Here is a 144,179-nt window from a genome sequence, read left to right as displayed (position 1 = left end):
AAGTGCAATCATTTTGTTTTTTTTTCTGCTGGGTATCCAGCAGTTCTTGTTTCAGTCTGCAGAGGACTACTAGGTGCTCAGCATTTAAGAAAATCGGGGCACTTATGTAAATACCTACATGCAGATGTAAGTCTGACAGACACCCAGTTTTGAAAGTCTCACCTACTGGGTGCAGTTTGGGTGGTCAATAAATTTTAGGTAGGTTCCTTGCGGCTGCGAGATGGAACCATGGATAGAAAACACTTGTTTTCTAGCTGGCAATAATTTTATGAAAAGTGGTTGCTAATCTTTTCTACTCTAGTCTCTTTCGTTTTCCTTCCCTTGTTTCATAAGACATTCTCCATTTGACTGTGGGGAAATCAAGCCTAAAGTATTGTTGTTTCATGTGTTACAGCTGCTCCCATATCATTTTCTGTTCTATTTGCATAAGTCAGAACAGAATTGGAGTACTCTTCTTTCCACTGAAGACTTCTGTTTTGGTAAGGAGGAAAAGAAAACCAACAACTTGTCTCATAGGTTTAGAAACCTGTATTTTCATCTTTACAAAAATGCTTTGCAAAACAAAGGGAAACAATGGCTTTTGCAGAGATTGTATAACAGAGAACCCATGGGGAACCCAGGGTATTTTATTATTTCTGAAATGCAAATTGCAGTGAAGAAAGGACATTTTTATATACATGAAAGTTCTGTCTTTTTTTTTTTCCTTCACCCAGCTCTGAAGGTAGTCATACAATATTTGTTGTCTGTTTAGGATAAGCACATGACTGGCATTAAGTGTTCAAGTGTGTTTGTTTCTTTTATCTCCCACAAGTACTGTTTTCCTTCTTTCTGTTCAGTTAAGTCATGTTCTGTATTTTATGCAACCTAGAAAAGGCTCTGTATTCTTAATCTTGTTATCTGCTTTCTCAGCATTTATTCATTTTTCAGTTGCCTATGGAAGTGGAAAGGTTAAGCTACAGTAACTGGGCTCTGTGATGTCAGAATCTTTCTTTGTAAAACTGCTGCTTGCGTTTTCTTCTCAATTTGCCTTTTGTTTCTATACACTTCAGCTTTAGGATAATCACATGTTATGTTAGATACAGGTCTTTTGTTCTTCCATAGATGCACATAGCGTGTTCATGGAACTGAATATAATTGATGTATGTAGGCAAGATACAACACATGTGCTAACATGATGTTATTAGTTGGAAAATAAGAACTAACGTAAGTTATTCAATGCAGAAGATGTCATAAAATTATCCATATCCTCTTTACTAAGTTTGTTATAACAGTGTGTGTACACAACAGCATGTTACTGATGCACCAAGGTCTTTGTTTTGATACCCAGAAGTGTTGTTTGGGCTTTGATTTGTTTCCCTGTGTTCTGTCACACCCCATTATAAAGCTTTGGGTAGAGAATGTTCCCAGTAAAACAAATCAGGTCTGCAGACTGTGTGCTTTCACTAATTATTTTCCATACTCTCTGTTAGATGGATACTTTTCAGGTTGGTCTTACTCTTACGGAAAACTGTCTTGATAGATGAGTAGCTCAGAGCAACATCTGTAATTTATGGATATAGAAAACGCGTGCAGTCTCTCACTGTCTTTACAGATGTGCTTTAGGGCAAGTGAGATGTTCAGATAATGGAAAGGGGGAATGTTAATAAATCTCAGTCAGGAAGACAATACTTACATCTTTTCTTTAAAATAAATTCAAAGCTGAATTCTAAATTACTTTTTTAAACATTATTGGTGCTTTTTCTTCATACTGTTGCTATTGTTAAATTGAATGCTAGGTAATATGCTTGATGTGTAATTTAAAAATAGAAGTAATTAGACAGTGAGATTTGTTTTCCAAAACAGAACTAGTAAATCACTCGCAGATCCCATAAAAACGTAGACTAGCGATTTTGATTAGTTGTTGGAATAATTTAAGTTGCTATCAGTGTTTGTTTCAGAATTAGAGAAACTATTACTGTATATTGGGAAAATGACTGCTGCAGTATTAATAACATTATTGTAATTTGTAAAGACTGTGAAGAAAATGAACAACATAGAAATTGCTGCTCTGGAACAGACCAGTGATCTGTACAGTCTTGTATCCTGTCTCTGACAGTAACCAATATGTGATGATTCAGAGGAAGAAATATACACAGCCAATTGTTTTGTAGTGCACCGCAGAGGAAAATTTCTTTCTGGCCCCAGATGGTGTTCAGTTTATGCCTTAAAGCGTGAGGATTGATAGGCATTGTAAATTTTACCTTAGCTAGTGTAACCAAATTGGATTGCTCCTTGTTGTCCATAACCTGCCCTTCACCTGGCCTTCGTAGAATTACAGTCCTGTCCCTTATGGCTGGATTCATAGCTTTTACATTTGCTGTTTTAAGCAGATGCAGTAGTGCAATCCGAGGACTTGTGCCACTATTTTACATGATGTCACACACCATTGTATTTTTCATCGGTAACAGCCTGTTTCAATGCTTTTGGTTAAACTGAAAGTGATACTTTTCTGTGGGGCAGAGCAGGCACTGCGCTCACCCTGTGTTAATTCTCTGCCCACTTGATAGCAACTGTCTCCTATTCTGAACACAGGAGCCTTGGTCATGGGAAGGGTTGGAGAGTATGCCTAGAACTGGCACTCTTAAGACTTTTGTGTCATTGCAGTGGCCTGAAAGGATCAAAATTGAGTTTTGAGCATTACCACACCCTGCCAATCTTGTCCTCAGCAGCCTCTGAAGGGAAAGTCAGCATCAGTGGAGGTCATTCTGTTCTTTCACTTTCTACATCCTGCAAAACTGACATTATATGGCCCCAGCTGAAGACACTGGAGTGCAAGGTGCTGTTAGAGAAGCAATTATTGTTTGTGTATATGTGACGTTTGGACAAAAACTTGTGAAACTTTCCTGGACTCAGCTGTCACAGAAGCAGAGACAAAGGTCTTTGTATTAAGCTTTGGTACCTTTCATTTGTTACGCACCCATCTAATAAAACCCTGTAGTCTGAGATGAGCTTTCTGACATCTGATAGTCTAGTAAAATAGTTGCTTATTGCAGACAAAAACTGACCAGATTTTAGGCTAGCATTTATAATGCAAGGCAGTGCAGGCTTTTGAAACTGCTTGCACTGACGCTGCTGCCCTTCCAGGTCTTGTTGAGTACAGGCTAGTTTGATGGATAACAGCACTGCATGTCTTACTGGTTTGTGCATTGGCTTTTAGCAAGTCTTTCGCTCTGTCCAGGGTAAGGAGAATCTGCAACAGACCTTATGCAGTTACTGTCCTCCTTGTCTTTGCCTCTGTGGGTGCCGATCAGTCTGTGCCTTCACAGTTGATGTTCAAAAGCAGCAAGTGGTTATCACAGGAAGCAGATTTTGCTCAGCAGCTTACAGACTTGTCATTAGGTGCTGCCTTTCAGCCTTCCAAATGCATGCTCCGTTGTCATTTTGCTGCTCCTTGGGAGATAATTAAACAAGTCATGTCTCCTTGCCAAACGACCAGTCAAAGCCAGGGAATCTGGGTTTCCTGAATGACAGTGGAACATCATAGCAATCTTGGGAGAAAAAAAATCCCTTTCTCATTGAAGGAGGGAGGCCCAGCTTTCCTTTACACTCCTTCAGTATTACTGCTGATGAACCTTCCAGAGGGATCATCTAGGCTTTAAATCAGCAGGAAGAAATAACCCTTTTGTTGGTTGGTAAGTGGCACCATGTCACGTGGCCCATCTGTGAACTTCAGCTGATCAAATCCAGCAGAAATTGTCCTTGAGTTGTCAGGCTGTGTGAGCTGGCACATTGCCTCGTCCTTTGTAGCAGAGTCCAGTTTTACCAGCGCTGCAGTAGTTGGATGCTCACTTGAAGTTGTGATATGTTAGTGAGGAAGTCTTTCTTTGTCCTATGAAAGAAGGGAGTTGTGGTGGTGATATGCTGCTGCCTAAGCTTTGGAAAAGGTTTCTGTAGTCCTGGACCTCCATAGGCAGGGTTGGTCCTCATGGGCCTCTGTCTTCCTTTTCTCAGCTGAGAAACAGGACTGTAGCCAGAAAGGCTACCTCAGGTGAAATTCATTCTGAAGCAACCTTTAGGTTTTCTCCTCTAATACTCCTCCTTTCTCCCAGCCCATATTTGTTCAGCAACGGGGCAGCTCACTCAGAGCCATTTGGCTGTGTAACTGGAAATCTGGATGCAGCAGTCTCTGCGATCAACAACTGCTGAGGGACAGTGTCTGTTTGCAGCCATGCTATCTGCCAATGGGAAAGTAGTGGGTTTATGCAGAAGATAAATGAAGTTTTATATACCAGCAGATGAACTGGAAAATTCTGCTGGCTTAATCTCAAATCCCAGATTTCATTACACTTCTTGGGTCTCCCATATAGGTCCACAAAACATTTTCTAATAGTGTATCGGTATGATTCCAAGGTAGTTGCAGTCAGTAGACTGCATACCTTGGGGGAAAAAATCAGTTCAGTGTGGTTTGAAGAAATAACAGGAAATCAGCTCTATGGTTATTCATACATTAGACCTACATTACATACACACAAGAAAAACACCTTTAAGTCTTCAGTGTACAAATTGTTCACTAAGTAAATCCAACATTTCCATAAAACTCTTGCTCTTTTCGCTTGCTCTGTAATACACTTTACCTTGGTCTTAACTGCATCACATTCCTCTTCATTTTAATTACCTTTTCTTAAGTTCATTTACAAATTTAAAAATTCAGAGATCTCCAGGCCATAGTTTTAAGAAGAAAGCATGGTTTTATGTTGAATAATGTGGATAAGCATGAGGAGGTTAATGCAAATCTGGGACCTTCTGCAAAGTCTCACACTTCAGCTTTGTCCCCTGTGCTTGGCTGGGCTTTTGTAACACTGATGAATGACTGCTCGGGCAAATATGGTGGGGGGGTTGTTGAAATCCCAGGACACATCATGGGTTGAGGGCATGTCCTACAGTAGCAGTTATACAGCTGGAATAAGACATGCATGCCCCTGCCTGGCAGTGCCATGTTTCTTTCACGTTGAAGGAGCTGGGGTTAAGCTGCTGTGGCCTGGAGCACCCTGGACCATGGGAGCTGCCAGCAGTGTGTTCAAGGGACAAGGGAAAAACTTTAAAACTCTGAGCTCCCCTTGGTAAATCCTTGCCTACATCAGGCAAATGAAGACAAACAAAATCTTCCTCCCCAGTCCCATGCAGCCTCTTAGCCCCTGTTGACCTCTGCATCTGATGAGGGTTGCTTTGACCTAACAGCCCCTCCTGATCACAGAGGTGAATTCTTGCCCCTGGGGTTAGGAAGTCTTCCAGTTCCAGCTGACCTCAAGGTTCAGCTCTGCCCCGGGAGTGGGATGCTGCAAGTCAGCTGTTTGATGGCATCTTTCAGCTGTCCAAAGCAGTGGCTTCTTGGCCCGCCAGTTCAGCAGTGCTGCATGAATCCCAGGGCAACAGCAGCTCCCACTAGATTTCAGAAAGCTGTCTGAGCAATACCCCACACGTCTTAGCTTGTACCCCACATGGCTCTGGTAGCTTCAGAATAAAATGGCAGGGTGGCATAATTGCCCAATTCAAGCAGGGCTTAGAAAGGGGTACAGTGATGCTAAATGAGTTAACGTAAGTTCACAGATTTTTCAAAGAGACATGGGGAACTTCCCTGCTAGGTAAGGTAAGAGAACTGCTGTTCTGCATCGTGTCCCAGCCAGAGCTGTGAGACAGAAAAGAATATTCTTTCTCTCGCTGATGCATATTAACCTCCCTTTGCAGGGATGGGACTCACGCGGTGGCAATGTCTGGATGCTGCAGGTTACCCAGGGGAGCATGTATTGTGCAGGCATCAAGTTTCAGCAGTGCTGGATTTTGTTTGGGATTTTTTTTTTCTGCAGTGTAACAGCCATGTTAAATTGATTTGCATGAGCCATGGAAGCTGTTCAATGGGAAGAAGGCTAATTGTCCCTTCAGTCTGCTTTTCTCCTGTCGCTGCATGCATTCAGAGAATCTTAGACCTCCTGGTAATCACAGAAACACATTCACACTGCAAGGTGTGGTTTGTGTTTGATGAGCGAAATGGTGGTTCACGGTAATCTTCCCTATATGTGTACTCAAGAGGCCAAATCTAATTTTTCTTTGGCTTGTCCCTGAGTGCTATTGAATGGATTTATTGTGTGAAATAACCACGAGTGTCAATCTCTGGTATTTCACCTCAGAAATTAATAGTACTTCCTGAGACAGTCTCCCTCAACTGTCAAAACTGTAATAGTGCTGAGCGGTCAGGCCTGGAGGGGGTTTGGGGAACGAGCTGCTCTGCATAGGGCAGGCCCAGACAAACTGAACTAAACAGACATTGGAATTTGCTGTCAATGTTAAACGTCCTTTCAGGAAAATGACTGACTTCTTTTCTTTTCCTTCAATTTTCCTTCACATTTTTTTATCCTATGTGGCAAATCTACATCCATGTGAGTAGTTATCAGCTACCAGAAACTCCCCTTCAGGAGAAACAAAGCAAATCTACCCATCCCCAGCATAGTCGCTTGCATGCTATTAAGAGCCAACCTAGATTTGATGCCAGTTCATGGCACAAGGTGCTGTATGACTCCTAAGTACTTCTTGTTAACACTGAGTAGAGTGAATACAGATGTGTTAATGATCTATTTAGTATCAAAGTATGGACAGCATGAAGCTTTTTTCCTTTACAAAGTTTAAATCATAAAAATATTTAATGCTAATGTCCAGATATATGTTATTAAGACTGTGGTAGTTTATTAATTTGTTTGCTGTAATATTTTTAAACCAGGCATCCTAGATAGATAGCATTGCATGTGCTGTGCTTAGTCAACTGTTCTGATAGGTGAAGGTCTGTTACATCTGTTCTCATCGGTGCCCTGGATTTTATAGGAATAAGCACACTTTGGAAAAAAATAACTTCAGACATTATACACAGAAGTCATTCATTTTGTCATCCTGGAATGCTTCTAGAGAAGGTCTGCATGTCTTTTGATTCACTACACTGTCTTTATTTATCCGTGTCATCCCCTAAGACACTGTATCAGTGTTCCTGTGAGAATGTCCTCTAATGCAGAAAGCATTAGCACCCACTAATCTCTTCTAAATTGCTTTTTACTACTTTTGATTCCTGAAATGTGGTAAAGTAAATGAAATTGCTGGCTTTGCTTGCTTCTCTGGTATTCCAGGGATATTGTTATTATTTATTTATAAACAAACGCAGGCCAGCACTTCACACACATACAATTGAAAGCATCAACTTGAGTCAGCCTGAGTCCCTTCCTGTTGCAAGCTATATTATATCAAGCACCACCATTAATGTAGTGTCTTCATTTTCTGATGGATAAGACACCTTGAACACTTTCTCCTTTTGCTCCCTGTCACTGCAGCAGTGACAGACATCACTAGTGCATAAAATACATTTTAATCTTAGGCCTCCTTGGTGGTATGGAGTGGTAGGGGGTACTGTGTCTTGTACCCAGCAGTGTAGGTTGGGTTTCTTAGCATCAGATCCCTGATTGGCGCTTCTGCAACCAGTCCTAATAACTGAGAAACTGATGCTAATTTTCAGCCTAATGGCCAGTTTATATCTCTTTTATTCTTGTGTCAGTTTTTTTTTCCTGCCTATTTACCCCATTGTAATTACACATAACATCCCAGTTGTCTATCAAGCTAACAGCTCAGCTTCTCTGTCCTCTTGTAAGATAGGCGTTTCTGTATCGTGGTGGCAGCACTTCTCTGCCCCGTTCTGGTTTGTGAATCTCTGTCTTGAATATTGAAGACATTATCACGTATAGTTTTTGAAAGAAAGCCCTTGTACAGTGGCATTAATATATTTCTATCTACTGAAAATGCCTTGATTGATGCTTTCTTACATTACATTTGTCTCTTTCATAGCTGAATCTTACAGACCGTACATCCTTCACCTTTGTAATTTCTTATAGATGAGCTCTCAGTTTATTGCAGGAGATTTTGCGGTTAGCTCCCAAGTGCAGAATCACAGTATTTTTTTGTTCATGTGGGACTCATTTCACATTTCTGTTGTTCTTGTCACCAAATAAATCCATTTCCTTTGGGGCAGTTATTGCAATCCTCCTCTCTGTTGGCAATGACACCCCACATGCTGACTGTCATTAGCCCCCTTGTTTATGCCAAGGTTATTAAAGAAAATGCTAAACTAGATTTATCCTTGAAAAACTCCAAGCTCCCTGCTGTCTGACATTGTTCCCCTTAATACTTTTTGTTGCTATCTTTCCTTCACCCACCTGCCTACCCACCAGCTACTTTCTAAATTGACAAATGGTTTCCACTGGAAATGCTTTAGTGAAGTCCACCTATATGAGACTGACTGAATTTCTCTTGTCTTTGTCCAGACCATGGATTATTGTACCATGTCATCATGGACAACTCTTTGAATTTTAGCCCATTTTGCCTTTATGTCCATGTCACTCATTAAATTTCTTTTCAAAATTTGTTCTAAATTCTCCCATATTCCTGAGGTCAGACTTAGAGGACTGTATTCAGTCACATTACTTTCCTATTCTTAATGCAGTCATTACATATACTGTTCTCCAGTCAAATGATATCACTTCTGACTGGATAGACTATTATAAAAATACTTGCTACAAGATCATAGCAGACTATTATTTCTATGAGGTATCATTATTATGGAGCTATTAAAATAAAAGGTGTAGTTCTGTTTAGCTTTATTTTCTGAAAGGAACTTCTAACCATGGTGAGATGAGAGCGCTCAGTTGTGTCCTATATGGGTGAGAAATCCTAGGCTGTTTTTTTATTTAGCCTTTAGTCTTTTTAATGTATGCATTGGTTTTCATTTCAGTGGCTGTTTACAAAAACAGATCTTCTTGGAATAAGAATGGAAATAAAATGAATAATACAGTGGTTTCCATTAAAAAAAAGAAAAAAGAAAAAAAAATCGACCATTGTCGTTATATATGAGAGAGGGAAATGACTTCGGTATCTCACTTCTCACCAGCTGAGTTGGTAATAGAAATTGAGTAGCACTGAAATAATGTTCTTAAAGGGCTGTTTTCATTTTGATAGGCCTGTCTTTTTCTTGCATTTTAACGGTTCTTGAGCAGACATCAACTATCTTGAATGTGACCTGACATGGCAGTACATGTTATAATCTTTTATTAACATAGGGGGTAGGATGATAAATTATGCCAGCTGTGTATTTGTTCACAAATTGTGGTCAGCAGAATGTAGTCCCCATATCAGTCTAATTTAGTGGCTTTGATGGGAAATAACTTTCTTTTTCTTTTTCTTTTTCTTTTTTTTTTCCCCATCTTTAACTTGTTTGCTTGATGGTGAACTTAATCTTAGAAAGGCAGAATGAGGTCTTCCAAATTGAGATTTGGACAGTATTTGAACAAGACCTGTTCTCTTTTTAAGAAAAAAGCTATGAACTATCTAATAGACCCAAGTGATGGGGGGGACCACTGCTTTACGTTAATTTCTGTCATAGCTCTAGTATCTCAGTGTCCCCTAGTATTAGGTGGGGAACTGCTATTCACACACTGATGCAGAAAGGAAAACGTGTAGTGTTGAGTCACTGGTAGTCCAGGAAGGTGTCTGGTAATAAGCTGACATTGGGGAAGGTGCCACCCAGATCATAGAGTCATAGACTCATTAGGTTGGAAAAGACTTCTAAGATCATCAAGTCCAGCTGTCAACTCAACACCACCATGCCCACTAAACCGTGTCCCATCTACATGTTTTTTGAACACCTCCAGGGATGGTGACTCCACCACTTCCCTGGGCAGCCTGTTCCAATGTTTGACCACTCTTCCAGTAAAGAATTTTTTCCTGATGTCCAATCTAAACCTCCAACTGTGGACCAAAGGATGTTCTTTGGTTTCACTCCATCTTCCATTTTAGTTTTCAGTTTGCTGCATGTAGATTTCGTGGACGATGGGGTCTGTTTAAGAGGCAGTCTGACTCATTTCAGCTGAACTATGCACATGAATATAGTAAGCAAAATTTGGCCCATTTTGGCTCATCTTCTTGTGCCTTGTATAAACGTCCTTGAGCCAGAGAATGTCGACATCTAAAAAAATGTCCAGATGAGCATTTGGTTGTTTTTCCTTTTTCAGAGCTTTGAAAACAGGGGGTGGGGGGGAACCAATGAAATCCTAATTCACTGTGTGATCAACTCTGGAATAATAAACATTTCTAAGAGAAATGTGTAGGCTTTCGTAGAAACTCAGTGAAAAAATATGATTTATAATAACTTCTCAGCCCCTGATTTTGCATTGATGTCAGATAACAAATAGTAGAAGAATGTTTCTTGGCTTTGTTGCTACCATGTAGTGCAGAGCTTATGCACATTTTTAATACATTTTTAAATAAAAGAGGCAGTTTGATAAATGGGTGGCCCAGTATTGCAATCACACACAGAATGGACAGCTGTACTATCATTTTCCTGTCAGGAACGCAGGGTTTACATTCGCATCAGACGCTAATGTAAATGTCTTCACATTTTCCGTTTGCTTAGGTGTAAAATTATTTGGGTAATGGATTCTTTATTGCACTATGCCTTGTGGCTGTGCAACTGATTTAATCTGGTACCTTACCTACCATTTTCTATGGTAGGTAAGAAGATTGTATAGTGTAGAAAGCTGTAATTTAATAAAATTTTTGAGACCTTGAAAAGCTGTTTTGCCTTCCAGGGATTTCCAACTCAGTTTAAATATTTGCATGGCTTTACAGCTAAGTGTTGACAGGGATGTGTAGCTTCTCAACCATTGGGGTATTGGAGCTGAGGAGGAAAAGATTAAAAAACTATGTAAAACATTTTTAAAAACTATTTTTGAAAGATTTCTGTTTCTCTTAAGGCAGCACCCAAACATTCGTGCTTTTATTCCCCCTCAGAGGTGACCAGCCATTACATGTTTCCCAGCTGGATCCCATACTTCATTTATGGATATTCACAAGTTATCCAGTAATAAGCAAAACGGAAATGAATTGCCTCTACACCTTGTAGCCTTTGTGTAGAACTTGAAAAGGCTGTAAAGTGCAAGGAAGGGTTAGCACTAAGCCTCCCAAAAATGTACTGTACTGTTGCACTCTGGCAAGTACCTAATGGTCCAGATAAGCTTCATATTGTGATGTTAGACTTATCTTGCTTCTCTTAGGACTAAAGAGCTGTCAATGGGTTGCAATTCCTTTTGGTACTATAATATATTGTTACAAAAAGAAATCTGGTAAGTACAACTGAACGATGTTGCATGTAGAGGTGAACTTACCCTTTTATATTGATCTCTCTGCAGGTGTTTTTTCTAACTAGTTATAGGAGTGAAAGATTTTCTAAATGACCTAAGTGACATAAGATCACAGATTTCATTCAGAATCAATTTGTAACTCTGAATTTTTATTAAAAAAAAAAAAAAAAAAATCCAGGTGCACTTTCATAAAACTCATGTGAGTCGGTTCTGTATCTGCTTAGGCTTTTAAGGGCAGTGTGTTGACTTGTCATTTTCCCCAAATCACAGGTTCTTTGGTTGTGCACTGGTGATTGGCAGCTGAAACTTCTGCATTTCTGACTTGTGACACCTCACGAGCCTGAATTCCCAGAGCTGCTAAGCTTGCAGCTCCTCTGTGCTTTAGTTCCCACACTCAGCTATAGAGTAGTCTAGCAGCATTGACTTACTTGAAGGGAAATCCTGAAATTCCTGTTTGGTAGGAAACTGAGATCATTTAAATTTTTATTCCTTTAGGGAACAAATGTTCCCTAGCTGTGTTCCAAAGGTTGGTATTGTTTGTGGAGTAGAAACATGAGAATTCCTGCCTAGCTGTGCTCTGAAGTCCCTTAGATGACTTTTGGAAATCCCACACTGAGTCTTTGGCTGCATTGAGAAAGGATCACAAGCAGGGAGCAGTTATTGCCAAGTTTTCTGTGGCAAAGAGGAGAATAATGTATTGATGAGTTAAATTTGAACTTTTGCTTCATTTTACCATTTGTGATCGTTATTCTTGCCTACACTAGAATAATTCTCAGAGTTTGGCCTACGGCTACAACTATTCTGTTCCATCTGTTGCAGAGATGCAAGTTTAAACAGGCAGAGAAATATCATCCCAACTCAATCCATGTATTACTACATCAAGGCAAAATTTGCCACTTTTCGGTGTAAGGAATTTTACTTTCGAAAAAAGGTTTTCTATATCAGCTCATCTCCAGTGATTTCATGGCTCCTTCTCATAATACATTCAGTGCTTCAGAAGAAACAACAGAGTGGCAGGTGGTGTAGTGCAGAGGAGGCAGCTCTTGTGCCTGCTGATGCATTAGCTGTATCAAATAAACCTCCACTGATTTTACTAATACAGTGGTACAAATGATAGAAACTGCCTAAGGACCTTTCTGTTTCTTGGAGTAATGGTAGCATTGGTGGGACCTTGCAGCACCAGAGCAATAGGGGGAAAATGGTAGGCAGATAAGGTAGCAGCTGCTGCTTACTCACTAAAATGGTGAAGTACAGCAAGTGCCTTGTGTTCTGTTTCTAGTTTGGTAACTGCAGTACTTCAAGTTTGTGGCTGTGTGAGTAGCATTTTAGCACCAATTTGAAGGATGTTTTAGATCGTACCCCTTCAATGTTCAGCCTAAAAGCTGAAGGGACAAGATCCACATCCTTTCGCTTCTATGTGCCCTTTCTTCTTTCACTGTCCTTGCTAATAATTTCTATAACTCCCCGCCCTCCCTTTTTAAGCAACCTGTCACACCTCCATTGTTTCTTCTGTGCCTTTCTGCTAAGGATATTGTATTCTCTTCCTATGGCTGTTAAAGTGATGTGCCTTAAATCTTCTTTACAATGTTGCTCTGCCTGTTGGAAAGCAAAGCATTGACTGTGGATATAATGCAGTTTTGTTTGAAGTGGTATTTAAGTAAGAGGCAGTATATTGGGAGGCAGAGTTGCCAAGTGCCTAAGGAAGGAATGGAAACTTTATTGTTTTCATGGTCCTCTGCCACCATTCACTTAGGAAAGTAGAAGGCATGGGATACCTACTATTGGGAAAGAAGTTCTAAATAAAGTGTTGGTTTCCATCTAAGCTCCTGTTTGCAGCCCATTACAAAAAGTACAAACTCAAAAGCCACTCTGGCTTCAGTTCCCAATGAAACATACATTCGATTATTTCTGTTTTCCAGTTTCTTTGACAGCTCAGCATCAGTCCCGCTTCCACCTCACACAATTTTAAGATCCTATTCAATAAGCAGAACAAGTATAAACATGGTTCTGTACTCCAGTTATCCTGGGGGGGGAGGCGGGAGGAGAGGAGAAAAAAAAAAAACCTGGAAAGGCACAACAGCATGCTTGGTGGGGTGTTTTAACAAGACAGATCACTTTTCTTCAAATTTGGAGTGTTGCCCTAATTTCGCAATTCTTTACTCTCTGGTCTGTTCTGTCTAGCCCTGGGTCCTTTCCTTTCTTTTTTCTCTTCCCAGCCTACATTCCCCTCCCTCCACAAGCACTGCTGACTCTGCTCACTCCTGTTTCTCCCTTGCCTACGCTCTCAGTGTATCATTGGCTCCATGCCTTACTCAGCCAGGATAGTGTCATGAATACTGCATACTGTTCAAATGTGCATGTCTGATGTGCAAAGTTCTAAAGTAAATGCTTCTGTAGATAGAAACTGTGGGGGGAATATCACAAACCAGAGCCAAGAAAATTGCTGTGTTTTCTAAAGAGAGAAAACATATTGAAAATAGTCATTTGTGAATGACACATAGGCTTAGTGAGTCAATCATATGCAGTGTTCTAAAAAATAGGGTTTATCATAAAACTAACGTAAAATAGGGTTGTCTGTTAACCCCCAATCTCCTGGGCAGTTTGTCTGTACCATTGCTACATGTTAAAGTTTTACCTAAAATTTTCAAAGAAGTTTCCATTATGGAAATTAAGCAATATCCCTAAGCAGCATATTTAATTCACTGGTGGTTTCTTACGCTGCTGAACATGGAGGACATTTTACTTCTTCCTTTTTGCAGGAACACTTCATATACATGTTATACACGTTAGCTGACTTCTCTGCTTCAGACTCTCTGTTCCTCAGACGGAGTACCTCTCATTTTTCACAGTGTTGCCTCAAAGTGCCTTCTATCCAGACATTGCTCATCCTTGTTTTCTCACCTCTAAATTCTAAGTGGTGTACAGTCAGTGGATTTTTTGAAATGTAGAGTCCTAAACTGAAGAAAATACTTCGGAGAAGGCTTTGTCAGCTCTTAGCGCTGTAATGTTTGGGGGGGTTATTTTCTCCTCCCAGCAACGTGACAGCGTTGATTTATGTTTGATTTCTGAGTCATTTTAACCCCTCAGGTCCTCTTCTGTCTCTCAGCTGGTCATTTTGCATCCAGTATTTGTGCAGTTGATTGTTGTGACCTTCAGCTCGCTGACAAGACCTGAAGTATTAATATTTAGTGTTTTTCTTTACTGAGGCACATCCTATTTATTTCAGACCACTTTTCTGTTTTCTTAGGATTGTTTGGGATTCTAATCCTGTTCTCCAGCAGTTTTTGCCCTTTCCAACTTTACGTGGTCTGTAAACGCAAGTGTTTTACATCATCCAAGGCATTGATGAAATGACTGCACGCTATAAGTCTCAGTAAGACGACAAGCTGGTGATAGCTATCCTTCAAATACAGTTTTTCAACTAGGAATGTGTCTGCTTTATGTTACTCATATTCCTTTTGGTTCACTTTGGAAGTATGCATGAGGTGGGTTAGGGCACCATTGGTAGGTTTTCTAGTAATGTCGTAGGAGTTTGGATCGATGTCATTTGTGTTGACTGCTACTGACCACCTTGCTATCTTCTCCATGTCTGTAGAATAAATCTTTGTTGTCCTCTAACCTTGCCAGCAATTACAGGTAGGTGCACTGAAGTCTGATTCTTCCTTTTTGTACGTTGTGTATCTGCCTTTTTCCAGTCTTCAAGAACTTTGGAAGACAAAGAGATACTTAAAGACTTTTCTTGAAAACTTTCTTGCTCACAAGGTGGTTGTCATTGCTTATATCAGGCTGACACTTTTTACTTATGCTTCCCTGTAATTATTTGCTTGTAGATGTCATATAGTGTGCAAGAAAATGTCAACCTTTCAATTAATATACTCTTTTTAATTACTATTACTGCCCCTCTCTTATTTAGCAAAGCTGTTCCTTGATAGCTTTTTGAGATGAAGGCTGTTGTTCTTTCCAGCTGTCTGTGATGTGCCTTTTCTATTTCATTCTGTAGTCTTGGGGCCAGGTTCTGACTTAACCTCAGTATCTTTGGCTGTCAGGAGACGTGATCTTCAGTCAGAATAAGCCAAGAGCATTTAAACTGTCTTAAGGTAAATCATCCTAACTGTGTCCCAGGCCACATTTAGGAGGTGAAGCCATCTTTGGTTTTTGCCCTTTAAGACAAGCTCAGCAGATATCTGGCTCATCTGGGAAATGAGCTCACTGAGTTTACATTAAATACTTCATTGACTTAACTTTTCCCTCCTTTGAATGTAGTACTTCTTTAAAGTGCCTTTACAAACTTATCTTTCTTCCCTTTAACCACACATTACAGGGTGAAAACCTTGCCCCACTGAAATCAGTATGAGCTTCAGTTAGGTCAGAAATTTCACCCTAGAATTTAAAGTATGGTTATATTGTGCAAGCCTTAAGTACTGTGCTTCATTTTGCTAAGCTTCCTTTCTCTCTCTAACCACTCTTCAGTCAAAATTAGAGACTAAGGAGACCAGTGCATATAACTGTACAGACAAACCAATGTTACAAGAATTTTTATGTTTTCAGAACAAGGCCAAGTTCTCTGCAATCTGTTTCATTACGTGTTAAATAAATTTGGATAAAGAGTGGATTTGTGCCTCAGTGAACAATCCTGGAAAATCTGAGTTGAATTGATGACCCTGACATTGGCATTACCTTATCACGTTTTTGCTTTTCCATCTGTAAAATGAGGATAGTGACACCGGTATTTCTTTAAAGTCCTTGTAGATCTTTGGCTGAGAACTTTTGACTATATTCTGTAAGTGACACTTTTTTACTTTCCAGAAACCTTTTCAGGCTTCCGTCAAAAAAACAAATGTGTTCAGTTTTTTGTACTGGCACTTAGACTTCAGTGTTTCTAGACCTGTGAGATGTCTTCCAAAAATGAGTCATGAGAGATGGGCTCTTCCTTTTGTAGCTCTTGGTCTCCCTGCCGAGCTAGAGAAGATCGGTACTTTTGTCTCCCAGCAGAAACTTCCACTAGTATTGATGCTTCCAGGGAATAAGTGTGGCAGTTGTCTTGCACTTAGAAAGTGAAGCTTGTATAGGACTCTCCTAATAAAGCAGTTGTTTTGGAGTCCCAGTAGAGAGCTAAGTGCCTTTTAGAATATATTTAAATTAATGAAGGGATTAAAGGATGTTGGTGCTTACAAGAGCAGAGAGCTGTTCTTAATGACATAGAACAGTGGTTCAGAAGGGAACGGGTCTGACTACACCATTACATTAAAAAAAAGGAGAAAAGAAATGAAGTTTGCTTGAAGATCAAAAATTCTGCATTTGTAGGAGAGGAAGGTAAAGAAACTGAGAAATCTTATTATGTTGTGGCAGTTTCTGGGATATCAGAGTGAAGATTTTTCTAATTATCAGGAGGGTTTTATTTGGGTGGGTTTTTTGTTTGAGTGGGTTTTTTTTTGTTTTTTTTTTTTTTTAACAACTGAGGATTTTAAATGAGAAAAGTAGCTGTTACATAATATTTAGCACTGAAACATCCCGAGGTTTTTGTGCAACTCCCTTGGCATGGAGTCAAGTAGGGATAAAGTACTTATGTTTCCATGTTTCTTAAAATGATTTTTTCAACACGGTGAATAGTTCTGGGGTCTCAGGGGAAGAGTCTAGGAAAGACTGACAGTGGAGTTGCATCATCGGCTGCCATCTCAATGGAAATGGGAACAAGCAGACAACTTCCATTAGAGGCCACCATTGAGATTACAGCAGCGTGTCAGAAGTACCGTTTGCATTCCAAAGAGTAATTGCACATCACTAGAACATGTCCCACTTTGCTGCATGGTAGAAATAGTTGATACTGGCTTGGCAGGGGAAGGAAAGAGAATTGTGTACTGCAAGTAGGCAAAGCTTTAGACCTGTATTTCTATCTCATCGCATATACTCTCGGAGATACTTCCTTGTGGAGGACTTTAAAAGCATGCATGCTTCTATTCTCAATGATTCACAGCCTTATATGTTTTCTAAGTTTCAAATCTAAAAAGCTATTCTGATTTTTTTTTTTTTGATGCATTTTTAAAGGCAAGGTTTTTCAAACTTCAGCTGCTTGCTTTGGGAAACCATTCCACTGCCTATGAAATTTTACTGTGAAGTGTCTTTATCCCAATGATCTGATTTTTCTTAATTTCTTCTTGTTATGCTTAGATCTTTCTCTTTATTTTAACCCACAAAATTCCTAGCTTCATATCTTCAAATATTTGTAGATTTTATGTAAGTTGGTTTTATGTCTTCTTCATTTTAGGTCTCTTGGGGACTTTGGATGTCTGCCCTGTGAATCCTTGTATTGTTTTCCCACATTAAGATAATTGGCACCGAATGCATTGTCCTAAAAATGATCCTTTCCTTGTTCGTATAGGTACACCTTCTGCCTTTGCAGCCTAATCTCTCATTGGATAATTTGTTACCAAACAGCTGGCAAATTTGTGTTTCACAAACATCTTTCCAGGTCATTTCTGAAGGTTTTTTACCCTGCTTTGGTGCCAAAGTGCAAGTTAGCAAATTTAAACTCTTAAGCCACATTAGCACAGAAAAATGATGAAGACGTTTATTGGATAGCGGAAAGCTTTTAGGTTAAGCGTTGTGCATTGAAAGGTGAGATTGCAAGGAAGGGAAGGCAGGAAGAGAAGAGTATCTGGGTAATCTCTACACCTGAGGAAAACCTATGGTAGCCTGAGTGCTGTAGTGAGCCCTGGCACCACTGACAGTTGGCATCTTTCATCTCCCCTGCCTTGTGCTGAAAGGCTGGACCTCTGTGAAGCACCTCCAAGGTGGGCAGCAGAGGGCAAAGGCTGAAGTGCAATTGCAATTTGCTCCCTCCCTATCTCTGACAAGTATTCTGTGGCAAGAACTAGCGATTGGCATTGCTGCCTCCCCAAGTGCTCCTTCTCTGGAGGGCATAGGCCGCAGCTCAAGGGCCTGCACCTCATGCAGCCCTTTGCAATTGTACAAGGGCTGCTAGCCTTATTACAACCTATGTTCACCTTGCTCTTTTTGTACAAGGGTGAATGATCCTGCAGAATACAAGATGACAGACAAATATGTCTGTTTTCTTAATTTCTATCTAATAAATGATGGCACAATATATGATATATTAATGACACAAAATTGGGAGGAGTGGCTGACACACCAGAAGGCTGTGCTGCCATTCAGAGAGACCTGGACAGGCTGGAGAGCTGGACAGGGAGACATTTAATTAAATACAACAAGGGCAAGTATAGAGTCTTGGATCTGGGAAAGAACAACCCCATGTACCAGTAGAGGTTGGGGACCAAGCTGTTAGAGAGTAGCGTAGGGGAAAGGGACCTGGAGGTCCTGGTGGGCAGCAGGTTGACCATGAGCCAGCAATGTGACCTCATGGCCAAGAAGGCCAATGGCATCCTGGGGTGTATTAGAAGGGGTGTGGTCAGTAGGTCGAGAGAGGATCTCCTCCCCCTCTACTCTGCCCTGGTAAGACCACATCTGGAATAGTGTGTCCAGTTCTGGGCCCCTCAGTTCAAGAAGGACAGGGAACTGCTTGAAAGAGTCCAGCGCAGAGCCACAAAGATGATTGAGGGGGGGAACATCTCCCTTATGATGAAAGGCTGAGGGAGCTGGGTCTCTTTAGCTTGGAGAAGAGGAGACTGAGGGGTGACCTCATTCATGTTTGTAAATACGTAAAGGGCGGGTGTCAGGAGGACAGAGCCAGGCTCTTCTCAGTGATGGCCAATGATAGGACAAGGGGCAACGGGTGCAAGCTGGAGCATAGGAGGTTCCACATTAACATAAGGAAAAACTTTTTCACTGTGAGGGTGGCAGAGCACTGGAACAGGCTGCCCAGAGAAGTTGTGGAGTCTCCTCCTCTAGAGACATTCAAAACCCGCCTGGATGCGTTCCTGTGTGATCTACTGCAGGTGGTCCTGCTCTGGCAGGGGGGTTGGACTAGATGACTTTTCAAGGTCCCTTCCAACCCCTAACATTCTGTGATTCTGTGATATTTGCTTACGTTTTTAAAGATGTACCTTCTTTTTATCTCTAGTTGAGATGCCTGCCTTCCTTGATAGGTGTGGTGCTTGTCTTTTCTCTTAGGCATTCAGGGTATTTTCCCAGTCTGCGCTTCCTTAGCCTATTCCTCATAGCATTTTCCAGTGAGATCATTAGTGAGATATATAAAGGGAGCTTGTAAGAAAGGTGGAGAGAGACTTTTTACCAAAGCCTGTAGTGACAGATCAAGGGGCAAAGGTTTTAAACTGAAAGAGAGTAGATTTTTACAATGAGAGCGACGAGATGCTAGAACACATTACCTAGCAAAGTTGTGGATGCCCCTTCATTGGAAATGTTCAAGGTCAAGTTGGATGGGGCTTTGAGCAACCTGGTCTAGTGGAAGGTGTCCTGCCTATCACAGGGGGGCTTGGACTAGATGATATTTAAAGATCCCCTCCAACCCAAACCTTTCTGTGATTCGGTCCTGAATATAATTTTACCTTTTTGACAGGTATTTGGATGTTGGAATGAATGTCTGTTCTTTGTTCACCGGTGTATTGTTTAATGTCCTGCTCAAGTTATCCGAATTCAGTTCTTCCTTCTTTTTCTCAGCCCAGCAACACTTGAGCTGAAACTGTTTTCTTTCTGGGTACTAAGGCTTGATTCAGCTGTACAGGTTCTCACTGCCTCTTTTGTCAGCCTAGGGGGATACTTGTGGAAAGTAGTTATTGCACCTTGGGTTTCAGTCATACGCTTCTGGTTCACAGGAATGCTTTGTGCTGTGTTTGCTTAGCTACAAGAAGAAAGCATTTAGATTTCAAACCATTGGAGAGAGTGTGTTCTGAAAACCAAACTTCTTTTTATGTTGCCGCATTACTCTCCTTAATGGCATATTGATTTATTTACTCAGCCAAGCCAGGCCCAACTTTCTGCCCAATTATGTGTCTCAGCATCTTGCAATTTCACATCTTAAGCAGGACTCAGACTTGTTCCTCCATGCTGGGATCAAGCTCTGTAACTGCAGGTTCTTCCTATGCATTTCTTTTGGGCTCATAATGAGCAACATGGTGCAGGTATACCTGGAGGCAAAAGCAGTGGGTTCTACCCCAGATGTTGAACACCTTCTCAGCAAAGCGTGGGATTTCTGCTCCTACAGCAGCCTCCTGATTTCCCATGTGACATCATGCAAATGAACAGATCTGGGCACAGAGATGAGTTTGAAAGTTTACTGTATAGGTGCTTGAGTCCTCTTCTCTGCAGAGGTTGTGTTGATGACATGCAGGCCAAGGTATCTTGAGCATAGAAGGTCTCTCCAGCCATTGCATTTTCTTCAGAAGGTTTCTTTCTTTAGGTAACAGCAGCATGTAGCTTGGCATTAAGAGTTTGTGCTAATTGTCTAGCCATGGACATCTAAGGTAGGGCAAAATTTCAGACCGCTTCTTTAAGAAAAGCAGTTCAGTCTGGTGCAGTGTTATGGTGGTGTTTGCTGAGACGGTTAAGCTGGTCAGAGGATTTGTTTTGAGCTCCTAAGTTGACTGAACTGATCACTGTTGCCAGAGGGGTTTAACTATCTGAATGGGGTCTGGGTGGGCACGAGAATAAGTGAGGCAGGAGATGTGGGAAAGGAAGGAGTTGAGTGCAGCACCCCCACTTTCCCTTACAGCTTTCGAGATGCTGGCCTGACTCAGTGTCTCCTGTCGTTTCAGCATCTCTCTGACACAGGGAGAGGCAGACCTGCCTTGGTCCTGGCCACTTGCTTCCCTTGTGCTGGCAGCTAACTGACCCCCTTGGGCCAACTCAGCTCACTAAACCTTCAGAAAATTAACTGTTTATAAAAATGTGAGTTCTCCAGCTGTCTCAGCAGATCAGCTCTGCACTAAAGCCAGTTCCAGGGGTCAGCAGGGTGTCTCTCTTAGGAACAAGCCTCAGACTGACTGCTATCCTGTGAAAACAACAATGTGTCCTAGCTCCTTCACCTAGACTGAGGTTTGGTGCTTGACCAATGCCTTTAGACTGCCTCTAAACCTAAAAAAAAAAAAAAAAAAAAAATTTCATGGATTTAGCTGCACCTAGATCTCTTCTAGTGTAGATGAAGCTCCAGTGGAGTATCACAAAAGCTGCTTTGACATTCACGCTTCATTTTTGACAGAGCTACTGTATTTTTAAGTAACATCTAGTGCACATGGCTGTATAATTTACAAATTGCATATTGCTAGCCCAGAACACTAAATTTTGTATTCAGATACTGTGATACTTTTTGTACTGCTTTGTTAGAGTATGACTTTTCAGTCTGAGAAATAGTGACATTTTCCCAATTTCTGTTGCTGGAGATTGGTCATACAGGACTGTCCTCAGCAGAAGACAACACCATAGTTCATACCAGCAATTCAGCTTTTATGTAGTAATAATTAAAAGAAAAAAGTTTGTATTTATTTACTGGCCAATTATCCAATTTTTTAAGATTGGTCTTCACTGGAAGATAAAATGAAGATAAATGCAAAAGGAAAATTAAGTCATTAATGTACTCTTTGCTTCTAGCTTTCACTTCATTTGATTGTAAATTGTTTGCAGTAAAACTGCAAATTAGTAGCTTGGATAAAGCTCTATAAATTCCTTCAATATCAGATTTAAATGAGAAGGAATTGGGCCTCTAACCTTCATGGAGTATAACTGTAGCTGGATGCATTCCTAGGGGCTAATTATCCATTCCTCCATATCATTTCCTTGAACTCTCAATTGCTCACTGTTTAATGCACATTGGGTGGATACTGGAAAATGCCTAAGAAGATGCGAGATGGAAACTTAGACAGGGAGAGGCTCTCACTAACAAACACGGAGGTCAGAAAACGTGCTGCATCCCACAGCAGGCTTCTGAATGGGAACGGCTCCCAAAAACCCATGTTGCTTTCCAAGAGCAGTGCAAAATGTATATCCTGAGCTGGCAGAAAGAGAGACAAGGGTTATAGTGAAAGTAGGTTTTCTACATTTTGTAAGAAGTGCAGGTTGAAATAGCCATCCCTCCTGGAAAGGAAAAATACTACATGAACTTCAGTCAGTTGTGTCCATACCTCTTACCTAGGTACAGGGGAAGTGACCTAAAATGTAGACAAGGTAAATTTTGGTTTAGTGTGAGGTATTACTACTGTTACTTCATTTATTTTATAACTGAGACAACTTCTTCCTGTTTATCACACAGCTAAGAGAATAATTCTTCCATTCTCAGGCCTGTGAAGCAGTGTCTTTTGTCTCACCTGAATTGGTTTTACCAAAAGCCAAAGTGATAGGAAGAATAATCTTTACAGGCAATACTCCAAGTTTTTGGAGAACAGCCACAGAGAAAGAGATCCTCTTATAGAGGGTCTGTTGGGTGTGAGGTGGCAGTGGCCAGTGGAGGTACGTCTGCGTGTGCTTGTTCTAGCTGGGCGTATGGGAAGAAGGCGCTTCTGTGATGCAGAAAATCTAAGTTCCAGTTTGTGTGCATAAATAACTGGATTCAGGTATTAATTAGAGAGCATAATTTGTTTGGAGTGTTGAAGATTAAGGGAACTCTTGTCTTCCTGTCAGAACAATTTTGCCTGCATTGCGCAGTCTGATAAATCAGATTGCATAATGGGGGTATTGTGTGGATTTTCCAAGAGCAAATCGGATTATGCTGATATTAGATCCATGCTTTTTTTTTTTTTCTTCTCTGGCACACTCCTTACGTCAACGGAAGAGCTTCTGCTCCCTTTACTGTCAGGTTTATCTGCCTTTGTACGCTACGTGGTGGCTCCTGTTAGCTGTATGGGGTATTAGTGCAGTTGTCAGCGGGGAAGGCTTCTTTACCTCAGGCATTCGAGAGACAGTGCTAGTCACGTGTCCTGCTTTTTGGACTTTGCACCTCTATCTAATTCTAACTTACTTTCCCTGATCCAACAATCCTTCAGCCTGGAAAGGACAAGCAGCAACACTCCTCTATTGTCAGCTTTGTTCAAGCTGTGGGGAAGTACAGTAGTTTCTGTTCTGTTTATAAAACAACAAGCAAGAGCAAAATGCTTGAATAGAATGAGCAAAAATAAAACCAAAACTGTGAGGCAAATCCTATTTACCTTTTTCACTGGGTAAATGCAGCCATACAGTCCGTGAATACGGTATACAGAGAGCTTGGGCTGTGTATGGGTGGGAATGCATTTGCAAGGAGAGGAGGTCACCTGCAATTGTTAACAGTATCATTAAGCTGAAATGAAACAGGGAGATAAAAGTTATGGGGATTTGGGTCTGAGTTTTGTTGGTTTGGGTGGCTGCTGTTGTTGTGGGGGTTTTGTTTGTTTGTTCTTACTGCTTTTTGTTCTGCGAAGATGAGGATGTCTTACCTGTGGATTTGTTGCTTTGGACACAATTTATATCCTTCTTAGTAGTTGCTTATCCTTTTGAATGAAGTTATGTTGGTTTAACGCTATGCAGAAGCCCAGTCTTAGAGAAGTGCTGGATGTCCCTGGCTTTTTTCAGTTGGATATATTGTGTCACTAGAACAGTTAAATTTCGCCAGCGCCAGGGTAGTATACCCCGTATGCAGTCACATCATATGCTGGCTCTGGAGCTTTTATTGCTTACGCTGTCACTGCATATTAAGAATTAGTGAGCAATGTTCACTAGATTGTTTTAGACGTGGTTTGTATATTATTCCTAACATACTCTGACAGACTGTGCTACCCCAGCTGCGCTGTGTAGGTAGTACCAGAAGGAATATCAGCCAATGTTGTTAAGTTTGGAATATACGTTCATTTACAGCCTTACATTCTTATTTATACAGAGCTTTATGAAATAAGCATCTGTTGGGCTTACAGTTTCTGTCTAGAGGTGAATCTGTCTAGGGCCTTGTCACCAAAAGTAACTTCTAAGTTCTGCACAGATTTAGAAAACCACGAATCACCCATGATTTATAATGAGGAATATTTTCAAACTTTCCTTTACACACTGGATTTTCTAAAGAACAAGAAAATGTATGATTTTTAAAGAAAATGCTCTCTTTTGGCAGAAAGCAGAAGAGAGAATGCTTGATGGGTATTGAATTATGCAATGCTTGTTGCTCAGTTGCTTGTGAAATTTGTGGTAGACCATTCTGTGCTTAGAGGCCTGATCTTATTGCTGTTGGATCACTTGAGTCATTTGTGGACTGTGGACAGATAAACATTAGATCTTCCATGTTGAAGCAGACAAATAAATGAATTTTTCTGAGTGCTCTATATTTGCTTCTCATCTGTCATGTATCTCCTGTAATCTTATATCTGTTAAGTGGTGTGAAAAAGACTCCGGCTCACCAACTCAGATCTTGGGGTGAAGGAAGAGAGAGAAGCTGGCTATGACAGTTGTAAGTGGAGGAGAAGTCTGAGAATGGGGGAAGATGAGGAAGATAAAAAAATATGAAAAATAGGGATATGAATGGTAAAACATGAAAAGAAAAACATAGGGAACAGGACAAAGGAGGAAGTGAAACATAAGGAAACTGTAGTGTGAGTGTCAAAGAAAAGAGAAAATGAGGGAAACAAATAGAGGAAAACAGAAAGATTATGTATTCATCAAGTCTTTTTTAAAATATGTAAAACCAGAAGTGTTTCAAGATGTGAATGTGTATGTATAGAAATGAATATGTAGTTTGAGACTTTTAAAATAGAGGCTGTAGTCTTGAATTTTTCAACTTGAATTGGAGACCTGCAGGCTTTGTGGAGCCATATTCCATTTAGTTATACTAACAGATGGCCACATCAGAGATACCTCACAGAGAGCATTTCTCCATCTTATTGCTCCTCTGCCCTGGGTTGTCCTTATTCTGCCATATGGCCAACAGGGATAAATGGTGAGGTCTCAAGAGTTGGTTCTGTTGGTAAATGACTGCCTATGAACAGGTGAATCCAGACAGATCAGTTATCTGATTTTGAAATGTAAAAATGTGTGTGAGACTGAAGGGTGGGCACAAGAAACATTGTGTTTCTGTGTTGTTTTGGATGAAATTGGGGTATTTGACGCGTGGCAGTAGTCAGCAGAATGGTAAAGACAGCATTCAGTGCATGCCTAAAGCATGTGCTAAATGGGCAATAGAAACACCAACAGAAAAAAGTCAAGAAACTTTTCCCCTGGGGACAACAACATAACATGTTTCTATAAAACTTGTTTGTTTGGGAAAACGTGTATGCTAGTTAATTGAAACATTCACTCCTGTCAGCTGAGAATTGACAGGAGGAACACCAAAGCAGGCAAGTAGCAAACTGTCTGAAGGCACATTTTTGGAGCCCTGTCTAGTCTGCAGCTTTTGAGTTCTTCGTTTTCCAAACTATAATATGAAAATTTTAAATCTGCAATGAAATATATCAGGAAACTTAAAAGCAAGTGGCAGTTTGAAAAGAGAGTGGTATGTAGTACTGAGATCTTCTGGATATCAGGGTAAAGGAAACGTGTTTTATATTGTTTGTCTATCTGCAAAGCTGTGGTATTATTAGAAATCCATTTCAAACTGAGAAGCTCAAAATACAACTCCCATTTAGGAACAGTTGTACTGCAGAATTTACCACACTGATATTTACAGCCAACTAATCTGAATCCCTCTATCCCTTAGAAATCGTCAGTCCTCTCAAAGGTGTGATCATCTTCCCACACTACCAGATTTGAATATTTAATCTAGAGAATGAACTTGAGTTGAAACATAACTCCTTTGGCAATGGAAACTGCCTTTGAAGTTTGGGGATCTTCTACATTCCATGTTTCCTGTTTTAAATTAAAAGAACAAAGCACTCTTGAATAGCGCACTGTAAGCACCCTGCAAAACCTGCATCTCAGACATCTGGCTGGCTGACGTGAGGAGACAGACAGGAGGTCCGAGGGCATTTCATTCATCTTCTCATCAAACAACCTGCCTTAGGTAAGAGCAGTTCATGCGACTCAGAGCTAACATGGTTAGTTGTATCCTCAGTTACCAAGCAGCCAGACTAAAGGCTTCAGCTTACTCCTATGCTTTGTTGATGAGGATGACGAAATACCCCAGACTAGCTGTTGTAGGACTTACAATTACGATCTCTTGGACAGAAAAAGCCCCAAATTCATTGTACCTGCCTTTCTCTGAATTTCGTAGGTCACTTCTTATCCAGGTCACATAGACCTTCCATAGTTTCTTGCTATCCATAGACCATGACCTCTCCCATACTCCAGGCAACAAGATTCATGATCCTGCTTAAACTGTGAAGCTTCTTAGGATGTGCCTGTTTTGCAGGCATGAAGAAACCCGGGCCAGATGAGGTTTATGGCAATAAAAGCTTCATGTCTGAAAAAATAAGGAATTGAAATCAACTTCGAATTTATCTAATTGTACCAGGTCTAGAATAGTATTTTCAGTCTAGACTCGGGGTTGAAATCATTTTAACAACATTGATGATAAATCTCTCACTCTGGGCTGAATGATGTCTTCTCATCTTCATATACTACCTTGGAGCATTCAGTGTTAGACTTGGGGTTGTGCTGTCCCTAGGCAGAAGGTGGCAAAAAGCGCAGCACAGATTGCAGCAGCACAGAGATGCAGAAGAGAAACAGCTCAGCTTATCTTTCACTTCACCAAAACTAGTGCTACCACGTAGGGTTGGACAAAATCAGCTTGTGAGTAGGGATCAGGTAGTTAAAGTTGGATCTAAGCAAGGCAGAGGTGAGGACAAAGGAGAGCTGGAGGATACCTTTGGCCAAGTCTCAGTTGTCCTGTACAGTGTGTAGTTTAGAAACACTGCTGGATTCTTCTGTGCCGCCAAGCTCTTGAGTGGCAATCTCTGCGATTAATGATTTCTGCCATCTCTAGTTGGTGGGGAGATTCTGTCCTAGCTTAGTTGTGATTTTACAGGACTCTCATGTCCCATCCGGGCTAGAGCAATGCAGTACGTGTGGGCATAAAGCCATTGGTTCTTAGGCAACTGCAGTCACACAAGAGTGCTGCATTTCCCCTCGGCAGAGTGTGCTTGTGGTAGCACAATGCACCATTTCTTTTCTCTGAAGTACCGCTACAGCTGCTGGGCCATTTGGCGATCTGAACAGGGAGCAAGAGCCTGTACTGGCTGCTGACTTTTTGGTGACACCTAGTTTGTCAGACTATCTATCTCAGAAGGGATCTGGAACAGCTTTTATGTTAAAATATCTGTTGTATTTATAAACCTGCACTGATGCTTGAAGAGGTGTTTGAAAAATTGTATATGCCATTTTTAGTTGAAGTTTGAAAAACCTGGTGTGTATCATATAGATCATATACTTCATGTATGATCATAAACATCATATATCATCATAAAATACTAAACATCATCACACAGCATGTGTATCTTTGCACAATGTCAAGGATCAAGGTTACAGATAAAATGGCAGGAGATGGAAAGAGAATAATATTCCCACTTTTATTAAAGATTCAGTGGTCAGTATGTTTGGATATTACCCTTTAAGGAATTAACAGTTGTTTGGTCAGAGTGATTCAAGTAATTGCTGCCAGGTTTTTCTTTTTTATTGTTATAATCTGGTTCTTTTGCCTGTCTAATTACAGAATTTCATTATTTCTGTTTCTGAATGATTCAGGTGTTGACTTGCTGGTAGAAAGTTTTAGCCAGACTGATAGTGAGAGATTTGTATTTCTTTTAAACTGGAGTCCATGAGCCAGTCAGAACCTCTCCATAAGCATGCTGAGAGAGAGATGAAGGCATCTGAACTTTTTTTTCTCTGGCAAAAACTCTGTAGTGGTATCAGGTGAATTCTGGTTTTCTGCTGCTTATGTTTGGATGGGAGCTGGTTGCTGATCATGAATCAGGAGCCAGGGGTGCTGTGGGAGAAGGTTATGCCCACACTAGCAATCAGTGCTGTGCCACAGGAGCAGAGCCATAGTGCCAATTTGCTGGTCCTGAGGACTTAATGTCCACATGAATGTATTTTTGAGGTGGTCTTACCTCTTGAATAAGTAAATTGAGACCATAGGAACAGACTCTTGGAGGAAGTTGCAGTACTAGTTCTGACCTACTGTTAGCTAAAATCAAAAAGTCCACTAAGAATACCTATTAAAAAACAAATAAACAAAGCCAAAAAAAAAAATCAACAAAAAAAAACAAACCCCAAAACTTTTAATGTTGTTGGCTTAAGATACAGGAGAATATGAGGAAGCTGTTTCTGGGGCTAAAACAAAAAGAAAAAAGGGAACCAGCATTAAAACAAGAGGGTAAGAAAGATGGCGGAAATACTATTGCAATTATCTCTCTAGGATTGCTGCTGATATTTTGACAAAGCCTATGATGACTAAGCCACTAGATTTAAGAAGTACCTGCGTATTGCGAGCATAAAGCAGTTAGAGTCTTACACTAGTATTCTATTTATTTAAAGTGTTTTTATTTAAAGAAACTGCTACACTGCACCCACCTTAAAAATCAAAATCTAATTACATGAAATGAAGATGTTTCCTAAACAGTCTCAGTTGGAGAACATGCTGCCAAACTGAAGACTTGGTACCAAGTGAACTATGAAAGACATGGACCGGCTTGAGCAGGCCCAGAGGAGGCCACAAATTTGATCAAGGGGCTGGAGCACCTTCCCTGTGATGAGGACAGGCTGAGAGTTGGGGTTGTTCAGCCTGGAGGAGACGGCCCGGGGCAGATCTTCTAGTGGCCTTCCAGTACTTTACTTAAAAGGGGGCCTGCAGGAAAGGTGGGGAGGGATTCTTGATCAGGGAGTGTAGTGAAAGGATGAGGGGTAACGGGTTCAAACTGAAAGAGGGGAGGTTTAAACTAGGTATTAGGAAGAAATTCTTTACTGTGAGGGTGGTGAGGCACTGGCACAGGTTGCTCAGAGAAGCTGTGGCTGCCCCCTCCCTGGCAGTGTTCAAGGCCAGGTTGGATGGGGCTCTGAGCAACCTGGTCTAGCGGAAGGTGTCCCTGGCCATGGCAGGGGGTTGAAACTAGGTGATCTTTAAGGTCCCTTCCAACCCAAACCATTCCATGATTATATTTTATGGTAAGTAACATGCATCAACATAAAGCAGGTAATAAGGAGACTGTAATGAAAGAAAAAAAACCAAAAACCTGCTTGGACAGTTTCTTATACACAACATGTTTAGTACAGGCCCATTTTGGAAATGCTGTCACTTAACTAAATTAATAGATCTCTGCTATTGAACTATGTTGATCAGCTGTTTCATAAGCAACATCAACTCCTACAAACCTAAACAGAATTTTCACGAAATAGAAGGCTTTAGAGCACTAACACAATTAACTTTGTGAAGTTGTTTTATTGAAGGGGAAAAGCTGTTTAAAAAAAAAAAAAGGCAATTTTTAAGTACTGTGTTGTTTTTTTGTATTTAATGTGACAGTCTATCATATCTTGATTTTTGCAGCCAATACTTTTTTTTTTTTTGAACTTGTATCTGGGACGAAGGAAGCTAGAAATGTGGTTTGCTTAACAGGTTCAAGTTACTCTGCATTAATTTGAACGTAAATAGTGTTGGAACTACACTCTCAACCAGAAAACTTTTCAATTCTCGTTAAGCACATTTTGCTCCTGGTCATATTGGCTGCTTAAAGTGTACTTAAACACAGCTTGAACTGATTTCAATTTGTTAGTTTTCCTCTTCTGTCATTTCACTCTTCTGCCCCGATTTGCATTCCTGCCCTCCAGTGCAATGTTACTCACAAATCTCTCGTTCTCCTGCACCTCGGGCCAGCGCCTTTGCTTTTTTTGAAAACATGTTGTTGCAATTTCTACAAATCATGGAAGAAAATTATATAATCTTAAAAGCTATTGCTCTGTTCCCTGTATTAAATATTCATATTTTTACCCTTCTATTTCCATCCCCTCTCACAAGTAGTTCAGACCAGACTGACATAGCTTCTGTCGTTGAGGGGCCAAGAGTCCTGGCCTGCATTCTCAGCAGAACAACGTGAAGCCCTGGCAATCTTTGTCATTTTAGGCGAGAATGAGCTCTTTAATTGTTTTTACATAAGTACTGAGATGATCATAGCTTTTATATGTCAGTGCTTGCTGCAATTTTTTTTCCCTTAAATGCCAACTCAATGACCAGATTTTTACAATTTATAGCTACTCAGTCATTTTGTCTGGCTTTTTAATCTCCAGAGGCCAGATGGAAGCGTGATCCTTCAGCGTTGCTTGTTTTGCATAATGTAGGCATTGGACCTACATTTGAATAGCACATAGTCATAGCTGTGTAAGTATGTAGGCACTTTTCTTTTCCATCCTTGTATTTTCTCTTCTCATGTTTTGGTTTGTTTTTCTTTAATGACAGTTTTCTACAGGGAAAACTGTCACGACCAAGTACACGCTATGCCCTGACAGAAGAGTCTTTCACAGAAGAAAATTACTTTGGTCAAGGAGATTTGAGAGAGAAACTGACACTCAAGTGGTAAGTTTCTGAGACAGCTGATGACTTACCTTGGTTTCAGGGCACTGATAAAACTGCTGTTGGCCTGATCTGGAATGATGTGGGGGTGTTTTTCCTTCTTCAGAAGGTCTCCTACAATCCTAACTTTGATTTTAGTTGTATTTATGGATTTATTCTCCAATGTCAGACTGCAATCAATTGATTGAAATCCATAAATAATAAACATCAAGTTTCAATTTAAGATGCAATAACAAGATGCTATCAGAAGAAGTTTTACGTACTCGAGCAGCTTTTTATAGCTAAACTCCCTCCAGCGTCAAATCCTGACACGTTCTTAGTGATAGGAAGCTAATGGCTTTCCTGCATGTTTGTTGAAGCCCACGTGACAAATCCTATACGGCAACTGAAGGAGAGGACATCACGCACCTGTTTGTGGAAGGGTTATATAAAAAGTCCTGTGACATATTTTAGCATCTACCAGTAAGCTGAGCAACTTGACCTGCTTTACCCCTCGTAGGATACATGATATTAAATTAACAGCAAGAAACAGAGGAGGAGGGGGAAAAAAAAGACATACTAACATGAAAAAACACATTTTATTGCACTTAAGTTATAAGAAAATAAAATTTCTAAGTGAATCAAACCATAGACACAATCCCTTTAAAGGTTGTTTTCCTCCATCATGTCAGGTTGTTACATAACTAAAATTAACCAACTGGAATCTGATTGTTTTAAATCAGACTATAAATAAAACAAAAAAACAAAAAAAGGAGGAAAAAAAGATCGCCTAGGATACAGTGTTAAACCACTTTCACAGTTCAGCTTGAGTTGTGGCTCTTGGAGAATGAGGCAAACCATTTGACTCTTTCGTTTCTTTTTGTTTGCATGTGACATCTTTACAAAAACGTAAGTTTTTGCTCTGTCAGTTCCTCCCAGCAATAACTGTAACAGTTGTTTTTTTTCTCAAATACTGTAAAACACTAAGACTGACCAGCAAATTTATTTTCATTTTTGTATTTTATAATATTTTTTAAAAATTTTGTCAGGTTTTTTTTAATGTATGTTCATTCCATTCACCACAGCCCTCACAAAGAAAAATTTCCCCACAGAACAGGCTGCAATAGCTTTGTTCTAAGGAATGTGTTTTAATTTTTGCCCAGAAAAAAGAAAATAAGCTTTACACACACACTCAATTCTTTATTTGCAGGCAAACTTCACTCTTAATTGTCTGAAACTCTTCCACTCTCAGCCTCTTAGAGGCACAGTTGGCTCAAGTTTCAGTGGCAAAAAGTCTTCTTCTGTAACCAAACTAGAGCAAATTTGGAATTCAGTCTGGGACTAAAACGTCACAGCAGAAAAAAAAAATAAAAAAAAATAATTTGCTTTTCTTTCTTTCATTTAGCAGCATAAATAAGTTTGGCCACTGGGAATACAGTACAGGGGTGGGACAACAATCCCGTAATTGAAGACCTACTTCTAGCACCAGCATTGCGAATTAAATCCATCAGAGGACTCTCAAATCCCAGGACAACTTGCCACCTCAGAGCAACTTATGCATTGAAGAGTGTAGAAGGAAGCAACAGTAAATAGATTAAACAGAGGCTAATACTGTGATTGACATTGGCAATGGTTGGCAAAAAAAAAAGAGGAATAAAGGAAAAAAAAAAAGAAAAAGCTCTGATAAAACTGTACAAAACAATTCACAGTAATATTTTAGCTTTTCCACACCAGGAATGGACTCTTTGTTTTTGTTTGTTTGTTTGTTTTTTTTTTTTCATTGCAGATGCTCTCTAGTTTTGAAAGTCAACCAGTGACTGCTCATAGAGGTTGGAAGGGACCTCTGGATGGTGTCCAGTCCAACCCCCTGCTCGGAGCGGGGCTAAGGGACAGCGCGCGTTGCTCGGAGGGGCTGCCGGGACCCGGGGTGGCCTAGGGGCATACGAGCAGGCTCGTATGTGCAGCTTCTTTCAAGATCTTTGTGGTAAAATCACCTGTTAACGAGAACTGCAACAATTTATTTTTCACCTCCAAATTGCTCAAGGAACAGTTGGAAGAAAGTAAAGAAATAATTGCACCTGGTTTCATTTCAAAAGTTGTATTTTTGCAAAGCTGCCCCGGTCAAAAGTGTAGCCTTTTTATGTGACAAGACAGCAAATGCCTCTCTTGTCAGTTATAGTTTGTCATCTTTGTCTTCTCCTTCGTAGTCTGTAGGTCTTTAGGATCTGTTGCCCCAAGCCAGCATCCTGCACCACCAAGGACAAGGGATTTTTTTTTCCTTTTTCCTTTTTCTTTTTTTTCTTTTTTCTTTTTTTTTTTTTCAGGGGGAGGGAAAGGAGAACATCGTCTACACGTTTGGACAAATTCATCTTTCTACCCTTCACTTCATATCCACGTCAAAGTCCAACACCAGCAGCTTTGTCTCCTCAGTCCCGTTGCGGCTCCCAACCGCACACACTAGCTTTGTGTTAGAAGCTCTGATTCGCCACACGACGCCTCCACTTCCCCCGCTCTCCAATGTGACTAGATTTCGGATAAATTCACCCGTTTTCAAGTCCCAAAGTTTTACAGTCCCATCATCTGAGCTGGTAATTACAAAGTTCTTGTTGAACTGTAAACAGGTCACAGCACTCTGATGCTTGTTGGGACCTGTAACAGTAAACCAAAACAGTTTTATTTGTAATTAGAAAGCAATGTCAGGCGGCGCTGCATACAGAATAAACACCTAGTGATCTGCGTAATGCTGTTTCTATCTATTAGGTGTGTCAGCTCGGTCTTTGTACGTTAAAAGGTACAGAAGCCTTGCCGTGCTTTCCAGAAGTGAATGGAGGTATAGAAAAATTCCCCAGTATTTCCTGCTTTGTTACAGCGATCTCATTTTGTTGTATCAAAGAGTAGGGCAAGTGTGTGCGTGGACATTCATGAAACTGAACTTAAGCATCCAGCGTGAGGTGACCCCTGTAAGCGTTCGTCTCCAGGTCCCTTCGAAGTGTTATTATGAGATTACTCTATCAGTAAATATTGAGAGTTATATATTGATGTATAAATATACACTGTTGAAACAGCAGAGTCTGCTTTACAGGGTTCTGCTCCAGCCAGCAATGCTGCATATGATACATGGGAATAACGTAAGACCTTTTTTCTGGGGAGAAACAAAACAATGTGCTCGTGATGCCTGAGTGGCAACAAAAAAGGAAAGAATCTTTCTTCTTACTGAAATAAAGAAAACATCTTCCACGCATTTCTCTTGATTTATTGCAGCAGACAGTGTACTTTGCCTCCCAATCCAATTGATCAGTAGGCTTTGAAACATCCAAGTGACCCCTAAATAAATACGTTGACTGACTGTTTTGAGATGTCACTTCCTACATATTTCTGTGGCTTATTAGGCTAATATACCCGTAACAAATTGCTATCAGTCCAGACCATCTGCCTTTCATAATAGGCAAGTGATTTGAATAGATTAGATTAAATACGTTTTGTTCTTCCAATTCAGAGAAAGATCATAGAGCTGTCATCAGAAAAATATTTAAGTTGTAAGTGGTCCATGATTGTTTCTTTGTATGTAATTACTTTAAGTGTTTTTTATACAGACTCTGCAGCACAGATGACTGCAGGCAGCTTGATTTACATGAAGTGTAAGCTTACCTTGCAATGTCTGTAAACATTGTCCTGTTTTAATGTCCCAGATTTTCACTGTAGAATCGGCGTTCCCAGACACGAGTATATTGTCCTTGAGTTCCATTCCACTTGTGAGAGACTGGTGGCCTGTTAGCGTGTGAATGCAGTTGCCTGTCTCCACATCCCAAACTCGGATGGAAGTGTCAAGAGATCCACTGACCACATGGATACCATCAAACTACGAGAAAGGTAAATCTATTACAAACAATTACATTAGGATCTTACAAAGAAGACTATTAAGCATTTAATTCACTAAATGCAACATTAGATACTACATATATATTCGGAAACTGCATTACAGAGTAAGAATTCAGTCCGAGACGGCCATGTCTGATACCAGAGCAGGTGATTCATGGTCAGTGTAATCTCCTCTTATAGACATGGGCTATGAGGTACATGGTTTGAGGAGAAAGGCTCTGAGACACTGGTCTTTTAAACGTAATACAACTCCTTCAAACACAACAGAATCCTCATTACACTGCAGCGTGCAGTAAGTGAACGTTGTTTTCCTAATAAAGACGTTAACAAGCCAAACCTGCTTTTCACAAGTCAGAGGGACTTTAAGCTGGAGAAGGGCAAAAACATTAATCCAGAATCATCTGCACAAAAGCCAAAACACAGGAAAATGAAAGGAATGTAATTGAAAAATGCTGGGTTAGCCATTTTTATAATCGTAATTGTGGGCAGTAAGGAACTTCAACTTCCTAGTCATTGCATGGAAAGGCATATGGGCTAACATGGATGTCCAAATTCTTGGATTTTTCTGGGCATTTATTACATATAAAATAAAAATATGTAGAATGTGAACATGTAGAAAAATCAGCTAAGAGATGAGACGCATTTGACCAAGAGGACTGAACATGCAGAGAATGTAAAGGTGGAAAGGAGCTTGAGTGATAGTGACAATGTCACAAGAGTCCAGAGTTCTCAAAAAAGGAAGGGAGAAGAGCAGTAGAATAAAACCAGTGGGCTTCAATGAGGAATACTTCAATAAACTGAGACTTCCTTCCCATGAGGTTTTTATATGTCTGTTCTCTGAGGGGAAGAAGAGTTCAGGAGAGCTGGCACTTTCTTAGAGACATAAACTATCCTTGTCTGAAGGAAAGATGGGAAGCGTAGTAAATTAACGAGACCCACTTCGCTAAAGCACAAAGAACTGTGCAAAAAGTAGATACTAGATCAACAGATGTGTTTAGAAGGGGACACTGGGACAAAATCAGAAAGGCAGGGGACAAAACAAGATAAAACTAGCAAGAGCCATTAAGGGTGATAAAACATGCTGTAAAAAGAAAACAAACAAACCAAACCCCAAAACCACGAGAAAGGGCAAAATAAAAAAGCTCATTTTTGCTCAGTGGGAAGGAACCACCAAGTGGGGCCAGCTATTTAACTTTTTTTTTGCTTCAGTCCTCAGCCATCTGAGTGTAGGCTCACAGTACTAACACCACTGACAACCGAGTACCAGCTTTTGCTAGAATGGGGAAAAAAAAACAACCCACATAAGGCAAGTTGTTTTAAGACAATCTTGGAGACATCTGCTGCTAACTTTGAGAACCCATGGAAGACAGACAAGTTTCAGATGGCAAATACAATTCCTTTCTTTATTGACGGAGATGACGATGGGAGATGGGGAATTACGGATTGGTCAGCCTAACTTCTGTTTTCAGAACAAACTAACAAATAATCCATCTGGTTGTAAGCCCTTAGCAATGTGGTAAGTAGCAGCAACATAGATTTGTGGGAAAATGATCTTAACCAATATGATTTTATTTTTTTTTGTGACAGAGTAAAAAGCCACATGAAACAGCAGATGTCTTGGTTGTATTTTCACAAAGAGGGAGGCAAATCTGAGGCAGGGATACCAGCCTGTTCAGAACTTTGCTCACAGAGTTATTAGAGAGATGAGAAAGAGTTCCAGGGGGGGTCTGGCATTTGGTATTTTCATTAGGATTTGGGTGACATTTGAAATGGTAGGACTGACCCAAAGCAAAGAGCGTAAAAGTCAAGAGAAAATTGTGAAGATCTGAGCTTGGCAAGGAATGAGTGACGGTACAGCTGCGGCCTGGGAGAATGAAGCCTGGGCAGGAGTCTTTGTTACAGTGAGGGCAATCCCACACTACTTGTCCTTGTGGACTGACTGGTATCTAATAATGGCAAAGAAAGACCCCAGTTAAGGGAACTCAACTCTCTGAGACTGCTTCTTTTTATAAAACCTGCTGAAAACTGACATCTTGGATCTCTACAGTCAAACAAGGTTGAGTGTCGCACCTAGGCTCAAAAGAACGCAGACAGGAACTGGCACGTACAGACTGCTTATCTATGTATGCATAGTGTTTCTGGTGAAAACATACTACAAAAGACTCTCTGAAATAGGGGTATGCTATATAAGGTATATAAAATAACTTTTCATTTCTAGTAAGCATTGATAAGACCTTGACTGGAATTTTGCATCCTGTTTTGGGCACTCAAAACTAATTTGAGTTCAGATAAAAGGATGGGGAGTGCTAAGTAGCCCAGCAGATTTGTTGGGTGAAAACACTACAGCGTGTTTTTCTTTCCTAAACAGAACTAAACCAGATTGATGTAACAAATTTTGGATTCTTTCCCCCTTTCCCGCAAATGCATTGTATTCCATGTACATAAGGTATCTGGAAAGAGAGCTTTAAGGCTGTGCATCAAGACAAACTTTACTCTGACACTGCCATAGTCAAACAGACAAGGGTTTGGATCAGCGGCTGAGCTGTTATCCGTGAACCTGAGAATCTGTGGATAACTTCAAAGGCAGCTAAGAAAGTGCAGGAAAATGCAACATGGTCAGTATTCTTCAACCGCTGCATATGGATCTCTGGAAAATGTTACGGGGTCTACAAATGGGGAAATACTGAGGTATAACAGACTCTGCCATGGCGCGGGGATGGGGAGGACAGGCTGGGTATTCAGCCCAATTATTCTGTTTATGGGAGTTCTGCCGTTTGGGGCTATTTCAGGCCAAAGGGCAGGAGCTCACCATGCAATTTAATCTTTCTGTCCTAAAACTGTAGGCACCTGCAGCCTCCTGCTGCCCAGAAATTTGTTTCAGAATGCCAAGTTTCATTTAAAGGGTGTAAGTAGTATTGGGGTGTAACAAACCCCAATTATTTGAGCCATTATTACTACGGTATCAGCACAAGACATGAATATTCATAAGCCAAAATGGGAGCCACAGGTGAAGATAAGGCAAAATAACAAACTGCCCCAGATGAAACCCAACGTTCGGAATATTTTTAAGAGATAGGTAGGTAGTACAGCAGTTTTAACTCGCTTGCTGCTTGTCTAGCAAATACTCCTCAGCATATGAATGTATGAGAAGGGCTGGAGATCTTGATAAATTTTACTACCTATTTTGAGAAATGAAGCCAATTATTTTGATCATGTTTAATTTATTATGGTGAGATACACCTTACGAAAGATGCACTTTATGAAAAATGTCTCTAGCACCGAGCTTCACTTTCTGAGCCACAAACCAGAGTAGTTACGTGCCGAACACCATTTCCCGATTTTGAGCTGTCTTTGTTAATTTCTTTTTCAAGTCCTGCCAGATTGTGATGAGAACAGGCACAAGCATGAAATTAATTTCTTTCGCCTTTCAACGCCTGGCAGTGATGCTTTGACTCTCTGAATGAACAAGATGATCTTTTGGGTTAGTAAAGGTAAGAAGAGTCTACACAAGGTCTGTGTGTGTCTTTGCCAGCTTAGTTCCAAGGAGCAGTCTGGGTGACTGGTGTGCAATAAAGCCACGCCACAGAGCAGCACCATAATAACCCGCATTTACAGAAACACGTCTCTCTTGACAAAGCCTCACAGTTGTAGATCTGGCCTCTACTCAGAGAAGAGGAAGTAGAAGGCTGGAGATTTACATTGGAACATTAAAATTTTAGGTTCAGCCTTACTGTGAATTACAGTTTGGAACTGGAAGATGGGACTACAAAACACGGATAAACAGATCTGCATAATTCAGAACATTAATCCAATGGGTTTTGAGGCACATTTTCAATTACTATATCATCCAATTTATTTAAAACAGTAAGTTTAGAATTTCTTTGGGGAATGCAAAAACATAGCTCCAAAATACATGCAAGATTTCAAAAAAACCCCCAACCAAACAACCCAGCAAGTCACAAAACTACTTAACTTGCTGGTATAAAGATCTGGGCTTTATTATACCGGGTGCTTTAAATAAAAAAAAAAAAGCTCCTCTCAAAAAATCTGTTTCTAAATTAAGACAACCTGTAACTCGTGTAACAAAATGACAGGGGACTATCACAGATGACTCTGTATTCTTGTGGCCTGTATAATTCTGGAGCAGGTACCCACAATTTAATAAACATGGTGAAATAAACTGACTTTAAATATTACTTAAGGAAACTAAAGCAGCAGATGAAAATCACATACCTGTAACGAGTAGACTCTGTTAGTATGCCCTTGCAGCGTGTGCAGACAGGTCTCTGTCTCCGGATCCCACACTTTGACCATAAAATCATATGCACCACTTACAACCCTTCTGCCATCATACTGAACACATCGAACCGCAGCTACGTGGCCCATCAGAACGTGTAAACACTGGCCCGTCTCTATGTCCCAAACTCTCAGTGTAGCATCTCGAGACCCACTGACCACTCTGGAGGAACAAGAAAACCCCTCCTGTACTTAGCCTTGGACATAAAAGTATTAAAACAATTATATAAATCAGTATATATCAGGGTATAAATCAGTTATGAGTTTTACTTTGGGACATTAGATAGCATTAGTCCACTACCCACCAACGATCCGGTTTGGCATGACATCTTATTAGGGTTGCAAATGACTTGGGTGTTTTTCTTCCTTGCTCTACTCACCTCCTCAGGATCTGTCTAGCTGATGTAATTAGCAATCAGTATTTAAAAAGGCACTTTATTTCTGAACAGCAAAACGATGCCATGAGAAATGACATGGACTGTTGTATCTGTCTATGAAAGTTTATGAATACGCTGAGCTTCAGCCACTGCTATAAACATTCTGTTTTAATTAGCGAGTGAACTAATTATAACAATTAAACAAAGATCTTTAGAAGTTTTACTTTTAGTAAAGTAACAGTTATTCTGCTTAATTTTTTTCAGTTTATATTTTTAAAAGCTTTTTTAGGCAAGCACAGACATGAGAAGGAATTAATATTTATGGCATCGATAAAGAAAAACGTCATCATTCTTCAAAAAAGAAGAAATGCAACCAACAGGCACTCTGTCAACAGCTCCACAGTGCAGCCAAGTAAAAGAGCTTTGCCAATGTTTGTTGAATCAAGACATGGTTTACTATTGTAGAAATTATGATATAATCAGTTAAAATTTAAATGAAATGCTGCAGTGACAATACTTAAAAAGTCATTCTATGAAACGGGTAGAAGTTTGTAGCATTGACAAAGAGGAGAAATTATTCAGAGCGTGGGAGACTGGATCAGAGAGTAACAAAGAATTAGTTTTGAAATAACACAGAATGTGATTTTATAAAGTACATGACTCAATTTTCTGTTCTTTAATTAGTACTCTTAAGCTTTTTCTTTTATTAATCATCTCCTCCCTTGTGTAGATTTATGTAGTTTAGTTTGACTGCTTTGCCTGGTTTGTATTTCACGCAATGCTGGATGAGGTCCCCAAGTTTAACACGCATTTTTTGTGAACACAAGTGTAAATTCCAAGCCAAGCTGTGGCCGTAGCTTTGGGCGAAGCCTTACCTTTTCTCATGGAGATGCATGCAGCGCACGGTGGAGGTGTGCCCGTACAGGGTATGGATGCATTCTCCAGTCTCAGCGTTCCAGACTTTCAACGTTCGGTCTGTAGACCCACTGATGATGATATTGTCCCTCATCTGCGATGACCAGACTCCACCCGTGTGCCCAACCAGCGTTCTCAAACACTGAAAAGAAATATTTTGCTTAGTTACCCTTTTGACAAGAGTTGAATGGAAGGAACCTTAACAAAAAGTAATCTAGGAAGTAACAGCAGTCTCTCCTAGCAAAAGCTGCAAGACCACCGGAGACTGCTTTGTGACCGAACAAAAAAATCCCCCTCTTTAGAAAATACCCATCAAATTTCTCTCTCCGTTGTTGGTACTCTGACTATAAGGAACCTTCCCTACCCTTGGTAAACCAAACTGTCTTCCCGAATTTCTCAATGCAGGGCACGTTTTGCAGCCCTGAGTCATTTTCCTGGCATTTTTTCTGAGTCACTGCAGGTTTTCCAATAGCTTTTTGAAGCAGAAGTGTTAGAACTGGAGAGACCATTCACTTAGTAGTATTACCACCCATCTATAAACCATATACTCTCACTGTACCTTTTTGTTTGTTTATCCAAGAAACACCACATTCTGTAAGCCACAGCTACAGCAGCAATACTGTAAAATCATGTTTCAAACCTTTTTCAGACTTTACTGTTGCCCAGGAAAGAATCCCACACTACACAAGCAAAGCCCACCTTCTTTGATCTCAAACGTACATGATTTCTCACCATCTAGAGACAGTGTTTGCTCACACCTGCTTCTGTAAAACCTCTGTCACTCTGGAACAAGGACTTGTCTCTGTCTCAGCCTGTCTGACTTACAAGTAATGACTCTATGTGCTTTCTCACCAGGCAGCACCAAGTGCTAATTAGCACAGACAAGAAGAGATCCTTGCAAGACCCCTCCAGAAAGATTCGTGAAAGAAAAGAAAAAAGAAAGAGTCCACTCGATGAAGATTCTGCGTTTACATGAACAACATGATCTCTATAATTACCCACTTTCTAATCCATTTAAATATGTGCCATGTTGATTTTCACGTCACTCTATTTTCTCTTCAGCCGTGCCATGGGGATACGGCCTTGCAGTGCATGTAACCATCTATTTCTGCACTATTATTTTTATCAGTCAAACCTGTAACTACACGAGAAAAGAGGTCAAGACAGTTTGATGATCTCCCTTTCTGTAATCTAATGCTAAGTGGCATTAGTTGCCATGGCCTTCCTTTAACTGTTAGTTGACTCCTCTTGATGTAGCCCAGTATTTTTTATCTGAGACAATGTATCCCAAATATCCAGGCTTTCAGCTTACTCTACTTAAATATTGACACAGTTTAGCTTTCTGGCCATCCTTTGCATCTTCTCCTGGTGCTCATACCTTTTGAAAAAAACCCACCAATTTTACCCCACACATTACTTTAGATCATCAAAAAATGATCAAATACAGATTATCCAGATCAACTGTAATAAGAAAAAAGCGTAACCTTGGCAGTTGTTGTTTAACATCCTTGTGAGTTTCTGCTGCAATGAAGCGTTCTGTTACCACTGCATGCTGTATTTCCATCACATGAATTTCCTCCCAAAATAAGTATTTTTTTCTGCATCAGTCATAGTATACTAATTTCTGTTGTGAATATCCTGTTCTTTCTAACACCTTGAAAATGCCTTGCGTTTTTGCTGTACACAGATTTCCTGTTCTTTAACATTTTTTACCAGTCTTCTGCAATTCCTCACTCCTAGCTTAATTCACTGCTATCAAATCCATCTTTTTCAGTTCATAGCTGTTATTCACTTTTACAGTTCCTGGTTTTTTTTTAAATTTCAAACGATTTGCTCATATTTTAAGAAATCATCCTTCTAAAGCAGTAAGAGCACAGAATCCTTATTTTGGGCTTTACATCTGTCAAGGGAATTATTTAGTCATGTTCATTTGCACAAACCAACCTTTAAGGGTTTTTAATTTTATTAATTCTTCAGCATCAGTAAGCATGAGGGCTGATACAGCACTCTCCCATCTTCCATATACAATTCCTGGCTCTCTTAAAGGTTTGGGGCAAAGCAACACACTAGGATTTGTAATTACTTTCAAAAAATTACTGAACAGGAATTGATAACTCACACTACTATGATCAATTTTATATATTTAAAGGAACATTTTGCTTTGGAGAGGGTGGTATGTACAAAGGAAGTATTTCTCATTTGAGTTTCTGCTGCCCTTTTCAATTAAAAAATGTAAATTTCAATACGGGTTCCTTCATTAGACAGTTTGTTGTAGGGAAGCCAACAGAGGCAGGGTAAGGCTGCCTATTGCTTTGAATTTTATTCTTCCTCACAGTAGTATTTACAGTCCCATCAAGGATCTTGTAGGCATACAAAGACAAATGCTTAATACATTCAGCTTCCACATTATAAAGTGGATACCTTTTACAACTTAAACATGTTATCCTCAATAGCTGTCCTGTTGTTCACCTAACTGTATCATTAAAACAAAGCTAAGTGCACACAGTATTAGTCTAGAAGGAAAAAGTACTGTTTCCCTGAGGCCTTCTCTGTATCCTTGGAGCATGGTCAGTCAGTCACCTTAAAACAAAAAATCCATGTGCTGAGTAGCTGTGATGTTCTAATATGAGCAAAATGTTCACTACGGTCTTTTTGATTGCACATATTGTTTTGCTTCTCTAAGCCAAAATTAAATTATTGAAGCTTATTAAATTCCTGCCTGAGCTGGATCTAATTTAATAGGAAATATTTAAACCTAAAGCAACTTACTTTTTTTTTTTTTTTTTTTTGGGTGGTTCAGCAATACAAGCAGCTTAGAAAGAAAAACAAACTTTGTATTTGAAACCAGAGACCAGTAAAATGAACACCCCATTTCAATAACTTGGAAACAGCAGAAAGAATGCTAGAAGGCAAGTGAGAAAGGGAGATCCAGAGGGGTAACAGCAGGCTAAATTAAGCTTAAGGAAGGCAGTCACGTATCTGTCCAAATTCTTTAGAATCCATGTCACAAACGACTCCACAAGAATAGCAGAATCGCCAAGAGAACAAGGATCTATGCCAACGGTAACATGAGCAGCATTGCAATTTCACATCAAGGTGACTTTTTTGAACTAGACTCGTTTCTGTGCAGGAAGAGATGACCCGAATGCTTACCGGTACCCTTCGGTTCTTGCACCAGACGGCACTACTGCCCACCCTGTGGCACAGTCTGATGGCACATCAGCGTTTGTGCCGTACACCAGGGCTCTACCTGTAGCTCATTTCCTAAGGAATTCAGCAAAATCACCGACCTACCTTGCCTGTAACTGCTGACCACACTTTCAGTGTGTTGTCATCAGAGCCGCTCACTATTCGGTTCCCGCAGAACTGGAGGCACGTGATCACGTGGTCGTCATGGCCTTTGAGCACCTGACGACAAAGGACATAGAAACGGACAGTCACGCTATAACGCAGGATATTAGAGAGACGCAGGAGAAACAAAGTGCTCTTCTAATTCATAAATTATAAAATGCTAGGGTTACTTCAACAAGAAGGCAGCCCCTGAATCCCATATGTCAAGTCTAATTTACCGCCAGCTGGACCAAAGAAGGTATTTCCCTTCTTCCACGGAGTGATACCGCATTGCTTAGCGAGCGCATGACAGTTATTGTAAGCCTCCTAAACGTGCCGGGAAAAACCCCTAATACAAGTAGGCTGAATTCATAACTGGACACTGCTCAATTCCTCTGCAGTTATTCCATCTCTTCATTTTTCAGTTGAGTTACTTTCACCTTTTAAGAGTTGTTTCAATCTTGAACAAAACAATGGGGTTGTATTATTTGCGGCATATTTGTACTTCGGTGGTCAAGGCTGACAAGACCTATTTTTTTTCCTTACCAGCCAAGCATTGTAACCTATTAAATGCCAGCCAGCACCAAAGTCAAAACCTAGAAAACCATTAACTCAATTAAATACAAACAAAAAAGATAATTTAATGTGCTGGAAATGTAGACTGGGAAGTTGCTTTGTAGAGGTGGGATTTTCAATGCCTGATTTGGGAAAACCTGCAATTTAGTGTATTTCACTGCAATACAGCAAAAAAATCCTTATCAGAATACACAGGATGAGACATTTTTTTATTTAAGATATCTGAACACTTTTCAAGATGTTCATAGAAATGAAACGGGCATTTGGATATGCCTGAGGCTGTAATTTTAATAATAATTCCAAGACAACTTGATGTGGCGTATCAAGGCAAGAAATACAGAGCCCTTGCCAGAGATGTACATAAGTCACAGCCAAATAAACAGCAGGATATAGCCACAGGTTTTCCATGGGAATTTTGGTGGTGGGTTTTTTTTATTATTTTGTTGTACAGTAATCAAGAAGACAGGCAAATTGCCTTAAAACATTAAAACGCTACAAACATGGGTTTTCTTCATGTTTCTGACTGCTTGTTCAATACCAGGTTTGATTAGACAGTTGCTATTTTATTTTACAAAAGGTCTGAAGCAGCGCTTCACTGCTTCTTATTGGAAAAGATGTAATGATAACATATCAATGTCATTAAAGAACTTTAATACTTTGAAAAACAAACAAAAAAAATCTTACCGTGGAATGAAGCTATTGTCTTGTGCTGCTCAATTTAGAAGAATAGGTATAAAAATGAAGCATGAAATGATCACAGAATAGTCGCGGAGTGTTTTTATGTTGCGACATGGCCCAGCTCTTCAAACACACACATACATATATGTATTTACATATATTATATATGTGTGTGTATGGTTAATTTTAAATATCAGTATTTCCAATCAAGTTTCTGAGATTAACTGCCTCAAAGAGACCGGCATATTTACAGGAATTCACAAAACTACATGAATTTTTAGAACAGCAGTGAAATAATTGTGCTGTGTGAAGAATCACATTTTGATTCGCTAATATGGTGCTCAGAAATTAATTTTCTAAATCCAGGGCAAGCTAAAATACGATTTATTTTTCTTCTGTAACAATACATTGGTTTTTGTGCATGGATAGTCTGGCTTGTCCGAGTTAAAAAAAGCCCTATGAGTTGATCCTGCTTTGTTCATGGCACCGTGCACACAGCTCGCTCACCTTAGGCGATTTAAGCTCTCCTCGCCGCCAGTTGGTATCAATCCTGTGCTGTCTAATGTAGGCGCTTTTCCACGGACTGTGTATAAAGCCTGGTTTTATTACTTTCCTCCTCTTGATATGTAATGGTTCATCAATCCCTAAAATGAATTTTAGAAAAGGGGGGGAGAAGGAGAGATGAGGCCACCCCAAGGAAAACGACACCTCTCCCTCCCAGACCTTTACGGTGACCTCCGACATTAAATACTGCACTGTCGTAACCACCTCCGGGTGCCAACACCCGCATTGTGTCAGTGACACTGCCCGGCTCCTCAGCTCTTTACGCTACAGCTTTCCCCGCCGTTTAAGCATAATCATTACTGCAATTGTGGCTGAAAATGCCCCAGTTCATCACTCCTTGCTGGCAACCTACGAGCTTGGTTTTGGATCCCCCTTTCGAGGCCACGCAGCACAGCATTGCCTTTTTCAAATGGCCACTGCCCAACAAATTCCATAACCACTCGTATGCTCATCTTGGAACCCTTCAAAAGTCATCCCTTCTGCCTGCTGTCCTCCTCTCTGGTCACCCGTCCTCATTACCTTTAAGTAAGTTCACTGTGACTCTGGATATTAGTGAGATTCTAGTTCTTTTCTTGATTTGAAAGGCTGTGTGCTTTTGGCACTGTCCTCTCCTGGCTGGACCTGAAGTCTAGCTATGCCCTTTCTGAACAGCGGCAGTGCTTTGTTTTAGCCTTGTTACTACAGAGATTTTTTATTTTTTTTTTTTACAATTCTCTCACCCATCTCTCCTTCCTGTGCAGCCCCCCTCTCCAGCACATCTCATTACTAGCGAGAGTCTTGTCTCTTGCTAGTGTGTGGATTTCACTCTTCTGACTTTAGCCCCTTCTCTGGGGTTGCTCTCTGCAAGTCTTGAATTAGCTGCTCCTTCATATCACTGAGTCTAACCAGCCTACAACACTGCTTTGTTTGTCTGTGCTCTCGTGCCTGGCCCTGTTTATTTTTACTTCTAAGCTCACAAATGTAGGCTCATTCCCCTCTCAACCTTCTCCTTTTTTTCTCACTCTGTCCTCTTAATGCATTTTTCACTGATATTTTTAAAAGGAGAATCTTTAGAGAAGATTTAAGAGGTTCGACACCTGGTTTCCATTGCAAAAGAAAACTAATTAATTTAGGTGCCTTTACAAATAGCCAGCTACATTCACAACGTCCTGGTTTTTAAAGCCTTTGCATTGACCTCTCACAAGCTCTTCTCTCCATACCACAAGGCAGCCTGGATGGGTCCCTGTGTTTGCCTGTGTCCAAGAGGGGTACTGCTCTGACACACATGCATGTGCTCTGCTCCCCAGAGCAGGGTCCTTGTTCATACAGTTCTCTTTCTTTAAAAAACAAAGCTTATGTTCTTCATGTGCTCAAGTATGTGGCTACTTTCCTGGGAGCCTTTTTTTTGCCCGCTCATATTACTGCTGAACCACGGTATCTTCTTGATTTGACATGTGCAGGCAATATCCGTGTGGCCTACAGGTTGTGTGTCCCTCTCTAAGCAATCAAGTTAGTTAGCACCTTCTTCCCCTACCATGTGCCATTTCTCTGTTACAAACCACGTGAAATCACAGCATCCCTTCTACCCAACCACTGAAACAGTTTTTCCTCCATGTTATTTACAAACTGCAAGACTATAGTCCTATCATTTTTACATCTCAGCTCCTAAGTGCTTTGGTTGTATTTTGAATAAAAATAATCCTTAAAAAGCAAAAGTACTTGTATTTTAAAAACATACACCTAGTACAATTTATAAATAGGATGCTCAGACTTAACTAATTTAATTTCTAGTACTCCATGGATTATTTCTGCTTCCCACTTTCAACAGAGGTACATACCACGCAGCTGAGAGCATCACAAGCAGTAAATTTAAAGTCACATCAATTGCCTTCGTAAAACTTTAAGCCTATTATGTAAATGTACTGCACTTCTTACGACAGCAACACTTTGACCATTACATCCGTCTTTCTGCTCAGCCTTACCCTCCTCTTTGCATTTCTCTCTCCAGAGAAGATTATCTTCAGCCAGAATTCTCCAGTAACGACATGTCTGGGCTGCCTGCAGAAGGTCCCTGGGTTCCAGGAATGACAGCACATACAGTGCCAGCTGTAAAAAAGAAAGAGTATTTTCTGCATTGCTTTTGAAAGGAAAAGTGAAGTAATTTCAAGTATTATCACACATCAGGGGCTAAAATACAGAAAATTGAAACAATACATTATTAAACAATCTCAGCAACTTAACAGAGCTACAGTTTATTCCAGCGGGCACATGAAAGTGTAACAATCATCTTAAGTAACGAAATCCATACAGATCATATCAGAAACAATTCTTGCATTTGCAAGAAAGTAGATGTCAGCTGAAATCACTATTATCTTTTTTTTTAAATGTAATCCATATTACTTTGAACCATTAACAGCATTGTTACTAAAATAATTATGCCTATGTTATTTTAGCTAAGAAGTACCTAAGCAAAAGTTATTTTGAGAGCTTAGCTAGCAAGTACAACACTCGCCATGTGAGCAAATGGGAAAGTATGTTGTGATGAGTAACATCACCCAGTAAGCCTAAATACAGAAAAAGTGAACACTACGGGCACTTGAGTTCAAAAGCCCCCTGCAGCTGTAGGAAGAGCAGCACACCTATCGCTCGCGGGCTGATGAGAACACACACACACTCCCAAGCGGCGGCACAGGCGGTGTTACAGACTGGGATGCAGGAGGACTGAAACATGTAACGTCGACACTGTACGCAGCACGTTACAAAAGAAGTATGGGAAATCCCAATGAGCACCAACAGATAAACAGATGATGAACTTTTCCATGTGACAAAATTAAAAGATACTGGGAGAATTCAGAGCGCAGTTGACTGAGCTAAGCCATATAATGACCATGATAAAACCCCCAAAGTCTTCACAAATATCTTCATATGTATTGAAGTCTTAAGCAGGGACAGAGGCACCTAAAACACATCCCAAAATACAGGACAGCTGTCCTTCAGTGTACAATGATGAAGTACAGCTTTTCTACTTGACAGCAACAATGTATCTCCCCAGTCATGGAAAATAAGAGTATAAGATGCAGGGAAGTCCCTTCCAAGGCTACAAACTCCAGAGAAAGAACAGTATTGATAAAAGGTGATGCACAGAACTACTTACATGCTGAAAACAGTGAGGTCTTTGTCAGTAACTAACAGGATGCAAAAGTTGTCAGGAAAATCAGATCCTCCACTTTCACTTCTGCTTGACATATCTTTTTGTGTTTAGGATTTTTTTTATTTAATTTTTAGCTGAAGTTATGATGTATATAAATAGAATCCGCCCTTGACAGCAGCACAGACTGAAATTCAGTAAGGAAGTCACAACTGTAGGCTGTTGACCTCAGCAGATTTTTTGACCTTATTATGTGAGAAACGTTTACTTTTAGTAATCTAGAGCAGCCAGTAACTGAGCAGGAAGTAACAATTCAGTACGCCAGAACTGTTTGCATTTCGACCGCACACACACCTTATTTGCAAGCCAACACTGGCAGCTCACGTTGAGCACGTAGGACTCCACATTTGAGGGAGCCATGTCTTAAGTTATGCATTAGATCCCGTAGGCACCCCAGGCTGTAAAGCTGAGGAATCTTCCTTCTGTCCCTGCTGAGGGAGCCAGCATTCAGGACCTGGTGTAAGGCTCCCTGTTACACGAGCAACAACTGTACCTGTGCTTTTAGACTTTCTGCCTTAATTCCTTGTATGCAAAATGATTTAAGACGTGCTGTTTCCTAACACACATCAGATAGATAGTCCCACATGCGGCAAGACTCACACCTGAGAGAGAACCTTTCCATTTTTGCGGGATGTTCCTTAATCGACAGGAGAGTTTGTTTAAATATCACTTGTCCTATCTGTACAGATACGGATGCTCGCTAAGATGGTGTTAATTAAACCTGGGAGCCAACTGATTCTAAAACAGGTTACATATGGGTGACATTTATTTTAGAATATATTTATCCAAATAGTCATCAAGGGTCAACGCAGCCCTCAGTTGACTTTAAGATTAGCAGTGCATAAAAGATGACGTCCCTTTGTCTCAGCTCATGGATCTAATAAGAAAACTTCAGGTAGCAAAGATGTGACCTTTGACTCAGCTGCCTTTAGGACTACTCTCTGCTGTAGTGTTAATAATACCCAGTAACGAGCAGTCTCTCACCTTTTTCTTAACTCACACACACAGCACCAACAAAATTTCTGTGGCTGATTTCAACAAAATTCCCAACCCGTTGGTTTCTAGATCTTTTTTTTTTTTCCCAAACAAGTCATTTAAATAATTATTTCTAAAGTCTCGGCAAGAAAACACGAGTATTCATTTCAGATTAATTGTGCAACTGCACATTTCCTCAGGAGGAAAGCAAACATTTTCTTGGTTATTCAACTATTAAGTTACTGTCTTTGCATTACAGAAGAAGTTTTTGAAGAAAAGCCCTCCCGTCCAAATCGTCGCCTTGTTCTGTTTAGGTAATAAAATCACTGCATAGCATCCAACAGCACTGGAGATAACTACAGATGTTAATGCGGAGCGACAACTCAGGAGAGCGTGTTTTCACAGGACGCTGGCTTTGACAGGGAAGCCCGTTTACAGAATTACTGACCCCAGCAACTTGATCCTGCCCCCACAGCTCAGCGCGTCACCCCCTCCTGCAGCCAGCGTGAGCAGCTGGGGACAGCATCACTTAGGAGATCTGGGTGAAGAGTGATCGTCAAAAAGGAGAGGGGATGGTGGAGTTAGCTCAATGGGTTCTTTAACTCGGTTATTTTTGGTGACAGTAACCCGGGGCTAGGAAGCAAAAATTATTTAAGCCAGCTTCACTGGTGAAGCCAGCCTTTCGTGAAGCTAAGCACTTGACAATATCCCGGTTTCAAGAGGCAAGAAAAAACATTAAAAATAAACAAATGAAACACAAGTAGCTTACAATGGAGTCAAGAAACATAAATGAGAAATGAAGTTTTACAGCTAAATAGCGTATCTTTTCTGTGAAGAAATTGCTAAAACTGAAACAATAACATGGTCATTAGTTACAGCATAACTAGATCACTGGTTGTACTTGAAGTAGTTTTGCCACTAAATCATGCAAAGACGACTGAGCTCTGAGTTCCTGTTACCAACTCTGTATTAAATTTCCAGACTTAACAGATGCAGAAGTACAAATTATCTTCTGTCTTCTTAAAATATAAAGTCTTGCTGCCTTCCTCCACCTCTGAACTAAGGCTGCTTTGGGCAGCTTCTCTAGAAACACGGCAACCATGTAGAGGTCTTACTAAACTCTTTTCCTCCCCCAGCGTCCTTTCCCTTTATGGAGAAGGCTGCCACAGGAAATGCTTCTGTAAATACTGATCTCATGTCATGTGTACTAAGTTAGTACTCGTTGCATAAATTGCTTCCCACCCTTACAAATGCTAACCAGCAAGGGAAGGCTGTGACATGCCCTGACTTGTGAAGGTATGACAGTATGTAAAAGGAAAGAAGGGTCTTGCACCTCTAAGTATTCGAAAATAGGATATACACCAGAAAAAATGTCAAGAAACAGATACAGAACAGTCTTTGGGTAATAAGACCATGTCAAACACAGCAACCAAACACTAGCACCAGAGTATCTTTTAAGAACTTGCTTTGCAACGTGTCTGTAACTGAAGACTCACAAAGACTTCAGCCCTCCATCAAAAAGTTCACATGGAAAACCCAACATGCGGTGGATCTGGCAAAAGAAAAGAGACTTCCTCCCCACTCCAAACAACAAAACCATTTCCAATTCCCTAAAATCAATAAAGCTCAGAAGTACCATTTCTAAATTAACTAAAATATGTTCATTTAATAATTGTAGCAAACTGGGTTTACAATCTTTCATATCCACCCTCACGTTCTAATTGTGAGGACATCAAGAATTACTCTTCTGTGGGAACATTTAGCTACACACACTGAAATCTAAATCTTAAGTTTCTCTTTAATCTGATACAACATGATCTGATTTGCAGTAAAGGATTTACTGTAAGGTATCTGCTTAATTAGGGTTTACCTTTATCCTCAGTGAGAAGTGCTTTTCTGGGTGTACTTTTGGTTCTTCTGGTAGAGATTTTAGGGCTCGGTTTGTTTAAAACAAATTCAAAGATAGTATTCACAAAACCACCACCACTTAAAGCATTAAATAAAAATGCTTATACTTACAGAGTAATGTGCAGAAAGGTCTTGCATCCAGAGAAAATTTTTGTGTGTGTGTGCCCTAACAGAATTAATTCTCAAAAACAAACAAAAAAAAGGCACGATCAGCCCAATTAAGATAGAGACATATTTTTAAAGCTACTGGGATTTTGTTTAAAGGAGTCATCTGTATTTCCAGGTATCTAAATGCCTATCAAGAGATAAAGATACGTTAATCTGAAATTACAGCTGCCCTGTTATGGTGGTGTACCAAACTGTGGACCTCTAACATCAGTTTACATCACTATGTGGGCAAAACTGAACGCCATAATTAGCAGGGAAGTTTTTAAAAGATGGCAGCTGATGCACTGCTTAGTCCAGTATTAACCTGTGTTTCTCACCTCTTTTGGGAGCAAGGAAATGAAGTCTCTCTGAAACTGGGGCTCTATCACTTGCATCATGTGTTTTACTTGTGTTGGTTCACAACTATCAATGAGTTCATCTAAAGCAAGTAATTTCTCTGGTCCACTCCAGCTCTGCAAGGAAAAAAAAAAAGAAAGAAACAGTAAGCTCAGTTTAATACACTAGTTTGGTTTATATCAGTAAGCGCCGTTGCTTTGCCAATAAGGCAAGTGAGGTTTCCTTGTCGACCTATATACAAGCATATAAAAAGCCAGGAAGGTAAATACTCATGTTAATTACACAAAAATGAGAAGTTAATCAACACAAAATATTGAAAATTACTACATTGATTCATAAGCTAAGAAAGGATTTGTTGTACACACACATACAGATTAGCAATTAAATAGATAATAATATTTAATAATAATAATTAAATTAATTAAGCTTCTTTTGCAGTTGATGAAATCTACGCACACAGTACTGACAGTGAAGGGGTTGCAACAGAACGTGCTCCCTCTCCGACTTTCTCCATTGTGCATTCAACACAGATGGTAACTTCTAACCTTCAGGATTCATCTGGCCAACCAAAGGCTTCAAATGAAACTAGAGGAATCACAAGAAAGACACTTTCTCTAAGAGTACATTAGCTTACTGCCTGCTTATTGCTACGGCATGTCCCCAAGTGACAATGCTGCAATTTCAGAATCCTGGCTATAAACCAACGTATATTTTGTAAGTATCAATTTACACTTGAATAAACAGGGAATTTTGATTGGTAATTTTCTTACTTCACATTTTTACTAATGGGCACCATAAAATTGGAAGATTTTAATAAGGCACTCATCTGAGAGCATAGCAGATTAGCAGCATCATTTGTAGAAAAAAATTAATAACTGAATATACTGCACATCTGAAAAGCACATCTTAAACTCATCTGTGCTCATCAAAGAGTTTTGATTTGTTATGTGAAAACAATTTAAAGACAAAAATAATTTCTACAGGAAAAAACAACAGCCACTGCTAACTGATTTAGCAATAGAATTAGAGCATGAATAAAGCCTTAGAGAGAAAATGAGACATCACAGTTTTTGAGAGCAGATTCACGTTCATGTTCTTGAATGTTTTCTAGAGCGACATTTAAAAGTAAATTAGCACAAACAAGCGATATTACAGTTATGGTAAGAGGCTAACTGAAATTAAAAAGGCAAGGCATCTTGCAATTAAGATTTCTGTATTAATCTGCCATGTATCTCAGGGCCTTTGTAACTCAGGCTCTGAATTTCTGTTCTCTGCATTTGATTCTGGCAATTAACTCTGGTTGCCACAATACTACAACGTGTGTGTGTTGTGAAGTTTCTGCAGAACAATGAGGCAAGTGAAGGAGAAGGTGGAATTTTTGAAAGCGAACGCAAAGCAGATAAATACCCCTCTTTACTCGAGGTATAAAAGATCATCGTGTTCCATCATTTCCCCCTAATCAATATGTCAAAACAGTTAAAATGTCAAGAAAAGTATCATTTACCCAGGTGACGACCCACCTGACTTTCAGGTGGCCCCGCTCCATCGGAGCAGTGAAAGCAGCTTCCAGCTGCCTCGCTTAGGGAGCCCTCGAGGACCTGCCGGGACAGCTGTGACAAGGTGGCAGGGTGGAGCGCCCCGGCCACATGCTCTGGCTCTACAGCAAACACGTGGCAGACACCGGACAGCCTGCCCTAACAGAGGAGGGGAAGGAAATTCCTATGGCCTGAGCCTTTCCACACAGTGTTCAACTGGTAAAATGGTCTAAGCTAGCAAGAAAATGTTCCCCATCCATGTGTGCACATGTAGATTGTCACCGTATGAGATGAGGGCTTCCCTGTCTCATACCCAATACCTCAGAATGTATACATAATACACGTAATAGAGAAACAAGAATGTCTCGGCATAAATCGCAGCAGTGCTGTTACAAACAGCTTTTATTCTAAATTTCTTTCAATAGAAACATTTGCACCACAGAGCAGGTCTACATAAATCATGCATCGAAGAACTATTTATCTCACCGACTTTCCGACTGCTGTTTGTTTCATTAACCCAGAGCTTAGCTGGTGTTAGGTACAAACGTTTGCAATCTTTAATCTCATCTGTCAGCCCTGTTTGAATTTAGGAGAATTTAAAAAAGGGAAAGTAATACCTGTGCTACTTATAATATAAATTTCCAAGGTCAGTCTATCCTTAATTTATAAGCAGCTACATTTATTAAATTAGAACAACTCAACCTGAAAAGTACTGGGTTTTTTTTTGCTGTGGCAAACACTGCTAGCAGTTACGAACATGTTCTTGATTAATAATTCCACTGTACGCTATCTTAATCCGTAACTCTCTTACACTTAGACATTTCTGTTTTTAAAATGGAATACAGATCTGAACAGAAAAGGGAAAAGATTCGAGAAGGGGAAAGAGATGCTAATGAATAAAAGCAGCACCCTCTTTCATCTGTCCATTCATCATTAGGGGATGGCTACAGGCAGCTTCCTCAGGCTCTGCTTAAGCAATCAGCTGCTACAAAATGTTTTCTCTAGGACATTGTCCCCTTAGTCTTTCACTTAAGCAAACAAACCTCCAGCCCCAGTCAGTAAGGGGTCTCTGAGGGAAATGTTTGGCATGGAAAACTGGGATGAAGCCTTGCCAGATGAACACAACTGTTTGTGTTAACAAAGGCAAGACTAGTAAATTACTGTTTCTGGGCCCCATAGCTTGATCTGTTTGCAAAAAAATTGCATGTAGCACGTTGAGCAGAGAGGATAAGAAACGAGTTTGTGGCTTTGATGAGAAACAACAGCGAATAAATGTCGCAGAAGAGAAAAAAGTAAATGCGTGCCAAACAGCTTGCAAAGTTTCAAACACTGTAGATGACCAGAGACTTCTGAGACAAGTGGTGTAGTGTCCAGACACCTTGGATTTCTACCCTTTCAGGTTGAAGATCCTTGTAAAGAATATCCTTTATTAAAATGCATTTGTTTCATTTGTTTCTTGTCTTCAAAACTTAAGTTTTATTTTAATGTAAAATTAAAATAATTTTTTATTTTAAATTTTATTTATTTATTTTATTTTAATGTAAAATTAAAATAAAGCTTTTATTATGGGCAGTGGTTCCCCCTGGATAACTCCAGGATTCATTTGTATACACCTTGAAAAGCCAGCAGGGACGACTGATACTACTGTTTGCATAATCTGAGATTCCTAAACAAACGTCCACCCCTCTTCCCTCCCGTTTCCCCAGGGAGGTATTGATTTGTCGGCCAAGGCCTTTGGGCTGGTTCATACCATTTCCTCATTCAGTAATGCAGTTGCTGCAACCATGGCACTGGAAACTATCCCTTCTTTTTCCCCCTTTGCTATTATGTTTAAATGTCTTTCCTTTCTTTTTCAGGCATGCAAAACAGCTTTACAAGAAATACAAACAGCACCTTTGCTGCTTCTACAACTTCCACCTCACCCCTCCTGACCTATTCTTTTATCATCTTCTGTTTCTGCACCTCAACTCCTCCATGACCTATGCTTTTCTATCGCAAAGCTCTCATCTGCTAGCTCTGCTCTGTACAACTACAGTTCATAGCAATTACATCCTTTTTCTATTATAGGTATATTTAGGACACCGGTTTTAAAGGGTTTAACTTCAGGGCGCTGTTCTCCGTTACTGAGTTCTGTTAATGGACGTCTGCCATTTCAGAGACCTGCAGGAAGGGCTCTTCTGGAGCTTGCTTCTGTCCGACTCTTGGATCAGTTACCCAGAACCCTGCCATCCTCCACCTCAGAAGTATCTCAGTCTGGATACAAAAAGCACATATACAAAATCCACTAGAAGAAACACCACCTACATCAGCAAGTAGTTTGTCCCAACAGGAGGGGTTCAGGAGCAGCTGGTGCTGAAGCCCCCACATTAACCCATCTCCAAGACCTAGTCCGGTCCCCTGGGCTGAACATCTGCACCACACATGACGCCAACCCGTGCAGAGGAGCAGTGGCTTGTTCACACCCTTACGTCCCTGCTATGGGCTGGACAACATAGAGTTTCTTCTGAAAGGAATCTAGCTGGCGTGCATCAAAAGTGCCCCGAGACCCAATCCTATGGGAAATAAGCAGGGACGATCAGAAGATCTGCTTTCAGTCTGCAGTGTTCCTCTGAAACAAACTGACAACGGTGACCAAAGCCAAAACGGGTGTGGAGCTTCTCTCCCGTTCTGTGCATAAGGGTGGCACCAAACCCTTGACCTAGTCCCACCACAAGATACAGAGCAGAAAGAGCTGCAATGCTGGCTATGATACAATCTTTACCACATGCCTCACGTAAGAGGCGGACTGCTCAGTCGCACATTCATGCATTCATGAGTGTCTTCTGAAGAATAAGCAATGGAGAACGGTAAGTAATTTGAATTTAGGTGGCTTAGCCAAGTCTTTATGTAAAAGCAAGGAACAGTACTCTTCCTGGCCAGAAATAACAAAAGCATTTTGGACACTATCTAAACTGCTGAGAAAAAAGAATGCTTCCAATTTTAGGTAAAATAATAGCATTCGCTAGTTACTCAAAGTGATTGCCTGTACTTACTGTGTATGGAACAACTTTTCAACACAAATACTCCCAAGAAAACTCAATTTTTTATCTCACTACTTAAATAAAACCCAACACTAAGTATGTGAAGCAGGAAGAATGAAGAGAGAACTTAATAATTTTTAAAGCAGTACGATCTCTGACTGAACTTAGCATGTAGCTGATTTTTTTTTCCTTATGGCAAGCAATTTAGTGACTTAAAAAATACATCCTGCTTCAAATAAAATAAAATTTCTTGTAAAAGAAAAAAAATCTTGTAAGGACACACTTGGGCACTGAGTTCTAAAAATTTTATAGTGGATATTAAAAAGATCTGAAGCTGAGAGCCACTGCAAAACAGAAAAAAAAAATAAATAGGCCTTTAAGAAATTAAATGGCTTGAATCTATTAAAAAGCTTTTCTGTTTTTCTTTCCAGACTAACATTGCACTGAAATCAATATACATCTTCATTTTTAAAGGGAAAGTGCAACTACACTTCCAACTGTTTCTCCTTTCTGCATTAGTTTTTTGTCGCTTTCAAAATAAAAGGCTTAGATCAACTATAAAACGTAACAGCAGCTGTAAAATATAAAACATAAATTCAAAAAAACCTGTAAAGGCCATCTTAAGTTTTCTTAATATCTGAAGAGTGATCTTGCCTTTTAATTTGTAAAGATAACATAGGAGAATGACTGAAGGCCCATGTACAGGTGAGAGACCTCGAAATAACTGAGTATCTTGGCCAGCTTCTATGCCAAAGGCTGGTTCTACCTTGAAACAATATGAATGTCCAGCTAACGTGCCCCTGCAAATTTAACTTCAAAATTATTTGGAAATGTATTTTCATACAAAATAAGAGAGTGCTATTAAGCAGGCTTAGCAGGCACACAGTACATAAAGAAGAAAGCTCTCCCGTTTTGTGTTGCAAGAATGGTGCTACACGTGCCATTTAATTCTGCCCTTTGGGCAGAGCTAGCTCCCCTGGCTTCAAGGATGCGCTTTTATCATTGGACTGTTTAAGACTTGCCCCTTTCATAAAACTCACGTGGAAAATAAGCACACAGCAAATGAGGTGGCTTGGCGTTAGCGAAGGAGACGTAATATTGAGATACAGCTACGTGAATCTGAAAGCTTTTGGTTCTAAAATAAGGGACTCCCTTTTGTGAATGCAATAAAAACTACCAGCAACGGAAGTGATCAGTAAGTGCTATTCTATGATCTCCAGTTATGAGAGAGGCCTATCTCTCTCTCTCTCTCGGATGGATCAGCATTTAGTACTGCAATTAAGTATTTTGAAAAGTCCAAAGTATCTAATCATATATTTACTAGAGCATGGTTTCTAACCCCAAATTTGGGACCCTAATATGATAACAACTTAACTATAGGCAAAATTTCCATGGGCTTATGCTGACCAAACAGCCGATACCATCGCTTTTACTGTCAAGCATGTTTGCACCACTCTCAAACATTTCAAGCTTTTCATTAACTTTTTTTAAAATATGTAACTATTGAGAACTAGCAATCTTATGCGAGAAAATACACATTGTACATTGCAGATAACAAAACAGCTTTCGTTACTACAAAGGCTTTAACATTACAAAATGTTAAAACAGACACAAAGTACCATTCAAATACGATTCTTAGGGGTTAAAAAGACATATTTCTATGAAACAGTCTCAAAAAAAGATACACCATAATGATTAAATGTGAATAATTTTAAGACACTGAATGATGTGTACAAGAATCTCTTAATTCCAAACTTCGGCTGTTTTAAACAGATTAGAAACATGTACGAATAAAGAGGGAAGGAGTTCTACATTATTATTTTAATGTTCAGAACTGACAGTGATTGAGATCAATGGTATTATGTGGCAGCATGAATCAAGCCAAAAGCATGCTTCTGCCTGCAAAATTGTATGCTCTCTACTGTATCTACAATATTGCTCTTCTATCTTTGCCTGTTACAGTAATTGAAACAATGCCTCTATTAGTTAGTTACTCCTTTTGGAAATGTTTTTAGAAGTAACAGTTTATTAATCATGATAGGAAGACATAATATTTCCATTTTTCAAACCAATGACTAGGACTCATCCCTGCTTCTTAAAAATACAGAGCAAAACTGCACAGTAAAGAGATTACGGAGTAGGAGCAGAGGCCTGCCCCAAACTGTGTTTGTATGAACGTCCACAGAACTGGCGTAGGTGCTACCAGATTGATGTCCACACAGATTTCAGTTTTGATCTGTGAAGCGGTCTGTAGCAGTGTCCTTCACACCTTTTCTTTTGTCAGATTAAGTTTTAGGCATTGCTGAAGGCTGTTGGAAACACACAGGAAACCTCTTTCCCCCTCCCTTCAACTGCGTACGCCTGTACTGGCTGCACTGCTTGCAGTATACAAAGATCAGTAAAAATACACATTGAGTTTCCTTTTAATCTATTTTTGCTAAACTATTCTTAGAAGACATCAGACTTATAACAAATTTAGTGCTATACCTGCACTGAAGCAAACCATGTACACTAAAGCTCACTAGTCTCCAAGGGAAAACGTCTCAAGTTAGCTTAAGGCTGTGGAGGTAGCAGTTACACATTGGACAGACTTTGCAGAAAATGTGAAAGCATCAAACAGGAAGGGTTATTTTGTTAAGAAACCAGAGAACACAGCTATTTTTTGTGAATCTCTACAGTAACTAGAGGAAACAGGGAACAACAATTCCTTAAAGTTGACGCTCATTTGTTTTTGCAACAGCACGCAAAGTCAACGACAGAGACATCCTGGGATGTGTAAGGAGGACTGCCTCTACTGAAGCAACCTTTTACTTAAATCATGGTGGTAAGCTGCTTCAGGTGTTTATTCCTCTAAGGTTACCTGAAACATTTTCAGCCATTCCTGAAGGCCCGTCGGTGGCTGCACAGATGTAATGCGGCGACGTTGCTGTCCCTGGCCATTGGCTGCCCTCAGGTCCCCAAAAGTAGTAGGTGTGGCAGAGCACGGCACCAGCCCTGTAGTACTACAAAACAAATAAAAAGTGATAGTCACGTATGAAACACTAAGGGAAATTTAAGAAGTCTATTGCACAACAAAGTACCTAGTACAGAATTTGCAACTATTACTTAAACTCTTTAACTTCGTGCAAAAGCATTAACACAAGGAATTGTTCTGCTGGCCACTCAAGAGGTCAGCTCCCTCACTTCCATAAACGCGCCTGTTTCTGCTGCTGCAGTACTAATCCTCCAGCTAGCGGGAAAACGGGGATCACCTTTAAAGGCTGAAAAATTACCACTCCGTTAATTGGCCATCAGGTTGTCTATAAAGATGGAGGTTTATATATTCCTTTCCTTGCCAGAGTATTTCCTTTCCTTCTGGGCTGCACTTGTGCCTTCTGACTGGTGATGTAGGGAGCCAGAGCTCAGTCTCACCTGTATGTGAAATGTGCCAGTGCTGCTTCATCGCCAAACAGAAAAAAAAAAAAGCATCTATTTTTAGCTCTTAATATATTTTGTTGACAAAGAGCTGGTAATATCAAGCACTTCTAGTGGCTCAGTGGCTTGGAATTGGGCTTTCAAATACTCTATACAGTCTTTTAAAGTTTGTGTGTTGATGGAGTGACACAGGAATTAAAAGGGGGGTGAGGTGAAGAGGGAAAAGGAGCCAAAGGTGCTCCCTGAATTACAGTTTGATTTTTTTCACTCTGACACGTTAAAAACCAGCTCATTCATATGGGATGGAGGTTTTAAAAGAGCAGGGATTAAGCTGCTATTGTAGGAGTCTAAAGAAATACAGCTGACTGGGTTTTCTTTTTCTTTTTTTTTTTTTTTTTTTTTTACATAATATAAACTACTTCCTTCACAGAACATCAAAGTTCTATTCCCTAGCACGAAATTCAGAACTCCAGTAATGTTTGCACAAGCATGAAAATTTTAAATACAGTGTGGGACTCCAAAAAACCCCTTTGCTTTTGTGTATGATAAATCCAGCTTTTTAGCAGGTATGAGCTTTGGGGTTTTACTGACTTTCCAGTGGCTACAGGAATAGCTTCAAATGATGCAAGCAAGTTCATTTTAATATTTATCTCATCATACTCTACAAATATTTCACTCTACTCTTCCTTGTTCTGAAGGAAAATCATAGCATGTCCTAACATTTACCCAAACTGGTAAAGAAAAGTAAAGATTGGTTTGAGCAGGCTTATTTGAACTGTATATTTTACTGAGTAGTAACAGAAACAGAAGCTGCTACAGTGTTTCACAGATGAAGGATCCTCTTAATGACATTGGTTTACTGGCATTACTTGTTACACGCAAAGAAAGTTCATCGGGCCTGTAAACTTTAAAAAGCGTCTGATCCTAGCAACTATGGGAACAAGCAGGCACAAGAACTACATTATTTGCCTAAATGTTATTTAAATCAAATATAATCAAATAGTTTAAAAGAGAGGATCAGATATTATTTAAGGATTCTTTTATGCCAATAATGACTCAAAATCCAAGCAATGACAATTGAAAGTATTTTTATAAGAAAATCTGGCTTTACTGCTTACTCACTCTCATCACCTGTACAGAGATCCAGCAGACGGCCTATCATTTAAGGCTCTTAAAACTGGCTTAATGGGATCTCACCAATATGTAGCCTTCAGCTTGCACCAGCAGAACAGCTACACTTTTCATTTCTTCTGGTGTAAGCTGGTCCTCAGTCAAAAACAATCATTGAAAACAGGATTTAGAAGCCTATTTCCTTTGACCTGAGATTAAACCACAAGATTTTTGTCCAGGCTTTATTTTTCCCGTATGTTTTCATTCCCCTGAAATGACCAGTCAGGCTTCTGTGGAAACTGGACAAGTCCAAGCGGTTACTCTGAATCTGACAGACACTTGACAAAAAGTGTACTTTCTTTGTTGCTGAACTGTTCCCTCTGTGAGGAGTGCAGAGAACAGTGTGTCACGCAAAGAACTGGTGGCCAACCAGAGTGTTCTTCCATTAGACTGATTCAGAAACCCAGAGAAGCTACCAACTGGAGATGTGAAGGGGATGTGGAAGCTGCAACACGTGCTTCTCAGCCACAAGACATTGCTTCTTTTTCTCTACTGCAGCATTTACACATCTGAAAAGCAACCCTGGAACCTGTTTCCCCACACTGTCCTAACTTTTCACTCACTACCTGATAAACCTCTTAAAGGGAGAGAAATAAAATATAAATTACTTCTGAAGGATCCATCAGTGACTGCACACTACTACAGCGTGTTCAAGAGAAGTAGCATCCCCGGACAGGTTTGGGAGACAAGCGCAACACCTGCGGGAGGGCTGATGCTTATTACAAGGAAAAAACGTAAAACGGTGTAAATTCAAAGAGGATGGGAAGCAGCGTGACACCCAAGCACAGCTGTTACGGCAACTACACAGTGAGAACTGACTGGTAAGGCGTGCATCCAGGGACCTACCCTGCCGCTGCTGCTCACGTTTAGGAGTGCCTTACCCCCCCGAGCACCTGACCGGAACAGCAGCAGTTATTTGTGCGATCTGGTACCGTTGAGGAGCAGTGCGGACGCAGACTAGAACCCATCATACGTTCACATTGTGGGTAACGAGGATGTGCGCGTTCCTGTTAAGATCAGATGGTCTGCTCTGCCTACATAAATTTCCATTCTCTCGCTCCTGTTACCATAGCAAAGCGATACATTTGATCACAGTTTGTAATAGTCTTAGGGTTTATCATTATGTCCCTTTTTAAAAATCTGATTGATTTTATTCCCAGGAATGCTTCAGCCCTCAAAAAGTCTGCAAGTAAATGGGCATGCTATATTTAGAATGAAACACAGACCTCAACAGAAGAAATGTGAGTCTGGCTACTTCCTTAAAACTCATCTTCAGTTCACGTAATTTAAATTAGCTAAGCAATATACGAACGCTGATACCACCCCTTCTTTGCTTTACAGCGCTTTAACGTTAACAGAAGCCATAAATTAGGCTTAGCAATTGGAAAGACGGGATACACCAAGAATCAGGACCCAGTGATCTGTTACTGCATTTAATTACCTTGTGTATTCTGAGACTTTGCAGGGTTTCTTTCCCAGAGAGAAAGAACGGACCTCGGAGCCATGGTCCAACTTTCTCTTCATCTGCAAGGTGAGGGAAAAGAGTAACAACACGGATTTAGTTACATGACCAGCCTTACTTCGTGTACTTCTGTAAAATTAATCCATTTTTACCTTTTACTTTAATATCTAATTTCAACAAAGTTGACAGTCACAAGATGATTTAAAGCAACATTTTAGTTTCTAGCTTCAACAATATTTGATACGTGTTTTACATGGTGCATGTATATACTACTGCTGGTTTAGGGTCCCAAATCTGTCAGAATTACATTCTTTTAATTTCTAAATTTCAAATGTGAAAAAGTATGCAGAACTCTGTGTTAGTTTATTTACTAAACTGTTCTCTTTATATTCTGCTGGGAGGGGAGTAAAAGAACTAAACCAAACCCCTTCATTCTTTGTGAGCAGGTGCATTGCTAAGTGTCTCATGGAAATGGTTAAACTGTAGGTAGCCTGTCTGCACTATAAACCAGATATACATTTTAGGGCCTATAAAAAAATAGTATTTTTTTTCTTTTGTTTACCTTTTTATTTCAAAGTTGTACACCGAAAACATTTCTAAAACTGCAGTAAAACTGACTGACAGATTAACCAACATTTTTACAAGAAGGGTAAGGATGAAAAACACTAAACCTCAGTCTCGAATGTCACCCACAATTAGATATGATCAAAACCAAATAATGAGCAGGGCAGCTGCTAAAAGGGGAAGCCAGTCTGCAAAAAAACTACCAGAGAGATGGAAACCAGTGAAAGCCATATTTATCCAGTCAGACAAACACAGATTACTTTCTACATATTTGGTTAATCTTTAACCACAGGCTTTTGGACCCACTGAGATGTATGCATGCCAAATGCAATTTCTGAGTTTTTTTGTTGGCTTTGTTTTTTTAAGATGTGATACACCAAAATGCTTCAGTCAGCAGAAGAATGCTTACTGCTGGTTACAACTGTGAGCTGCAAAATACATAAACTACTTCTATGACAATTTGGACTTCCGTTTGACCATTTGCTCCCTTTTTTCAAAATTTCATGTTTAAGATATGGTTTTAAAGTTGGCATCTTTCTTGCACAACTGATTTAATCTTTTTTAATGGGATGTTATAACATAGTTATTTAACCATTTACTGTATCAGCCTACCTACCTAGAAACAAAACACCAAAAACCCAACAGGATTCTCTAAGGCTTATGGTCCACGTAGTTTTGTTGTGATTTTTTTTTTTCTTTTAAAATACCTTTATGGGTTTCCCTAAAAGGAGTCACAAAAGATCTTGTGTTTTGCTTCACTAGCGATTACAAAGGAAAGCTAACTAAGGTTAACTAGTCTCGTCTTTACAGTAACAGCTACCACGCAACCAGCAGAGCTTGCCTCGCAGCCCTGTTTCCTTGCCCAAGCCTCACATGGGACGCTCCACAGCATCTCACCAGACAAGCATTCAGTCTGAACCACTCCGAGCGCTGCCGAACCACCAGCCTCACCCTCGCCGCTTCCCCACGCAGTGCAGCCCCCCGCGCTTCCCCCAAGACAACCGGCTGTAAGCATCACTGGAAAATAACAGATACCATCTTTTATCGCTGTACTAGAGGAGCGAGCCGTCAAAATTACTGGAAGCATAAATAAGATGTTTGAGCATGAATTTCAGCATTTGATGATAGACTTTTCAGAAAGGCTTTTTCTTGTTCACTGATAATTTTTATTTCCAGCTTGCCTTTCTGAGAGGTTATCATCATCGTATTCCTCTTCTGCTTCTCCTAAGAGGGAGATGCAATCTCCCAAAAGCACACGTTAAAAATAAGAAGTATGAAGCCTGCAGCAGAACAAGCAGCTATAGTGATCTACTCTTTGGCGTTAGCAAAGGAAACAATACGCAGTTCCCTATTCTACTGCCTAATAATTATTTCACCCCCTTCTTTCGGTTGGGTTTTTCTTCAGGTTTTTTAGGGAACTTTCTCAGGGGGTCCACCACACAGACAGACTTTCAGCGTCTCGGAACGTACTAAGTAAATATACGGTCAAAAACGTCGTTTACCATACGACGAAGATAAAACTTTCTCTACAGCAGAGAGGTCTAGTGACGAGATTTAGACATCACTAAGGTATCTGTGTAACCGAAAAACAGAAACTGCCGAGCAAACATCCCCGTAAATATTTAATCTGTCGCCAAGAAAACACAACTCCTTTAGACAACGTTTATTCACCGAAATAACTGAGATTGCAGTATATTAAAAAAAAAAGGGGGGGGGGGGGGGGCGGGCAGCAAACTGTATTCCGCATCCCCTCCCGCCACCAAGCGCTGGCAGGTCTCCCCGGCAGCACCACACTGCAGCTGCCGCTGCCGGCACGTTTCCGCCCGCGGAGCGGCGGCGCGGAAGATGCGCGCCCCCCCCCCCCCCCCCCGCCCCCGCCCCTCCCTGCCTGCCTGCCTCCCTCCCTCCGCGGGCGCGTAGCCGGGGCGGAGGGAAGCCGCGGCGACTCACTTTGTAGAAGATCATCTTGAGGGTGCCGTAGAAACCCATGGTGTCGGCGCGCTTCCCCTTGCGCGGCTGCGGCGCCCCGCGGGCCCGGCGGCCGGGCAGGCGCTGGCAGTACAGCCCCTTCTCCGGCAGGTAGGTCACCGCCTCCCGCGCCGACATGCTCGGGCACGGCGGGCGGCGGCGGCGCGGCTCGGCCCGGCTCGCCTCAGCCCTGCCCTGCGCGGAGCCCGGCTCCCCCTGCCCGCCCGCCCGCCTCCCGCCCTCCGCCCGCCCCCCGCCTCCCCCCGCGCCCGCCCCGTCCCTCCCTCCCCGCCCGCCTCCGCAGCGGCGGCGCGGCACTGCGGGCGGCGGGGCCGGGAGGGAGCCCGCGGGCCCCGGCGGCGGGAAGCCGCCCCCACCCCGGACAGGCGCGGGGGGAGAGCAGTGCTGCGCTCGTGGGGGTTGGTTCCCCATCCCCTCCCCCTCTTTTTCTTCCCCCCCTTCCTCCCAAACCGCCTCGGAGGCCGGGAGCCTGCCCCCCGACCCTGGCGCTGTTCCCCCGGTGCCGCACGCTTCACGGTTTTCCAAGCGGGAGCAAAACAAGCTCATTTCCACTAATTATAATTATACCGTCGCCCTCGGCGAGCCTGGCTGGGCTCGTACGTGACTGCATGCCGTGGACGGGCGCAAATTAGTCCTTCAAAAGTGCGGTTAATTTTAGAATAATTTGAAACAGTTTTGCCAGGGAAAAAGATGCTGAAATACCCTCTATTGGCTAAACAATGGAATAAACGGGGTTTGAGGATTTCGGAGTTGAAAGACCCGAATCCGACAATTATGTAATACACATTAAAGCGCTGGTGCGCAGCACGGCAGCGGCGAAGCCGTAAAACGGAGGAGCAGGGCCCGGGCTTCCCCAGACGGCGGGCAGCCCTCCCCGCGCTCCGGGGGCAGCCCCCCTCTCTGATGAAAGGCAGCCCTCAGGGCGACACCAAGCCATCTTAGCTCGGTCTTCGCATCCTGTGAAGGATTCGCACCTACAGTTCAGCGAGAGCACAAGGAAAGCCCGGGGTAATCACTTGCCAAAGACGCGCCTTTTCCCCTCCTCTCCTGCTCTGTGCAAATCAACGAATCTGCTCAATTCACCCTCACGGTTCGATTCAAGGGCACTGAAGTTCCTGACATATGGTTGGGCGCTCAGACAGATACCTGCAACCAGCACAGCAGCTACGCAGCTTGGCGTTTTTTTGGTTTGTGGGGTGGTTTTTTGTGTGTTTTTGTTTTTGTTTTTGTTTTTCCCAGCTTCTACACAGACAACTCAACTAAGCGACTCCAGCGTCTGCTTTTCCTACTTTTGTGGGGGTTTTTTGTTTGGTTGGTTGGTTTTTTCCCCCTCCCACAAAGTTTTCTGCCCAAGTTCAGAGCAGAGCAGGGCATACCCAGAGCTGATCTCAAGCTGCAACGTTCCCCTGTGATATTCCCCAGGCGCAACAGGAACTGGAGAGGCTCAGCAGCCCTCTAGACCGGTGCACTCACACAGGAACAAACACGTGGTCAATTTCCGGATGACCTCAGGGAAAACCATCTTTTTCTTTTATCACCCAAAGCAGTACAAAAAATGTAGAAAACAGAACACACATCTAAAGGAGTAGAATTACTTTCTGTAAAACCCATCAGCTTCCCCATTAGTACTTAAAAAAAAATCTCATACATGCTATTACATTATAATAGCTGAGCGTGCCAGGTGTTAGCACACTCAGATAAGGCAAAATCACTGCCCCCATAGCACACAAGATCCTGCTTCTATACGGTTTTACATGTCTCCCATCCAACACTGAGTCCTTGTAGTCTTTTTTTGTCTCCCAGTGAAAACGGCTCTGCCCATCAAATCTTGGCGTTTATGCCATTATCCATTAAACTGCAGTGCTGTATATTTTATGAGAACAAAATGGTCTTGAGTTGACTTCATACCTCAGATATGAACAGAGCTGTACATATCCCAGGAGACTTACTGTCTTCCTTTGCTAGCACATCACATGCAAAGGGGAAGGGAAAAAAAACATAGGCTGCATATACACATTAAATAATCACAGGAAGCAAATTAATACCCAAATCATCCGAGTAAGAAAGAATTTGAACATTATTGCTGTGGGGATTTAGAAGTGCTTCATACACATGCATGCATAATGCCCTGTAATGTTCACAGCTATCTCTGTCCCTTCTCCAGTCCCTGAGCGCACTCGATGCGCAGGGGGGACGACAGCCACTCTTCCTCCAGCATCGCAGGGGGCATTGGCGGGAAAACCTCAGGGATCAGCCTCTCCCCCAGCCCAAAGGCAGGTGTAACCTGACAGCATGACTAGATTTATCTTTTGAACAAAATGTGCTTTGGAGTAAGCAGTCAATGAGTTGAATAATAATTAGAAATTACTATTTTCCTCTTTTGCAGTACTACTATTGCTGATTCCTTCTCTTTTGATAATGATTGGCAGATATTCTCTCATGATAAAAACCAACTGATTTAACTGCTAATCTCTTTGCCTCAGTCAGGACCCACGTAGTAACCCCAATAATCATTTGCTAGAGGTAGAAAACTTGGTATATCAGGTATTTATTCTGCACAAAACGTTTGGGGGTTTTCCTAATTTTAGATACAGATACCACAGACAGAGTTCAACATTTGAACAGTGACCGTCTTTCATCTAGCACCTGCCTTTCTCAGCGCAAGAGACAAGAATTGCATATGGACGTGGCTCTGGCTCTCACTTGTTTAGTATTTTTCTCTATAGTGTCACCACTTTCAATTCTTTACAAATAACGAATCATCCTCTCTACCTCAAATTAAGTTTGATAGTCTGCGGGCAGATGCAAGACTACCCTAGTTGAGCATCTGCTGTTCCCCAAAATCCCTAACCGCAGCCTGGGCTCTCTGTAGTCAATGGAGAGGAACACACTCCACCAGAGGCCAAGGGCACCTACTGTTAGGCTCCTGCTCTAAATTACTGTCTAGGAAGAGCTTCCTCTCCCTTGACTTTGAGAACTCCCTTGTCCTCAGAAAAGTTCCATGTTATGAATACACCTCACTCCCAAGGGCAAGAAATTACTTAAGGCTTTGCAAAAGTAGCGGGGAACTGCCGAGCCTGGAAGACAGAGCAGCGCTGCAGGTCACACAGCTTCACGCTGCGCCTTCCTGGAAAACACAGCAGTGGCGGAGTAAGAGCCCAACCCCTCGGATGCTTTTGACAGCCCAACAGCAAGTAGCAGAGATGACGCATTCGTTTACATCTCTACTGACGTTTGCAATAATATTTATTGCAGGAACTTAATACATTGTAAGAATACTAGCTTAACAGTATAAAGTAAAAGCTCATCACTAACTAAGGTACATTGAGGAAGACTATAGTTTATAAAATGTTAAAAGAAAAATCAAAAGTTGCCATATTTCTTCCCTATTTGATATATATATATTTTCAGCTTCAAGGGTTGGTTTTAGTTTGGTTAAGCTGATGATATTTTTTCAAGGTTTTAAAACCACAAACAGCATACAATTCATGACATTTAGAAAAATGCCTACACCAAAATTACACAGTTTCCAGTGGACGCAAGTCCAATCTTATTTCCTGTCAGTACTGCCAGCTCTTAATTAATAAAAATTCACACCATCCAATTCTTTTCCTGTTGGCAACATTTCTAGCACCTTTACCAGTTTGTCATGTGGCACGCTGTAATTAAGACCGTCTATTACTTCTAATGAAAGACTAGAATGAATTATAGAAATCACCCACAGAGCTAAATAATCCCCAGAAGAACAGAGATTACAGTGCAACAGACCAAAGAAACAACATTTTTGGGTTTTTTTAGGTGGATGAACATTTTTGAGCGGAGAGACCACAGTGTGGTCTGGCCGTGGTAACGACCAGTCAGCTTTTTGGAAGTACGCTGGTGCTTCAACCTTGGAATGCAAAACCGTAATTGGCATTTCACATGTACACATATGTGCATTAGGAGCATAATGTGTGCAGGAGGAACTGTGGAGCAATATGGTTTGGTATCTCCATTAGTATCGGTAAATGCATCATTCAAGACAGTGCCAGAAGGGATTCTGTGTACTCTGCACATTTAGCAGACGTTTAGCAGACTGACTCCTTTAGAAACATTTCAGAGGGGTTTTTGTGTGTTGTCTTAATAGGATTGTGGGTTTTTTTCCACCCAGGAAACCAAACACGCTAATTCAAGTGGGGCCAAATCCCTAGCTGCGCAAGGTTTACCCTGGAGACAGCGAAGATGGCCCAGGAAGGACAGTCACACTTAGTTAATTTTCCTTTCTCAAATTTGGACCTCCTTAGGTTTTAAACACTTCCCTTCTGCTTGGTAATCTACTTTGGGCAGCTGAAGCAGCTAGCGTTTTGTCTTCTACATTTGAACTCTTCATCTGACCACATACTTCATTTAATTTGCCAAATGCTCCCATTCAGGCAAGAATCTGGCCCCACAGAGGGGTACTTCTGCCATCTGCTTTAGACATTTAACTACAGCTTAGCTTAGCACACCTACATTTAAAAGCCTAAGTTCCCCATTCAGTCAATGAGAAAGGCAGATGCTAGAGTCCAACTTGTTAAAGCCTTAGAAGAGGACAAAAAAAATCCCATACGATAGCAACTGTTAAACGTGTTCCAAAGGCATCCAGGGCAGGCCTTCCTTCTACAAAAAGGCACCACTAATGCTGTCAAATCTTTTTCTTTTTGAACATACTATGAAGTGAAACAAGTGACCCACTGGGATCATGGAAATCCCATGTTCTCATGGTTCTCCTGGTTCAGCTTGGGCTAGGCAATGACCTTAAGGCTGTCACTAATTTGAGATATATTAGTGCGCATCCTAGCTGCTGAGCTGGAGCGATTTTACAGGTAAACTCCATACCCGCAGGCAGGGTGAGAGAAAGTTTTAGGACACTGACCAATTAAGGAAAAGTGATTTTTGGATAACAGGCAAAGTTCAAGGGCACAGCGTAGGATGCACCTCATCACACGGGTGTAACCCTGTGTGTGTGCAGAACACACAAGTAGTATTGATGCAACTGAACAGACTTGAAGAAATGAATTTAAGTGCACTAGTTTGCGACCAACAGCTGCTACACTCCGAGTACAAAGGAAGAACAAGTGCAACTGCGTTCCCTGGAAGCAGTTTACATGGAAGAATTTCTACTCAATTTACCTATGATGCCTGCAGCAGGCTTACAGAGGTCCATTCCGGCACGTTTGCCTCAACATGGCTACAGAAAGAGATTTAAGCTTATGATTTTGTGTAGTACGAGTCAAACACAATCCTGCATATTGCAATGTGCACTGATCAGTAGCTTACTGATCAATGATGCATTTTTGCAGTACTGATGAACTTAAGGTTTGGGATGAAGTAGGGAAAAAAGCAGGAACTATTACTGGAGGAAGGACATGCAGAAGCACTACAGTACATTCCACAGTCTTCTGAAGCAGAGTTAGGCAGAGTGGAGAATACATATTACAAAGTACGATAGGTACTACTGAACTGTTTTACTATTTCTAGTGTTTCGTTTTAAAGACTGCTTTCAAACTGAAATTCCCCACACAAAATTATTCTTTATTTCCATGCAAAGTAAGCTACTGCAGGTAAACAAAATTCTAAATGGCCCCCAAGTTTTGTTTTTCACATAAGGAAATGGCATAGATAGCAACTGAAAAATCAGATTAATATTTATTAATAAATCCTGATTTTTTTCAGAGTAGTATGGACTTTGATTATAAATACCATTTTTAAAGGTATATATCTGTAGCAGAAATTTCCCATAAACCACTTCCTTTTAACATTTGCCTTTAAAAAAATGTTAAGCTTTAAATATATGGCGATAGGGTTCAAAAGGTGAGCTTGTTAATGGCCGCAAAAACACCTTTGAAAGGGAGTTATACATGAAGTGTACGTAACAAACTTCAGCACTGGATATTTAGAATAAGCTTCTAATTATGTTTGAAGAGCAGGGAGATTGCAAAGACAGGCCTAATGTAACATGGCATCACCATGTCTCCAGCAGAGCAGAACTCCCCTCTGAAGGTCATATTTCCCATTCTCTTTGTTGGTTGCCTGTAGTTGGACACAGAACTTACAACATACGCTTCGATGCTTAGGTTCTTTCAAAGGAGCACAGCCAAAAGCTGTCATACACGCATTTACGAAGGGGACAGTTCCACGCTTGTGGCAACACCAGCTTGAAAATGTCCCACCCTCACCTGCTCCTTCCCATCCCCAAACGGCTCTCACCCTCATTTCTGCAGGAACAAACATCTGTAGAAATGCTCTGTGAAGCAGATTCATTAACTGATGAGGGGTGAGAAGAATTACTTCTCAGTTTTTCGCCTTTTTTTTTTTTTTTTTTTTTTTTTTAGAACCAGTTACTGGTTTAATGTTCCAACATGCCTTCACAAACAACTGAGCCAGCAGAAGCAAATGAGAGCAATTCACAGGCAGAGCACAAGCTTCTTGAGCCAGCTACACCACAGAGAAAAAGGTACGAGGAACTGTGACCAGAGTGTCCCACGCAGAGAGCATAAGCCTATTATTTACACCTAGAGGCATCACCCTCTTGGCTATAGTTTCATGTGCATTTAAGCCAGCACAGCCACTGGAAAAACACAAAACAAAACAAACCCCAAAGAAAAAAGCAGTCCCTGCACTCACGGGTATCACCTTCTCAGGTGTGCCACCGCTGCCTTTGTTGTATGGCTGCGTGGTCAAAGGGCCACAACTGACCTAGGGACACTTTTTTGCTGGGCTACTTTTCAGCCAGGTCAAATTCCCCATCTCGCTCACTGCATGGCCACACAGATGTCTGTGCCAGCACAGCAAGAGGTACAGCCTGCTCTCCTTTTTAACTTCCCAAGCCCCCAGAATAGCTACCTCAAACGCTTGCCAAACTACAGCCCTAGGTGAAATGGCAAGGAACTGGGGTCTAGGCTTTGTCCTCCCAACTGAAGGGGCTGTATTATTACCACAGAGTGACTTACTTGCATTGAAAAACATACTTAAACCTGTCAAATGGAAATGGCCACTCAAATATTGAAGTTTTACCATAAAACAAGCACAACAAGGTGAACCACAGGCAGGGGGTATAATGTCAACCTTCCTTAAACATGTCATGTTAAAACTCCAGGGAGCTCGTCTCATTAGAAATGTATATTATTTCACTAAAAAAAAAAAAGCCAAACATTTTCTTCCCAAAGCACTTTTTGTCTTGTTAAAGAAAAAGATAAATGAAGACAAAAATATCAGTGGAGCTAGGCTTCACGTTGCTTTTAATTCCCTGGGACAGTAACCACATGCAAGTTTCCTACAGAGAAACCTTGTATGGTTTGTTTTAAAACTAGCAATATTATCACATAATAAACATTTTTCATAATGCATATTCATAAGGAGCAGAGTTAAGGTTGCTAATGCAACCTGCACTTTCATGTACTTGACTGCTTTCTGTGCAACAGGAACATTATGAGTTGCTTTTTTGTGTTTTTGTTTCTACACAGTATTGTTACATTATTCATTTTTCAAAGGAAAAAGGTATTACATATAATGCATCTTGCAAAACATCGACTAATGGCAGCAGATCTTCATAAGAACTGCGTCTCCATTCATTGCGCTCCTAATAAAGTTAACTGTAATCTATTTATTATATCATTAAACTTAATATATTGTAAGATGAATTCTATTTATAGGTGCAGTAATAGCTGTGCTAATCACTCAAGTTCACATTGAACAGGGCTGGCAGCAGTTGCTTCAGAGTACATTCCTAAATTCCCCAAAGAGATGACCTTGCACTCTACGCCCCGCGCAGGTTGCCGCGGACAGCCAGCCTGGGGTCGCCCTGCCCCGCCGCACAGCCCCTGCAGCCTGCTGGCACCCACGCTTGCTTTGTGGAGGAAGCTGGCACCGCGCTTCCCCTGCGGGTTCCTCCCTTGGCCCGCTCTCCTTCCGGATATCCTTACACACTGCTGAGGCCAAGGGCAGCGGCCGCCACACCAGCAGCCAGATGCCACTTGGGCGCAGAGTATTCAGCTTGGGGCAATAGCAGGACAGCGGTCCACGCCTTACTAGAGGGTCGCTTTCTAAAATACCACCCCTGGGCTCCATTTTTAGTAATTTTAGCTTATATTCCTATTATAGTAATTTCACAGATTCTGCCTGTGACGTAGTCCATGATGTTAGAAAACCATGCACTTGAGACTGTTTATAATCCTACCGCAGGCGCACAAAGCACAAGCCCTTCTTGCTGATCAACAGATGACAACCACAATACCAAACAAAAGCCCCACCCTAATAGGGCTCCTTTCTTCAATATTTCAACCATAGAGCTCAGCTGGTTTTGTTTACATTGACAAGAATGTTTCCAAATTGGCCAAGTGAGAATTTCTGCCTTTGAACACCAGTGGTCAAACTGTTTTTACTCGTATATAAGCAGGTTGGGAAATCACCTTTGTACAGAAAAAGAAAAGTCTGCTTGGACTTGGAAGGCTTTCCAAAAATGTCTGTCCTTTGCACTGAATACAAATAGAGCACTGCCTGTTCTCCGTTAAGTTTTCCATTTTTATTTTCTTTGGAGATAGCTTAATTTCAATTGCCAAGAGAAGTGCTTATTTATCTGGCATAATCTATAGAAGTCTATTTACAAATTAGTTTCTGTCCCTCATTTGTGGTATGTGAGAACGATAAGGGGTGAGCCTTTAGGCTACAGACAGAAGAATTCCTAGAGTTATAGATTATACCAGAAGGATTTAGGAAGAATTTGAAGAAAAAACTATTAAAAACGTCAAATCTCTTTTCCTGCCTGCGTTACCTAAAGAGAATATAAAGGTTACAAAACCAAGCATTCAAAGGAGTTTGAAATGACAGGTGTAAGATGCTTTTACTCCTAAAAAGCTGCTTACCAAGACAGTCCTGTGCATGGTGCATACTAAATAAGATGGAGATTCTATGGAAAAAACAGCCTCTGAGGTTGTGATTTAAGATACATCATTACCCGCTTGTGCAAGTGCATTTACCCACTTGTGCAAGTGCACCCTGGCAGGATTTTATAATGCCAAGGGAATTTAATTTTCCCCCCATCATCTGGCAACACAGTGACTCCCTGTTGGGCATGCCAGTGGCATGGAACAGCCTGAGTCACCAAGCGATGCCCCACTGCTGCAGGTAACCAGTGGCGAGGAATACACCAGGGTGCCTTGGTACAACACTTGGTACAACAGCACTAGAGGAAGACTGAACATGACATGCCAAGTTTCAGGGCAGTCTGCTGATAGCAGAAGGATAGGATGCATGAATGTCAGCTTCGGAGTTTGTTCTGTCGAATGTGTGTGAATCTCCTGGGCTTTCCCCATCCCATCCTCATCCTCATTTCTCTGTAATTACAAGCCCCAGGGTCCTCTATTCCCCTGTATCAATCTCCTGGCCCAGCAGCTCCCTATTAGTTTCCTCCCTCCTGGCCTCTCCACAGCATCTCAGTCTAACAAGCCTTACTGTCCTACCTTACTCCTTTCCTTTCCATCCTTTTCCATGTTTTCTCCTTCCCTCAAATTCAGGGGAAGCATTTTTCTATACAGCGTTCAAGCATCAACAAGGGGGTGTGTGTCTGCACTGCAGGACATAGAGGATATTTGGCTTTCCCACACAGACACGTGGCCAGGTCTGCAGAGCAGCTGGAAGCAGCCACTGCGGGAACACGCAGCTCTGCCCACGTTGCCTTTGGCTACAGCAGGCTGGGCCCGGTGGAAGGTGCAGGTCAGCCTGGTCAGCCCTATGACCTCCTTGCAGCCCAGAGTGCCTCCGGTACTTTCCACGACATGCTGCCCTACCGGTGAGTGATGGCGGTGGTTATAAAGAGGACAATTACACATTATACCTGCTTGATCCAGCTTCCTTTTCTCACCACAACCCATGCCTACGGTAGAGCACAGAGAGGGGGATTTACTCATCTTCCATGAACCGGCATGATTTATTGCCATGGCAACTGTCCCCTCTCCAGAGGCCTGGGGGAGCCATGATGTGAGCTGGTTTCTCCCAAGTACATTCTTCGGGGCCTCGGGGTGAGTCCATGCCAAACCTTTGCGCAGCAGAAAGGAATGCCAGGCATGCCGGGGTCACACCAGATGCTTTGAAGCCTTGCTAACCCACTGTCATTAACCTTAGGCTGTGCAATCTCCTGTAAAAAGGGGCAGAGCGAGCAGGCCAGCAAACCTGCCCTGTCTAAACAAAGTCTTCCCTGAACAGGTGCTTCCAGTCTAGAAACCATACAACACACTTGCCTGTCTCTACAAGAAAGGTACCACCACATAATTTGTGGTAAGTAGTCCCTCAGCCAGATGAGAGGGAGGAGAATTGCCAATTTTTATTTTTTTTTTAAACACTGAATCTAACATTATTTAGGTAAGATTAGGGAGAATACATTCGAGCCCCAAACTGAGATTTATAACAGAGATCTCGGAATGCAAAAAGTATGAAATAAGATGGCGCATTTCACAGTGTTTCAGAGATATTTTCCAACAGTGCTACCTGTATGAAACTTAAGAACTATAGCATAAAAAAGAAAATGGCTGTACCTGTCCACTGTTGTGTCTAAGGTTCTTTTAGGAAACCATTTTGTTGAGTAAAATGTTATGCTCCCTTTGTAAAGCTGTAATATTTATACTTGAATTAAGAAGTTACAAGTAAAAAAAAACAAACCTATTTCTACTCTCAAGGAAAACTGCGTATTGCAACCGTCACATAACCTCAGACATTATATGTTTAACCATTTCTCCAAAACTTCTGTCATCTTGCCAGTTCAGTGTGATGCAACATGTGCTCCCTAAACCAATCCATTCACTGTGGGATAAATAGCAAGTCAGTTATCTAAATTCCTGGGTTTTGAAGCTTACAATTTCTTTATTTATAGACAGGATGGAGCAAATTAGAGATTGCAGAAATTTTTGGCTTGCTGTTCCATTCAACCACAAAATTAGATGGCAACCATGGTCTTAAAGTTTCCAGTGTTATGGAGACTCTTAGTATTTCACAAATTCAATTACTTAAGGAAACATAGCCCGCCTAATGTAACTGATTTACCAAAAAAATGAAATCCATGAAATACTACAAAGCAAAACCTCTCAGAATAGTCCAAGCCACCAATGTAGTCAGCTGTATGGGGAAGTTTATTCTTTGCATCTTAAACTATTTTTAATATTCTAGAAAGATACAAAATATTACAAACTATTATTTGAAATTAGTACACAAGAAGATGGATTAAAGATGCTGCAATAAAGCCTGTGCAAATGTATGGCCTAATTCCTGTTCCTTCTCTTTTGTTGAAAGCAACTGCTAAAGCATGTTATTAGCAATAACGTTGCTAAAACGATGGCAGCGATGTTCTGACAAATCTTTACAGAGCTTTTTGCCCACTTTCATTTTATTATCATATTCTAATATTCAATCACTGCCAAACTGGTTTATGTATGCCAGTCTTTCTCACAGAAATGGAAAAAGAAATCCTGCTATACATCATGGGCCTGCTGACGTGACAGGGAGAGACTGTGAATGGAAGTGGGAAATGGAAGCGGGAGGGAGGAGTACGAGAGCGCTAGTCTGCAGTCTGGTGTTTAGCAGAAATCTCAGCTTTCTGATCAGAAAGTCTGCAAAAAGTCGAAGTGCAGAGTACCATTAGGTTCCTTGTAATTTAATCTTCAATGCGAGCTTCGCACATCATGTGGTCTCTTCCCTTTAGTCTAATTCCACATGCAGAACAAACTCACGCCTTGAAAATGGTCAAGTCTGAATAATCCCTGTTTTACTATCTACCTCTGACAAAATGTGCTAGAAGCCACTGACCAGATCATTTGCTCAACCACCTACATTTAAATCTCTATGCAGTTATTTAAATACAGTCCCAGTTGTTATCTGAATACCCCCTTGGGACAAGACTTGAAAATGTTCACTTTTGTCTCTTGTAAAATCATAGACAATGTTTAGGAATATTTGATTAAGAAGAAAATTCTGGGAAGAACTCATTTGCTGCTTGTATAAACATATTTCCTCATTAAAATTTGATAAAAACAGTCTTAATGGAATACTACAACCTCATTCATGCTTTTGAATAAAGTGATTTAAATTGGCAAGAACAAAGTTTAAACACACTTCTTCGCAGCTAACTGTCGACAGCTTTTTTACGGCCTGCAGGGACAGGTATGACTCATGCCTATGCTGTTCTTCAAAAACTATTTTAAAATGCAGATTTTTTTTCCACTGGTCTATTGTGCTTTACATGTAACTGCAAACCAAAAGAGACTAAAAATAGAAGGCAGACCACTATCACCCAAGGAATTAGAAACTCCTAGGCTACGTTGATTGGAAAAGCTGAATTAGTTGACCAATACGAGGGACTCATGTTGGTTCCTACTACTAGATTTCTGTCAAACTTCATTCAAAGTCTCTCCTAGTTACAAATTATTTGAAATCCCTGTGTTTAGGAACAGCAGGTGGTCTCTGCTTTTACATGCAACATTACACTGAGCAACCCTCTTATTGTCTGGTATGCAAGACTCAAAAAATAAAGGTGTTCACCCTAACCTCAGCAAGTGAGCATAAGAACGCTACCTGGTCACAAGTCATCTGGCAAAGGTTTGGGGTTTTTTTAAACCAACAGTTGATGCAACAGTCTTTTCATGTGCCTTATGAAAACCATGCTAACGTTTACCGATTCTCATTAACACAAAGTAAGTTTGGTAGAAAGCTAATTTAAGAAGGAATCCAACAGCCTCAAGTTTAGACTGAGCAATCAACCTGCCAAGGAAAGTATAGCAGAAGATACTAACCTCCCCTGTAATTCAGAGCAGCATTTTAGGTACTGCAGACTACTGGGTTAAAAGCTAAAACAATAAGATACATTTCACCTTAAGATAGGGATGTCAGTCCCTTTATCAGTACAGTCCTTCAAAGAGTCTTCTGAAATCCTCTTCCTTTTAGACAGACAAGCCCCAAATCTGTGGCAAAATGTGTGGGCTACTCAGTAGTGAAAAGCACACTAGGTGCTCTTAGAGTAGTATCTTCTTAACCATGAAATCTGAATACGCTTGGTGCTTCTTTATGCAAAACACCAAGGGAAAAATTGCTAAGTACTTATTTATTTTGCCATATCACAGAGGAAAGTTAAATGTCTCTCAGCAGGTGAGGATACCAAGCAGCAACAACATTTAGACTAACTGGGATTCGCTCACTTTCCCATCCATGATAACTAGTTACATTGCTATATTACATGCATTTAGGTTAAGAGTGGATTTTTTTTTTTTCCTTTTACAGCACCTGGCTGTTTTATATTGCACTCTGAAAAAAGCTGGGTTAGCTGTTCAGTACTACCCACTAAGTGTGGGAAAGAGAAAAGAGGAAGACTCAGTCAGAGCCTGCATTGATCTAAAGCATGGGTCAACAGTTCCAAGACACAGAAAATCCAATTCATTTCCCATTTCCAAGTTCCAGGGGACAAGTATTACAATCTAAATGGTATCTATAAAAGAGCCATGATCCTAAAGCTGTTCTCTACACAGAGGCAGTGCACACCAAAGTTAAAGAGATGGCTGTAGCAAAAGAAATCTCAGAAGAAAAGAAAAAAGTCAGAAAAACAATCATAATGCCCCCTCCACCCCCACAAAAACAATACTTTTTTTGTTGCAATAGGAAGTGGAACTCTAACTTACAAGTTTAGCAGATGCTCAAGTATGAGAAGGGGGGTACCAGCCTAAGGAGCAGTCATAAAGGCCAAATCCAATCCTCTCTATCTTTTGAAAGGCTATTTTCTTTATCTGCATCTGGCAGTTAGTATCTGTCTACTTTTATATCTACCTAAATACAGAACTCAGCAAGCAAAGTGTCTTCAGCTCCTGAGGAGAACTTGTGCTCAAGGATATGTCATACCTACAGGGATCCCAATGAGTGGTTCGAACACAGTTAAGCTTTTCTGTCTACTGAGGTACCATCAGACATAGCACTTGATGAAACAGAACACGTAACTGGCCTCCAAACGCGACCCCACCATGCAGCCCACCAGCTGATGGTGTCAAGAAATTTTTTGAGGGTAGTTTGAAATTAGACAAAGGCTGCTGCAGTATCATCTAGCTGGGCCCCTGTCACGCATCTGTCTTATGCTCTCCCACATAAGTTTGAACAGTAACATCTATATCTGAACAGATCTGTTCCTGCCCAGCAAAAAACTGAAAGAAGTTATCAACTGATTCCTTCCAGACAACACAAGAATTTCAGGAATGAAAATTAACCACTTTATGCCCCTGACAGGTCTTTCTAAACCTTCTACCAGTTCTTCCAGCTTTTCATCTCCCTAGAACAAAACCACAGTTCTCAGAAATAGTCTCAAAGAGCACATAGCTAAGAAAAAATTTCCCAGTGCTCAGATGTTAAGCCCCCCTCCCCCCAAGCATTAGTGGCTTCAAAATGTTCTTAAATGAAAGGGAAAAGAGGAGCAGCTTGCAGTACTTTCCACGTAATGCAATTATACAACCTTTTATCTGTATGGATGCCAGCACAGAATTGCATTATTCCTTTCAAGGCCTTTGGGAATGAGGTGAGAATATTATCTTGATCTGCATTAAACCAGTAACAGAACTGAGTATATTTGCTTCTTCAGTTAAACTAATTTTAAGGAGGTCCTAATACATTTGTTAGCACTTTTTGGGAGATCTCAAAGCTGGAAAGAAGAGAACAGATAGCTCAATGTGTATAATAAGGGCTTGTCAAATAACCATCAATATTCCTTGTAACAAGATTGCCCTTTCAAAGTAAGAACTACTTAGAGATATGGTAAAGATCCCAGCTCAGTGGGACTGAATGGAGCGAGGGGCCCACAAGCTGAGGGCTTAACTAACCTAAAGGAGGAAAGGACTAAAAACTTGGCTAGGAATCACAACTGTTTCTTCATGTTGCTATTTCCACCTTTTGGTGGTAAAGAAGCCCGGGGGTAACGCCTGGGAACAGCAAGTCTGCAAGCACATGCTCTCCATATCAATGCCTCTATACAGACCAGAGAGAATGACTTTAGACTATATCAGTAGAAAATTGCAGTTGACAAGGAAATAAATCTTTTAGAAAAGGAGGAGACTGATTTTCCCAGTTCAAAACACATTTTCAAATCTATGGGAAAATGACTGCTGACAATGAAACACGTTTTAATCAAGAACAATTCTAGACCAGAGGTCTGTCTACTCCAGAAACATTCCTCATGTCTACTGCTATCTCCTCCTAATGAAATGCCCATACCCCTCTACAGATTTTCTTCACTGCAAGCCTGTACATTTCATAAGCTTTTCTGAAACAAACTAGTCAAAACCAGTTCTCAACATGGAAAGCCATGGGCATATCCTCTTCTGGATACAGCTGTACCAGAAGAGGAGGTTACTCTTCCTTCCTTAACCTTTCTCAGTCAGTGAGCCAAGTTGGCTTATACAACTATATATAGTAGCAGATCTCTGGCAATAAATGCACTTTTTTCCCCTTAAACAGGCTAAGAAGTGATGACACAAGCAGCTTAAGTGGCAGATCTGAAACAGCAGAAGTCTGCTGGCAGGATGCATGACAAATACCTGCAAGTAGCCTGAAGGGTGGCAGTTTATTCAGCCAACACAGCTGAGTTGGAAGATGACACATTTACAGTACCAACTGGTCAGATTCACGGAAGCCAAAATACATTGGATTCCCTATTGGTAGGAGAAGTAACCTGAATTCAATGGGAACTCATGGTACTGCCAGGATTTGAACCAAGATCTTAGAAACTCATGTTACTGCTACTTTAACCGTTCAAACCTCCTGAATTCAATACCTGCAAACAGTGGCATATCTGACTTTCAAGAGTGCCTTTCTTTGAGAATTCTGGAGGTAAATGACTTAATCCAACATTGAGAGATCTTTTGTAAAGTTCAGTTGTGTTTGCTGTCAACTGTTGCAGTTACAGGACCACCTTCTCCTGTATTGGCAGTCCCAGCTCATTCACACACACGCAACAACAACAAAAAAATCCTTACTGTGTCATGGGGCAGGGCAAGTCATCTGTTCCCCAAGTGCTTTGAACAGATAGATACACAGACAGCATTGCTAGAACACATTTCATTTATTCAGTTGAGTAAACAAGTCTTTGGTCTAATTAATCTTTTTTTTTTAAAGGAGTCCCGAATTCTGTCTCTAGTGCTGCTACATGCAGCTTTGTGCAACATCTCTTGGCTCTGTGAAAAGAAAACTATAGTAACCTACTTGCAGGATAGATACATAAAAGGTCTAAGCTCTGCTAAGAATTACATGTTAGTAAATATATATGGGGTCAGCTCATAGACAGCTAACGGCAGCTATTTGCAGGGAAGACTTGGATTCATAGTCTCTTGCTTTCTCAGTTTGTGAGACAGGTTAGAGCAGCAGTGAGAAACAGCAGGTTTAATATATACTATCAGATAAAGTGTAAACTTTTCAGAACCCCTGGATATGTGCTCTGAAGCCCACTCCACAATGATTCCCTTACTATTGCTCAGGCCAGCTAAATGAAGTGGCACTTTCATTCCCCAGGCATAAAATTATACATTAGAGAAACAAACTCTAGTAACTTTTTATTGATGTGTTTTGGAAGTGGTTTTGGTTTCACCAGATGGAAAGGTTTTCCAGTGAAATCAAAGTAATTCTGCTCAGTTATTAATAATGTGCACTTGCACCCACATAAAAGTTTTCATTTCAGAACCAACTAATTTTTATTAAGGAAGATACGTACTCCAAACCAACTGATGAAATATCTACAATATCTTCAAATCACACATTTCCTTCACCACCTTTCACAGACCTTGTACTGCCACGCCAATTCACAAGGTGATTTTACTACAGAGCCCTTGCTGCTGCTTATACTGATGCCAACAGAGCCTCCCTAAGTCTGCAACTACCCTCCAACGCTGACACGGTTACATGATTTCTGCTGTACCAGGGGAAGCAGTGCCCACCGTGCCCCAGGGGGTAACAGGCTTGCTTCAGTTCCCTGTCACTCACTCTTTCCTCTACAGCCCCCTGCACCCACCAGCAAAGCAGCTCTTGCACAAACTGCCTGACCTAATCCACTCCAATCCAACAAGCCAGGTTGGCAGAACCTTACTATTTAAAATATCTATTTCAATTTGACAACCTTGCCAGCAGATTTGAGAGGGCATTTCCCTTAAACAGAGGGCTTGTGCTGAGCTTACCCAGGCAAACAATCTACAAGACTCAGACACGTGTTTATCAATGACTGCAACGGTCTAAACTAAGCCCCTGGATTTTGCGGAGATGTGGTTGTGGAGCGCTGGCATGGTCCTTCTACCAGTTGTGCTGTGGGAGCAGAGTGCCCACAAGCAGCTGGAAGAAATAGCATCTTAAGCTGCTACAGCTTCTTGTTAAGACTGGATCGGAGCTTTTTGCCAACAACAGCGCTCTTTGCCCAGCTCAGTGGTATGAAGGGTTTGGTTAGCTGAGAAATAGCAGGTAAAAATTGGGACTTTTCAAGGCATAAGACCTTATTGCTACATCAGCAAAGCTATTACATAAATGATCATCAATTCTATGAAAAGTAGTCTGGCAGAAGCAACCATCCTCACTTTTTTCTTTAACCAGAAAATCTTTGTATGCTATCATGAAGGCATATTCATCGTTCATGTGATTTGCCTGTAAAAGCATAAGCTGTCACAGCTGACCTCTGAATGGATAATAGAAAGTAATATGGTAGGCTACAACTCAAACCATACTTCGGCAATAAAGACACCAAAAAGAGACACCAAAAACTTCAACAAAGCCTAATCTGCGTACAGAAGTTTAGGACATCTACTCACTGACTTGAAGGACACCTTTAAAGGCTGTATCTGCAAGCTCTTTAAGAAATCCACTCATGTACAGAAATCTGCAATACGAAAAAAATCCTGGGAGGGAGAGTTCAAATATACAAAAAAGTACAAAGTCAAAGACAGCACAAAGAATTTATGACCTTCTCTCTCTGTGTGTCTTTTTTAGAAACTCCTGTTTGAATACCTGATTCTCTTGGGTTTTTTTCCCTTTTTTTTTTTTTTTAAAGAATCTGTTCACTGGTAAATAAATAGAACAGGCAATTCCTCTCCCACCTATTTTAGCGAGGTCATAATAATAAACTTTTTTTTTAAGTTGCAGCAGACATGAGGTGAAAAATTATTACTTACTGGAACATAGTAGATGTATTTCAATAATTCTTTAATCAGTAAAAACATGGACTTCTTTAAAAACATGGTATACTTTCCTGGAGATGAGAAAGCTCCTCTTACCCCAATAAACAATTTTCCTTCTGTTTTATCTAGGACCAGTTTCTTGAACCAAGATACATGCAAAAGGCAACTTACATAAAAATATTTGTATAAAATCCTCAAGATTGGAAGTTACACAAGTAACTTTACCAAACAAAGCGACTTTGTTTATAATCAGAGTCCGGAATTTGATGCTAGTATTTAAACAATATGTAAGAATTTAACCACGAAGAAATATAACACAACATGGACCTCAGCTAATGGTCAGAGACAGCTAACTTCTATTGTATGTTTGCAAAACAAATGAAAATAGTAGGAAGATATATTAGCTTTGCTTTTGAGAGCTGAGAGTAAAGAATTTCTGTACTTATTGTTAACCTGTGTCATATCTGAATTCAGCCGTTATTATTTTTGTCCTTTGAGTTCCAAAAAATGAATGGGAACTTTACTCTCAGAACACCAGAAGCCATAAAGACACTACACAAAGAACTGGGAATGGAATGGGTCAAGTAACAAGAGCATAAGTCTGAAGATCAGTATGTGTATCTCTCCATTATCAGTGCATGATAATTTTCTGCTATTTTCTGCAGAGGCTTCTTTGAACAGAACATTGAAGAGTGATTATATGTCCAAACCTTAATAAAATGTCAAAATCTGCTGCTTCATTGTGTCTGCAGTTATGATTGTTTCCTCCTCCTACACATGGGATAGGAAAGGATACAATTTTGTATTCACGGTGTTCCAAGCTCTATGTTTTAAATTGTGGCTTGGTGTAAATCAGTTATTTGCCAAACAGAAAGACACTATTATAACCTCACATTTTAATAAAACCAGCATTTTTGTCCTTTAAAATACTGGTTCAAATCTTGAATACACTTCTAGAAACTGAAGGGTTTTATTAAACAGTTAGTGGCTCTCACTGCAAAACAAATACTGTGGCCAACAGCTTATGTCACTACGACAGGGACAAAAGACAGCAGACTGGGTTCTGCCCTGCAGTTTCAACTCTGCTCAAGTTAAAATGAGGGAAGAGCCTTTGGGGAAAGAAGCTGTAAAATCTCTGTTTTGGCCTCAAAGCATCTCCCCTTTGCCAGGGCCAAAGTTCACACCTCCAAACTCTGGGGTCTGTCCAATGCAGTATCCGACTGGGGTAGTCCTGCCTCCACCTCCCGCTCTCGATGCCAGATGGAAACTACAGGCCAACCAGACCTGCCAATCACTGGCATCAAAGCAACGTTTGCCCTGCTCTCTGGAACTCCCACCATGTGACGATTTTCACAGTCAAGCTGAATTATGTCCTAACCTGCAGGCTGAAATTCCCTCACTGGTTTTCCATAGCACAGATAACATTTTCTGACAAAAGAGAACCAAACTTTTAATATTGATTTCTCTCTGTATTTTGGATGGACCCTCATTTTCCAATGTGGACCACCACCTGGGAACTTGTTACTGATACGAAACAAGCTCCTCAGGTAAGATGAAGTATACTTTTCCTTTTTTCATCATGCTACTGTCTACAGACAAGTTATGATAGTATTTTTTTCTCTCTACTGTAGAGAAAAGAATCACTCTTTGAGCTTCAACAGCCAAAAGCATTGTAAAGAGTGTACACAATCTGTGCAGTTCCCCTCATAGAGGGAACACATCAAAAAGAAAACTTCTGTCAAGAATGCACAGCTAAACATTGACGGCCCATACAACGGTATTTAGTCAGCTTTTATGCACTGGCTGCTGCATAGCTGAATAGCACATCTTACCACAGCCTTCTTGCCAGGAGATTTAGCCCTCCTAAGAGTTGGGCTTTGATGCGTCAGAGAGGAAAGGATAATTCTTGTATTTTCTTTGGAAACAATGCAATCGTGATTGCGAGACATACTTGTCTGAATTAGATGTATAATACCGGGTCTCATAAGAGACGCTCTAAACTTCTAAAGCTTGCCTGACTGTGATAGGAGCTATTAAGGAGTCTGCTTTAATGGATAAGAAATATGACAACTCCCACAGAGAATCAACTGGTGCTGTGCTGGAAGGACTGAAAGTGCAGTCCTACCGTTGTGCTTGCCCTCACAGAGGGGGGAAAAAGAAAAAACACAGTTCACGTTAAGATTTCCAAAAGCATCTGTCCTGACTTTTGTTGAGAAATACAAGGGTGAAGATCTTTGACTTCTTATATCCCTTCTGAAAGAATTTATGCAATTAAATTGAGAACTTTTTGGTATTCCCCAAGCGTAGGTAAAAGAGCATTTGCAGTGCAAACATTAACCACCATTTTGAATCCGGTGGCACTGAAAAGATCCTTGAAGTAATTGATTTTCTTGATGAGGCAGAAGCATCAAGTAAGTTCACCACCAACCTCATAAGCCTGAGAACCATTGCTCCATCAGCCAGTACAGCATTTGTCTGTGTTAGTCCTGCTCTGAAAAACGACATATTGCACCTAGATTATCACCAGCTTTGTGAGACAGTTCATTTTCTCTTATGTCCTGACAACTAGGGAGACTAGGGAGACCAAATAATAACCGTATTGCTGCTCCTTGCCCACTCCCCAAGGGTTAAAAAGGTCAACTAGCAGCCTACTAAGTGGATTACCAGTCAGCATGGGTACCCATGGACTGGCTGTCACATCAAAATTCAATTTCTGCCTGGTAAACCATGCTGTCCGATGTATGTTTTTCATCCGATTTATAACGCACGCTGGAATAGAAAATTTTTGTAACCAAGAGGAAGGTGATTATCTTTCTGCTTTGGAAATAGCTGAATCCATGATGCCTCTTCACTTACAAATTCCTCATCAGATGATGTTTTCAACTAACCAGAATAAATCTATTATCCATAGTTTCAAGACCTCAGTGAATCCCTGCATTGCAGCCAATGGAGGCTGTACTCTTACTCTTCCTGGTACACGCTGCCTAAACTAGTATGGACCAGAATAAGTGCTTTCCATTATTTGCAGCTGACATCTGTCATAATAATTTGCCTGTTTCACAAATAGGGGATATGTTTGTATTTCTCACATTGTCTTCAGAGGGGACAGGGTACTTGTTTCTTTGCACTTCCTATTTTGAATTAAGGCCATTTTCAATTCTTTTATCAACATTCTTCTCAGAGGGCAACTTGCTCCCTCTCGTATTCTCGTTCAGTACAGGCCTTCAGGCTGACTTCTCTGACACTGCATCCATGCTGCACTTACTGGAAATCATGATATGCTGAAAAAAATTAGGAATTTGATTCAGCTTTCCCTCCATACCTCTACAAAACTAATGTGAATTAGGACTGTATTTCCTTCTCTCATAGAAACTGTAGGATATAGGAACAGAAATGACTGAGACAGTCACTAGTCATACACAAAACAAGAGAACGCTAGATGGATTAGGATTATGCTAAAACACCTCTTGAAAAGACTTTATAGGAGCAGGCTGAATAATTCTATTATGAATTTTTATAAAAAATCCTTCGTAACTCAAAAGGTACTTCCAGAGATTGCTCAAGATCTGAAGCAAGACAACAATATATAGCACCTGTGACTTCTGCACAGCTTCACAGAATCTATTTATGAGGCAATATCTATGAATTTTATTTAACTGAGGTTATGGACTATTTGGTGACTGAATGAATAAAACTGAAGAGAGTGGCACCAATGTAAAACTAGAGAAAGGCATATGACGGCAAAGCAAATTATTGCAAGGCTGGTGAATAAGGCTGCTAACCACTTTCCTTCAGGACTCTGATGCTGTTGGAGGTATACCTTGCCTAAGTGGTATTTCCACCTGCCGTACATCTGGGTACACTTCTGTTTCAACAATACACATGAAGGGCCAACACTGTAACAATTTCCTAATTATTTTAATTTGCCTCTTATTTTTTTGAGAAGGTTTCCTAATTGAATACTAAGCATCAGAAATGATACATCATTGAAGCAATACTGAGCTCTTGAGTTTAAGTACAGCTGTTAACACGGACTCCAGGGATGCAGGACTGATGTCTTTTTTTTTTACTGGGTAACTTCACAGGGTTGGCCTATTTGTCCAAACCCCACCATGCTGAAGGCCCATCAGCTGAGTTCTCCAAAGCAGAAACATTCCCAACAGGAAAACTGGGCTGAAGGCCTGTCTTCCACTACAGAGGCAGACAATCTTCTCACAAAAGTGAAAAACTTCAAGAGAACATTCTGTTGTAACTGACAGCTTTGGTTTTGCCCATGGGTTGCAAACACAATGAAGCATCCAGTTCAGGAGGATCCAGGACCTCAGCATAACAAAGACAGAACCACAAGGTCTCTAAACACTGTGAAGTTCCAGTAAATGCCATCCTTTCTCTGCAAACTGTCTTTGATGTGTTGTTCTCATTGCCAGTTGCTTCAGATGTTGATTACTCATTACATTCATTCCTTCACTACTTTCATTTCCCATAGATAACTAGGCTACTGTTCTCTCACTGAAGGTTTTATCATGAACTCCTCCGAAACAAGTCAGTACAAAATACCTTTAGGGGGACAAGGTTCTGGATGGAACTTCATTCAACTTCATCTACAGTGGTGCTTGCTGTCTGTCTGCTTGTTAGGAATATTTCTTTTAGTCTTTAAAGCAAGATCATCTATTACCTTAGGGGCACTTAAGATCCTACCATAAACTTAACCACAAAACTCCTGTGTAGACAGTGTAACAGGCAAAGCTAGATAGCCCAAGATCTCTCAATCTGTTCAAATCTGTACATCTATCAATTCTGAGCATCAAACACTACTCAGACATTAAGCAAACAGTAGTAGTCTCATGCATTACTTTTTAAATAACAAGGAACAGACAAACTATATACCTGTAAAAATTATAATAGCGCAAAGGAATTTTGTAAATTTTTCAAAATATGTAAGGCAGGAACATGCAAAAGGTTTTCCAAGAGGTGGTTCTTAGATAACTTTAAAGATGTAATTTCCTTCTCATAAGTCTCAGTCATTTGAGATTCCCTACCACATATACAAAGATGACATCATAGTTCTGGAAGATTCTAACTTGTACCACAAATGTAATAAATTCTGTATTTAGTGTTAAAAACTTATCTAGACATTCTGAGTTCTCTTATAGCAAAAGCTTAAATTATTTACCAGCCAAATACTCCCACTGAATTAGTTTTACACATGAACTGAATTCAAATTAACAGTGAAATTGCACCATGCTTATAAATATCCAGACTTAGATGATAAAGTTCCCATGTTACCACCTGTCCACAGCCTGCAATGTACCTAGTGCTTTCTGCTGTGCAAGGACAAAGGACCAAGTTAATTTACAGTTGCCCTTCTTGGTTTACCTAAAAACTTCTGAAATACACTTACAGAATCTTTAGTTCATCTCCACTCAATCTGCTTCATAGGAAACTTTACTGTTTCCTTAACTTTAGGCCACAGGGCCGGGCACAGTGCTGAGTAGGGTCCTTATTCAACATGTCGCCCATTTGTCACACCTGGACACCGCGCAGCTGTCATACCACATCCTCCCCCATGTTTAGCTGTGCCAACGGAGGATGCTACTGCCCCCACTGCAGAACCAAAGGAACAATCTATAGGAGAGCTTTTAAATCCACTTCAGGCAAATTTAGCTGGGTTACTGCAAATTGCCCATTTAAATTGGCTAAGCTTTTCTGGCTGATTGCCCCACAGCCGGTGGTCGCAGCTCTACTGGCTCTAGCAAGGCCAAAACTGCCACCAAAGGGGCAACAGCAACCAGCTAGGGGGAGATAAAGGTTTCTGGTAGCATGGATGTTAGCCAACTGACTGTCTGTCTACAACCTCTAGCATGTGATTTTTAATCAAAGTAGTGATACTAGCACTAGCAGTCATAGGAGGGCATTTACGGTGACAGAAATGCTTACATCTGCTCTACATGCGCCACAGATAGATGTTCGCTCTGAACAACTTGGCCAGTGAAAGACGTTTTACCACCGGGTATTCTACCACCTTTCTGCAAGAGGTTACTGACCTTAGAGCTCTGCTGCTCTTTCATCTCCTTCATACAAAAAGATTTTCCAGGTAGCTTAAATCACTTTTGATAGCCTTTTAAACTTAACTAACTTTGCCTAAAGCAAATTACAGCATTTACAGGATCCATTTGCCAGCAAAGCTGAAGGGAGGAAACAACTTCTGTCAGAGCAGCAGTACTGGGAAAAGAGGGAGAAAGGAGGAGGGTTGAAGGCAGAGGTGTGCAAATAAAGCCTCCAGCCAGCAAAGCTGGATACAGAAGATGGCAGCTGTTCATAACATCTTGTACTTTTGTATAACTGCATATTAAGACAGATGTGCAAAAGCAAAGTGCTAGAGTTTATAAACTCGGGGGGGTGGAGGGGAACTACCCCTGGTGCAGCAGCTATCACAACAGGGGGGTCTTACTTCGGCCATTGCTTTTTTTGCTGTACTGCAATACACATCAACTATAATAGATTATATTTGATTTAAAGAACTTAAGCGAGTTGCAGCTGGCAAATTTTGCACTTCACTTGCAAAACACAGACTGAATGTGCTTAAAATGTGAAAGCTAACAGCATTTAACTTGCAACTCAAAACACATAAAGCCCCACCTCAATCTTCAATTTTATCAGCATCATTTCAAACATTATCTCTAACTCATTCAAAGCAAAAGTCTTTGCATCACATTTTCCACGCATAGCTCACTCTATAAAGCAGTAATGGTATTTTGCAGCTGAACAGCACTGTTCCTGACAATCTCTGGATGCTTTGTAACTATTCTTAAAATAAAAATCTGGGCAAATAGTTAAGTAGGTAAGAAGCATCTCAACTTGATTTCTTCTCTCCAGAACATAAAAATCTGGCCTACATTGTACAAACATCTGTTAGCAGATCTGGAATCAGAGCTAGTCTTCTGACTTCCAGGCATTGGCTTTAGGAACTACAATAGTTTGCTGTGCTGCAAGACCAACATCCACAAATACAGCATACCTCCTTATTATTAGTAAAGCTAGGTTTAGGGGTAGAGGCAATATCTTTCACTACCCCAAGTAATATAGCTGGGGCAGGGAGAAGGGGAGGAGAGTGAGAAGTTGAGCTGACAAGGTTTCAGGTATGCTTCTGAAACTACCTGGTCTGCTTTTAGGAATGCATCTGAGACTTTCTGGTTTCCACCAAGCAGAAAGGGTAGCGTTAGTAATGAGAAGCAAAGAGTTTCTCTCCAATGGGGAAGAAAGGGATGAAACAAGGGGAAAAAAACCAAGATGATAACACGCCATGAAATCAGTACCTCCACTGAGTCTATGGTTTTATTGTCCCAGGCTCAATGCTTTGGAAAGCATTCTGTCACTCTTCCTGGAGGGTTAGGACCGAGAGGGTCAGAGACAGTATGGGTACTCCGAGAAATGTTAACTCACTGGCGTTTCCATCCTTCACCAGCTGTCAGAGCACTCCATCTGTGCAAGGCCACTGCTTAATCACCCCTGGGTGTCCCCAAGGGGCTCGGAGCACTGCACGAAATGCACCAAATTCCAGGAGGAAGCCAGGAATTTGATGATCCTGTTACAAAGGCCATGCACTAGACCATGCAGAGCTGTGCTAGCACATACCAATTACCTCGTATTTCAGACAGTAAATGATTAACATGTATGTCTCAATGCAGAACACCTGTTCTCAGCTTGCACTTAGCCTCAAAATTTCCTGCTTCCATTCCGGGCCTGGAAGAGCAGTCCATATGCCCAAAAGCTTGTCCCCCCTTCCCACCTATGGTAACAGATCCAGCAGAAGACGTACCAGTTCCAGAAACAAACTTTGTTCAATTATCTCTTCAGATCATCTCAGCCAGTGCAGTACTACCCATATTGCTAGCAAGAGAATCAATTTCCATGTATATGTAAAGGGTTGGCTTCTAGCAAAGATTTATATAATTGTATGTAATGTGAAGTTCAGTTGCAACATCAAAAGGAAAATTACTTTTCCTTTCATGAGATCTGGGATTTTTCACTCATTTGTTTTGGCAACAGCCCTGATCACAAACACAGTCCACAATACTATGTTTTTTTTAAAAACTCCACAAACCAAATCAGGAGATGCTAAAGGAAATGAACCCTAAAGTGGGGGCAGCAGGATAGTATCTAACATTTCTGCAAACAATCCATTTGTCACTTTCATGGACCAGGGTTAATTAATATTCTATAAAGGTCTTCCAAAAGCTGAATACCTCTCAAGTTCTGAATTCATGGGGCTGACCTTAGACTTTCTCAGAATGATTTTTAATGCAGTCTGTTATCAGCAAAACCCGTTTAAACACATGTCCCATCTGCCAGTACCCCATTTGCAAAAGAGCTTCTTATATTTGCAGACAGTAAAGCTTCTGCCTGCTTCCCTCTCTCCTCTAAATACCAGCTGTATGGTAATGAGCACAAACAGCTGAAAAATACTGCACAGTAACAAAGCTGGTACGAAGCGGGTAGAACAACACTTCCACTCAATGAAGCAGTTGTAGCATGAATTTAGCAGATTAGCTATTGAACAGGGGTGGGGGCAGGCTTGGAAAAAATGCAAAGGGTCTGCACAGATAGCAAGAAAATGAAAAGAGACCAAAGGGGCACAAGCTACCAAAGAAAAGCCCAAATTCTAAAGTACTTTTGTTGAACTGCATGAACCAATTCTTCAAATTTTCTAAGGCTTATTCCTCGCATACTAACGATATGCCAAATGCTATTCTGATCATCTGCAAGTTCAGTTAGTTTTTAAAGGTGGCAACTTGTTAATGAAAGTTTTCCATTCATTAGCAAATCTCTTCATTGGCTGGGGGTGGGGGAAGTCCTTAAGAACAGGAACATGCTCTCCTACTACAATTTCTGGTACTTTCAGCATGTGTGACCAACAAGCACCATATTATCTATAAAAGTGTTTCATAATAGCCCTCTCAGCCTATCCATTTTTGTAAAGCCTTTTTTTAAAATGCTGGCGACATCCACATTACCTTCCAGACGCTGACAAGCTTTTTAAGCAGTGAGCGTAAAAAACCACTTGCTTTTAAGAAAACTTGTGCATAACTGCATTCAGCTGACGTACAGACAAGGCACACAGTTGAGTATTTGTTTATGCAAGTAGCTAATTAGATATACACTGTTTGCATAAAGTCTAAAAATTGCACATGCACTTTTGCACTTGAAACTGTATGCATCTATCTACTGGCAGATGTGAAAGACGCACGCAGTTTTGACACATAAAGCTGACATGAAAATACACAACTTTTTTCTTGTTTGCGATTTCCCAGCGGCATCGAGAGTGTTACTGTTGCTTTTGGAGAATTGGAGCCTAATGCTTTCTAAGAAAAACACAGAAAAAGATGGTGTATTGACACTGCCCAAACAGTGCCCTGTTAAAAGTTTGATACATAGGGCTTCAGGTTTTTTAATTCCCAATTTAAAAGCCTTACTGTTTCAATCCCTGAGCTTGCTAACATTTGTCTTTTGTAACAAGTAAGGCTAGTAAGATTTTCTTTTTAAAATTCACCTAGTAAGACATACTGCAATAAAAACTCTAAAAGTAGTGAAGAGTGAAACCTCCCCATCTGGGGGGGAAAAAATACATTTACCTCTAAGATCGTCATAACGCTGCTCTTAAGAAAGGACGTATAATCTTTTAACCTTTATACGTCGCACTTAGAGAGTTAAACAGAACACACACACAAAATTGGCTGTGTTACTGGCTTCTTTTCACTGCTGATCATAGAATAAACAAAAAAAAAAGAGAAAGCAATTTTCTCAGGGCATGAAAGAGCTTGTCATGTGGCTATACAATGGCATTCTCAAATGACATTTTTATTGCTTATGTCTATCATAATCCTGTAATAGAAGAAAAAAAAAATCACTATTAAATCTCATTGGAAGTCTCCACCTAATTTCAGATTTTAATCTAGGTCAAATCTATTGAATTTAAGTTAAAGAACATGTACTTTGATCCTTCCTGGAGAATTCTAGCACCCATTTCACAGTATTTTTCATATTTTAAGCACCTTAAGGATTTAATAAAGAGTTTAGCAAAACACAAAACAGGTAACAAGCTAACAGACATTTTGAACATACAGAGATGCATAAAACATTAACTAATGATTAATTCATCATAAACCACTTATTGGTTAAAAAGTGTTAATATTCAGTCAATATATTTATTGTCAGTCATTAAGATTATCAGTGGTTCCCACAATTTTCTGCACTTCAAAATTTCATAAATATCACTCAGTTCTTATTTTTTTAATCTGTTCTCTGAAGTGTTCAATATGCACCAGGATGAAAACTGTTTGCTTAAAACCACTATGTAAATGAAAGTATTTTTATTATGAGAGAAGGTGCAATTCTTTGTTGATGGAAACTACTTTGGTACTTTCCAGATATGTGTATTTCTTCAACTCATCAGCACTCCAGGAGGAAGGAATATGATACTACATAAGTTCTGTATCTAGATGGTATTAGCTATGCTACTAAGCCAGATTTGCCTTGCTCGTTATCTTCAAAGGAGCTTGAGCTTCTCAATATTACTGCTTACCTTTTCAGGCTATCGTCCTGATATACAGACTAGGGTATATCAGGTATATGAAGCAGACTCAATGAACAAGGAAAGCACCACTTATTGTGGAAGATTTAAACTTGAAAGGTGCAAGATTTTTGCATGTTCCATATGAAATCTTCTAAAATTCCATGTTTTACTACTTAGAAACAAAATTAGACATTCACAGAAACAAAACCAAAGCTGTCTACAAAAAAACCCATTATCTTTTTTTTTGAAAATATGACACAAGAAAAAGCTCGCCACTGAAACTGGCAGAGCTATACTCACTTATTCCTAAAGTTTAACCTCAATATCTTCATTGTTATATCATTTGGCCAGAACACCAACTACACCAACTAGAACACTGTCATAAGAAAAGACTGGAATGAATGTTGGCTCTGTTGATAAACAGTGACATGAGAAATAATCAGAATCACAGAACGGTTTGGGTTGGAAGGGACCTTAAAGACCATCTAGTTCCAACCCCCCTGCCATGGCCAGGGACACCTTCCACTAGACCAGGTTGCTCAAAGCCCCATCCAACCTGGCCTTGAACACTTCCAGGGAGGGGGCAGCCACAGCTTCTCTGGGCAACCTGTGCCAGTGCCTCACCATCCTCATTGTAAAAAATGTATTCCCTATATTTAAGGCTTATATCTATAATAATTTTTTCAGACCATACATCCCAAGATGATGACCCTTCTGTTTGCAAAGGTCGTTTCAAGAGACACTGACACAGTGCCTGCTTTGGATACCAACTTATTCTACTCAAGAAAAATATATCAGGCATCTCCAGTAGTTCAGTTCTGCAGTGTCTCAAGTAATGCACATACAATGGTTGCCATTAACAAGGAAAATGTACTTCAAATGTGCTTTAATATCCAAAGTTTAAAAAACCCAAAACCCTGCCAAAAAAATCCACAAACAAAAGAGAAATCAAAGTTGCTTTGTCAATGCCCTTTTTATTTCAAGCCTAGCTGTACTTTTACCAGCACTTGTCCAAACTCTTCACGTGCTTCTAGCACATGGAAACCTTTAAACACTAACAGTCTTGAAAAAATACTAAATATTATCTATATTCATGAGTATGAACAGTATTGAGGAGAAAACAGTGACTCATTTTAAACAAGAATAATTTTAACTGTATTGACATTTCTAGGATATTTCTTTAACTTAAAAAGATGAACATACTTCCCTTACAAGTAATTCATGTACACACAACAGATAAAATAATCACATTTCAAAGCGTGATCTTCCGGAACAGATTGAAAAGATGAAAACAGAGGAAGATTTATAGACAGCACTATACTGCCCCTTCACGTCTGCTACAGAAACACCACCACAAGATGCATGCTGTAAAAGAATTCACTGAAAATTAACATAACTATGTTAAACTGTAATTGTCTTACATTTTCATATTTGATAGCCCCCCCGCCTCCCCCAATAAAACATACAGACAATGGAAGACAATTAGAATAAAATTAAGCTTTTACTTTAGTGGGAAATGACTTTTTTGTACTTTGATGTTCATATGTAGTCCTTTCTCCTAAAAAAAGGTATCAATCTTCCACCTTGATTACATAGCGCATTACAATTTAAGAATAAAACAATTCAGTTAAATTTACCATTTCCCTGGGGGGGAAAAAAAAAAAAAAAATAAAATGAATATACATAGCCATGAGAGAAAGTTTTAAGTTAAAAATGGAACAGTAAAGCTTCCATCAGAATCATCTCTTAATGGTATGAGAAATTGTTTGTAAGTATCTAAGCTATTTCATACTACTTACAAATTCCCTCAACTTTTTAAATAATACAATTTCCCCCTAAGCATCCTGTTTCTTCTAATTTAAAACATAATTGATACTTTGCTTGTAATTTAGTGTTAAATTTGTTGTTCTGATTGATGTATGGGTTTTTGTTACAGGTAGCATTAGGTAGAACATCAATCAGAAACTTTAGATTTTAGACAAAAAGAGGTGTCCCATATCTCCATAAGGCTCACCCCTCACAGCAACATTAGCACATGTACGAGGCAAACAAGTCCACTATGTATATAAAAGCGTTAAGCAAGACTTTCATTGAGTCAGGAATAATGTTTTCCAAAGAGTAATCTAATAGTTTATTTATCACTGCTTTGATGACTTAACCTCCTCGTAAAGACTACACTTTGAGAACAATTTAAAAAAAAAAAAATAAATAAATCAGTATATAGTTGCACCTTGTGGCCAAGATATGACCGCAGAGTCATGGATGATTTCTAAAATCTTGGTGGGATGATAGTATGTTTCCTGGGAAAACACAACTAGAAAAGTAGACAGAAAACGAGGCAGCTGGCATCTTTATCTGGTTTGCAAGTAGATACCTAATAACTATAAGCACACGGTATTTCGCAAGTACATTGCCTGTCCGCACAACTTGAAAATCGTTACTATGGGGAACGTGAACTTTATTAATAAATAATTCAATCTTCCAATGCATAAATGCTCAACTGCCCCCTCCCCTCTCTTCATTATTAATCTTATTAATTTTGGATAACCTTCTTGCCTGTTTAATCTCCCAGCCTTTTCAAAAGTAAGAACTTGAATAGAAAAGCAAGAAATGTATTATAACTTAATCTCTGGTTTGAGTAAATCTGTATTTTCTACCTCTTCAATGCAGCACAGCTATTCAGTTTCAAACTGAATACTAATCTTGAGAAATCAAGGTTCCCTAGTCCAGTCTTCATAATGTTGTTAAACTACATAAAAGACAACAAGATTTTGTAATTCTATTCTGTGAAAAAAAAAAGGAATAATGTAATTACTTTTCTGTACGTTCTACAGACACGTGGCAAGGCAAAAGTATAAGCTATTTTCTATTTCAAAAGCTGTAGTTTGCTTGCACTTGAAAACAGTTAGTAACCAAAAAAATAAGAGGAGTGAAGCATGGTACGAGTAAATTTATACCATTAATAAAGAAATTTCTTAGGTTTTATTAAAATTAATAGAGTCCAGTTGTGTGGAGGACTACATGCTACAGTTAGCATTTCTATACATACCTGCTAGGATAAGTCTTTTGGTATTTTAGAATAAAGTATATTACTCATTCATGTTAATAGGAAAAAATACGTATGTTCACACCATTTGTTCAGATAAGCTACTTAACATATTTTCATCTCCAGAAATTCATGGGTGACTTTTCTGCAGCAAATCCATAAAATACAGAAATAAATGGCAGAACTTAAGTTCTAGCTCTTTTCCGTTCAGATTTCAGTATTAGGAAGGGGAAAAATTAAGCTTTTTTTTCCTTAAAGAAACTGGTCTTTGTAGAAAAACTTACTACAGTAACTTGGCAATTTCCCCAGTATTATGAAAACCCTCTCAAGCTAGGACAAGAAAAAGCAGTTCTTCCCAGCCCTTCCTACAATATGATCAATTGGCATAAAAAATGTACAGGATGACAAGGACCTTACTGAACATCATTGGGAACCAAAATTATATTTTTCATTATGAAAACAGAATGGGGTACACAATGAGACCACAAAACAAACCACTAAGTTGCACAGAGGCAAATATATTTTTTAAAAAACTAAAATGGCAAAATTTACAGGTTTTTTTAAATTTATGCTCAAAATAGTTCATGTGCTACAAATGTCTATATCATATATAAGATAAGCAATGCTTAAGTAGAAAATGTGCCTCAGAAAATTCTTTTGCTTATAAAATACCCTAAAATGGCACGCCAGAGTTCTTCCTTTTATGTGCTCTTTATTAACTCCATGGGACATTTTAGACATGCCATAGCATCACAAATGTCTCTCTGGGTCAGCTAAAAAAAAAAAAAAAATCCATCTAGCTTAGCAGAGTCTGCTGATAATTTAATTGTCATCATAGACTAAACCCCTGTCTATTAGACTATTCAAGTCACCTGCACAGAAGTACAACTTTTTCAAGAAGGAAGAGGAAAAATTAAGTTGGATTATGAACAGTTGTGAAAAAGGGTGCAAAGCAGTTCTCTGAATGATGTAGTTTGGAAGTTTATATGCTGACAGACTTCAAACTTCAGTGCAATTTGCATTCTTCACAATAATGGTAAAAAGGACACTTAAAGACGATCTCCCATTTTTTGAACTTACAGCACACACACCTCCTCAGATTTTACTACATTATTATTACTATAGCTTTTTATGTTTACACATATACTATGTATTTAAGAGTCCAGCTTACAAGGGCTTCTTACACAGCTGCTTCACCAAGGTCAATGTAGGGCATCCCCTCCCCAACACTCTTACAAGAAATAGTTTCATAACTACTGGTATGCCATGCATAGCAAAAATCCATTTTTCCATAACCATAAAGAAAACATCCAAAGGATTGTCTATTAACAATGGGAAAAACAAAATTCAAGCTTTCTCTTCTGACCACATGCAAGTAGAAACTAAGGGACTTAAAAGACAAGACAGTTGTTCTATAATAAATCTTGAAAACCAGTTATTACAGTTATTTTAGTGACAATATGTGGCCTTTATGTATTTTCTCCTCTACCTAGTCATATTTTTATTTTATTTTATTACACAAAGTATCAGTCACCACACTATATGGGATCTTTCCCTTAAAACATGCATTCTGAGCTTTGAAGTGAAGCTGGCACTCAAGGGAACCGCTATGACCTCTTCAGGGGGTTCTCCTTTAAGAAAGGCATTGCTGCTTAGAACTTCAGTATCAGATTAATTGAAAGGTTTTTGATTAAGAACAGGGAGTTTATTTCTATCACACTGGTAGCACCTAGAGGTCAGGTGCCCGTAACTACAACAATCCAGCATGCAGTCTGCAAGCAAGGCATAAAACAAGATTAAAATGGAACTATGGCATAGTATGGGTGTCCAACACTTGGTGTCAGGTCTTCTTTGATGGATTCTCAAACAAATCATGATATATTCTTTCTCAAGAATATATTCCTGTTTGAGAAACTTCATGGTATCATCTACAGTGTCATTTTTTAAAATGATGTAAAGTTCTTGTCAACTGCAACTGTCACCCTGGGAGTACTAATACTTCAATACCTTCTACCACTACAAATTTTTTCTATTTTGCTGACATGCATACACAGAAACAGCCACACTTTTAGCAATAGGGGTCTGGCTGCTTGGTGCTATAGCAACTCATTTTTTCAATTCTGTCTTTTGTCAAGCCTCACTTTGTGTGTATCTCATGTCATTTATAGCCAATGAAGCAATGCTCTATCTACAACACAAGCCTGGGACTGGGGTGGCACTGCCTAGCTTTCTGCACCCTGTGATAACTATATTGCTAAACAGTCTCTGAGTTTGCAGCTTCCACCAGAGAAGCAAGAAATGCCATTTCCCTTCAAGCAACCACTGTAAAGAAACTAAATTACTGCATTAAGACCACAAAAGTTGCATCTGTAGATAAGCTGAATCTCTCACATTTTTATTTAGAATAATCTATCAAATGCTCCTGACCACTTCCAATTTTGCTTTCAGCTGAGAAACAGATTTAGGGATTTTTGTATTTTTATGAAAATAAACACAGCTGTAAATCAGAGCTCAAACACTCTCATTCATAAATGAAGAAAAAAGCACATTTTACACTTCAAATGTAGTGGTGATTTTTCAACACGTAATGAACTTTGTTTACAAAGTAGTGCCCTCAAAATCTCTTTTCAGAGAGTCTCTATGCAGCAGTATGTCATCCTCCTGCCTACACCTTCTGTTGCTTCTGTATGGAAAAACTGTCTTTCACTAAACCTTGATTCAATGAATACTAACTATCTGGATGCAGAGACATAAACACATTTCAGAAGCAAAATTACAATTTCAGAAAAAAATTCATGTATCCCAGAATTTTTCCCCATTCCAAATTTTAAAAAAAAAAGTGTGTATCACACAAAATAGGTTAATTCACATTATTTCCAGTTCCATTTATATATTGAAATTTTTTTACCATACTTCACAAATAAATATATACAATTTTACTTAAAACAGGACAGCAAAATCTGAGGAGGATTTAAGTTTAAGGCCATTTATTAATAATCAAGCTACAACGACAACAAGAACTGAATTTTAATGTCCACAAAACCAAATGCATTCCTAAAGCCTCACTAATATGGGAGCTTGACAGAAGAGAGAAGTAGAAAGGGTCACAGGACCTTCAAGAGGTCTCCACTCTCAGTGGAAATTACACTGTTCCCAAAAGGATTAGGACACAATAGAGTTGTCTCACTTGGCTTTGTGCTAGATGCCTTCTAGACCAGTGCATAGTGAGAACACCACAAGTGTCCAGTTCTTGAAACATCTTTTCTGTATCGCCCCTGAGACCTCCAACTTTTAACTTGTTGCAACCTGACATGTGCCCAGCATTCAATGCAAGTATTTTTTCCATTTCAGTTTAACAGGAAAGAAATCACTGCTGCTTTCCCAAGTCCAGCACAGAAAGACAGGGGTTCTTAGCAGCAGATGCTTGCAAGTTTGGAGGCTATGACAGCAGCCATCCATGAGGTGAAAGAAACAAGGATAGAAAGGACATAAGGCAAGATTACCTTAGTTTCCAGATTTCTTTATAAAGTTACTGTTTACAACTACACCTTAGTTCTTGTCTCCTCTCTTGTGCGTACAGAATAGAAACTGTGTACTGAAGATAAGCTGGCAGAATTTATTTCATTATTGTTTTTAAGACATGAGGGGTGAAGGACTGGAAAACCCAAAAAAGTTTCCTTATTTATAATACATTAAAAGACAATATGCAAGGTTTTTCCCATTTAATAGTCTTCCTACTGAAAACTGAGCTCTTGTTTATACTGAAAAAATTCTGATTACTTTAAAGCTAGTATATAAGACAAAATAAAGGGAAAGAAAAATAAAAAGGGAAGAACTTCATGTTTGTTCTGCTGGATAATAGTAGTAAATTTGATAGTTTGCCTAGCTGTGAAAATCCTTAATGAAGGCACAGGTAAAACAGGGCAGGTAAAGCTTTTGGTTTGATACGGTTTTAATATGCCTGTAATAGATACACATAATCGAGGGCAGAGTCTTACAAAGCAGCGCTGCTGCTACTTACTGGCAAGAAGCTAGAAGGAAATCTTGAAACTCTCCCTGAAAGAACAGCATCTATATCTGTGTACGTATTCTGAGGATTGTTATTAAGTAGTATTAGATAATGAGATGCTATGCCTCCCCAGTTCTGAATGGGAGAAGAAAGGAAGAAATTACCTACTAGCTTTAATATTGCATACTACGGAATGAAAATTATATATTGTATTTTAAAAATAAACCATGAAGTTCACTGTCAAAGGAATTCAGAAGTTCAGAAAGGTTTTTAGCATATTTATAAGCAGCAACTGACATCCTTTAGAAATACAAAGATGGTTGCATATATTAGGTTTTATAATAGGGCAACAGCTTTGTGATCCATGTCATTACATGCTTTGGAATGCCACATCCAATATCTGGCACTCTGATTCTTCAAGGACAACATACATTTGTATGGCCTCTCTACTGGAATGCATACTGATATTTTGTTCCTTGAGAGAAAATTAAAAAAGGTTATTGATAATGCTGAGCTAATTTAAAGATTGGAATGAAATGATTGGACAATACTCTCTTAAGGTACATACAATACAGAGGGGGCTAACATTTGGGGAAAAAAAACACCATATATTCAATTGCTTTCATTTTGTTGGCTACTTTGCAGCAGTAATTATTTTTCCCCTTAATTTCAGTATTTGTTTTAGAAAGTTAAATTGGAAACATCTATAAAGAAATATAGTCTCTTTGAAGTCCAAATGTTTGCATTTAATTCCCTTTCTCCAGCATCTCTTTCTTCTCTTCCCCCAAATTTGTCTCCTAGGAAGCTTAAAAAGAAAAAAAAAAGCAGCAATACTTCATGTTTGACTGTTTAGTCTCAAGACTCCACAGACTACTCACTCCCCCATACGTCCACATACCATCAAAACAAACTATTTCTCAAAACTCTGTAAAGAAGTTAAAACTCCTAGTAAAGATCTAAGCTTCAAATTCGTGCCACATTATAGGAATACAGAAAAAATGGACCAAGAATAAAGTGTGTGTCCTGTGTCGCCTCACGGCAAAGAATTTCTTGCATGAAAGTGCACAAATAGGTATCCTGACTTCATGGTTCTGAAAGGTAAGCAAAAAGGTTGAACAACTTTAAGATACAGGCAATCTGAAATTAAAATCAGATAAACAGTAGGAAACAGTTTAAATGACATCTAAAATGACTACTTAGTACAATTCTTTATTCTTCAATAATTCTGTCCTATATTTCACCCCACTGGGGTTTGATTTGTGTCATCACAAGTACCTTTGCAAAAAAGATTCTATTTATCTTCTTCCAAATACATAAATATACAAATACTGTAAATTATGCATAAACTCACTAAAATATGTAAAAAAAATTATGATGTTTATATCACGAAGATTAAAGAGAATGAAGAACCACCCACTGCAGGAGAAGATCAGGTTCAAGACCATCTAAGGAATCTGAAGGGGCACAAGTCCATGGGACCTGATGAGATGCACCCATGGGTCCTCAGGGAACTGGCAGATGAAGTTGCTATGCTACTATCCATCATATTTGAGAAGTCGTGGCAGTCCGGTGGAGCTCCCAATGACTGGAAAAGGGGAAACATAACCCCCATTTTCAAAAAGCGATAAAAGGAAGACCTGGGGAACTACAGGTGTCAAGTCTTACCTCTGTGCCCAACAAGATCATGGAGTGGATCCTCCTGGAAGCTATGCTAGGGCACATACAAAGTAAGGAGGTGATTGGTGACAGCCAACATGGCTTTGCTAAGGGCAAATTGTACCCAACAAATTTGGTGGCCACCTACAATGGGGTTACAGCGTTGGCAGATAAGGGAAAAACAACTAATGTCATCAAGCTGGACTTACGCAAAGCATTCGACACTGTCCCACATGACATCCTCGTCTCTAAATTGGACAGACATGGATTTGATGGATGGACCCACTCAGTGGATAAGGAATTGGCTGGATGGTCGCACTCAAAGAGTCACAGTCCATAGATCGACGTCTGAGTGGAGATCAGTGACAAGTGGCGTTCCTCAGGGTCAGTATTGGGTCCGGTGCTGTTTAACATCTTAGTTGGTGACATGGCCAGTGGGATTGAGTGCACCCTCAGCAAGTTTGCCGACAACACCAAGCTGTGTGGTGCGGACAACATCCTAGAGGGAAGGGAGGCCATCCAGAGGGACCTCGACAGGATGGAGAGGTGGGCCTGTGCAAATCTCATTTAGTTCAACAAGGCCAAGTGCAAGGTCCTGCACCTCGGCCAGGTGAAACAAATACAGCCCTGGCAATAAGTGGCTTGAGAGCAGCCCTGCCAAGAAGGACTTGGGGGTGTTGGTGGATGAAAGGCTGAGCACGAGCCAGCAATGTGTGCTTGCAGCCCAGAAAGCCAACTGCATCCTGGGCCGCATCAAGAGAAGTGTGGCCAGCAGGTCAAGGGAGGTGATTCTACCCCTCTATTCCACTCTTGCGAGACCCCACCTGCAGTGCTGTGATCAGTTGTGGGACCCCAGCACAAGACAGACATGGACCTGCTCAAGCAGGTCCAGAGTAGGGCCACAAAGATGATCAGAGGGCTGGAGCACCTCCCCTGTGAGGACAGGCTGAGAGAGTTGGGATTGTTCAGCCTGGAGAAGAGAAGGCTCTGGGGAGACCTTCTAGCGGCCTTCCAGTACTTAAAGGGGGCCTAGAGGAAAGGTGGGGAGGGACTTTTCTTGATCAGGAAGTGTAGTGACAGAACGAGGGGTAACAGTTTCAAACTGAAAGAGGGAAGACTTAGATTAGATATTAGGAAGAAATTCTTTACTGTGAGGGTGGTGAGACACTGGTGCAGGTTGCCCAGAGAAGCTGTGGCTGCCCCCTCCCTGGCAGTGTTCAAGGCCGGGTTGGATGGGGCTTTGAGCAACCTGGTCTAGTGGAAGGTGTCCCTGGCCATGGCAGGGGCTTGGAACTAGATGATCTTTAAGGTCCCTTCCAACCCAAACCATTCTATGATTACAGATAGAGAAGACAGTTTGATTGAGAGGTTTTTTGCTCACTAACATTGTTCAAGCTTAAGTAGAGCAAATCTGAATCACAAATCTTGAAATCACCAAGAAAACATGAAGCCTTAGGGCCAATTATTAAATAACATGTCTTAACTTCTATATCAACATACATATGCAAATGTCAGACAATGCTAAGAGCAAATAAATGCAGATATGTCTTGAAAGATTAGTTTTATTAGGCTTGCAGTACCTATTATGACTGGGTAACTATGTCTGAATAACCTCAGGGAACGTAAATTGCCTAGTGAAGCCCAAAGACTATGCTGAAAATTTTCAGCAATTATGAGTTCATATAGCCTATGTGTCTACTGCAAGAAGCTGCCAATGCTACCTAGGTCCCCCAAGTCAGAAAGGCACTCCAAATTAGTGGACAGGTGCAAATGATGTTTTTTAATATTCCCGCACTTCAGTGACCAGTGAGAATTTTTACTGAAGGTTTCCCTCTGTATCAGGAAGAGAGAAGTCAGGGTGGGTGGGCAAGTGTGCATCTGGTGGGGGGGTGTGAAGCTTTCTCCACCGCCTCTCCTCACTGCCATGTTTTCAAGAATGAATTAATTCCCTGAGGATGTCTTCAATCACTTACTCTGTCCACACACCAGAAAGGTCACTTCTGATACAAGCTCTTCCTAAATCAAGAAAGGTAAGGCTGAAACTGCTAAACACAACCATAAAAAGAAAAATATACAGTATTTCTGGACATATAAAACGTTCATTTGTGTGCTCAAATTAAAATGGGCCAGCACTTCAGAACAGGAAACTATTTCCTCTTGACCCTCTCAGAAGTTTGGATGCCTTCCCAGAAATCTCAAAACCAGCGCAGGGCTTAGTACTGTGCCTGCAAGACAGCTGCATCTGGATACAACCCTTCATGGGAATGCACAGGACAAACCAAGTAAGACAGGTTGAACAGACGTAATAAACTGAGGTGGTGCCAGGTCCAGAAAGTGATCCACGTTAAGCAGATGCTCCAAAGAAATTTCACTCAGTAAGGCAGCGCAAGAGGCAGGCCATTTGGAAAGCTAACTTCAGTTATGCCAACAGATCTCATGGAAACCCATGATTGCTCACACAGATTGGTACCAGGCAGTTCAAGCTGCCTCCTCTTCTTCTGGATGGAATGGCTACAACTCACTGAAGCTTTTTCCCCCATGATGATCAGCTCTTTATGCAACAAGAAAACAGAAGCAGACAAGAAACGTAAAGAAATTTACAGCAAACTAATTTGACAATTAAATGGAGTAATTCCAACAAACTTTCTCTAACCTATGAGCACAGAGAGGCATCTTAAACATCAACAAACCAACCCTAAAATTAATCTACTTCTGCAATTTTAATTCACATATTATTACATATGAATTAGGCACTGACTAAAATAGCTGCTGTTACTATTCAATCCATTTGCTTTCTAAAGTGAAGAAGTACTGCTATGGACATATGCCTTCAATAAATCTGGAAATTAATTTCAACCCTCCCATTAATTGCAATTAGTGTCAAATTTTTATAGTGCAAAGTGACCTGAACACATAATGAATGATATTTCAAACATGATGAGAAAACTAACAATTTCTATCAGAAGCAATTTTATACCATTAGATAAATCTCAAGTCAGAAATAGCACAGACACCACAGATCCTGCGATAGGCTAAAGGGATGATGTAGCCTTGCTTTCTTTAATTTGTACGATTAGTTTTTTGCCATGTGCAGTGTCCGTTAGATAATCTTACTTATTTCTTGCATCAGTGTGAATGGAAACTGCAAATAAGCGTGTAAACTGGCAAGCTCACATGTTTAATACATGAAACAAACAGAAGATTATTATTGTTTAAAACAAGCACATTCTTCCAAGAAAAGAAAGGTGCACAAGCATCTGTTCTGGGTGCTATTCAAGAAAAGAGAATTGGTACCAACTATGAGGGTTTATTATCTGCCTGGAGATAGTAAAGCAAGGGTAAGAAGTGGAAATTGATTGACATCTAATATTTTATTATACTTAAACCTAAACACATGTATTAAAAAAATGAATTAATAGATGCCATAGCAGCAGTATTTTTTCAACCTGATGGCTTATCTGGTTCAATTATGAAATATTAGACTAGCCAGCTACATAATTCCTCGTTTCATTAAAGGAGGTGTGTGGGCAGGAAGGGCTTCCCAGAACTGCACACAGCATAAGCAGAGAGTCAAAGGACAAGAACATTGTGGTTGTAAAAAGGCAGGAAAGAAAAGGGAGATACAGAATACACACTAGACAGCAGAAGACTTGTTTGAAAGCTTGGTATTTAGACAGGATTTGGAGGAGAGGCAAAAGAAGGGAAGACTGAGAGGCCATGAAGAAATTGATGGGAAGAATTCAGTCTGAAATTTCACTGACAACAAACCACAGGAGAAATGCAAGATGGAATGTAGCAGTGCTGCAAATATGTTAAAATTGCAAACATTCTTGCCAGCTGCTGCTGTTATCACGAGAATTAATCTTGTGTTAGGGTTTATTAATAGCAACATGCTTTGCAAGAGACTGCCATTTGTACTTGCAGAACACTGTATCATGCAGATTGACTTAGAGCAACAAAATCTTAACTGTTTAAGTTCAGTAGTAAGTCTACCTAAACACAAGGTAAGTAGGGAAAAAAAAGGCATTAAAAACATACCAAAAATACCTTTGTAGCACCTCTGCTGCTGTTTTTCAATTTTTCACAAAGTAAAACTCTGTGAGGAGAGTGTCCTTAGAAAGACAGCAATACAGTGTCACCTACAGACTCCTGGCCTATAAGCCAAGGAACAGTTTTCTGTTTCTACCAGCCAACACCACATTATGTTTTATTCTCATTTTGTCATCTATCTTTCATCTCTACAAGCAGTAACCTCTCTGTACTGGGACAATTTTGCATACAGCATTTAGGACAAAGTTATCATAATACAAACAGCAATACTGGTAAAGAAAAGTATGCTTTTTAAACCCATGTCTATATATATAAATGGAGGCATCTAAATCATGAGGAAAGACCCCACATGATACAATGTAAGAGTGGTATGCTGCAACCGGTTATCTTCTTTATGCACTAGCCACATTACAAGCTGAAATATATGCTAAGAAACTGGAGTCAAATGCACTTTTAGAAATTCCACAGGAAGGTACACATATTAAAATATCTAGCCTCAATTTTGCATGTATTTGCATATTACAGATTCCTAAAATAAGTCTTTTACCTACCTGAGTCTTCTACATACAGGTTGTCTCTTTTTCACAATGTACAAAAAAAAATCCTATCTACTACCTTGCATACGCAAAGCAATGCAGCACAAACAAGCTTAGTAAACTATCTGAAATAATGAACCATCTGAAATAGAAAGAAGCATGTTTTACTAATTACAACACAAAACATTTGCTGTCTTTGCCAGATGATTATACTATTCCCTGTAAAACAATAACATTTTCTTGGTTCACAGAGAAGTTTAATACATTAGCTTTTACTAAGTGTTATGCGTTCTTTTAATATTAAGTATAAAATAAGTTGCGTTACGGAAGTATTGCTAAACTTGGACAATTCATAAGGGAAGAACATATATAGAAGAATACATTTATACTTTTAGTATCATTATGCATTTTAACTCATTCTTCTTCCTTTAGCAAACAGTTTAGGGTCAGCAGATCTTTGGTGACCTTGCAATGTATTAGAATATGATCTACAAAACAAATTAAGAACACCACACAAATTAATCTTACAATGTTTTTCCTACTACAAAATGTTACTGTAGTAGCTAAGTTATTTAAAACATATATATTCTATCACCTTCTTGCACAGGGTCAACATTTTCTACAACATATATAACCAGCACTTCTCTTTCACAAAGACATGTATATTTGCAGCATATTAAAATGTAGTACAGTTTGCAATTATCATCTGAACTTTTAAGAAAAATCATTACTCTACTTCATGGATTGTATATTTTACTATTAAAATCATGTCCATTTGAGAGTCAAGTAGAGCAGTTTTTCTGAAATGTGATCAAACTGCACATGACTACACAAATCATCTGCAACCATCTCAATCCTCTTACCAAGAAACCTTGCAATCAAAGTGCTTACTCAAAAAAAAATCAAAAGTACAGACTTCCTGGAGTAAAAATCAAGGGAAAAGTCGCGTCAGCTAGAGTGGTGTTCTCTTTTCAAACAACAGAGTAACATTATGAAATACTTGAATAGAATTTAGAAATACACCTTTGCTGTCCCTATGCAAAACTGTATTTTCAAACAGTTTTGTCATGAAACAAAGATAAATAAGCATATCAGGAGATGGAAAGAAGGCAAAGAGAGACAGAAGAAGAGAGGCCCACTTTTAACAGAGGATGAATATGAGAAGCCGTGGGGAGAAAGCAGAGTATTAGCAGTCCAAAACTAGGCGAAGAGCAAGTGAGAGAGCACAGACCAGAGCCTCCGAGTTTGGAAGACAAACACAAGCTGAGCAGTGAAACTAGGAATGAGATGGGATCTTCACTCTGAGGAGTGGAACTATTTAAACTGGCAAAACCATCATTCCCTGACAGTAACGGTTCATCACATAAGGATGACAATCAATTGGTTGTTATAAGTGGCAGAGAGCCAAAATCAAGATGCTAATACTACAACCCTGCTTAAGACTTGTCTGGGTGTCATTCTATTTCAGTTTGACTTCCATTCAAAACCTGGGGAACACCAGAACAATGAGTGCCCCAGTTAAAATTAATTTGCCCTCTTTGTGTTTCTGCATTAAGAGGTAGTCATGACATGGCAGAAAATTTTTTCCTCACAAAGGATCCATTCCCCAAACCTGAAAAAGATCTGTTCAGGAAATTAAAATGGCTTCATTTGTCACAGAAGAAAAAGTGTTTACTTAGTGATACAAGGGACTGCAAAAAGAGAAAAAGGAGATTCACAGTTAAGGCAATTAGGTTTCAAAGCAATAAATGAAGTATTTAATTACACATTTCACGAGTTCCCCTCCGGCACGATCAATCAGCAAAGAGGCAGCTGGGTCAGTTTATGGCATCACTGCTGTCTCCCATTCCCTCTTTTCTTCTGCTGGATGCTCTAGCCTCCACAGCTTGAGACGATAAAAAAAACAGACTTTAAGCAGGCAAAGAGCTTTCACAAAGTCAATCCAGCATATTTTAATGGCTCGACGTGAATAACGATAAAGGTTTCTACAGACATCTAAACAATTCAGCACAAAGGAGTAAAATCGCCCAGGCAACCTTCCTTCTCACACCTCCAGAAGGGAAGTGACTGACTGCAGAATCATCCTTACATGCTTTTAGCATCTGCACCTGCGCATCATTCTGTAACAGACAGCACTGCTCATTGCATGAGAAATGCAAATTTTAAATGCGTGAAAACCACAAAGAAACAGATTTTAGCAAGTGTTAAATATAAATGAGTTTCCAATTGCTGCTTTTATCATGGCCAGAAATAGGTAGAACAATTTAAATATAAAAGTGTTTCTCAAGAGTCAGTATGGTGACAGAAGATCACTAAATATTCTGAAAATGCAGTCTCTGGGAGTTGCAGTGGAGGTTTGGACGAAAAACACCCACAATTACAAAACAAACAAAAACCACCAGCACACACACACGCTCCCCAATCCCAACAAGCTAGTTGCCAGAGGTTGTCCAAGTATTTTTGACCCAGTACAGCAGGTTGGACTAGATATGCACTGTTTAGCTAGCAATTTTCTTTTTTCCAGGGGACACAGGGAACAGCTGTTTGAACAGCAAACTAAGTGCTCCCTCCTACAAACGGCTATCTTAAGCCCAGAGCTTCTGTAATGCCCCACAGAAGGGGAGGGGTAGACAGAAGCATACTTCTGTGTGTGCCTAGTTCTACAGAGGCATAAACACTAGCTACACCTGACGGTATCCGTAGTTTTGAGGTTAAAAAAACCAGATTCTGGCATGGCTTGGCAAACCTCTTGTAAGCATAGCACGGGGCTCTTCAGCTGAGTCAGGTTAAACCACCCTACCTTGAGCTGACCAGATAAGAGGGTCTGTCCGCTTCTTTTCCCACTTCTGTGATACCTATTTTATTCCCTCTCAAGTACAGTACAGGGTCAACTGGTTTGCAAGTAAAATTAAAGAGATAATTGCAGAAAAAAGGAAAATAAGAAGGGTGAAGAGATACTTTTTAGACTGCCTCTGTTCCACATTAAGAAAATAAATAACACATCGCTTTTCTTCAAGGCTATCACCCCACACAGGAAAAAGTTTTATTCCCCTTGTGAGAGGAGATGGAAAGCATAGGAAAAGCAGATTCAGTGTGGAGATACTGCATATACTCAAAAAAAAAGAGAGGAAATAGTTCATTATTGAAGGTTATTTATCTTCTAAAGGAGTTACCCTCTAGGCAGAGTGTTACACAAGACTTAGTCTTGCTCATTTCTGTAACTTTGCAGTATTCCCTTCTTTCCACTCAAACCCATCAGCCTTTCAGTTAACTGCCTTCTGCCGGACCTCTGAAGTACTTATGTTTCATTCCAAAGATCTTCCAAAACTGAAACTCTAAAAATAATAAAAGCAAGAAAACAAACACTATAAATTGTAAGTTTAACAATGAAAAGTAAAACCTCTGTAAGGCTGGCTTTATTGTGAATATTTGGATATCCAGAGCAACGGACACGCTTCTTCACGAGAAACAAGAACAAACTTCCTTTCATGTAGATACCATCTGGTGAGTCCGGGACCTGTACTTCCATTCAGGTGACAATGTCTAACACAAACAAGAAAGTTATTCCTGACAGCCACTCGAAGAGGCTTCTTGCCACCAGCAGCCATAATGGAAGTTCCCTGCCACAAAGCCCAGAACCAAAAGGTCTCTTATAGCAGACTCAGGTCTGTGGGAATGCTCCGATTTGTCGCATGACACTCATAAGATTCCCTTAAGTTTTAAAGTAAAAAATTATACACGTATACTTACATCTCTCCCTCTCTCTATGCACACACACACTTTCACACATCTTTTTTCTTCATGCTCTTCTTACCAAATGATAAGAAATTCCAAAGGAAAAGGATTTTTTTTTTTTCATTTTGTGTTTAAGGGGAAAATAGTTTAGTTCCTTTTCATATTACTTAGGACCTGATCCAAAGTCAGCCGAAATACAGGAAAGTGTAAGACGGGAGAATATAACATTTCAGAGCAAGCTAAATAGTTTTTTTTGTCCATTAAGTAAATTCTTACTGTCATCCATGAAATAACATGCTGTACCCAAGCAAGAAATATGATTTGTTACTGAAAAATTCAGGACTACATCTCCCTGAAAAACTGAATGGATGGACTACTTCATTAAACTGTTGATGCAAGCATTTACATAGATTTGACTGACAATGAAAAGAGTGTTTTGGTTGTTTTAACACAGAAATGAAGGTATAAAGAAACAAGTCCAAATAAGTGCAGTTGTTCACACATAAGACACATTAGTATTTCAAATAAATTGTTAGCATACCAGTCAACCAGAGGAAAGAAAAGGAACTGGAGTCTCATTCCAAGCGCTCTGCTGTAGTAACAAATGGACTGATACCACACGTAATGCGTAAGACCAGCTCTTATATATAAAAAAACCCACAGGCTGGTATATAAACCAATGCTTAAATGCTTTATCCTATGTTCATGTAATATACAAGTACATCCTACGGAGGGAAGCGGTTCACTGATGAACTAAGTTGATGAATTGCCCAAATTTGGTCGGATACATTTTAAGGGTGAAACATATGCACATATAGCAAAACTATTCTCACAGAACGGTACAGTACAATAGAATCTCTGCTGTTTCTGAGAGTGCAGGCACTGAAAATGGATACATTTATTATCTTGACTTGTCTAGCTTGGAATATCACAGGGTGCACACTGAACCCCCTGCTTTATAAACAATTCAATGCTACTTTAAGCCACTTGAAATGAAGGAATGCTTCAAGTGAACAAGTAACTTCAACAAATTCTCCAGCTTATTAGCACTTCTTAAAAACATATATTCAATGTGATGAAATTGTCATACAGCAACCTCCAAGAGCAGTAAGTACTGGAATTTTCAGGAAAAAAAATTAAAAAATAAAGAGGTAAAACCCCCTATTTTTAAAGTACAGCTTTTGAAATAGTTAAGAATTCTAACAGTTCAGAAGGAAAAACACTTCTACTGTTAGAGGTTTAAGAGCAACCTAAGGGAAAAATCACATAGTTAATTAACAGACCAATTTTTTGCCAACTGGAAGCATTTACTATGGCAAACAAAATACAGCACTTCATTTTGGAACATACGTGAGATGTGTGACTCTCGTATGATCAACGATCAGCTGCAGTTACATTTCACTGAAGAACTAAATGATATCTGATACCTGAAGTGTGTACTGGTTAAAAGGTATTCCTTGCTTCTTCACATTATACTGCAAAATCTACTTCAGGGCCTACAAAAGATATGTCAATGGCTAAAAAGGACTATGGCTATGTCTACATTTGACAATACTGCATCAATGTTTTCAGTGACAGCTCTGAAGGAACACATATGCCTATTGGTTAAGTCCAGTACTTTCAGAGCTATGCACTAAAGTTATTCTGAAGTGCTACACAAAGAATGCTAAGCAATACTATTTTTAACTGGATTCAGATTAGTAGTATTGCAAACAAGTGTTTTAACTACATGAGCAAACTGACAAAATGCATAAGGGCAAACTGTTAAGTCGTGTGACCATTTATAGCGCACTTCTTGATAGAAGCCCAGTATAACTAATACAGAGGATGCAGAAGCTACAAATTGTCAGCTCTCATAGCGGAAATATTTTTACTCCCAAGGATCATAGTACACATTTTAAAGATGTTTTGCTTGGTTTAACGTATAATTAAGGAGGGAAAAGAAATGAGTTCAAACAAGGAGAAGGTCAATAATCTTTAAGTCAGGTCAGTGTATAAATGGCCCAATCACACACTTGCCAGAAAAAAAAGCTGGTATTAACATACTACCAACTCAATTAGAAGCAAACTGTAGCTCATGCTCTAAAGCACAACAAGTTTAGGCCTGAACATTAAATGCTAAATAATTCAATGCATTACTTATTAAATGAAAAGTAGAATTTTAAAATAACTCTAGGAGTTGCATTTTAGTGAAGACTTTGTGTCATGAAACACATCTTACATGAAAATACTTTCTTTGTTCTTGCTATGTTTAATAAAATGCTAAGTCACGTAACAGTATTATCTCATCTGTTGATATCCAAAATTAGATTTTTTTGTTTTGATGTTTTTTAATATGCAGAAATGAAAGTGCAGATCTTACATGCAACCCCTGTGTGTTAGCACAGAAGGAACCCAATATGGTAATCAATACGAGTTACATGCAGGCTTTGAGTGTTGCAAGGCATGAGACTAAAGGCAGAGCTCTCATCTTTTCCACTATCAACAGCCATCATACTGAGAATTATTAGTGTCAGAAGACAAGATAAATAAACTGATGATAGCTTAACTGGCAAAACATACATTTACAGCACTTCTTCATTTCCTCCTTAGTCATAATGCTAAAAGAAAAGTAGACACTGAACAGCTTCTTAAACCCTCCCAGACCTAAAACCTCTGAGTCATTAAACTGACTGCTTGAACTCTGTCTAGGACAAGACAACTGAGCCAGACTGTGGTCATTTTAGAACAATTCAAAGTCTTCAGAGAACCGCTTTAGAATTTTTTTTTTTCATAAATTTGTGATAAGTTAATGTACAACCACACTTCTCATTACAGAAAACACGCACATAGAACATCAGCATTAAAGTTCCAACAGTGTTACATGTTAATACAGCCACAAAAAGGCTCGTGAAATATATCTACTACACAGTATACTACGCTTTATCCAAGACAAAGAAACTAACTATCCAAACATACTCCAAACACTTATCTTCAAGAAACAGTTCTCAAATCATAAATAAAAAATTTGAAAGCATATCTATTAAAATAGTTACTTTATTGAATTCAACCTTACGAAATGTTCCTATTCAATGTTTAAACACATGTATAATATCTAATTTCAGAAAAAAATACTTTTCTAAATACACATGATCCAATATTAAACAGTCATATATATATGTTCTAATTTTCACATTGCTGCAGGTCGATATTATGTTGCTAGCTTTCAACACATGCCATATACCTTTTTCATATAAGAAACATGCTCAGATATGCAAAGCAACATAGTAAAAAGAAATCAAGCTTTCAAGGGTGATCTTGTCAAACAAATTTTGTCTATGATTTAACTAAGTTTGCTAAAAAGGAGTATGTTGACATTCAAGGAAAGTCAGCACATTTACAAATGCTGAGCCAGATTTTAAAACTTGCATCAATAAATGGAAATAATATTTATTCAGTAGCAACTGAAAACTCCAAGTAGCATTGGGAAAATTCACTATGAAGAGTAAATTTATTTATAGTTTTACTGAAAAAGTGTTCCAAAGAACAATAAAGAAGGAAAACTAATTTTACTTCAAAGAATATGAGCTCAGCAGTATGCAAACTCAGTAATGAAATCACGATGGAAGTTGATTTGAAAATACTCACTTTTAATTGAAAATTGTATTACAGAGAGAATAAAATGTAAAACTTTTTTTCCTCTCTCTCGCATTTAATTAAATGTACTTCAAGAGACACTTTATTCATGCGGTTCCTGAAGCTGTAGTATAAGACCTGCGATAGTTTGTCAGGCTAGGATTGTCTATATATAAACTATATCGCAACCTCCACATAGTAACATGCTATTTTTATTTTCTGTAACAGCAAAAGCGTTATCTCCATTACTGAGTTACAGAAGTATTAAAATCGTATTTCAATAATTCTTACTAAAAAACATTTAAATATTAAACATCTCTAAATTCTCTGCTTTAGTATCCAACAAGTCGCATGTGCCAAAACAATTCAGAACTGCATTCAATGGATTTTAGTCCAAACTATCTACATCACATAAAAGAATGAATAAAAGCAAAATACACATTTATGAATGCACCTATTTTATACAGCATTTGTTTTCATCTACATGGTTTACAACTATAAAAGAATCTCTGACATACCACTTTAAATGACTAATAGCTTAAGACAACATGTACAGATTTTAATTAAAGCACAAGAATTGTTGAAATAAATGACCCGACGGCTCCTCTATGGCATCCTGAGTGGATAGATAATATAGATATAAGTATTTCCTCATAGAATGAATGCACCATGACAAGGCACTGAGCTACAAGCCAAGCAATCAAAATTCAGGTTTCAAAGACTTTTACACTTACCCGCCTACGGCAGAAGGGCAAGCCCTGTGCAATGATGCTGATGCTAAATATCTTCATCACGGTTTGGTGTGGTAGAGGTTCTTTGGCACTTTTAAGATCAACAGGAAGCAAGCCATGGTTGATGGCAGTTTTCCCAGGTTTGGACATTTTATCGTTCTTACTTTGTCAAGTCTACTAATAACACAAGAACATCGCTAAAAACTTTGCTTCTAAAGTTGCATGATTTCTTTTTTCCTTTTTTTTTTTTTTTTTTTAAAGTTTCAGACTGGTGATTCAGCTCCCCACAGCCTGCTGCCTTTGTCTCTCAACCTTCTCCTGCCAAGTGTCCCGACCTGTCTGCTGCTCAGTGAAGTGCAAGCTATCCTAGTATAGACAGGAATTAAACTACCAAGGGGCATGCAGACTGCTCCTGCCAGTCAAACAGCTGGTGGACCTCCCCTGCAATATCAGAAGAGCCTTCTCCAAAAAGGGATCAGCAGATTGAAAAAGAAGAAGAAAATCGTGGCTGCCACAAGTTTTAATAGCCACAGTCACTTATGCCAGTAAAGTAAGAATTTTTTTGTTTGGGGTTTTTTTGGTGGGTTTTTTTTTTTTTTTTGGAACACAAGTTGGTGTTGTGCTTTCAGAAGGAGAATCCAAGGAGACTGCAACCTTCAGACAGTAACACTGTTAGTGCAGGATCAACTTCACCACTCTCCTGGCAGATTTCCTCTGGAATTTCAACAAAATTTGACAGCTAATGACTGAAAAACTGATCTGGACTTTGCTGTTTCTCAACCACCATCCACCAACATAATACATTAGTAAGTCCAAAAGTTAAAAAAAGAAACAAAAATTAAAATAAAATTGGGGGGGGGGGGGGGGGGAGGAGTCCCATAAAATGAACATAATGGCTCGAAACTTGCTCTTTTAATAGAAGAGCCATCCTTGTATTTTCACCTATATTGTGATTTTTTCCTCCTTCTTCCTGGCTCTCCTTACTTATGTACAGGTACCCCAGCCTGCACCTCCTCCCCTTTTCCCTGCTGCTGTGGGGGGAGCAGCATCCAGAGGCTTTGGCTCTAGGAATGCAAAGGTACTGGAATAGTCTTCCCTTTTCTGGTCATCACAGGTTTGGGTACCATTTTGCTCAGGCCCATTCATCACACTGAAAGAAAGGAGAAGGGCCCCTGAAGGACATGTTGCCCTTAGCAACAAACCTGACTGAGAGCCATTTTTCAAGAAAAAAGTTCTTACTCCACTGAACAAAGCTAGAACAGCAATGTCTATTATTCAGATTATCCGCAATTAGTTTACTTTCTTGATCAAATCAGTTTTCCTCCAATGCCTCCAGGTTCCCCCAATCCCCTTCTGACCCTATACTTGTACATGTTTCTTACAAATATATTCAAATTTTGAAAACCTTTTTGAGCAAACCTAAGTAGAAAGAGACAAAAGCCTGCAAAAATATCTCATGAAACTGCTGATAAGAGACACCAGAAGCCATCAAAGCCCTTGTACAAACTGAGGCAGTACAGTCCAAAATACAGTGAATAAACAACCATTAAGAAATCTTACAAGTCCCTTTACGCACAACCCAGCAAACATAATTAACTCTATAATTATGTGAGGGCAAAAGAGGGAGTGTAGTAATGCTTTAATGCTTGAAGTACAAAACTGTAACTTGACAAAAGACAGCATTAAAATATGCCTGTATTAGCATCTCCACTTACACCTTTCTCTCCCCTTCAAAAAGCCAAGCTAGTAAGCATGTCTCACTCGCATATAGAGGGCTTCCCTGACTAAACATTTACTCATTGAATGCTTTTCAAAAAAAAAAAAACTTTTTTTACATCTATAAAAATCCCTAGTGTTTCATTGAGTATAGACACATTACAGTTAAGGATTCACTTACAACAAAATATCTCTCAGACAAACAAACAAAAAAATCCCTTATTTCATTACAGATGTTGCATACAGAAATGCTGTGACAGAATGCTGCAGTATTTTCATGCACCAATTCCCCCCACCCATTTCTACCACTCCATTCAAATGCCATTCTAAAGCACATTTAGAATACATTTTCTTCTAAAAGACTCTTTACATTTCCTTCTTTATATTTCTTCCTGTCAACTCCAAAAAAAAAAACCAGTTTACCATTACCTGTACTCAACAGCAGTATCATTACATCACAGTTTATAGCTTCATTCTGAATTACTTCACACTTTATACAATAAATATTAGGCTTTCACTTGGCTAGAAGACTTTGGAAAGGTGTCTTGGGATCTCAGTTGCACTCAAAGAAGCACTCCAAAGAGGGAGAAAGAGTAGCATTTTGTGTCTACTTTGAATAACTGAAGAACAGAGCCAAAACCCCAAAACAGATCAACTTACATATCCCTACTGATGTATCATTCAAAAAGACGCACCAGGTCAAAGTCTTCCATTTTTAATGTACCAGTCGCTGTCTCGATCATTCCAACAAAGCGGGAAGTTTACCAAAATGTATTTATATTCATGTAATTTGAGATTTGAATAGTATGCATGTAACACAAGATCAGATATAGTATTTTGTACAAAGCAAACCTCAGATTCTAGTTTAATAAATACTCAATATTTCATTTAACTGCACACAGAAATATGTATGTGTGTGCGTGCGCATCAAGGGAAACTGCTGAAATAAACCTCACCTTTAAAAGGTTATTACATTGTGCAATTGCTGAAAGGAGAATTTGACAGTGTAGCAGATCACTATTTTAGTGTCAGTCGTTATTAGTTAATATCGGAGTCTAGTATCTTACAACTTGACAGGCTTACACTCTCTTTTTTTAATATTAGCTCACAACCAAAGTGCGAAACAGGAACATAACTTGGCCCATTTACAGATTTACATACAACTGGGGAGCAGACAAGACTGAAGCATGGCATTCTCCAAGCACCACTCACAGCACAAGTCTCCAGTCCCAGGTTATTCTCACACCTCTGAAAAGACAAAACTCTGATTGTCAGCCCTCCTTCTTTTGCGGTTTGAGATAAAATTCCCCAACAGTACATTGGTTTTTCCTCAGGAACTTCCCAACTATTTCAGATTAATCCCACAGGGACATACTTTAGCTGAATAAAGGTACTGTGTTCACATTCAGTGTAGTCCCCTTTCTAAGCGAATAAAGCCAAAGCAAAATAAGGCACTTTTTTTGTCCCACATGAAATTATAAGGCTAGATTTCACACTTTACCACAGCACTAAGGAAAAGCTTCAGGTTTTATCTCTGCCTATTTTTCCTCCCTTTTTATCATCGTCTCTCAGAAAAAACACTTGCATTAGCAGATGAGAACTTGTTTGCCCAATTTTATTTCCATGTATCATCACTTCTTTTTAGTCTTAGACTTGCTACACATTACTGACTGTAGGTATTATTGTCTTACAGTAATGTTTAAAGACCCCAAGCTATGTTGGACAGCTATGAACATTTAGTAAGTGAATGTCCTTAGCCTGAAAACACAGTCTAATTTAAGCAGTAAGAGGGTGTAACAGAAAGACAAAAATGGATAGGGTTGGCTATGTTAGACGTGTCAGGAATTTATTGCATATAGTAGAAATAACTTATTTTTGTATTTATTACACATATAATTCTAATTTAAGCTCTAAATGTAAAGTTTAAAGAGCCACTCTTGCTTTTATCTTTAAAAATGTGTATTTTTTATATTATACATGGTGAGAACATGTATAAACCTGACAAGTGTGAAATTATGAAAATTTGAGCTTTAATGCTTTGTAATACATTTTTCTCACATCCTGTTTCTAAATAAAGTGGGGCTGATTTCAAATAATGCTCTTTTTAAGTGCCTGCCTGTCATTTTAATCAGAAGATCACATTTGAAATCAGATCACTATTTAGATGCATAAAAGTGCCTGAAAACTTCAGTTTGAAAACATTAGTTTGAGATCATCATGGACTATTAACTGTAATTTTAAGAATCCAGAAGACTCCTTTTTCTTTTCTGGCTGGTCCAGTGAAGAGAGGTCTTTGTAAAATGAAAGCATGTAGTAAGCAGCAGTAATTTTTATACCTTCCAGTCAGAGTAATTTAAAGTGATCCTGTTGCAGAGCTTTTTAGGAGCTGTTATCAGAAAGCAAACATTATGAAATTAACTAGCTCATTCAGTATACTTAACACAGGAAGGCCATGGTTTTAAGACATGGATCTAGAAATTTATTCCAACAACGACAACCAGCTTATTCAAACTTTACAGAATCTTCTCCTAGAGCTGACAATTGTTTTGCATATTAACAGGACTAGAAAACAATAAGCACACTCACGACGTTTTAATATGGTGATGGAACAGTACAAGACCTAAGGAGACCTAAATGTAAAGTAAAAAAAGTACTTGCAAGGGTATAAAGATTAAAATGCAGAAAGCAGAACCTCAGGCAATTTTTCCACAGTTCTTAACATCGGTGAACAGCTGCCCTCAAATGGATAAAGTAGAGTACTGCAAGATTTTAAAAGTCACTTTCTCAAATTAATAATACCAGCATAATAATCCTTTGAATATATTTGATCATATACTTCCTAAATAACATTTTTTGTGAGTTCTGCATAGCTGTAGCAAACAGAACGCACTATCATTTACATTATGCACATGCCTTATTGTTCCCTTGATATTCACGCTGGTCCCTGCCCATGTGTAGAAAAAGCAAGAAACATTTTGTTAGCAAAGCAAGGCAGTCTATACTACATCAGTAACTACATTCATATAAGGGCTGTTGTCCCAAGTTTATTTGTGAAGGATTTCTAATACCAGTATATAAATGGTTCCCAAATGATACATTGCACTGTAGCCTGCTTTTTACAGGCAGACAAATAAGCTATACAGAAAGAAGGCACTCCAATACAAAACCAACTGCAACCATATTAGCGGTGCTGCACAGAAAAAGCTATTGCTCTGAAGAGTCTCTATCATATCCAAATTTACTCAATACAAAAATCTGTATGTCTAAGAAGGCATAATGACCCAGATGCCTGAAGAGGGTATAGAGGCAATCAATGGAGAAGATGATTCTGATCTCACAAGATCAGAATCTCCTAAAAAAGGTACACTTTAATAGTATGCAAAAGGAGTAAAACTGCTAGTAGAACTTGTGAACTGATGGTTTTCTCTGTACTTTAGGGAAAACCAAACAAGTGTAGACCTGTTGAACCATGAGCAACAAAATGAATGAAGCCTGGTTCCAGGTGAGATTGTCATGCCAGTTAGAGCTGTGTTTGAGTTACACTACAGCTTCTCTGAGGCTTTATGGTCCCAAAACTTGAGGGGATCTACATGGAAAAGTCATTCTGAACAGTCTAGCTACAGCAAAGCTTCATTTCAGGCTTATGAGTTTGGACTAATAAATGGCTTCTACAGTGTAAAGTGAGGAACAAATGTCAACTGAACCTGTTCGCATGGGCAGAGGAAAACCCAACTCCAAAAGGATTCAACGATATCTAACAGGTGACAGTCACTTTGTAGACTTTTTCCTCAGCAGATGCATTAATAAGTCTCCCCCTTTCCTAACTACCATCTAGTTACCTTGAAAACTTGTGTAATCTTAATATCTCTCTGTCAAATTGGGCGATAAGGAGTCAAGAGATGCATAACCTCCGGAAAAGAAGACAGACAGTGACAGGCAGATATCCCAACTGCACAAGGTTTGTTTTCTTCAGCAAAGCTTCATAACATAGTCAAGAAAAATTCAGATTTTCTTAACTTGGACTCACTCAGATGATACTTCCTGGTTATAATTCTGTCTCTGGAACTGTATTGAGGCACGGCCATTAATAACTATTGTGATGAAAGAGGCTGTTACCTAATACAAAGAAAAGCTACTTTAAAACTTTTGCTATGGAAGGGCAAGAAGGAGATATACCTTTCGCAGCTGCTGGCAGAAGATGGTACAACTTGTATGACACTCCTATAGTGAAAAAATATTATAAACGTTCAAGTATAGATACGGTTGATGATAAAGTTGCTGTCTGGCAAAATACGTCACACTCCGTAAGACAGCATTCCCCAGAAATCCACTAGTAGCGGCCAAGGAAGATATGGAATATCTAGTATATCAGCAAAGGAGACATCATCAGATGGCCATACCTACTAGACATTTTCCATGCCTATGTGTGTGCTTATATCCGTTTAAATATCCTAGTATCTAAGTGTGAGTGCATGGAGAAATGAAATCATACTCAAATTTTACCTACCATTTTAAAGCTCGCATATGGCATTTAACTACACTAGCCTTGCCTACTGGGGAATCTAAGCAGTAGGTCATACTAACCTACAGCAAAGGTTCACTAGTTTCAGTTTCTAATTGTGACCTGTGAGTTGCATTCACATAAGTGAGTTTGAATGACTGTCAGTAAAAAATAATAGATCTCAATTGGATCTCTGATCCCCCAGCTGATCTTCTTCAAAGCTAAAATGAGATAAACAGGTCAGCTGGAGATCCTAGTAGCAAAAAGAAGAAGAATAACACCTTCCCTCCTTCCTCCAGCTATCTTACTCCAAACCCTTCCTTAAACTGGCTGTAGAACTACTTAGCATTGAGAGCATTGAAATTACTGCACTAAGTAGGATACCTGAAAACCCTCAATTTCTGATTGTTGCTGAGTAATTTTTCCACTAGATCAGTTTACAAGGCATTCAGATGCATGAAGAGACAAACAGCAAAACTGTTTGGTAGTGGGAAGTAGTCAAGGTCTCCATCTTTGGGCAACAATGAGCTATTAGATCACCTCTCTTTGTCCATGCATCCCTTCACGTACTCGTCCAGAAAAAACAATGACAAAAGCTTCCTAGGCACCTCAACAAATATAGAATTTCATCTCAAAAGAAGGGAAGGGAACATGCAGGTATATGCAGCCATAGGCGTGGGATCTGCCCTCGGTCATGACAGTACTAGTGCAAAACAGCATTTGAGAGATTACAAGGGACCATTTGCACAAGCTAGCTTTTTGCAAGGTCACATTAAGTGCTTATGAAACAAACATACATACTATCTAGTAAACTGCATATTGACAAGACTACAGAATATGAATACTAATGATGCTACCGTATCATTAAAACATACACTTCACCAAACCATGTGCATTCTAAAAACGTAATTGCTACCATAGACAACCCTGTAAGTGCACATGATAATTGTAACCAGAGGCCTACATTATTTGGCTTACTCCACGAGCCTCCTAATTTTATTTACTGTACTATGGAGTCTTGTTGCTATTGTCACTTTTTTTTTAAGCTATCTTTAAAGCATATGTCTTCATTTCTTCATTAAACATTCCAGAAAATATTCCAGGTATGTAACAGAAATCCAGCTGCATCCTCTTGCATTTTACAAATATTCCAGAAATGTCTGCCCAGTCCTCATTGGATATAATATGACCTGTCAGATAAGCAAGATAAACTCTTTGGTCTAGTCAGAGTTGCACCAGCTGTTAAAAAGAACTGCTACAGCTGCTCTGCAGGAATTTATTTGCTGACCACTTATTTATGCTGTTGTTGCACCTTTAAATAAAGCTGAGAGAAGAATTAAGAACTACAACAACAGGTAGAGAAGTCATGAAATATTTAACATTGGATTAAAATGCAAGTCAAATTCCCAGCTGAGGATAAACCAGGGGAAGGGAAAGCAGGTGTATTTATTAGTAAAGAGGCAGGTTTTATGAAAAAGGAAGACAGGAAACCACAAAATTAAGTTTTCCATACAGTAATTCAGCTTTTCTTATCACTGTATCACCCTTCATGTAAAATTCAAGCCTTTCAGTAAGAAATTCTCTACTTATATACAAGGCAGTACCAAAATATTTAAACAGGATTATCAGTTTCGGAATAGTGTCCAAAAAGCACTGCCAAAATTAGGTTTGGACTTAGAATTTTCTTCCTTTCTACGTATTAAATGGAAAAAGGAACAACCCCCAAAATATCAGAAAGGTGTTAAAAATATATCTGTCACCTAATACACCTAAAAAAATTTTTTTTTTCTTCTGTTGTGAAAAATTCTGTCCAGATATCCTTTATTCAGCATTGAAAAAATTCCTCTTGTATAAAGCCTGACAACACAGTAACACCTTTCATATTAGCTATATTATCTATGGGCAAAATAAAAGGTTGAACAAATTATTACATTTGGTGCGTTGAAAACAATATAAATATCAAGGCCTATTTTGATACAAGATTGTGTTTTTCTTACTAGAACTGTAAAATACACATAAATAACAAATGCAACAACCGATTGTTATGTTGGCATTCATTTGATAGCACCAAATTAAGCTATATAATCCTTTTCAGCTGGTTAACAGCATACTGCAAAGGGGTGTGAGGCTATTTATAAAGTTCAAGATATGCAAAGTAAAGAATGCCTAGATTACTGAAAAAAACCAGGTAGTCTGTGGAAGGGGTGGCACTCTTGGTTAGTATGGTTGCCAACTTGATCTTTTGTCTTCTTTCCTGTTTTCCACACCCCTCCTTCTTTTTTCTTTTTAGAAGATGGGGAAGCTTTGCCTGTATTTTTACTTAACAGACACGGGCTTTCTCTGATTTATTCAAATACTACTTATTTAAAATGCTTTTAAGTACTTCATAGAATTGAGTTTTTGTATATGGACAACCAAATCCAGCTTTGAGTTTACTGGCTGTCGGATACTCTGACATCAAACCCTGCCAGCAAAGAAATGCAGTGCAGCAGTACCAAATTCTGACTGGCACAGCGTAGGAAGAGTTTCATCAGTCTGTCCTCCAAAACAGATACACATGCATACATGTAAACACAGCCTTTAGTGTACTTGCTGTAGGACATGTAATGCTAGCGGTTTACACCAAAGCCAAAAGTTGTGCAGATGGGTGAATGCCTCAGTACACTTGAAAGTGTTCTTGCTTTGGATGAAGTCCAGCTTAAAGAGGAGGAACAACAATATTACATTTGGCAAGAATGAGGGATCCATAACTAAGGATTTTAAGTCTGACTTCTTCCATTTAGCTGTGTCACTTCCAGTTTCTTCATTTCATTTTTACTTATTCATTTGAACTAAGTGAACTACTTTCTGTGTGTTTTAGAAAATGTGACCAAGGGATCAGAACTGAAGGAATTACGACATTCATAAAAAGAGTGTTAGTTATTTGTTTCCTTTTTTTTTTTTTAGTACTCAATATATTTGGGTTAATAACAATCACTGCAGTTGCCATCTTTAAGGGGCACTCCATAATTTAAGAACAAAGGGTCTCCTGCCCACTTCCAAACATAGATAACCAGTGGTTGGATGACAGAAGAATGTGATTTGCACTTACAGGAAACATTGTTCATACTTTACATAAAAGTAGTAATGACTTCTGATGAATAAGGTGGAATTGCCCTGCTGGCAATCTGTGGTGGTGGTAGGTACATTTTCTGTTTCAGCAGAGGCACCAGGGATTGAACGAATGTATTAAATTTTAATAACATTAATGGAGAAATATTTCATGATACAGCTGAGAAGCAGAGCCACTGTCTCCCAAGATTGAATTACACTGAATTTTACGGAAATTCATAATTTCCTCCTTTTATATTATGCAATATATGGTCAGGTAAAGTCAGTAGAAAACATCAGCTTTTAGTAAGAACAAACATAACAAGAAGCAAGGTTCTATAAAGAAATAGTTGGTTTGGACCACCTTGACTTGGGATAGAAATCTCTGCACTTTCTTAGCAATTGTGTCCTTCTCAGATCCATTCCCTCTTCCCAATTCTTGTTGTTACAAACTAAAGAAACAACATTTAAAATTAGCAAGAAGAGAAAGTAGAAGTAAAAAACCTGAAGAGATGTCTGATGACAGCAATGTTTTCCACTTGTATTTCAATGATTATTCTAGATACATCCATCTATGCACAAGAACTCCTAACTTTCACCTTTAAAATCTCAATACCAACCAACTATATTTAACATTACATCAGAAGTTGTACTAGACACAGTCAATGCACACAGGTTTAATTGAGGGTCTTTTTTAAAAAAAAAAACATAAAGCACATTTTGCAGTAATTCGGTGAAGTCCTGAACTTGTTTGGTCAGGAAAGAATGGGCAGAACTCAAACAAATTCACATAAAGTTGAAGTTTAGACAGTGTTTTCATTAACCACACTATGGACAAGAAGGGAGATTTGCGACACAGAGAACAGTTTATAGAAACCCTAGTTCTAGGTTTTATAGGGATTTTTCTAATACAAATTGCACCAGTAAAGAAAATTGTAAAACATTCACAGGCAACCTAAACAAAGTAACAGCAGATTAACATAACCACACAAAATGCATGTTTTATCATTACTACACAAGCATAGCTTCATGCACAGATCAGACACTATACACTACCAAAGAAAAACAGTTCACATGTCAAAAATCACCCTTTGTCAATAGACATTAGATGTTGTCTGTTCAAACACACTGCTGAGACAGCTTGGAAATTTTGGGTTTAAGCACTCTGCCTGTTCAGAAATTATTAAACTAGCACAGAAGTTGGTGTTGTCTAGTTTTCCTCTTATATTCAAGAATTTGTAAAGATATGTAAATTACTTTACTTTGCACGTTTGCTGAATAGCAACATGTTCTGCAGATAATGAAAAGTGTCCTACAGAAATAAAGGACATACTGCTAGTTTGCAGATTACAGTGAGAGAAAAAACACATCAGGAAAAAATGTTAGTCCCACAGCAGCTGTTAAACATAATTCTGGTCCTCAGATCACCTTCTGTTCCTCCAGGCCTCTAAGCTAATTTCAGGTCTCATAATTTTTAAGTATAAAACATCAGTGAATACAAGAAATGTACTGATCATAACTTGTATTTTTGAACATACACTTCAAATTCATAGCTGAAACAGTATTAATACCACCCATTTGGGAAGGCAGGGTGTCAACAAAACCAAAACCTAACTCACCAGCACAGGTTTTGCTTTCTTCACATTTCGATTCACCATTTGCATCAAGTTTCATAACCAGTAATATCAGCTTCAGTTAAGCCCCAAAAGGTGAAGCAGTTTAAAACTTACATTCAGAGCAACAGCATTCACTGATAAAATGCTCAGTAAATACAGCTGTATCACTACAGATTGGAGATATTTGGGCTAACAATCACATCATGCAACAGCACCTGCCACATAGTCGAGAACAACATAAGGAACAAATGGCATATTTAAGTGGGGCAGAGCTCCCAAATGAATGTTAGACAAGCCAGATATCCCAACAGAGTAAGCAAAATGAAAGTAATCTTAAGCACATTTTCCTGATTTCTGCTTCATAATGTTGTTGCCATACATGGTATTAATGACTGTGTTTTGGGTTGTTTGGTGGTTTGGTTTTTTTTATTTATTTTTTTTTTTTAAAAAAAAGCTCATTTTCAGAACAAAGACTCAGAGCAAAAACTGTGTAGGTGCCCAACCGACACTGATTTCAAAGCCTATGAAAATGTGTGACTACATGACACTGCTTCAAGTTGTTATCCTGAAGACATCAATTTAATCTACACAAAGTAAACCGATATGGCAGTTTGAGCAACACAGGCAAGTTCCTTTCCAATATTTACCTTTAAGGAGCTCTGCATAGGCTAAGCAACTAAAGGACAATACAAGTCAATACAGCCTTGTGGCAACACATCAGTTCTGAGCTAGTCTAAACCAAGAGGCTGGTTCCCCCACTGCCATCTTTTCAGCTTTAAGGAACTGGTGGAAATATGCCTGTGAACAGCGAACCAACATGGCTGCAGAAGAACTACACAAATGTTCAGGAGAAACTCCTGGACGTGTCTGGTGAGAGAGAACCACCAGGAAATAAGGAAAGTACACAGTCTGACATGCACGCTTCACTGCAAAGAAGGTGCAACTGTTCATTAAGTCAGATACCTATACAGACAAATCTGGCACAATCAAAAGCTCTGTAGGTTTATTTTCCAGTGTGGCTAGTTGAGGTAAATCCCTTGACTGGAGTTGAAAGACTGACCTCAATTGTTGGCACTGAATTGCTTGCACCTTTCTCAGCCTAGTAAGCAATCTCTGTAACAGGAAACTAAAAAAAAAAAATAAAAAAAAAATAAAAAAAAAATCAGCACTACCTCTTTCCACATCAAAAACCATGCATCTTTCTGTAATAAAGGCGGGGTGGGGGAATAATCAATGAAGATCTACTTATTAAATACAATCTTGTAGTCAAAACTATGGCTCAAACTGTCAGCATCAATATTTTCTGTTAAACTACTTTTCTTCCTTCCCAAGTACTAAGATTTTTAACTTTTCCTTCTATACACAATTACTCCACATATTAAACATGAGCACTTTTACTTAATTCTGTAGTAATATTTATAAAAATCATACTGAAAAGAGGTAAGATGCCCTTCACTAAGGGAAAGAAAAAAACCCACAATTTATTATAGAAGAAATTCCTGTCCTTTGCCTGCAAGTGACATTTTAACATAACAGTTAAATTTAATTACTAGGTATTTTCAAAACTTTGCTTGAGAAAGCTGAACTAGATAGCCAAGTTCTTAGATAAGCCACAAACTGTATCAGGCATAACCACTTTAGTACAAGCAGAGCCCACGTATCAATTAGCAAGCTTCACAATCAACTTACAGAGTACGGAAAATTAGCAGAGCAGCAATTATCTAACATCAGTTTTACCTGCAAGTGATGGTGTAGGAGCAATTCTACTTACAAAAGGCAAAAGTATAGCTAAACCTCTGCAAGCCTTCAGCAGCAAATGAAACCATTACTTAACACAGCCGAGTAAAAGCAGAGCAAGTGAGAAATACTTTTCAAAAGTGTTGATATTTGTAGTAAAGAAGCATGCTGCAGGTTACTACAGATGGGGAAGAATCTTGCTATCTACAGAAAAACTGAAAATCTGCATTCCTTCCATGGATGTTTTAATATTTAACAAACTACATCTTAATGACAGTTGCAAAACCTTTCCAAACGATCCTGCATGCTTGGAATCATTAGCAACTGAACTGTGTAGTATATAAATGAGAAAGTAGTCAAAGGTTAAAAGTGTTGATGTTGACATTAATCTCAGAGTATGAGTATTTCTAATGTTATTACAGTCCAATATAAAAACAAGGCTCCGTAGCAGAAGAGTAAAAAAAAAGTATTTTTTTTAAACAGCAAAATTTGCTCCAAAATAACTTAACTGTCATGATAATGCAGAAGTAATTCTGACTGGCAGTTGTAAAGACTATGTATTGTTTATCCCAAGTCATTTACTTACCTTAACTCATTGTATTTTAGTGCTGTAGTTCAGAAGAACCAAGGGAGGAGAAAATTTCCCAGTTTCTAAGCTTCTAAACAGTAATGTGAAATAAGCTTTAATTAAAAATGAGAATCACAGAAGCAAGAGGAGTAAAAAAAAATATATTGCCAACTTTTTTTTTTTAGTCTGAGTGATTCTTTGTGTGCATCCCTTTTGACACAGCTTTAACCCAGTTATTACTTTAAAAACTCTATAAAGCATTAACTGCTAGACGACTCAGCAGATGAAAGGCATGAAGAATCTACATACCCTAGGTGTAATCTGTGCAAAAACTAAAGATGAAAAAATACCTCTTTGTAGTATAAAATTTTTCTCGTTCTCTGCACACTCAGAGCGAAGAATTATATTGCATTCCTAATCACTCAAGCCATCTGAAAATGTTTAATACTTATTTTTTGAAAAGGAAATGTTCCTACATCATTTCATATACTGGAAACAGATTTCTTCACAAATAAAAAATAGTGAGTCCTCCCATTGAGCATGAAGAACATGCTTCAAGTTTCTAGCTGCAGGAGCAGGAAAAACCTTTGCAAGGAACACTGCACAAGTCTCCATAGGGCTGCAGCAAAGGAATAGCAGCCCCCCCTGCTGCTCAGAAAAGAATACTAACATACACCGTTACAAAACCACCGCCCCACATACAATATTCCAACCTTCTCTCAGTTGCGTGTACTGCCAGTACACAACACAAAAAAGCTGCTTCTAAGGAGCAGCATTTCTCCAATCATCCTTTATTTCCCCTATCCCTACAAATATTTTAGTCCATTAACATTCTGACAATAACTGCAGACTTTCATAGAGGAGTCCCTTTGCACTTCACATATACACAAAATGCCCAGTGCAATCTTAGTTTTCTTTCATTTTAAAAATTAATGCTACCCTTCCATACAAAACCAAAAATCACTGAAAAATAAATCCTTTATACCCTTGAGGCTCTATCTTCTAGCCTGGACCAAGCACCACCTTGTAGTAAAAACTTCTGTCCCATTCTGCTGCTATTTGTGAGCTCAAAGGTAAGCATGGCTTTAGACTTGTTTCAGAACTTGAGAGATGGGTATATTCAAGCTCCAAGGGGCAAATCTTCCAGCGGTACATCCTGTCCCATCTCTACTGAATTCAACCAGCTTATTTGTTCTCCCTCTCCCCCCTCTACTCTCCATGGTCAACGAATAACCAAGAAAAGGCATTCTCGGAACAGCACTATTACTTACGCACACACGCTCAGTGACTTACAGCCAAACAGGCAGTATGGTACCTAGAATAAGAGGATGCTGCAATTGAAGTACACCATTTTTACATGAAAATTAAGCTGATTCTCAGTCTTTACCAATGTTATTTGTAACATACATTATATATGAAAGGGATCTATTAAAAAAAACCCCACCTTATTACCTTTAGTAACGAAGCAAATGCTCAAATATGACAACTGCTGGATGGGCTATCAAAGCAGCTATTGTGGTTGTAGATCCAACTATACAAGAATTTTTCATCTTCGGTTTAGCTAATCTGTCTTCTCGTTATTAGAAAGCTCTGGTTAACCAACAAAACAATTACCATCACAGCCCACAATCCTCCAATAAGCAAACCCGCATTTGAAGAGGACACTAACTCAGAAAATTAGTGGAGGGTTCTGCATGAGAATGTCTGACCCCTTATGAGGAGTCACCATCACAAAACAAATAGTTAGCACAACATTTCACATTCATATACCCTAATTTTTAAACTGCATGGCAACCTCAATAGAAGAAAAGGAAGTAAATGTTCAAGTAAGAGGGGTTTGTTGCAAAGACTCTTGAACAGTGCCTGTTGTTCAGAAGGACCAAGCATCTCCCGGAGATAGGCTCAAACACTCCTTCAGGCACCCCTCCACACAAGCAGAGCAAACGAATATGTTTCATGGAGCCTAGAACAAGAAAAACAGCCATGCACCAGCTAACAAGCCTCCTGCTCTACCCACTCATTTGATTTTAAAATTCAGGTCCTTACAGAATACATGAAAACACCTTTAGTGCCTTCCGGTGTATCCTCCCCTCAAAACAGAATTTGTGAAGAAATATGAAGTGGCTCCTGGCATCCCACCTCGAATGGGAGGGTGTGGCATGAAAAGAAGAAATTATATGAAAATTCAAGACAGCATCTGCCTAAACTGATAGGCATACTTTAAGAGGAAAGAGGGCTGCCATTTGTGTATCTCCCAACAACTGTTTCCTACACGTGGAATAAAACTTTTTGCCATGAACACAGTAAATTGCATCTTCTAATTTCTGGATAATCTTCAGATAGTTTTCCTCTTCTGCCAGAGACCGGCTTCAAGCATGCAAGCAGTAGTAAGAAAAGAAACATGCCTTGATACCACAATTTGACCTAGAGCATGTATATATGTGCCTCTGGAGATCTCACACCTGCTAGTCTGATATGAAGTAGTTATTTTGCCTAATCATAGAAATCTGTGATAATACTTCCTGTAATGGATGCAGCTACTGTGTCTCAGGAATTCAAGGGTTTAAGTTTTTTTAATTATTTTAAGTGATTGTTTCCTGAGGTGACTTCAACACTACACACATTTAATATTAAAATTTTCATGGAATGTAGCATTTTAGATAAAGAAAAACTAACAGAATAAAGTTAACTTCATGGTAACTTGGGTATAAGCAGTCATGACTTTTTTTCCCCCCTTCTACAAAATACACCAAATCCACACCAAAGCTGAATGAACCTGAAAATAATTTCAACTGTTTAGAAACCATTTCTAAGATAATCAAGAAGCCAATACTCCTCCAAATAAGAAAAGTTTATAGCAAGTAAAGAAAAACAACTCATCTTGATGGAAACTGAAAGCCTCAATTAAAACCAAATTATTTAAGTATATTGAAGATGACCATCTTTAATATTAAAAAACTATGAAACTGGGAGTTGTAGAAATAGTTAAGCAAACAAAAAAAAGACACAAAAAATGGCACGAGTTAAAGATGATATGATCAAAATTATTTTTAAGAATTAGAACAATCAAAAAATTTCAGAAGTCTAAAATAAACCCACTGAAATATAGAAAAAAAATTAGAAAAGGAAACAGAGTACAACCTGGATAACCACAGGCTGAAACCCAGGTGTCAGTCCAAGAGAAAATGCAATGTTTGACATAGAATAGGATTAAAAGCACTGATGCCAATTTTTCCATAAAAACATGCTGGTTATCACCTAAGTCATAAACACCAGTTTTGATAAAATATTACTGGCATGATATATTTGTTAATACTACAATTTCAAGAATATGAAGACAGGTAGACAAACAACTTCAACTTAAAATAAGCAAGAATGTTAATTTATATAAGCTATTTCCCAGTGACAGTGACTACCAGTAATACATTCTTGTCCTTGCAATGTTACAGACTCCCATGTGTACTGAGGGATAAAAGCATTTAAGGGCAGTTGCTACGAAATATGTGAATATATTCGTTTGCTTATATTGTGGTTAATTGTTACATGACCATTCATAAGGAACTCAGTCAAAGTCATCATACAGCACTGGAAACAGATGCCACAAATACAACGTACTTCGTGAAGAATGAGCATCAAGATGCTTCTGTACAAGTCCTGTGCATATTTACTTTGCTCTTCTGTGATAAATAATATTTTTATATAATAGACATGACAACATTTGATAGGACACAGATCAATTGGAATTAAAATTAGCAAACAATAAAGGATCCGATGAAGCACACTAGATGCAAGAAAACTCTAGTCACTTTAATACAACCAAGTGCCAATTCTTATCTCTAGGTACAGAGGCCATGCTTACAGAAGAGAAGGCTCTCTGAAAAAGGCTTGCATCACATTAGACAAGTCAGTCTCACATGAAATCCCAATGCAATGCTGCAGTCAAAAGTGTTAACAGAATTGTTTCTTAACAGGCAAATATATAGCATGTAAGAATTTTGTCATTGGCACAGTAGCTATTGGAGTTTCAATCTCAGTTCTGATATCCACGACTCAAGATGGATATTCAAAATCAGAGTCTTCAGGGAAATACCGTAACAAGAACAAAAAAAACGGAAAAACATGCCCAACAGACAGTGTCATTGTTTACATTTAAGAGACTTCTCAGGAGTGAACTTGATTGCTTTATCTATGAGGGGAAAAAACCCCGCTTGTTAAACAGCTCTTGAGTACAACACAAAAATAAGAAATGGTCAAAAAAAGACAGACAACAGGAAGAAAGCAGAGTAAAATAAAGGTGCAGAAGTTTAAACACTGATGACAACTACTATCTAGACTTGACATAGACTGCCTTGCCGGACTGTTTACTATTTTCAAATGGTGAAATTTTTCTAAAAAAATGCTTTAGCTTGCACAGAAATCAATTTCCTTCCTAAATCACATAGGTTCCCGCAGACAGGAAAGCAAAAAAAAAAAAAGGTCAGATTAGAAAAAGACTTTATTCTGTAGCTTATGAGGAAAAGAATAAAAAGTAGAGGGATAAAGAACAGAGATATCAAAAAGCTGAGATAAGCTGCACAATGACACCTATGGCAATAGCAGTTGGTATTTTCTTCCGTCTCACTGTTATCTCTTAGTATTTAGTAGTGATGAAAACTGTGCGTTGCCAGTATCACTACGTACAACCAGATCAAACTAGCAACTGTGTTGGATCAGGAGGAACGTATGCTTCTGAGGAGGCAGGTTTACATCTACCACACAAACAGTAAGCAGCAGATTCAGCCATCATAGCTGATACTGGTGGGGCAAAGCAAGGCTTACAGGAGTACAGCATACAGCAAGGGAGCAAGAAATCCAGCCAGTTATAAGGAGAACCGTACTAGACTACAAATGCTGAGAAGCCTATCTGAAAAGCTAAAAGTAAGTCTATCGGCTTTGAGTTTCCTAGGATGAGTCTACCTTTAACAGGTAGAACCTGAAATTACTTACAAATGCAGCTGATTAGTCTACAAACACTACTTTTTCTTCTCAAAAGCAGCATATTAGTCAGTCATGTTTATTTTTACTCTGGTAATTCATTCATGCTCCAGCACAGCAATATTTCTACATTTCATAACACAGTATGTGTTCATATGGCTAAATGTTGGTTTATTAATGAATTTACAACATTAATGTTGCATTATGTCAGTCTTACTATGTAACCATGACCTAGAGCAGTGCCAGCTCAAGCAGCTTTCTTACCTGTGCCGATTCCTTCATGTGCACAGTTAAAACTACCTAAAATAGAGTTGTACCATGAATCAAGAACAATTCCCAGATATGGTTTGCTACATAGCTTCCCAACAGTTCCTGCAGAAGCACAGCCTGGGGTCAGAACACAGACAAAAATGGCCGCACTGCATGGAAACGATATGCAAAGCAATTAGCAGACCACGCAGAAATTGTGGATCTATACAAAAATCTATCAGGCAACTTCCTTCAGGCTAAACTAGCTTGTTTCACTTTGTCAAATACACCCAAAAAAAAAAAAAATTTAAAAGAAAAAAAAAAAGAGAAGAAACCTGCATTCATCATTGGAGATAAAGAAAGCTTCAGAACTGACCAAAACTGAAAACTATACTCTGCTCTGTCTGTAGATCATTTGAGTACAGTTATTTACAAAGCACTTCAAAAAGTTTCCAGTTCAGAGACTTAAAAACATATTTTTGAGTGTAAGCATTTCCTACATTAAATATCAAGTCCATACTGGATGCAGGTTGTTACCCAAAACTAAGTCATTCCAAAATCCAGGAAAACTGAAGCGTTGAAATAAAAACAAGATTGAGTTGTAAACAGCCAATTGAACGACATCAAATATGACAGTATTTCACTCCAAATAGAAAGCATATATTTCAGTACTTTGAACAACAGAATTATAAATAGAAAAATAATTTAATCTACTAAAAACTCATGTGAAAACATTATGACTTTTCAACAAAGATGTTAGTTGAGGTACTTTAAACACGCAAGTGAATTACATACTAATCGCTGTTACCAAAAACATACTGCTGCAGCTTCCAGAAGCAAATGTTCATCCTATTTACCTGTTCCAGTGCATCTTTAAGACTGATACTCAATCTCTATACATTTACCTTCACAGTCAAACACACAGGGAACCCTGTTAACTTACTGTCTATGTTTAGCCTGAACCCAGGGCTAACCTGCCAACAGTTGCTCTATTACCAAATGAACCTCACCAACCAGGGAGGGGAATTGTGGGGAAAAGGAGAGAAGATACATAGGCAAAAGTACAATAGATTTAATGAAAACACAACTAGTACAAATGGAAAAATACTTAGCCAAATTAATATGCTGTTGTCAGGATCTAGTGCAAAGTAGCTCTCAGCAAAAACCAGAGGAGGAGCAGGATGAACCCCAGCAGAAACCTCACAGGAGCTCCCTCTCCTTAGTAAACCTCTTTCCTTTATAATGGCCATGACATTATGGGATGGGCCACATCTGTAGCTAACTCAGGTCAGCTGCCCGGGTTGGCTTGAAACTGCTAATGGCTGGCATATGATTCTATCCCAGCCAAACCAGGACACTTAGATTAACTGATTTTTTTGTGGTTTGGTTTTGGTTTACATCAGTTTTGTTTTTTTTTTCCAAGTACATTGTAAAAATTTGAGGGGGTTTTGTCATTTTGTTTTCTGAAAGGTGAGAGGAGGCTAGGTGTTCTATCACCAATTAATGATTAAGAAATTGGTACACTGGCTTAGGAACAACATTCTTCCACAAGAACACTTGCCTGCTCCTCTCTTTTATTAGACAGCATCACCTCCTTCATTAGTCTTTCAGTTTTTGTTGCAGCTAGGAGTTAACAGAATTTGTTCTTCATGAAGACTCTGGAAAATACGGTGAACTACTAATGTACACTACAGCTAATACTCCAAAACATTTTTTTTTTAAAAATCTAAAATGTTAGGTGATACAAAAGCAATAACAATACTAATATTTACTCCCAAATTCTTATTGCAAATCGGAAGTTCTCAACAATCACTGCACACAATTTACAAGCTCCTCACAAGCAGGACACCATACAACATTATGTAATGAATTTGTAACTGAATCACTGGCTAACACTTTTTTTTTTAACCCTGTCTTTTGTCAATGAACTTACTGTAACCTGGCCAGAAGGAATAACTCAATGTTTCTGTAATATTCCCCATTATTTATTCATTACAATGTTTTCATCTAAATGACCAGATATTCTCAGAGAACAACACATATGCACAATTGCTTACCTTCCTTCTTACCGGCTTCAAGAAGGAAAATATCATAAGTAATGCTGTGAGAATCTTACTAAGTGTATGAGTTGGCACATAAAAATATAAAGAAACACCTTGATCTTTTGAACATAGTCATCAGAGCTCTATTCCTTAAAATACATAGGAGTATTTCCTTATGTCAAATGCATGCAAATAATTTGATTATTTGTTAAAACAGTAGATTTTTTGTGGACTGTGTAAGTTCTTCATAATGACCTCTTTAGGAAGTAAAATCTTTGCTTCATTGTAAATTATTTGCCAAAATTCAGAGTTAACAGGGATTAAGAACACCAAAAAATGTAGTTTCTCACCTTTGTCTTTATGTAGAATGCCGATGACTGGTGAATGGGCAAGTCCATGAGGCTATTGGAATTTGTGACACTGTTACTGTTAGCATGTTCATCTTCTCTACTGCTGTCATCAGACTGATCAAAATCATCACTCTCCTGGTCCATTTCCTCCTCCTCTTCCACCTCCTCCTCTTGATCACCAGCGTGTTCATCATCTTCTTCCTCTTGGTTACAAGTGGATTCTTCATCCACTGTAATAAGTCTATTGTTATTTTCTTCTAACTGTTCCTGCTGAGACTCATGCCTGTCATCAAATCCAGATTCTTCTCCTATCTCCCCATTCCTCCCAATGTGCTGCTCCTCTTGTTGTCGTCTTTGTTGCTGCTCCTCCTCTTCTACGACCCGATTCATCTGCTCCTCATCTACTTGGCTTGAGGAAGCATTACCTCGAAGAGATCCACCAGTTCGTCGCCTCTTGCTGCCCACAGAGAGCAGTTCCTGATTCATTTCCAAAAGCCAGCTTGCTACTTCTTGGACCTTGGCTAGGCTATCTGAAGATGCAAATGCTTTCACATTCTAAGACAAAAAAAAAGAAAAAGTGAGAAATTACAAAAGTTACATTTTATTTATTAGATCATTGAATCATAGGATCATTAGGTTGGAAGAGACCTCTGAGATCATCTAGTCCAACTGTTGACGTAATACTACCATGCCCACTAACCATGTCCCAAAGTGCCACATTTACACATTTTTTGAATGCCTCCAGGGATGGTGACTCCACCACTGCCCTAGGCAGCTTGTCAATGTTTGACTAACAAAAGCATTAAAACTTATTTCATTGTATTACTCCTGACAACTTCAAATTCTAAAACAAGGAACGATTTCTACTTGACACACAACTGGAAAAACCCCAACAGACCGCAGACAACTTTGTAGCAAAACAGTTATTTCTTCTATCAAACAGTCTGATCACGATCTCTGTAAGCAACAGATTCTGCAAAATTCAGAACTACTTGCCCTCCTAGAGAATCCACAAGAGCCATTAACATTCATGTTAACAGAAGATCGAAGTACATGATAATTACTTGCTAAAAATTGGACAAAGATCATTTTCAAGTGGCATTACATTTTCCCTCTCTTTTGATTACAGACTTTATATATTACTCACAAATGATTAACTGCTTTTGGTTTAATTCCTTAAGAACAGGCATAGTTTCAGGTATAATTGAAAGTTTCATTTCTTCTCACTACCATTTTCTTTTAGATAAATGAAAAAGAGAACACCCACTAAAGAATCTAGCCTTACCACTTCCAAGTCTTAAACTGGCCACAGAGACGCCCAGTGATCACAAGTAGACATCACTAGGCAGCTCATGCAGCCCAGAAACAGCACATACCTTGCCTGGCAAACATCGCTGTTAGCAGTAAAGTTCTCCAAACTCTAAGAAGCTACAAGAATTGTTAAATGAGACTGAGAAGTTAAAAAAAATGCCAAATTTAAGTGCATATTAATAGAAGTTGAACAACACAAATGCAATTTCCAAAGTATCCTCACATTCGGCTACACATGTGCGTGCAAAGCCATATACAAGAACAGAGGGATGTAACACAGTCTAGCTAGATCTTAAATTTGGCATTACATTTCCAGATATACAACCTTTGAGGCTGGCACATCATTACTCCTATTCCCCTAGATTCAAGTGACATGCTGAGTAGGTGAAGTCAGACATGAACTCAACAAGTAGCCAAGTTCACAGGTTGCACCTGGAAATGTGTGCAAAGAGAAAATAACTAGCTTTTTCATCATGTACAGAACCACTGTCCTTGGGTGTCCAAAGACCATACCACACACTCAGAAGGCTACACTGTGAGAGAGATATTCAGAAAGTACAACAATACAATACTGGAAGGGAGAATTACTGCTGAGTCTCCTTGGAGCAGAAGCAGTAAAGAAAATAGGTTTCAATGAGTACTTCAGTACAGGAAGATATTCTTCTAATCATTCCCACCCCTCTACCTCTTTTTTTTTTTTTCTTCTCTGAAATTCCTCTATCTCTTATAGTTTAGGGAAAAAAAAACACAATAAAAACAAACAGACAAAAAAACAACAAAAAACAACCAACCCCCCAAAAGCTAGAGCCTTGGATGATGGAGGTGTGGAACAACTAAACCTCAACTTTGCTCCGTAACATTTGTAAAAACATTCAACTTATTGCTGAGAAGGGACTAAAGTACCAGAAACCATAGCTCTAAGGTAATTTTCATTGTGTTGTACTATAAAAGGCTCAGAAACACACTAACAGATGTTTTTCAAGTCTTATATTGAGAAGGATTCATAGATGGGATCCCACGCACTTGTCCGCTCTTCCTCAGGGAAATATCACTTACATCCCAAAGACACAGTTCTCCAGTTTCCATATATCCAACCAGGTAACAATTACCCCCAAATAAAACCTTACAAGCTCAAAGCTGAAATACGTGTTCCAAAGAAAGCAACCACTAGCAGTTAGCTCCAGTACGTGAATGAGAAGCTAATACTAAAAGACAATTCAGCTCTACATGTCAAGGCAAGGACACGATGGAAGCAAGCAGGGGCTGTGCTGAATCCTGCTTTTACCAGTGGAAAAAAAGCATTAGGGCACTGGGGTGCACATGATCCAAAGCAGAAGCTAATGACTCTAACCTTGAGTGCAAGAGGCATCAAAAGCGAATGTTTCGTTTTCTACATATAGCAAGTAGCACTTGAGAAAGATGCCACGAAGAGCGCACTCCAAGAGAAATGTTTTCACTTACCATTTTTCCCCAAAGCCCAAAAAGCGTTAGCATATTGGTGTGATGTTTAATAACTCTATTTCATCAAATGTCAAATTTGGTTGCATATATAATTCTGAGGTCAGTACAACCTTTTTATCTGGCGTGCTACATAGTTAGGGCATTATGAATATGACAAGAAAAGATTTGGATTTTTTTAAGCATTAAATCACCTAAAAATCAGTAAGAAAAAAGGCCAAACAAGAGATTTACATCTTCAAAATCTAGCAATTTTAGCTTCCACCACAATGGTTCTCTAAATAGCCATGAAAGAATCTTAAAAGTTTTAATCGCATTTTTTTTGTATCAACAGCATTATTTCAAATATATGCATCAATTATTAGTTTAGGACTTGATAAAACTGCAAATGCTGCATTTGTTTCCATAATTTAATACATACTTTCAATTTGTATCTATAAGCAACCAATATTAAAAGTAAGCATTGAAATACTTAAGTAACAAAATGCATGATTTAGCTAAATGCTTAAGTGACAGAAACAACACTGTTGTTACTGTTAATATACCCAAATGAAATTCTAGCCAATTAAAAAAAATGAACATACACTACTACTATTATATATTTGTATTATTTTAATTTTTCCTACATTTTTGTAATGGCTATCAAATCACAAAGTTAGCTGCAGTCATAAGTGATTTCAGTTTTACTCTGTATTTGCACAAGTGAACTCAACTTGTTTTTCCCAGAAGCCTGTAAAATACATTATCAAAATTTAATTACAAGCATGCTACATCAGAAATCATGAATATGCAAAGGGGTGATGCATTCACTAAAGAACAGATGGATGTACATTATCTGAGAGATTTGAAACATTAAAGCTGCCTTCTGTCATCTAAGTGCTTTCAGAATTAACTACTGTCAGCTAATACACAAGATACAATCATTTCCATATATAAGGTAGATAAGGAATAAGACAGGATTATTATTTTGCAGGAAGAAGTGTACTTACAAATCAACTACCAGAGAACTAAAATTCTATGTTTTCAGCTAGTACAGTGCCTCCTTCATTTATACTCTCAGAGCCCAAAATTACTCAAATCAGCCAAACCCCAGCAGATCCATAGAGAAAGCTGTTACTTTCCTACCCACCTCAGACCACAAAGAGATTTTTTTTAGACAGACACCAAAGCATTGCAGTGCAGTGGCAATGCTTTGCATAAACATCAAAAACTCATTAAACTTGGTGAGCAAGCCTAACTTGTCAGCTCCCAGGTAAGTTTCCTAACACTTGCAGCCAGTCATATTGAAGAGCAAAATACGAAGAATCCCTAAGGAAAATGGAAGTCCCTGGACTGATCCAACTCTAAATTCAGAGCTGATGAATGCATCCCCCATCTATATTGAAGATTAAATGATGCTTAAACAGAATTCTTCAGTTTTATCCATTAAATTTGCATAGAAGTTATATTACAAAAATAATCCAGAACAACAGTAGCTCAAAACCACCTGTAAAAAACACTGGGAAACTACAGAGAAAACTCCTCAGGTTTATCTACCACAACAGGTTGCATTCTGTACTGAGAGAGAAGGATGACCCGTTCACTTCTTGCTTTACTGCTGAAGCACCTCTTTCCCTCTAGTAGATACAAAAGTTGGTAAACACTTTTAACCTATAAAACTTGTAACTATGGGAAAATCGGGAAACCTCCATCAGTACTGCTGGTTTTTATTATTCTTTTTTTAAGACTTGAAACTATAAAGAAATAAAAAGGGAAATGAAGTGGGTGCAGAGAGGTGGGGGGGCATTTTTTTTAACAAAGTATAGCAGAACTTGAAAAGGTTTTAAAGAATTAACTTTGAAATTAGAGAGTTAGACTGACTTGGATAGTAACCTAAGTCATGCTAATACTGATCAGGACAGCAATTAGTGGAAAAACAGAATAGTAACAGTCACAACATGGGTTTATGGCAGTGGACGCTTCTAGAACAAGCCTTCTTGAGCTTACAGATTTGGTGGAAAAAGACAATTGGACTAACACAAAAACCTCTGTAGATATTTGATTAAATCCTGCCTAACGTATTAATATAATCACAGAATGGCAGGGTTTGGTAGGGACCTCTGGAGATCATCTAGTCCAATCCCCCTGCTAAAGCAGGTTCACCTACAGCAGGTTACACAGGACTGCATCCAAGCAGGTTTTGAATATCTCCAGAGTAGGAGATGCCACAAGCTCTCTGGGCAGCCTGTTGCAGTGCTCTGCCACCCTCAGAGTAAAGAAGTTTTTCCTCATGTTCAGGTAGAACTTCCTGTGCTCCAGTTTGTGCCTGTTGCCCCTTGCCCTGTCACTGGGCACCACTGAAAAGAGCCTGGCCCCATCCTCTTGACACCCACCTTTTATATATTTATAAGCGTTGGTAAGATCTCTCAGTCTTCTCCAGGCTCAACAGCTCCAGGTCTCTCAGCCTTTCCTCATAAGAGATGCTCCAGCCCCCCCATCATCTTTGTGACCCTCCGCTGGACTCTCTCCAGTAGTTCCCCGTCCCTCTTGAACTGGGGGCCAGAACTGGACACAGTATTCCAGATATGGCCTCACCAGGGCAGAGTAGAGCGGTAGAAGAACCTCCCTCAACCTGCTGTTCACACTCTTCTTAATGCACTCCAGGATACCATTGGCTTTCTTGGCCACAAGGGCACATTACTGGCTCATGGCCAACTTGCTGCCCACCAGAACTCCCAGGTCCTTCTCCACAGAGCTGCTCTCCAGCAGGCTGACCCCCAACCTGTACTGCTACAGGGGGTTATTCCTCCTTGGGTGCAGGACCTACCTACACTTGCCCTTATTGAACCTTATTAGGTTCCTCTCTGCCCAGGTCTCGCTGAATGGCAGCACAGCCTTCTGGTGTGTCAGCCACTCCTCCCAGCTTAGTATCATCAGCAAACTTGCTGAGGGTGCACTCTGTCCCTTCATCCAAGTTGTTGACGAATATATTGAATAAGACTGGACCTAGTACTGACCCCTGGGGAACACCACTAGTTACAGGCCTCCAACTAGACTCGACACCACTGGTCACAACCCTCTGAGCTCTGTCCTTCAGCCAGTTCTCAATCCACCTCACTGTCCACTCATCTATCCCACACTTCCCAAGCTTACCTATGAGGATGTCATTGGAGATAGTGTCAAAAGCGTTGCCAAAGTCAAGGTAGACAACATCCACTGCTCTTCCCTTGTCCACCCAGCCAGTCATGCCATCATAGAAGGCTATGAGGCTGGTCAAGCACAATTTCCCCTTGGTGAACCCCTGCTGACTACTCCTGGTAATCCTGTTTTCTTCCACACGCTTAGAAGTAACAGCTAGAATGAGCTGTTCCATCACCTTTCAGGAATGGAGGTGAGGCTGACTGGTCTGGAGTTTCCTGGGTGCCCCTTCTTGCCCTTTTTGAAGACTGGAGTGACACTGGCTTTCCTCCAGTCCTCAGGCACCTCTCCTGTCCTCCACGACCTTTCAAAGATGATGTAGAACAGTTTAGCAATAGCATCTGCCAGGTCCCTCAACATTCACGTGTGCATCCCATTGGGGTCCGTGGATTTGTGAGTGTCCAGTTTGCCTAAAAGATCACTCACCCAAGCTTCCGCAACCAAGGGAAAGTCTTCCTTCCTCCAGTCTTCCTCCCCTCCTTCCAGGGTCTGGGATACCTGAGGGCCAGTCTTAGCAGTAAAGACTGAGGCAAAGAAGGCATTCAGTAACTCCGCCTTCTCCGTATCCTCTGTCACCAGGGTACCCACCTCATTCAGCATCAGGCCCACATTTTCCCTAGTGTTCCTTTTGCCAACAGTGTATTTGAAGAAGCCCTTCTTGTTGTCTTTGACATCCCTAGCCAGATCTAATTCCAAGTGTCCCTTAGCCTTCCTCATTGCATCCCTGCATACTCTGACAACATTCCTTTATTACTCCCAAGTGGCAAGTCCCTTTTTCCACATGCTGTGAACTTCTTTCTCCCCTTTTGATTTTTTCCAGAAGTTCCTTGCTCATCCAAGCAAGGCTTCTGCCTCCTTTGCTCAATTTCCTCCTCATAGGGATGCACTGATCTTGAGCTTGGAGGAAGCAGTGTTTGAATAGCAACCAGCTCTCTTGGGGCCCCCTACCTTCTAGAATAAATAACCCACTTAAAAAGCTGAGATCTATTAAACAGAGTAATACTGAATTATAATTGAGGTAAATAGAAAGTAAAAAAGGAACATCCCACCCAAGGTAAGTATCTCCTATGACTTCATTTCAACATCTCAATCTATCTTTTGAAAGAAAAGTCCTTATCAGCACACTTTGCCCAAGATCGACACTGGCGTATTGGTAACTTGAAGCTAGGTCTACACTAGCAAGCAGTGTAACATGGGCAGATGTGCAAAGCTGAGACCCAGCACCCAAAAAATACGGGATCTGGTGATGGGAAAGGCTGTTATTTCCAGACCAGCTCTGACTCCCAGGGCCTAAACTGACCCTCCTAGCTGGAGCATATCTTCTGGTTTAGTGCTCTGGGATAGCTGTGCTTTAACTCATTCTATTGGGGAGCAGCTGAGGACAATCAGGAGTTACACTTTAAAAGCGTGCTCTTGATCCAAATTCAGACTAACACAAAGTGCAAATGCACCTAATGATGGGTATTGCACCAGCACTGCCAGCCACCTAAGACCTATTAAGCCCATTTGAAAAACATGCATATGAAGAGGATTAAATGCAGCAAACAGGTAGAAATAAACAACGTAATTAACACTGATAAGATTGTGGACCATGTTCTATACAAAAGAAAAAAAAAAAGAAAAAATATTTCTAGTGTACAGCCATGATAGCTAACAGTGCAAAACGCTACAAGCAAGAAACCTACATGCTTATATTAAAGAACCTACACTAAAGAAAATATTTGATATATTGATCTAATTACTGGCTACACTATTTGTATATGGGAAAGATTTTGAACAATAGCAGAGTAACAAACCAAAACAATCAACATGCAATAGCTGGAAATTGAAAGTATACAAAGTCAAATGAAGAATCCACCACCTTTTTTTATAGATTACGGTAGTGGACAATTATTCTTATGCAAGGAGTTAATGAAGGCAAGACGCTTCAGATAAACCCACACCTTAAACTAAAGTTATCAGCTTTAAACAAAAGTTACAGGAGAGTAATTTTGCTGCAAGGCAAAACAGGATGACAAACTTGATCATAGTAATGGAATCCTTGAGTCATAAAATTCTGAGTTGAATACATTGTACAGAAGAGGAAAATAAACTTTCAATACGTCATCAGCACAAAGTGTTGATTACAGCAAAATTAGCATACAGCTTTAAAAAATATTCAATAACTTTTCATCAAAATAAAATACATCATTAAGAATACATCTCATTCTACAGGCATGCTATGATTTTTCTAAGAATGATAAACTACTATTTCCAAACATATACATACCTTAAATCTCTTGGTCAACTCCATTGTGCATGGCTCCAAGAACAAACTAGCAGCTAAGAAGATTCCCTGCTCCTGCTCTAT

General features: G+C 39.5%; 1 protein-coding gene across 2 annotated transcripts; it reads right to left on the bottom strand.

The window, feature by feature from the left end:
• Positions 1-32,938: 32,938 nt before the first annotated feature.
• On the bottom strand, positions 32,939-136,369 carry FBXW7 (F-box and WD repeat domain containing 7). 2 transcript variants are annotated; one of them, XM_086464228.1, is made up of 11 exons: positions 135,884-136,369; positions 62,328-62,410; positions 59,163-59,304; positions 51,729-51,863; positions 47,135-47,258; positions 45,117-45,253; positions 43,320-43,433; positions 39,986-40,167; positions 38,671-38,896; positions 34,207-34,417; positions 32,939-33,207 (listed from the first exon to the last, which is right to left on the bottom strand). In XM_086464228.1, the coding sequence occupies exons 1-11, from the start codon at positions 136,367-136,369 to the stop codon at positions 32,939-32,941; spliced, it is 2,109 nt and encodes a 702-aa protein (XP_086320354.1). The 2 variants fall into 2 exon arrangements, with proteins under 2 accessions (XP_086320354.1, XP_086320355.1); XM_086464229.1 differs by lacking the exon at positions 135,884-136,369 and adding an exon at positions 115,044-115,190.
• Between the last annotated feature and the right edge of the window lie 7,810 nt (positions 136,370-144,179).

The sequence above is a fragment of the Leptosomus discolor genome, chromosome 4 (assembly GCF_034619465.1).
Source record: "Leptosomus discolor isolate bLepDis1 chromosome 4, bLepDis1.hap2, whole genome shotgun sequence".
Taxonomy (NCBI): Eukaryota; Metazoa; Chordata; class Aves; order Leptosomiformes; family Leptosomidae; genus Leptosomus; species Leptosomus discolor.
The sequence above is the reverse complement of the archived record's forward strand: the minus strand, read 5'-3'. Positions and strand labels throughout refer to the sequence as shown.

Excerpts from the sequence above, each read along its gene's own strand:
- FBXW7 (XM_086464228.1), bottom strand. The coding sequence starts at position 136,369 with ATGAATCAGGAACTGCTCTCTGTGGGCAGCAAGAGGCGACGAACTGGT. Across the intron at positions 45,254-47,134 it reads AGAGAAATGCAAAGAGGAGG|GGATTGATGAACCATTACAT; the intron begins GTAAGGCTGAGC and ends AATTCATTTTAG. Across the intron at positions 33,208-34,206 it reads ATGTTTACAGACATTGCAAG|GTCCCAACAAGCATCAGAGT; the intron begins GTAAGCTTACAC and ends TTACTGTTACAG.